Source organism: Thamnophis elegans, chromosome 9 (genome assembly GCF_009769535.1).
Source record: "Thamnophis elegans isolate rThaEle1 chromosome 9, rThaEle1.pri, whole genome shotgun sequence".
NCBI lineage: Eukaryota > Metazoa > Chordata > Lepidosauria > Squamata > Colubridae > Thamnophis > Thamnophis elegans.
The window spans coordinates 24,056,074-24,180,211 of record NC_045549.1 but is presented as its reverse complement, the minus strand read 5'-3'; the positions used below and the strand labels follow the sequence as shown (position 1 = coordinate 24,180,211).

Genomic DNA, 124,138 nt, shown 5'->3' with positions numbered 1-124,138 from the left:
GTTCTGTGTCACTAGGTAACTTTCACTTTTAAATAAGTTAACCAGACTTCTAGGATTCTCTTGCATATTACCAAGCATTTACATATTACCTTTTTTTCCCCAGGAGCTTTCTGGGAGGTTATAGAGCAGGGGTCTCAAACTTGATTTCATTGATGCTGCATTGGGGTTTTGTTTGACCTCAGGGAGCCAGGATGGGCATGGCCAGTTTGACGTCACTCGTGTCAAGGGTGCCACCGGTGGCCCAAGAGCTCTGCTCCCAAGTTCTGTTTTTGGCTGTGCGAGTCTCCTGCAACCCTCTGCCAGCGAAAATGGAGCTCGGGAGGAATCCTTGCGAGCTCAGTTTTCACTGGCAGACACACCGTGGGCCGGTCCTTCGCAATATCCAGGGTGGCCCTGCAGGCCAGATCTAGGCACTTTGCAGGCTGGATTCAGCTAGCAAGCCTTGAGTTTGACACCCCCATTATAGAGCAGTGTTTCTTAACCTTAGATCTATGGAGATTCTCAATCATCCAGGACATGGTTGTTCCGAAGGTGCTTCTCCAAAAGGCACCTGGACTTTATTGGTTTCTTCTTTGGAAATATTTCATTTCTCATTCAAGAAGCTTCCTCAGTTCTTGAATAAGCAGCAAAACATTTCCAAAGAAGAAACCAAGAAAACCCAGTTACCTTTTGGAAAGGCACCTTTGGGATTCTTAACCTTAGCATGTGTGTGGATTTCACTATCCTGATTGGGAGTTTGGGTTGAAACCCACATATCATATAGTTACTAAAATTGAGACATGCTACTATAGAGAAAAGGGCTATTATTTTGTAGGATGTTTTATCTAGAATGGGTGTTACTGAGTTTTTATGGGCTGAAGAATGAGTTGTGTCAGGGGTGTCAAACTCAGTTTCATGAAGGGCTGCATCAGGGTTGTGTTTGACCTGGAGGGGGGCAGGGTGGACATGGCCAGCTCAACGTCATTCCTGTCAGGGGCAGCTTTGGTGGCCCAAGCACACTGCCTTCGAAAACAAGCTCCCGAGCTGTGTTTTCAGCTGCCACGGCTTCCTGCAACCCGCATATGACCCTCCTGAGCTCCATTTTCACTGGCAGAGGGTTGCAGGAGGCCCTGGCAGCTGAAAACAAAGGTCAGGAGACTATTTCGCTGGCAGAAGCACTGCGGCCTGTTCCTTCGCTGTTTCCAGGGCGGCCCTGCAGACCAGGTCTAAGTACCCTATGGGCAGAATCCGGCCCACGGGCCTTGAGTTTGACACTCCTGAGTTGTCTTATTATTGAAGAATTTAAACGGGTTGACACTAGGAGACCTTTAAAATAAACATTGGGTGAACAAGCTATTAACATAGGGAATGAAAAATAGCAGACCTGTCAAACTGGCCGTCCACAGGCTGGATATGCCACATGGAGGCCACGCCTTGCCCAATTCCACAAAGACAAAAAACATTGTGATACATTGCAATCCAGCTCATACGTGATCGAGTTTGACACCCCTGATAGCTACTGAGTTAAATCCACTTGTTGCAACAGTTCCATAATTGTTAAATCCAGTTGGGGCAACAGCCACGGAGTGACTTCATAAGTTTTCAAGTACAGAGACCTGGATGTTTGTCTCATATACTTTAAAGGTACATAATCTGAGAGAAAGGGCTATTTGTGGTCTTCATTGGTGGCCCCAGAAACCCCCAAAGTACTCAGCTGTAATTTTCAGTGTAGTGTTCATTATATTCATTTTTACAAAGCTGATATGTAATCTAAAATTAAAATGTTGGTACTGCATTTAACCCATTACTTTGCATAGTACAGGTCCTTAAAGATAATAGTGAATCTCCCAGCACAAGTGGGCCATGTATTTCTCTAAGTCCTCCCACCAAACCTTTAATTTTTTATTTAGATGATTCTGCTTTTTCAAGCCAAAGATTGCTCTTTAAAAATGACAGCGGATCAAAATTTTTAAATTTGAATTTAAATGAAATTGATAAATATGGTTCCTGCCTAGGTTATTTAATTATTGCTCTTTTCTGAAATCATATTTTACTGGAATTTCTGGAGTTATGCTGGGAACTTCTGATGAGCATTTTCATTGCTCCTACATGCTATTATCTTGCACAGTGGCACAATTTGTTTTTCAACTGAAGTATTATGAACTATAGATTCTGGATAAGCTTCTCTGTCTACAGCTGGCCTGTCTTTGGGGCTCTTTAGTGAAGTTCAAATATGCATCGTCTCTGTCTGTTCTTGCATTTTAAGTTATGCTGCAGTGTGGATTCATTGGCAAAAAAAATGCCTTGCAGCCTTCAAATTACCTTTGCGGAAAGAAAATACAAAAATATTTTTAAAATATTTGTACATATTTCAAGTTTCCCTTATTCAATTTCGCTTTTTGTTGAACATCTGTGCACAGTACTGAGAACTGCAGGTTCTGACTTAACCTGACAACTCCACCAATAGACTTAATCTTGATTTATCATTTCTTTGTAATAAGAGCAACTTCCAGGCACTTGAGCAATACACTCTTGATCTTAGAAAAGAAATGCGGAGGATGTATCTGGTCTTCAACTATACCAAACCGTAGAGCCCATTCTCTAAACGAGGGGCGCCCAATCCCTGGGCTGGAGACCGATCCCGGTTTGCAGCCTGTTGGGAACTGGGCGGCACAAGTATGTAAAATTTCATTTGCACATGCGAGGAAGCGAGGTTGCAAGCACAAAACTATCCTTCCTCTCCCCTGCTGCCCCCACCCCCACTTCTGCTGGTCCATAGAGTCAGAAAAGTTGTGGATCACTGCTGTAGACACTTTCCCTTTATAGCATTTTATTCCTTGCAGTGTCCTGAATGACCTCGCTGCTTTCCTGTCTGCAATTCTATGCAAACAAAAAAGATCAAGAGAAATAAATGAGGCAATATTCCAAGTTCCAACCAGTACTATTTTGAGTGCATTTCACCCTAAGATCTATCGTGTTTCTCCAAAAACACAGCCCACTCCAATAATAATCCCAACCCTAATTTTTTGGGGGTGGACCTAACATTACCCCTACCCCAAAAATAAGCCAGAGGGATGGGGACAGCCAGCACTAGTTACAGTGCAAGCGCAGGGGGGGAGGCAATTGTCCAGCTGCAGCCCGCTTGCCCCTTGGGGCAGCTCAAATATCACTTTTGCCTTTCTCTTTCCGGGCGCAGTGCTTCCGCTAGTTGGACCGCGTCCTCGAAGCTGGCAGCTCTGCGGCCATCCGCTTTGCTTTTTCCCTCTTTTTGGGAGGCTCCCGGGAGGCTTTTTGGTGAATGGGAGAAAAATGGGGAGGGGAATTTTCATACATTTCTCAAGCTCAGCACAGATGGCAGGCAGGAAAATCCCCCTCCCCATTTTCTTCCCATTTGCCAAAAAGTCTCCATTCCAAATGCTGAAGGTTCAGAATGGAGGTGACATTGCATCCATGGCATGTCCAGCTTACCGAGTCTGGCCTGCTGCACATCAAAAAAAGTGAGATCACCTCGAAACTAAGCCCAAGTGCTTATTTTCAAGTCTAAAAGAAAATAAGACTTGGTCTTATTTTACACAGTAAATAGCTAATAACAGTTTTGCTTCAATAAATATGATTGCTACTTAATAAATTCCCAACAACATTAAGAGAATCATACAAATGCTTAGTATTTAGCATCATGTCTTATTTTTTTTATTTGTTAGGATTTTTCCAAATTTAAATCCTCATTAAGATACTCCAAGGATTCTGATGAGCACACCAGAAGGAGGACCTGAAGGCAGTTTCTCAACCATTAACGGCAATACTACTATTTTGTCCTATTACAGAACATCATTAATCAGTTTTATAACCTGTATTTTCTCCACAGGTTCAAGTGACAAAAACAGCTTTCCATCTCTCCTTTCCACCCACCCCAAAATGCTGTGAGTAATTTTCCATGGCTGCGGAGAGATACAACCTTGTATTTCCTGTTGCTAGTTCAATGACTTAACCACTAGATCATATTGATTTTCAATGTCAAAACAGTTCCTGCAAGTTACCATTTAGTACAGTGTTTCTCAACCTTGGCAACTTGAAGATGTCTGGACTTCAACTCCCAGAATTCCCCAGCCAGCGAATGCTGGCTGGAGAATTCTGGGAGTTGAAGTCCGGACATCTTCAAGTTGCCAAGGTTGAGAAACACTGATTTAGTATTACATTTTAAGGTGATCTATTTATATTTGTTTAACATGGAATCCCTCTTTTCTCCTCCTTAAAAACAGCCCCTCCTGCCTTCTTGCTGATGTTCATTTTCTGTAGAAAACTTGTAGAGATACAAAGGCATAAAAAGAAAAAAATATATGGTATACATATGCTGAATCTAGCTGTACACTAATCTAAATGAGTATAATTGGTTACTGAATAAAGTGTTATTGGCTAAAATGGAAAACGTTAATTCATACTCTGCTTTCACACTGCCACCTACTGGGGGAAAACAATCAGAGCAACACTACATTTGAAGTATTTTATTCATATTAAAATTTCTACTAGTTGGATGGAGGATTCTAAACCTGAGCTGTATTTAGATCCATGGTAGTTTCAAAAAAGGCACTTCAATATGTAAAGCTCCCAATAAATCCCAGTGATTTAAAATATCATAAGACCACATTGTGGAAATAAATTGCTCATAAATTGCTTTATAATCAAGATACGGCGTTGATTGGTTTGTATGGCTCTTATTGAGCAATATTACAAATACTGTAGGGAAATACTCAGCAGCTTTCCTTATGTGTGTCAGAAAAACATGGCACATTGGACAATTCATTTGTATTTGTAAAATCCTTCACCAGTCTTCTTTCCCAGTTTCTTCTCCTCTACCAACTGATTTAAAAGTTGGCTTGGAGCAAAGAGAGGATTGTCCGGTTCCATTGAATGCCATCCTAATTGAAGGGAGGAAAAACATACAGGCATTAACATCTCAATCTGATAATGTATCATAGATACTTATCATCCTCTTCTTTTAACGGCCCCATAATCCCTTGCAGGGTAGAGTCTGAGCAACTGAATGGAGCTAGCAGAGTTTTTACTGGCTAGGTGCCCTTCCTGTCACCAATGCGGAGTTTTGTTCAGCAGATATTTTCTCATTGAGCACAGAGAGAGAAATTTCTGCCTCTACCTAGGATTGAACTTACAGTGTCCTGATTGTGAGGCGGGAGCTCCACTTCTAACCTACCGCACCACTCCGATGTATCACAGATACTTATATAATTTTCAAACGTCTTCATTCACAACTAATTACATTTTTTAATAAAGCGATAAAGCTGGCTGCCATATTTGTATGCAAAGCAACAAGAGAATTTCAGTTAAAATATTGCAACCCTTTTAAAGACGGTTATTTTCAAGTTGTTAGTTAAGTTAAAGTTAATTAAACTAATCCTATAGACAATTGGGAGGTCAAAATGATAGAGAATGATTTTCGAGGTAGGAATTGGATCATTAATTGTTTTTTCTGAGAATTTTACACATAACAAATCTCAGATTATTCATAACACTCTTTTAAAAATACAAGAAGTGGAAAAATACTCATGGGGTACTCATGTTTTTATGTTCCGTTGTATTGGCCAGTCAAGCCTGTCTGCCCCTTGCTGTTAGTTCCACAGTTATAACAACATCACAATAGTAAGCATAGACAAACCGATCACATTAGTTGCATTTGGGCAGTGTGTGAAACATCGCCATCAAAAACAAATAATTTTTTATCCAGCGTGACTGTTTTAAGATTTTCAAACAGAACTTATACATACCATCCATAATGAATTTACTGGTATCTAAGCCGACATAGTCTAAGAGTTCAAATGGGCCCATAGGATAACCTGCCCCAAGTTTCATGGCAACGTCAATATCTTCCTTAGATGCATCTCCTAGACAAAAGATTGACAGTTGAATTGGCAGAGTTCTCTCTCTCTCTCCCACTCTCTCCCTCTCTCTCTCTCTCTCTGTACAACAAGAAGCAATGGGTGGAAACTAATCAAGGAGAGAAGCAAGTTAGAACTGAGGAGAAATTTCCTGACAGTTAGAACAATTAATCAGTGGAACAGCTTGCCTCCAGAAGTTGTGAATGCCCCAACACTGGAACTCTTTAAGAAGATGTTGGATAGTCATTTGTCTGAAACGGTATAGGGTTTCCTGCCTAAGTAGGGGATTGGACTAGAAGACCTCCAAGGTCCCATCCAACTCTGCTACTGTATTGTATTGTATCAGTCAGATTTATATAGCTGCCCGTATCACTAAAAGTGACTCTGGTTGGTGAACAAGAATCAAGTTTATAGCATTACACAACACAATTCAAAATCAAAATTCTAGTAAACCAGCAGTTTTCCAGAAGAGTGTTGACTAAGGCATTGCACGATTACATCACAAAGGTCCCAAAATCTGTGGCCTAAAGCACCCAATAGAGAAGCTTCTTATTAGTACCCATAGTTCAAAATGGCTTCCCTTTGAGTATATTTACCTAAGTACCTAGCAGTGTCTCGAAGGAATGGCGTATTTTTTGGAGTATAATACGAACCTTTTTCCCTCGAAAAAGAGGGTGAAAATCTGGGTGCGTCTTATACACCAAATACAGCATTTTTGGCCTACCAAAATCCCACCCCCTTTGCAACAATGGCCATGCACAGTATTTGTGAGGCTTGCAAAGTGCTCCTGGGGGCTGGGGAGGGCAAAAAAGAACAAAAAATGGGCCGTTTTTATCCCCCCCCGGCCCCCAGGAGCAATCTACAAGTCCCCCAAAGCCTCGCCATGCCTTTTTTTGGGGGGTGGAAATGGTCTGTTTTTGCGAAAAACAGGGTGGTTTTTGCTCATTTTTGCCCCCCCTCCAGCCCCCAGGAGCACTTTACAAGCCTTCCAAAGCTCTGCATGCCTTTTGGGGGGGGGGGGGGCAAACAATCGTGCAGAGTGTTTGGGAGAGCTGCAGAGTACAAAAACATTTTTAAAAAATTTACCTCTTCAAAATCATGGTGCATCTTATACTACGGTGCGTCTTATAGTCCGAAAAATACGGGTAAGTCTCGTGCATAACAGTCATCACGAAAGTGAGTATTACAGATTCCCACTTCTAGTCTGGAGTTCACTACATACATTAAATAATTCCAATGGCAACTACATGGCTGATCTACAAAACCAAGTATACACCTTCCCCCCGCCCCCACAGGTCCGACAGCTAGAGGCTTTGCTCTCTGAATAATGAAGACATATTAACCATATTTATTTTATCATAAGCATTTTTGTCCTTTTTTTAATGTTAGCCTCCTCATATTTTACCAAATTTTGGCAGCATGTGACCCACATGTTTTCTACCTCAGTGAAGAAAATGTCCTCAGCAAAGTGAAATTTTGGAAAACAGCCTGTCAGAGCATTTGGAGGGGGGCAGAAGAAAACCATAAAACATTAAATCATAAAACATTGCCAGGGTAATCTGACAATTAAAACTTTATTTTAATTAGATTCTACCTTATTTCTTATAATAAAAACATTGGAATGAAATGATTTTAATTCCCTCTTATATAGTATTTAAAGTCAAAAACATTAGCTGGATTCAATGACTACCATTAAATGAAGGTCAATAAATTGAAAAGTTTCAAATCAGAAAATAAACCCGTCCAGTTGTTTAAGTGCAATGGTTGATTAAATTTGGAATGTAACATTTTGTTGAAATATTTTATATGGCAACATTTTAGAGAAAAAGTTCTTTATATAAAACTTTTTTAAAAATCCCTAATTTCTTCTTATTCTCCCTTTGAGGAATAATTAGCAATATTTGTTGATGGATAAGCAAGAAATACAGCTAATCTTGCTTCACAAGCTGAACACTTATAAGATCTACAAAGGAAGCATTTAATATCTAAAATATATTTACAGGATCTTGATAATGGAAGTCTTTCATCTGCAAAGAGGAAAGCCTGCCTTCCAAACAAAATGTTTCAAATAAGATTCTTAATAGCAGAGTCATAAAAGGCAGCTTAATCCTGAATAGTTACAGAGAGGAAAGTTCTCTTTAGCTCTTTATAGAGCAGCCATGCTTGCTTTGAAGAACACACGGCTTACTTTAAGAGTTAACCGACTCTTAGGTTTGAAAGAAAAGGACAATAATTATCCTTATTATCTCGTATTTCCATCAACATGGCAACAAACAGCACATATCTTCTCCCATCCTGGTTGCCCTCCCAGGTGTGTGGACCTCAACTCATATAATTCCACATAATCCACTCATTGCCATGCTGGTCATTGAAGGCCAAACATCTGGCGGCCACTAAAATTGCAGAAAGTTGAGTAAAAATTCATCCAAAGTTAGGAATCCTCCATTTTTCCAAAAAGGCACTCCTCAAAGGCAGTTTTGTGGCAATTTTGGAAGCAAGTCATGGGGAGCCAACTTAAAATAACTAAGACCTTTTTTCTTAGGAAAAAAAACATGGAATTGAAAATTATTAAGAGAATGTTATTTATCAATGCTAAAATAATAGAATGACTTAGAATAGGAGGAAGCATAATAAAGCGCTCAGCCTTTCTTATGGTCCAACTTTCACAGCCATACATTGCAACTGGAAAAACCATAGCCTTGACTATACACACTTTTGTTGGCAGGGCACTGTCTCTGCTTTTTAGTATGCTGTCTAGATTTGCTAGAGCTTTCCTTCCCAGGAGCAGGATCTTTTAATTTCTTGGCTGCAATCCCCATCTGCAGTGATCTTGAAGCCCAGGAAAATACAATCTGTCACTACCTCTATTCTAGTTCAGTTGACATCAGTTAGCCTATTCCAGGAGTTAGAAACCCCCGTCATCCTTTTGTGTGTTTCTGTTCATATGCTCACAATCTCACTGGGGTTCAGCACTTTTGGGTCAATCGCCTGCAAGATGAACCCTCACTTCATTCAGTATTGCAGCTATAATTTTAATATGGATTTTTCTAGTAACATAAAAAGCTAATTATACTTTCAATTCCAGCAAGAAGTATCAGAATGTAATTTATTTCCCTAATGCCACAAGAAGCTTTTGGAAATGAAGATGGAGATGGCTTTTATTAAAAAGAAGGGGGAGGGGGAGATACAGAACACACATTACCCTACATAACAAAATTGGCTGGAAGGATATGAAATGAATTTTTTGCACTCATTGTCATTTAAACAGAAATTTGAAAGAGGTCTCTTAGGGATGTGCACGAAATGGAAAATTTATTTTGCCAAACAATTCTGGGTGTGCTGCTGTTCAGCAGAAACATAACCAGGAACATTTTGATTGTTCCAGATTTGTGTCAATATCTTTGCTTCAAACATGGCAACAACTCCAAAAGGCTGCCTCCCCTATTCGGAATCTCACCAGTGCCTCCCCTCAGGAAAGATTCTGGTGGGAGCAGGATGGCCGAGTATCACAGATAGCTTAGAGGGAGGCAGGGAAAGGAAGTGCTGGGAAGATCAGGGAAGTGGATGGGCTAGTTGGATATGATGCCCTTGAAGACAAGGATTTTGGCAATGACAGCTACAGGGAGATAGGAAAAGTAAAGAGGTGGAAAGATTGAGGGAACTGGTCATCTGTTTCCGTCCTTGGCTATTCCTGCTCTTCCCCAAGGATACACCTCTGCCTGGAACATGCATATTTTGGTCCAATAGCTTTTGTTTGGAAATAATTTTGCATGTAAGGTTTTGTTCAGCTACACCAGAGACAGCAATTCCTACTACATGAACCTGTGAGCTCTTTGAAAGGTCTGTGTGAAAAACAACAGAAGACTCCTAAATAAGGTAGCTTCATTCTAGGATTCCTCCTGTAGGCTTTGCAAAGACCATCTCAGTTTGGGTGTAGTGTGGATGAAAGACATCATACTGTGGAAGGTACCAACTTATCAAGGAATAAAATAGTTTGTGGTTCTTGTACATCCAAACACTATTGGTGTCTCTGTAGAAGTTACTTTGTACTGGATCAGTATCTAAGTGGAGAGGTATCTCTTAGCAATAGCAATAGCAATAGCAGTTAGACTTATATACCGCTTCATAGGGCTTTCAGCCCTCTCTAAGTGGTTTACAGAGTCAGCATATTGCCCCCACAGTCTGGGTCCTCATTTCACCCACCTCGGAAGGATGGAAGGCTGAGTCAACCTTGAGCCGGTGAGATTTGAACCGCTGAACTGCAGATAACAGTCAGATGAAGTGGCCTGCAGTACTGCACCCTAACCACTGCGCCACCTCGGCTCTCTTGCTGTCCAAGATATCCCAAGAATCTTTAAAATAATCTTACAAAGTCTGAAATCTTGGGAAATGGCTAAATGTCACCTGATTTGACCTTTTTATTCTTGGAAAAGACACATTTTATTTAGATCAGGGGTGTCCAACACAAGGTCCACCATCCTGGAAAATGTAAGGTGTCACTTCGGCCTGGTCTATCCACATCGCTTCAGCCCAGTTTACCCAGTGCAAAGAGGAAACATTGGGCCAGTGTGGCTTCGTCCCAGTCTACCCAGTGCAAAGAAGAAACATGCCAGCAGTTTGGGGAGTGGTGTCAAGCTGGCCACACCAACCCAATCAGCCACGCCCTGTGAGCGGCATCAAACTGACCACACACACCCAGCCAGCCACGCCCCCCTCCCCCTGAGCTCAACCACAGCCCGATACGGCCCTCAATGAAATTGAGTTTGACATCCCTGATTTAGATAGCTGTATCCCACCTTTAGTATTTTTACAAATAACTCAAGGCAGGAAGAAGACACCTTCTTCCTCCACTTTTCCCCACAGCTCTGTGAGGTTGAGCTGAGAAAGAGAGTGACTGACGTAAAGTCATACAGGAACACGTGGAAGTGAAAAGAGGCAGCGGGCACAAGAAAAGCCTGCTCACCTGAATCCTTTAATTATCACTAGAACCAAAGTCAGCTATCAGATTTTCTTTTAAAAAAACAGGCAAGCTGGGGCCTGCAGTCCCAAATATTGGTGGAGATGTACATGTAATGTAGGTAGATTGACAATATTTTACAACTTTACCCCTCTCAAAAAGCCGAACTGCTTCCATCAGGTAAGGCACAAGAAGTCGATTCACAACGAAGCCAGGAGTATCCTATGGGAAAAAAAACAAAAACCAAAATTTATGGTAAAATAAATCTCTACTACAATATAAATATTATTGGCAGCCCCCACTTAACGATTCTTCATTCAATAACCATTCAAAGTTGTGTTGTTCTGCCCAAGCTATTGCTGAATGAATGGTAGTTATGGACAGTTCTAGAAGTTATGGTTGTTGTAGTACCCTCTGCTGATCAAAATTTAGGTGCTTGGCAGTCCAGCCTCAGTTACAGCTATAGTATGTACGTACTTCAACTCCCGCCACCTACCTGACTTTCCCCCATCTCTGTCCTTTTGGAAGTCCTACACTCTGCTATCTACCCCTGCCATCCCCACATCCCAAGGTCTTTTACCTACCCCCATCTCTGGCCTCCTGAAGAGGCCGGGAACACCTCAAAAGCAGTAGGAGGAAGAAGCCTATTAAAGCCAGCTGGGAAGAGCGGGGGTGGGGGGGTGATAGGGGTAGACAGAGGGGTGGACTGCAGACGAGAGATAGATGGTCAGAACTGCAGCAGCAGCAAATGTGGCAGGAGTGTGGTAGATCAGGAGAAGCAGGAGTCCTCACCTAACAACAGTGTGGTCCTTGCCCAACAACCACAATCGGGACTATCAAAACAGCCACTGGTAAGTGGCATAGTCAAAATATGTTCTGCCTAACAACCACTTTGCTTAAAGATGGAAATGCATGTCCCCATTAGGTCTGGTAAGCAAGGTCTGTCTATATAAACAAATGGTGTTACTTACTCTTTTTGTTACATATACAGATGACTATCAACTTGCCATTACTGTATTTGGGGGGGGGGGGGGGGGCGTGAGAGGAAATAAGGCCAGGTTCATGTTACACTGAAACCAAAGTCTTCTTAAAATATTCTATAACTACCGTATTTTTCAGAGTATAAGAGGCACCTTTACCCCCCCTAAAAGAGCGCGGAAATGATGCGTTTTATACACCAAATACAGCCATTTTTGGGCCCCCGAATCCCATTTTTGCGGGGGGGGGGGAAATGGGCTGTTTTTCACAAAAACAGAGGTGTTTTTTTCCCTTCTTCCAGCCCCCAGAAGCACTCTGCAGGCTTCAGCAGGGCTGGGGAAAGAGAAAATGCCCCCGTTTTTGCACAAAATGGGCAAAAAACAGGCAGTTTTTCGCAAAAATGAAGTGTTTTTCTCTTCCTCCAGTCCCCAGAAGCACTCTGCAGGCTTTAACAGGGCTGGGGGAAGGGGAAAATCCCCCCATTTTTGAAAAAAAGGCCCATTTTCTGCAAAAACGGGGGCATTTTTGCCTTTTCTCAGCCCTGCTGAAGTCTGCAGAGTGCTCCTGAGGGCCGGGGAGGACAAAAACTTTTTTTTCTTACTTACCTCTTTGAAATCTTGGTGTGCTTTATATACTGGTGCGTCTTATAGTCTGAAAAATACAGTATGTTATATCCTTCTATGTTAGGTGGTGGGTGGTTTAGCATCCAAAATGTGCTTCCAAATGGAGATAAAGGCGAAAAATCCTCAGGGTGGCCAGGGTGAAGCTACTGCACTATGATACTTAATTTTGAGATAAACTTACCTTGCACGATATTGGATTTTTCCCGACTGCTTTGCTGAAATCCACGAGAGACTCAAATGTTTTCTGGCTCGTCATCGGCGTCTTGATAACCTAGGAGCGAAGAGACTACCAAAGTGAAGGGACATTCCTCTATCACTGGTTTCTATGTAATCAGAAACAATTTCATAGAGTACCACGGAGGAGAGCGATTAACCAAATCACACTTCATTTCTTCAAATCTCAAGTACAGGTAGTCCTCGACTTACAACAGTTCATTTAGTGTCCATTCAAAGTTACACCGGCACTGTAAAAAATGGCCGTTTTTCACAGTTATGACCTTTGTAGTATTCCCATGGCCATGTGATTAAACTTCAGATCCTCGGCATCTGACTCATACTTATGACTATTGCTGTCTCCCAAGGTCATTTTGCGACCTTTTGATATGTGAAGCCAAGGAAACCAGATTCCCTTAGCAACCAGGTTACTAACTTATCAACTGTGGTGATTTACTTAACAACTGTGGAAAGAGATGCCATAAAATGGGGCAAAACTCACTCAACAAATGTCTCACATAACAACAGAAACTTTGGGCTCAATTGTCATCATAAGTCGAAGACCACCTGTAGTTTAATGACAAGGAACTTCTTTTTCACCTCTTCTCCAACACTTGTTATGTGGGTTTGCCCCATTTTACAACTTTTATTGCCACGGTTGTTAAGTGAATCATTGAATTTGTTAAGTTAGTAGTACAGTTGTTAAGTGAACCTGGTTTCCCCACTGACTTTTGCTTGTCAGAAGGTCCCAAAAGAAGATCACATGACACCAGGACACTGCAGTCATCATAAATATGAACCAATTGCTAAGCATCTGAATTTTGATCATGTGACGCCGTTATCCATGGGGATTAATGATGCCGTTATCCCCATGGATATTGGCATCGGTCATTAAGTGTGAAAACGGTCATAAGTCCCCTTTTTCTCTTTTTTCAGTGTCGTTGTAACTTTGAGTGGTCACTAAATGAACTGTTGTAAGTCGAGGACCACCTGTAGTCTTGAATATGTATTACTCCAAAGACTGAAAGGCACTCAATGCCTCAAGTCTGGGGTTTTGTTTTGGGTTTTTTTGCTCGCTGATGGATTTCTCTTTGGTGTCTGCTTGGATGCTGTTAGGGCAGAATCTCAAACCAAATGGCTATTTTATCCGCTCCAGCAGAATCCTTATTGGGTTCTAGGTCACAACAGTGAGGAAAATTTTAATACCAATTTTAGACTCAATAATTTTATTTATAATTTATTTCCATTATTAATTTGCATCCCAGCTTTATTATTTTTATAAATAACTCAATAACATTTAAAAAGTAGCATGCTGTTCTGACTGAGGCTTCCCAAGAGCATGAAGCAAATTCCTTGTCCCAACAAAAACACCTTTTATTAATTTACTGTGAATTTTGCTCATTCGCATCCATCAAAGCCTTTCAAGGGAGGATTTACAGTCACAGACCTTATCTGGCCTGGAGAGCTGCCAGGCCAATATCTGCAAAACTTGGCAAGGAGTCTTAGAGAGTCATGAACCAATTAAGCAAGCTAATTGTCTCCTGCAAACTCCACTCTCCTTTTGCTCCTCTTTTATTCCCCTGGGAGGAGTCATTCATCGTCCACCTATGGCCTTACTCCCAAGTCCACCCCTGTTCTTTAGCTACTCCCTTCATCTGGCAACTATGCGCATGCGCACACTGGGAACAGGCTCCAGCTGTTCGTCTGCCTCACTGAGGTCTGACTCTGAAGCAATGGTGGGTTCCAGATCCCGTTGCAACTGTTATGGTGCAACAGGGCCGGGCATCCACCATTTGAACATGTGCAATGCGTGTACATGTGTTCGCACAGGCGTGGTACGCTCCATACGCAAAGCCTCAAAAACCTCAAATACCAGTAAGAAGCGTGGGCAGGCGGGCCCTCCAGAGCACCGTACCGGAACGGTACCTGGTGCTCCTGGCGGGCACCGGTACGCCCGTACCGGGGCATTCTGGTCATAACCCACCACTGCTCTGAAGGCAGCTGATTACTGGCATACGGCTCTGGCCCCCTCTCTGCCTCCTACACAGAGCCCGCATCAGAGCCTTCTCCAGGACTAGTCCATGTTCCTCCCCAACCCCCTCACTGTGTGAATGCTGCCAACTCTGCTAGGCACTGGCGGGCCACAACACATGCACTGAACATGGCACAAGAATACTGTTAAGACTCCTTACCTCTACAAGCTTCATCATAGGTACCGGATTAAAAAAATGTAAACCACCAAACCGATCCTGCCGGGTGGTAGCATTAGCTAAGACCGTAATTGGCAAAGATGAAGTGTTGCTAGCAAATATTGTGTCCCTGGGGAGAAAAAAACATTCACCTTAGGTTAGTTGCAGCTCTTCTTTCTACAAACATCTAACAATATTTTTAATCCAAAATGTTGTCCCCCAAATCAATCTATTAATTAGGTATCATTGTGCTCCTTTCAACCTCTACCGTTTGGACAGACAGATGGATCTTCCTAGAGAAAAACTAACTTGTTCTCTCAATAGTTACCGTATTTTTTGGAGTATAAGATGCACCTTTTTCCCCCCCAAAAGAGGGTGAAAATCTGGATGCATCTTATATACTGAATACAACATTTTTGGTCTACTGAAACCCCGCCCCGTTTACAAAAATGGACGTGCCAAGGGCTTGGGAGGCTTGCAAAGTGCTCCTGAGGGCTGGGGAGGCAAAAACAGCAAAAAACAGACCATTTTTCCTCATTTATGCCTCCCAACCCCCAGGAGCACTCTACAAGCCTCCCAAAGTTCTGCTTGCTCCCCCTCCTTTTTTTGAAAAAAATGAGGCGTGCAGAGGGTTTGGAAAACCTGCAGAGTGCAAAAACGTTTTTAAAAAATTTATCTCTTCATAATCATGTTGCATCTTACAGTCCGAAAAATACGGTAAATTAAAATAATAAAGATCAATACATACAAATTAATTATTGAGAGGGGGGAGGGAGAGAATGAGATACTGAGAGAGAGAGACAGAGAGAGAGAGAGACAGAGAAAGAGAGAGAGAGAGAATGCTCAGTAGCAAAATAATTACTGAAAAACCCATATCTTTGTACCCATAAGAACGTTAGCTATAGGCAATTTTCACAGATTGCATTCTCTTCTGCATTTCCCACATTCACCAAGTGCCCACTAATTTCATTTCATTTCCCTCTGATTTTCCCTTTTATTGTTTTGGTTCCCTCCTTCTAAGAATGGGTGTACACGAACATATGCCGGTATTGTCAAAATACTCTTCCATGCCTCTGATGAAATACTGCACTTGTGCTCAGCTTGCAGTGGATACCTGTTGCTTTTTAAGGTGCTAGATAGTGCTTTAGTGCTTTTCTATAGAAGATCGTTCAGGCTCATCTCAGACTCAAAAGTTTGAGAACAACATATGTGAAGAATGTAGAAAAGAAGCCTCTAAATTAAAATAAAATCTGCATGAATACAGATCCCAAATTTAACATATTACTGCAGCAGAGAGGCTCAAGCAAAAAAAAAATTCTTCAAAATGTTAGATTAACAGAGTTGGAAGGGAAATTTTAGGTCATCTAGTCCAACCCCCTGCTCAAGCAGGAGACTGTACACCATTTCTGACAAAGGGCAGCCCAATCTCTTCTTGAAAGTCTCAAGTGATGAAGCCCCCACAACTTCCAAAGGCAACCTGCTCGATTGGTTGATTGTTCTCATTGTCAGAAAAATTCTGCTTATTTCTAGGTTTAATCTCTCCTTGAGCTTCTATCCATTATTCCTTGTTTGGCCTTCAGGTGCTTTGGAAAATAGCCTGACCCCCTCCTCTCTGTGGCAGCCCCTCAAATACTGGAACATTGCTATCATGTCTCCCCTGGTCCTTCTCTTCACTAAGACTACCCATGCCCAGTTCTAGTCCACTCTTAGACATAGAAGGCACTAAAGAGAATTTGAGCCAATCACTCCCTCTACTCAACCCACCCCCTCACGAAAGTAGAAAGGAACATTATGTATAATAAAAAAATAAAAGCAGGATATAACATAAACAGATCAACCACCTCAAATAATCAAGCCTTCATTCCTAATAAACAATCCACATGGCATTCTCTTTTAGAAATCAGATTATTCTACCATATAACCAGAGTTAGATATCCTTTAAAATCAAAGTATTCCCCAAAAGAATAAAACCTATTACTGTACTTGTAGCATCATCTGACACAAAGGGAACCAAAAGAAAAAAAAATGCTTACGTCCCTTCATTGTTCATTTCAAATTCAGCAAGAATCTAATCTCTCTGATAAGTCAAATTTTTAATAAACTCAGAGAGTACTCATTAAAATATTAACATAATAGCAACTCAAGGCTAGAAGAAAGGAGAAATGCCTAAACTCAACCTCTAAATTCCAAGATTAGTAGAAAAGATTTATGCACTATTTCATCATCAGATGCACGTAATGGGAATTTAAAATAAGATACATTAACCACCACCAAAAGTCACACCTCCTTATCAAAGCTGTTGCTAATGTTTAAATTTAATATGACCAGATACGACCATTATTAAATATACATAAAGTAATCTTAGTAATTGTATTTTAATTGAATTTCAGTTTTATAGTTCTTGTCCTGGGTCCACCACCCTCTTTCTCCTGACTCTCCAACTTTTGGGATTGCAATTCTCAAGATCCCATTGAATAATAATAATAATCATCATCATCATTATCATTTAACAATCCCATAATCCCTTGCTGGGTGGAGTCTGTGCAAGTGAATGGAGCAAACAGAGTGATTTAATGGCTGGATGCCCTTCCTGTTACCAATGCCGAGTTTTGTTCAGCAGATATATTCCCAGTGTGCCCAGAGAGAGAAATATCTGCCTCTACTTAGGATTGAATTCAAGCCTCCCAATTGTGAGGCGAGAGCCCAACTCTAGGCCACTGCACCACTCCTCCAAGATCCCACTGAATGGTTAGCCTTAAATATTGCACTTCCCTGCTGAAATGTACAGGACTAATTATATTCCTGGTTTTCAAAAGGTTTGCAGAAAAAATAAAGAACAATCATGTTCTTTGAAGTTAAGCTTAAAATCAGACACCTGGAACTGGGAAGTAAACTGCAGCATAAGGCTTTGCAATATGCTATTTACGTTTAAAAATGCAAAAATTGTTGCTACAGTTCACTTGTTTAAAATTCCTGATTGATAAGTTTTCTTTCAAGATACACCATTTCATCTCTACCTTAATTTTTGCCTTTTTCTAATGTTCCTCCAAATTCTCTGCTTCAGTTGTAACTCGGTTATTTTAGATTCTTATCACTCTTTGATCACCTGCCTTATTATTTTTTTTAACACATCTTACATTTTTCCCCTACACTTTGCAGACTGTGGCTTTGTCAAAATTCAGCCTATTCTGCCATCAGCGCTTGTTTCAGTTTGCTATTAAAAGGAGCGATATGGATACAATGATCTATGAAAAATACAACCATCAAACAAGCTTGCACTCTATTCATTCCATCAACCCTTAAAATCTATTTAGTTGATTATTTTATCAATGATATTGTGATAAAATTGCTCAATTTTCAACAGTAATTCCTCTGAAACAGCCATGATTACCTTTCTGTGGAAGAAGAGATGGGACTTTACCTAAATAATTTACTAGAATGATTCTTTGGTGTAGGAATATCTTTTTAATCTTTGATCACAGGTGGAGAATTACACCACTTCCTTTCTTTCTGAAGTTAATATTTTCACTCAGACTTTTCCTACAGAGTAGAGAATATCTTAAAATGATAAGAACCCTCAATGTGAAAGCAAGATGAGTTCTCAGCTTCTGGTGAGCAAAATATGATTTCGAATGCTTTATTTGGCATGACAAAGCAAAGAAGGGGGAAAGTTATATTCTTTTTATCGCATTAAGCCAGCAAGTTAAAATAAAAGCTAATATAGAAGATTAGACTATAAAATTAAAAAGTCAGAATAATTAAGCTACGCTAACTCTCCATACAACTTTGGGTTTCCATTAACTATATTTTAATTTAGAAACAAGTGATTTAAATTCAAACAAAGATTCACAGTGGGTAACCCGTGACTCCCCCAGAAAGATGCTTTCCATTCTAATTTCTGATGTAACAAAAGAAAATTATGAAATACATGAGATAAATCATACTACTTACTACTAAATACATGTACTTAATGAATATAGGTACTTGCATAATGACAGTAATTGGGACAGCAGCTCCGTTGCTAAGCAGTTTGGAGGACAAAGCGATATGTCACGTGACTGCGCCAACGTATAACAGCAGTTGTGGCTGGCCATACCAATTGCTGTTGTTCAGCGAACAACACGAGGTAATGTCATGTGATTGAAATTTGCAACCTCCTGAGAACTTCCCCACTGACTTTCCTTGTCAGAAGTTAACAGTGAAGGTTACAAATGGTATCATGCTACTCTATGATGTCATAATTGCGAGCCGCTTGCCAAGTGCCCAAATCGCAATGGCGAGACTGTAGGGCAGTATTTCTCAACCTTGGCAACTTGAAGATGTCCGGACTTCAACTCCCAGAATTCCCCAGCCAGCGAATGCTGGGGAATTCTGGGAGTTGAGGTCTGGACATCTTCCAGTTGCCAAGGTTGAGAAACACTGCTGTAGGGGCATTGCAATAGTCATAACAATGAGGATCTTTCATAAATTCCCCTCATTCAGCATCATTGTAACTGAATAGCTGCAGAACAAGTGGACTTTAAGCAAGAATTATGTGTATACATTTATTTTAACTGAATTTAGATGAATTCAAAATTAGTGTCCCATCTTTGCTGGATACACATTTTTGGGCCCAACCTTCAGCGCATCAATTAAACCTCTCTGTAAGCTTGGATATATAGTGTTATTAAGTTTATCGAAATATAAAATATAAACACAAATGAAAATAATGGGAAAGAAAGGAAAACGAAAAGAGAAAGGGAAAAGTGTAGGGGAAAAAGAAAAAACAAACACAAGCATTGACTTCTGACTCTTTTTAACACAGTAGCAGGTAACATACAACCTCCATTTTTTTACTTTTACATACTAATATGTACTAGCGATTTCTATAACAATAAATCTATCTAATCAGCAAAACTCAAAATCAAATTCATTTTTTCACCTCAAGAACAGATCCAGAAGCAGTTTACAAGTAGAAACAAAATTAGTTATAATCTTTTCTTTAATGAAAGCAGTTACGACATCTAGCAAAGCTGCTTTTCCTTTGAAATAAATAAATGTCAATTCTCCCCATTTCTCTTAAACCAGTTAACATTTTCAACTGGTTATTTATGCATCTGGTCAAAAGTTTATTTGGGTTGTGAACAGGAGGGTAAATCTGAACAACCAACCCTACATTTAAACTTCTTTTCTTAGACTAATCGTCAAAATCATCAGAAGACGGTATAGTCCTGCAAATTAATATTTTCATCTCTCTAGTTGGTAATGACTTTTTGTATTTATCTTGTCTATAATAATTTTAAAACATACTCTGATGCAAACTTATCCAGTGTCTTGAAGAGCTCAGTTTTTGGGGCTAAGTGTTCCAAAATGGCCTCTACTACAAGGTCAGTGCTGTGGACCACAGAGACCGGATCCGTGTTCACGGTTATATTCTTTAAAGTCTTCTCAACAAATTCTGCACCAGCCTGCAAAGTTGGAAAAGCAATCAAATGTGTTTACTGCGTATTACACTCATCTGCATAAACAGAAGCTTGCTTTAAAGTCATTTGTCCTCCCAGCCACCCATTTCACAAATGTAACAATAAATCCAATAATTAAAAAGTCTTAAATAACCATCAAAACATGTAATAGAATGCGATATTATAAAATATTAGGGATCCGTTTGTGCACATTGAACTGACAGAGGAAACTAACATTATGGCTTGTCCCTCAAGTAGCAAAATGCAGTAGAGAAAAGGGAGCCACTGGCAGCTTTATATCCTCCCCCCCTGCCCTGCCCAATTAAATGATGAAATTCCACCTCTGGGGCTTCACACAATTTTCCATGTGCAGCTGTGCTGATTCCCTCCCCATTTGGCAGCACATGTTCCAACTGTCAGCACTGATATACATCACTATGGCAGAACTTCAAAGATACAATCACCAATACACCTGAATCTGAGCTTTCCACTCTACACAACCGGGACACATTTGCGCCGTCTCTTTCAAAAAATATTACTGCATAAAGCAGGTGCCACTTGTCTCAACTTTTGGCTTCCGGCACTGAAGACAACAAGCTTTGAAGGCAACGTGCCTGAAGCAAAAGGCTGCTGCTACCGAAATCCTCAAACTTACAAAGCACCGAGAGCAGCCTCATGCACTTTAAAGGCAAGTATTCTGTGCGTTGGAGCAGAAAAGCACTGAGAGGTTCAAAAAGCAGCAATGTGGTTGCTCTACTTCAGTAGGTAAAAGCCCTTTGGATTGGCTTCAAAAGGGAGATTCAACCAGATCACCTTCAATCTGAACCTCTAACAGGTATTGTCTTTAGAGGATACAAATGAATATGAGTACCGTATTTTTCGGAGTATAAGACGCACCAGAGTATAAGACGCACCAAGGTTTTGAAGAGTCAAATTTAAAAAAAAAAAGTTTTTGCACTCTGCAGACCTCCCAAAAATGGCTTGTTTTCATGAAAAATGGTTATTTTTTCCCCAAAAAAGGGCATGAATAGCTGTAAGGAGGCTTGTAGAGTGCTCCTCGGGGGGGGGGGGGGGGAGAGCAAAAAACGGCCAGTTGTTCGCTCTTTTCTGCCCTCCCCAGCTCCCAGCAGCACTCTGCAAGGCTCCTAAATGCTATGCACGGCCATTTTGGTGGAGGGGGCGGAGTTTCAGGAGCCAAAAAAAAGGGTATGACGCACCCAGATTTTTATCCTCTTTTTTGAGGCAAAAAGGTGCATCTTATACTCCGAAAAATACAGTAACCTGTAGCAGCACTACTTTTTGAGGACTTTTTGCAATGGTTATCTATGCTGGATTTTGATTTTTTATTTAAAAAGTTTTTAAAAAATCAATACCAATTTGATTTTAGTTTAGCTTTCCTTATGTCCCCAAAAATTTATTTCTGCATTAAAAGCCTTCCTTAATCTAGTGGCCTCCCAATGCAGTTCATGCTCCTTTATTGCATGTTGGCGAAAGTTAGCCCTTTTATACTAAACATGAAAAAGAACACTAGCCTTCTCAATATTTATAAAAAGTTACCTCGGGTTTGTCTGCAAACTTTTTCTTTGATACTTTCTTCAGACTATCCTCAATTTGTTTCTTGGACTTATTTAATATTTCGTCTGACTGGTCCACTAATACCACCGTGTGGCCAGTTGCTGCAGCAACCTGTAAAAAAGATAGGCAAAGGGGAAGAAAAAGAAAAGTTAATCCGTTTCCTACAAAAAAAGTGATGGATCCTAAGTGATATCGGGAATAAGTGGAAATTTAAACATGCACAAAACTTAAATCTGTATGACTCAAATACCAGCACAAACAAAATTCCTGAACAGATAAAAGATCGGCCCCATAAAAAGAGACTCAATACCTTTTGATTGGCCTTCTGTTTTCAGAAACACCTTTGTACACAGTCCTTAGCCTTCTCCTAACAGGGACTAAACTTAAATGTGAAACCACCTAACTTAACTCCAAAACTAAGTCAAATAAATCAAATTCAAACTAATCAAATTTTTGTCCACTCTTCCCATATTCCAAGACTTAAGAAAAAGCAGAAACTACCATGCTAACAAGGGGGGGAAATAACAAGAGAAAGGATAAATTCAAGATCAAAGCAATATATTTACCAGACCTACTGAGGTTACACTAAATATTGGCCATTTTTGATAAAACATTTACAATTTTAAGGGTCCCATTCACCTCCCAACCTCCACATGTTCATGTTTTTAATGCCCTCCAAAATGCCAGCAGAGAGAATAATAACAGAGTTGGAAGGAACCTTGAAGGTCTTCTAGTCCAACCCCCTGCTCAAGTAGGAAACCCTGTATCATTTCAGACAAATGATTGTCCAATCAGATCTGGTATGCCATAGGGTAGTATATGACATTCCATACAGAGATAGGACCTGGAATATCAATAATCTCTACTTGGTCCTAATTAGGGAATTACCTCATTATCATTTGTTTTTAAGAAATTAGATGAACACCATCATCTTCATAGCTCCATAGTATTGTTAGTCTTAATTGAGGATAAGAATTAAAGCCAGCTGTACAGAAAATGCCAATTGCAGTACTGTATCTTATTTATTGTGTGTCTCTGGTAGAAGCAAAACACAACTGAGATATATGAAGAGAGCATCAAGTTTTCCTTAAAATACTCTTGGTTAAGAAAGATGGTTCAATTGCAAGCAGACAATAAAACACCTTACTTAACTTGTTCCTGGAACGATCACAGTACTACCCTGCTTCCCCCAAAATTAAGACTTAACCGGAAAATAAGTCCTAACATGATTTTTCAGGATGCTCTCAATATAAGCCCTACCCCCAAATAAGCCCCAGTTAAGATTTTCAGCCAGATGGATGCATTTAGTACTGAATTTCTCCCCAAAATAAGACCTAACCAGAAAATAAGCCCTAATACATGCTTTGGAGCAAAAATTAATATAAGACCCAGTCTTATTTTTGGGGAAATATGGTAAAAGGCAATCATCAAAAAATAATAATGAAACTTTGCTTTTTCTCTAAAAGCCTTAAAGAAAAGCAGTTACTTTCCTTTTTTTTTAAAAAAAAGGAAAAGTTACTTTTTAACATGTATTTGCCAAAGCCAGTAAGGAAGATTTAATCTTTAAACCATTAAGTGTTCCTTCTAAAGAAATCTGTCCGTAAAGCATAGGCTGAATTCACACACTGTGTGAAAGTGATTTGCTCTGCATTGAATTAGAACATTGTGTGAACTTGGCCACTGTGACTTATAAATTTCTCTAAACTCAGCCAATTGTGACTTACTTAACCATGGTTAATCAAACTATGACTCAACACAAGGAGTGAATTCTTCTCTTAAAATGTTGTACTTGGAAAATTGCACAATAGTATTTTAAAACTATTTTAAGTCATATAATTATCCATGGTTTGTATCATGCAAAAGGGTAGTGTGTTTAAATTATGGTAGCCAACCATACCCATAATTATGAAATGTGAATATGAAGGCACGTATACTACAACTATCTTAATGGATGCAATGCACTTAGTAGATTGTCTTCTCAATTAGAATGCCTGATGCATCATAAGAGAAATCATGTATGTATGAAAAAAAAATAACAAACAAAATTAGGGTTGAAGCTAACATTAATTTTCTTCTTCCATTGCCAATTCTTTCTCTCCCTACAGCATTTTGTAGATTGGACCCATATAAAATGAGTCTGAGATTAGTCTGTCTAAATGCTAGTTATAAAATGTTTCTTAATAATCTATCTGAGTATTTCTTAACTTCATACATATGTGAATTTCGATTTCCTAAATTCCCACCACCATTCATGCTGGTTGGAAATTATGGATGTTATGTTCACATACCTGAGGCGTGCCCAGATAAGGATGGACGCGCTATGGAACAGAGCTATTGGGAAATTACTTTGCACACTTCAGTATTTTTCATCCCTAAATGTAATTGTGTGAATTTTTATTAATGCATATATTAATGAAGTTTTCCCATTTATCGAAAAATAGATGGGTTATATTGTTGTGCTTCTCCTACTCACTTTTCTTCCTCTTTCTCTCTTGGGCCCTACCAAAACATCTGCTGATGCCCCTCCAAACAGTCTTACACAGATTTACCGTATTTTTCAGAGTATAAGATGTACCTTTCCACCCTTAAAAGTGGGTGAAAATTTAGGTGCGTCTTATAGACCGAATACTGGCATTTTGCTTCATCCGAACCCTCCATGTGTCACATTTTTGCCCTCCTTGTCTCCCAGTGCTCCTCATGGCCAAATTTTTTTTTTTTTTGAAAACGGGCCGTGTTGACCACTGCAGAGTGCTATGGGGGGGGGGGGGGAAGAGAGAGAAAAAACACGATGCACAGAGGGCTTGGGAGTCCAAAGCTGGGCCCATTTTTGTTGAAAATGGACTGTGTTGAGCACTGCAGAGTGCTACGCGGGGGGGGGGGGAGAGAGAAAGCACGATGCACAGAGGGCTTGGGAGTCCAAAGATGGGCCCATTTTTGTTGAAAACGGGCCGTGTTGAGCACTACAGAGTGCTACGTGGGGGGGGGGAGAGAAAACACGATGCACAGAGGGCTTGGGAGTCCAAAGATGAGCCCATTTTTGTTGAAAACGGGCTGTGTTGAGCACTGCAGAGTGCTTCTGGGGGCTAGGGAGGGTGAAAATGCGACATGCAGAGGCCAAATACTATTTTTTTCTTGTAGTCCGAAAAATACAGTACTCTGTATCATTAAATCAAGTAACAAACTGACTCTGCTCAAGGAAGAAATAAACCTTTACATGCTTAGTTGGATTCTCCAGGCTTTGGGGAAATCAGTACCAAGGTACTAATCAGTTTTTTAGAGGACATTTTCCCTCATGTCCCATCAAGGCTTCTTCAGCCAAATAATGGTTTGCAAGTTGGGTTTGCTTTCCAGTGTTTGTATATGTAATATTTTAACTGGGGGGTGGGGGGGATGGGGGAGAAGGGGATAGTTGTGGAGTTTTTCTAGAATTAAGTAGGAATGTTGGCATCTCTATTTTTATTGGTCCATACTGTTTGCTTGATGCTAGATTGGATCTTTGCTAAGGTAAAAATGTTTTTTACACTTTTTTTCTGCTTATGCAAAATTGCTTCTAGAATGAAACAATGCCTAACTATAACTTTGCAAAAGTTGTGTAAAAGTTACTTCTATTTGCTTACCTTTCACCTCAGCCCTTGTAGCAAATGAACGGTGCCCTTGAAGGATACACCATAGAAAGTATGCAGTTGTCTCAGGTTGCTAATGTATTGCAGTGACAAAGCACAGTCTGTGCTGGGAAGGTAAGTTACCAAAAATATTTCTGGGCTAGTCTTTTCTGTAGAAGTACTTATACGAACATCTAACAATAGGCAGGTTTATTTTTTTTTTAAATGTCATTAATCATGTTCTCAAGTGCTTAAATCCCGAAGGAGTAGTCAAATTTAATTTGATATAAATAATAAATACGTAAATAAATAAATATGTAAATAAATAGGAATGAAAAGCTGAAAAGGATCTTAGGAAAATAATTTTTGTGCAAGATGATAATTCAAAGCAATAACTTAATTTACAAATGCATGAGATGTATTAACAATGCAGCCTGACACATACGCTTAACGAGACTATTGGATTGCAGCCTAAAAGGGCCAAACATAGATGGAATTAAGAAAAAGGAAATAAAGAACAAGAAGCAAATAAAAGTCAAAATAAAGAGTAACAGACCTGAAAAACTGAAAAGAAACAACCAATTTAAATATAGCAAACAAGAGATGAGAGATTATTACACGCTAGAATGATATTATAAGGTTAAATTCCCCCAATATGCATCATCTTAGCCATGGTACTTAAGCAACAGTACCTTATAGTCTTAAAATGTAAAAATACAATTAGAAAAATAGGAACTACCTTGGGTGGGAAGGTAACTTGACCACAGGGATGTCTTCGGACAGCGCTGGCTCTTTGGCTTTGAAACGGAGACGAGAACCGCCCCCTAGAGTCGGGAACGACTAGCATACATGTGCGAGGGGAACCTTTACCTTACAGTCTTTGCAAAAATTACTCACAACTCCTTCCCACCAACATTTTATGCAGGAAACAATGGTTGAATATGCATCAGACAAAATATCAGTTTGTTATATCCATGTTTTTTGTTGCATAAACTACAACTAGGTTCACAAATAATGTTAATCGAAAGATGGGCAGCCTGCAGTCCCAGGATTGCACACAACCACTAACTTTCTTTTTATTGGTCCCCGAAACCATTTTTCGACATTTGTTGCTCAAAATCAGTAGTATGGTTTCCTACCATCTGGGGGACATAAAAAGGAGCACCAGAAACTCTAAAACAGAGTTATTTGTTTTTAGTGAAAGATACTTTTGCTCCACATTCTCCACAAAAGTCCAGGGGAAAAAAGAAAACATCCCATTCATGTCAGTAGAATACTACATGCTAATTCTGGCTTCATCTTTCTTTCTATGTATGCAATCAAAATTTTACTCTGCTTTCCAAATTATAAAGGTAAAAGTTCTCCTCGCACATTTGTGCTAGTTGTTCCAGACTCTAGACAGCGGTGCTCATCTCCGTTTCTAGGCCAAAGAGCCAGCGCTGTCCGAAGACGTCTCCGTGGTCATGTGGCCAGCATGACTAAACTTCAAAGGTGCATGGAATGCTGTTACCTTCCCACTAAAGGTGGTTCCTATTTTTTCTACTTGCATTTTTACATGCTTTTGAACTGCTAGGTTGGCAGAAGCTGGGACAAGTAGTGGGAGCTCACTCCGTTATGTGGTGCTAGGGATTCAAACCGCTGAACTGCCAACCTTTCTGATCACCAAGCTCAGTGTCTTAGCCACTGCTTCCCTATTGCAAATTGACAATTACTGTATTTTTTCTCCCTGGGCAACTGGGTGTATATAAATCATGAGGTACAGCTACTTGCCATTTTTATTTTCTAAAAACACAGCCAGGGAATCCAATGACACTCTTGAAAATAACAGTGATTTTAGAATCTACATCTTTACAGTGACATTCACATGTTCTTATGAAAACATTACCAGTGACCATTAATGATTGCATTGCCAAAGGCATGTTTCAGAGTCACAGAGTTACCGAGATATGAAACACAATTGCCAAATATGACATGGATCTTTGTCCATGCCAACCAAACTTTAAGTCAATACTTCTAAAAATTCACATCACTCTGAAAAAAATCAATTCTGTGTACACTCAATACATTCTGACGACTCATTTCATTCTGGTAAATTCTTGGAGCTTCTCTCCCTATTACCAAAAGGGGGGGGGGGTGTTTAAACAAATTAAAGCTCTGTCCACTTGGCTTTTTCTTACCCCCAACTAAGTTGGAACAAAAAGGATCAAAGTGCAAAGATATAGTTATCTTTATTGCACAAATTCCTTAGCAAAGAACCATATGATTAGATACTTGAATGAGGCCTACCAACAAGGTACTGTGCAATTTGGAGACTTCCATACTGTCAGCAGAGCTGGCTGGGGATTATTGTTACCTTGATTAAAACAGTACTGTGAATGTGTTGCAACATTATATGGACACATGAAAGACGGATCTTGCATTGTGATGGCACAATACTGCTTCTGCTACTTTGACAAAAGTTTTATTTTTTTGCTAAATTTATTTGCTGCCTATCTCGCCATAGGGCTATTATTCTGTGCGTGCTTTTGCCATTGAGTGAAACATTTACACAAATGAGGTCTGCCAACTAACTACCGTATTTATCGGCGTATAACACGCACCGGCGTATAACACGCATCCCCCATTTTAACACAAAAATTTGAGTAAAAATTTTTTTCATTAAAAATAAATGACTTCATTGGTACTACAGGAAAGTTGAACCATTCTAAAAGACTGATAAATAGTAGCTTTTCTTGAACCAAATCGTCATACGTAATCAAATTATGGTTTAATTTAGATAAAATATTCTTAAGCGCTCTTTCTCTAATTTCACACAGCTCGTGACCTGTTTATTTTTTTAAAAAGGGGGGAAATATTGCAAAAAAAGAGTTATTTTTTACATATATATATATATATATATATATATATATATATATATATATACACACACACACACACACACACACACACACATTTTATAAATTCCAAACAATCTGCGGCGGAGTAAACAATTTCTTCCCTGTACATTACAGACCATAATTTAGCACAGTGCAGGTGACAGGCAGATGTTTTTAACTTCCTAGTCTAGGGCTGAGAGAGAGTGATTGGTCCAAAATTACCCAATGAGCTTCTGTATCTATGTTGGATTATTAGAGACTGTGCCTCCTCATATCTATATTCTTGTACATGTGATACCACACACATATTCAAAATTAGCCAGTGAATTGATTTTGTTAAAACAGCACACTGAAAATTTAGGATACTTTCTTAGGGAGGACAAGGCATGTGACTGTTCATTATCTTTCAATCATGATCTCATATAATCTATTCTTCTAAGCATTTTTCTTCTTCTTTTAATATCAGGAATAATAATCTTTATTGTTAAAAGCTTCTATTACTGTTTTTGTCACTTGCATTCTTTCCATTTCCTGACGGTGTCAATATTCCTTTTTAGTTTTCCACTCCATCTCCTTTTACTACATTCTAGCCAGTTTTGTGCAGTTCTGCTGCAACAATGTTAACATACCTACCCTCTTTATCAATTTTTCCTCTTTTTGGTATTCCCTTTGTATAGATTGTGAAGAACATTTATTTATTATGCGTGATCGTTAAGAGTTGACACTGATGGGATGACACAGTCACCAATCAATCAATACGTATAAAAATAGATGCGACTTTGAAAAGGGGTCGTATTGAGAATCTACCAAACTCAAAACCAAAAGTAGAGAAATAGGGGCGGAATATGCTACTTTTCTGCGTGCAATAAACAGATTCACACTGGGGTTTGTACATCCTGAGAATCCTGGTTTGGGATGTTTTGTGCAGTTAAGCAGTGGTTTGGGGTTACTTTTTTTCATCCCCAAAGCAAAGCCATTATCAACTTTTAGGAATCCAAAATCAAAACAAAAAACAAAAAAACCCCAGCCTCTGAGTAGGCACACGGGCTATCGGTGCAGACAAACCAACCACTTACGAAGTTTCCGGATAAGCGGAGTCAACTCGATTGGGGGAGAAGCCGCATTAACATTGCAGCCAGCCATCGCGACCGCTTTCCCAGAGCGGCCCAGGTTCAACCGCCGCGCCGTAGGGAACGCGAATGCGCTCGGAAAAAGCGGGAGGCTATTTTTTCAAGAGGCCGCTGGGAAATGTAGTTCCGTCTGTGACTCCCCGCCCACCCGTTCTGATTATTCTCAGACCAGAGAGTACTATACTGGAGATCGAGTGGTTGGGTAATTCTCGCGAGTTTTGACCCGAGTCTTCCTAGTTGCCTAGAGAACAAGGTTTTCTCCCCTCGCCTTTTGGAAGCGCCGCTTTTCCCGCTTCGGCCTTTTTCAATGAATTCGCCCGGCTTTCAACTTAAGTCTTCTCAATGGCGAAATCTCTGCCACAATTGTTTCAGCGGCCAGCGGGGTCTCTTCTAGGCAAGCCAATGAAACACCTTTTCTGAACCGTCACTAAACCTAAGACTTTGGATCACAATTAACAATATAGAATAACGTGTTATGAAGTTGGTTCTATTTTCGAGACTGACTGGGAATTCTGAGAGTTGTAGTTGCGGCAATCTAGTGCAGTGTTTCTCAACCTTGTCAACTTGAAGATGTCTGGACTTCAACTCCCAGAATTCCCAGAAAACGCGGCGTTTCTTCCTGCAAAGCCCTTCTGGCGTCAAGCGGAACTCTCGGGTTGCCCGAAGGGCTTTGCAGGAAGAAACGCGGCTGGAGGCGCCAGGACGGTCCTGGCTGTGGGGCGCAGACTCGGTAAAAGCTCTCTTTGGTTCCCTCCTCCTCCCCCTCCTTCCACAGTTTGTGTGACGCTGCCGCCAGGCTGAGAGCTGCCGCTGAAACAAGTTTGGGAAGGTCCTTTGCAGGCAGCCAGTTCTAGCTGCCTGCAAAGGACTTCCCCACGTTTGCTTTGAAAGAAACCTCTGCGCGGGAGTTAGAAACCTCTGCGCGGGGGTTTCTTGCCACCTTAGAGGGAACAGTGGACCCGGCGTTGGACCCGTATTTATCGGCGTATAACACGCAGTATCGGCGTATAACACGCAGGCAGGGTTTAAGCTTGCAATTTTAGTTTTAAAACTGCGTGTTATACGCCGATAAATACGGTACTTCAACACGCACTTGCCAGAACTGTTGTTTATAATCATACAGCTGAAGGAATCCCTTTAAGCCAGCATTCCCCAAAGTGCTCGATATCACTTCTCCAGGCTTGACGAAGCTATCTATTATTGCTGTTGCTATTAGTCATAGTACTATTAAATAGTATTCATTTTTTATATAGCAAATGGCTGAATAATCTGAAAATTCATGAAGTGGGTGATGAACTGAAAAGTTTAGGGACCCCTGATTTAAGCCAATGAGCCCACCTCCTCTGCCAGTTATTTCCTTATCCATGTGAGCATTCCAGCAAAGGGACGCTGGCCGTATTTTTTAGTGCAGTGGTTCTCAACCTGTGGATCGGGACCCCTTTGGGGGTCGAACGACCCTTTCACAGGGGTCGCCTAACAGGGGTCGAAAACACATATTTTCGATGGTCTTAGGAACTGAGACACCAATTTTATGGTTGGGGGTCACCACAACATGTGGAACTGTATTAAAGGGTCGTGGCATTGGGAAGGTTGAGAACCATTGTTTTAGTGGATGGCTCCATCATTCAACTGCTCCGAATCATTGAATTTTCCCTAAAATTAATGAATCTGCCTTACCGTGGGGCTAGGATATCCTGCCCCTCTCTGTTATTTGGAAAACTAGTTAAAACCATTATTTCCTACCAGTCCTTGGAGAAGAGTAGAGACTAAGGCCTGTTAAGACTAAGGACTAACTAGTAGTAAGGACTAAGCCCTGTTATACAAAATCCTGGATTACAGTGTTTTGTGGGGATTTTTTAAAGTGTCACTATTGTTACAATGTTTTTTTTTTTCCTTATTGAAATGCTGCAGCTGCTTAAATTTAAATACTGTATCTTTTTTTAAAAAAAAAACAGGCTATTAGGGTTTTGGGGGGGGAAATAAGGGACTCTTGTTTTTGACACCTTTTTAATTAAAAAAAAGTTTTAGAATGGCACTATGGGCAAAAACAAAAGTTGGGATGAGACTTCGTTTGAAAATTCTGAGTTATAATTCATAAGTGTCTATGGAGATTCTCAGTCATCCAGGTCATGGTTGTCCCAAAGGTGCTTTTTCAAAAAGGCACCTGGACTTTTTGGTTTTTCTTTGAAGATGTTTCACGGTCCTGAAGAAGCTTCTTGGATGAGAAGCAAAAGTCTTCAAAGAAAAATCAGAAAATCCAGTTGCCTCTTGAAAAAAAGCACTTTTGGGTAGAATTCCTAAGGTTTTCAAAGAAAGTTATAGTATCCAAAAGGCAGCATATCCATGGCAGCTAAAGGTTTTCTCTTACCACAGCTTGAGCACCACACACCCAAACCACATTGGAGACATGTGCCTCTTTACTAGTATAGTTATGTTTAAGTTCAGCTTAATGGGAACTTATCTACCCAGATCAACTTTGCTCCACCTGCAACCTGGGTTTCTCAACCTCAGCAACTTTTAAGAGGTGTGGGCTTTCAACTCCCAGAATTTCCCAGCTATTCTGTTGCATGAGAAGTATAATTCTCATACCATACTAAGTGGGCATTCCCGGAGTTGTAGTCCAGCTGCAGTGGACTTTTGGAAGGCTGCAGTGGAGGAAGGTGGTGTCCTCCTCCTGCTGGAGTCTTCTTTTGCTAGCAATTTTGATTCCCCTCCCCCATTGCAACAGACTTAAGATCACCCTCCGCTTTAGTATTAATCAAAGGCACAGATTTTCCGGCTCTTAGTCCAGCGCTGGGGTGATCCAATTGCGTCCAGGAACAGATTTTCCATGCAACTAACCAAGGGAGGCGGAGGGCCAGGGAGGCTCAAAGCTGGACTGCTCCAGCCGACGTCCCTTTATTTCCAGCCTCGGAGGGCAGACGACTCTGTGAGGCAGCTCACCTGGGCGATCCCGGAGCCCATCAGGCCGGCTCCGATCACCGTCACATGCTTGATCAGCAGCTTCTTGGCGGCTGCGGTGGAAGCTAGGCGCACGAAGGGACGGGTCGCGAAAGCCATGGCGAAGCACGCTCTTCTGCGAGGAGGAGGAGGAGGAGGAGGCAGCGGCGAGGGCGTAGCTGGCCCCAGAGGCAGCCGAGGATGGGCGGGCCAGCAGCGACAAATCCAGCGCGGTGCTGCCCACCCCAGAGGGCCGGACTTCCTGCCCGCTCCTCCCATTTGCCTTTAGTCAGGAAGGCGAAGGCTGGCCAGGTTACCTCCTGGAAATCCTCGGCCCGCTTTTCTCTCTGCGGCGGCTTCCGTGGTTCTTCGGAGCCGCCTTGTTTTGCAAGACCTCATTTGCCAGCAAGAAAACCTCTGGCTTTTGATCTGCAAGGCGTTCTCCTTCGTTGCACCTTAATGTTTCTCAACCTTTGGCGACTTGGTTATTTGTCAGGTGCAAGGAAACAAGTATCAAAAATGGCACAAATAAATGAATATAAGTAAGCAAAACATAGCCATAAACACATAAAATGAGTACATATAAATGGGGACGGTAGGACAAGGACGGTGGGCTTGAAGAGGTGAGGTCTTCAACTCCTAGAATTCCCTAGCCAGCTTTTTGGGAGCTGGAAGTCAACATTTCTTCAAGTCGCCAAAAGGTTGAGAAACGCTGGAATAACCTCCAAATGTCGCCAGGAGTTGCTTAGTGCTAAAATTTCACCATTTGTTTTTCAAGGGTGGGGGGCAAGTGTGGTGGAAACATGTCTGGTAAAAAGATGCTTTTACTTAGTTAAGACTATGATTGAGTTTGCGTATCTGCAATAAAGGTAAAGTTCTCCTGGCACATATGTGCTAGTCGTTCCGACTCTAGGGGGCGGAAGAACCAGTGTGGTCATGTGGCCGGCATGACATACAAACGCTGTTGCCTTCCCACCAAAGGTGGTTCCTATTTTTCTACTTGCATTTTTTATATCCCTTCAAATTGCTAGATTGGCAGAAACTGGGACAAGTAATGGGAGCTCACTCGTTACACAGTGCTAGGGATTCGAACCAGTGAACTGCGACCTTTCTGATTGACAAACTGAGCATCTTAGCCACTGAGCCATTGCATCCCTATCTGCAATATATTGTATATTGTAGTATCTGCAATATAATCCTACAAATCGGATTATAATGTGGTTCAGGCATGGTTTGAATTCCATTGAGTTCTTCTCCCCCCCCCCCCCTACACATACACACATACACACATAAAACCTATTTTGTCAACTTTCTCTTGCTTAATAGCAATAGCACTTAGGTTTATATACTGCTTCACGGTGCTTTACAGCCCTCTGAGTGGTTGCCCACAACAATCTGGGTCCTCAGTTTATTGACGTCAAGATTCTTGGATTTCAACTTCCTGATCTCTGTCACTTTTGCTTTTTTTTTTAAAAAAAATTACATGTATTTAATGATGTTGGCTTTTACTACAATAAAAACACCACATGATTTCACTGTATTTCCCTCCAAAAGAAATATTAATTGTTGGCATTTAACAGCACAAAGATTCAGATTATAGAAGAGTATAAATTAAAGTAATTTTTATGTTTCTAATAAAAGCAATTAGATAAATAATGCAGTATTTGGTCATTCTCATTTCCTAAATAATGGCTTTAGAATATATCTCTTAACATAAGAATCTTTGTTCCCTATTTCAGGGATTTTCAAATTGGTCCTGTCAAACCTGAGTATTCACCAGAAACTAAATGCAAAAAAATAAATAAAAAAAAATCAGTTAATTCTCATCACAACTTTGTCTCTTTTCTAAGGGCTCTGGGATTTACCGGTATTTATTTAACTGCTGTAACAGTTTCTCTGGCTTGAAAATTTTGAAAACCCATTTTATATGATAGTAATTTTGCTTGGCACACACGGCTTATACATATACCAAGTACAAATATGTATGCAGATTTGACTTCTTGCCTGCTTCACTTTTTTAAAGGCTGGTGATTTTAGCTCACCCATTGCATTGTGCCACTGATTTGTTAACTTACCAGTATTTGGAGCACTTTCATAACCCACTGAGGCATAGCATACATTGTTTGAAAATATAATTAGTTTGGACAATATAGGAAAAATATACCCATTTTACAATAGTTTTACCTATATATGGTGGTTCAATTTAAATAAATAATTTGAATTAAGAATTTTCACATAGAAAACTACAGTTGCCAATACTTGGAAAAAAGATTATTACAGTAGTGTCAAATCAGCCAGAAATAGAAACAATACTGCAAGAAAACATTTAGATACATTAAAAAGGATATCTGTAATATAATTCTCACCAACTTGAGATTTTCCAGATGTTTTGTACTCCCAACCATTTGAATAGCAGTCGAGAAAGGCTAGTAAAATAATTTGTTATATTTTTAATACTCACAGAAGAACATGTTTTAAATCAAAATTTTCTTCTTAATAGTCGGTTTTTAAAAACAAAACTTTATTTAGACAAATATTTTATTTATCTAAAACTTTATTTAGATGAACATATTTCACACTGTGTCTAAATATAGGCACCTTTAAAAAAAGCAATCAATTATTTCAGATCTTGGATTTTACATTCTCATCCTAAAATTCTAAAACAAGGCATTCATTTTGAAAACAACATTAGACAATATAAATATTAGCAAGGTATAGGCAATTAATATACCCAGCTCTTACACAGGCCCTTAGTTCTTTCTAAAATGCAGAAGTACAGACCTTTGAAATCTGACAAAATTATAAAGTGCTTCAGTAAAAGATTGCTTCATTATAAAAGGACACACATGCCATACCAAGGATCGATTGTATTTTGCCTGATAAGATTATCTGCCATAACAGTACTCATCTAAATGTTAGAAGTGCAATTGAAGGATAAGGATTGTCGAAGATGGCCAAGTTCCCTTTTTAAAGGATAATTCATTCTGCGAGTTATAGTAATTCATATTACACTATTTCACAATGCCCTTTATTTAATTTTTAACACTATTGTATGAACCAGTTAAATATTGTTCATGCAATAAAGCACAGGTATGCAAAAAATGGTTCAGTCTGTTCATCAAACCTGCTGATCCATTAATTCAGGTTCTCTGTCAACTGAAAATGAACGAAAACCTGCCATTTTTAATTGGAATTACTTTTGATTTTCCATCAAAAAGTACAAGCCCCAAATTTTGGCAGTATGATTTTTTTAAAAAAATTAGGATAACATGCAGGGAAAGGAATAGTTACCTTTCTTACCTCACCAAGGAAAATTTCTCTCTTTTTTAAATGCAGTTAATTTAATTAAAACTTTACGAAATAAAGTTCTTTTCAAATATGTCTAACTGCATCCTCATGTCTCTGTATGAAAACAGGAATGGGAAAAAGATAAGGGGGTCTTTCATACATGTACATCTTTTTTATTATGCTGAATAGCATCTAAATGTTCATCAAAATATTCTGCATTTATGGACCATGAAATATATAAGAAATATAGGAACTAGCAATTAGTCTTCCTCTCTCTACATTTTAGTATTTAAAAGCATGGGACTTGAATTCTAATCTTATTTTAGAAAATAAGATTAGAATAAGAGTTGCATTCCTTCCTAACTTTCATTTCTAAAGGCCTTTTTAAATTAAATTTTATGTCCCCAAATTCAAGCTCAAATATTTGTCAATTAAATTATTTTATTTATAGTTCATGCCAGCACCACAATTATAACTGGCCAAGACTGTTCTCCAATATAAATGGCAGAGCACTTAAGGTGCTAAAGACAAGTACATCTTCTGCCCAATAAAATCCTATTTTTAAGACATTTATCATTGTATTTCCTATGCTTTCCTGAAGCAGTAGTTTGTCCAGCGCTGCTTCCTATGGCATTTACACCATGTATTACACATTTTCAACACAGATGTTATGGCTTGCTGATTAAATCAGGCTGAGCTCAGCAGTTTCTGAAATCTGCCAGAAACTCAGCATGTGAACAGTGGGAAATTACTTAAGTTGTGCCAACAAAAATGTCCTTTTAGCAAACAATAACATGCCATGAGATAAATCTCAATAAATATGTATTAAATATGTATTAAAAATTGAATTGTGGAAGTCCATTCACTGTTTTGCTTTTCTTGATTAGCACAAAGGAACAGTAATTGGGCACAGTAATGATCCCTTAGAACAGGGGTCCCCAAACTTGGCAACTTTAAGACTTGTGGACTTCAACTCCCAGAATTCCCATAGCTGGCTGGAGAATTCTGGGAGTTGAAGTCCACAAGTCTTAAAGTTGCCAAGTTTGAAGATCTGTGCCTTAGAATCAATAACATCATTCTGCATCACCCCTGCCCCTCGGAGATATGGAGAAATGGAGTGCCATTTCCATCATGTTTTAAAAGCAAATTTTGCCTTCATTATTAAAACAAGGATGGAACATTCATTTAATTGAACGTATCTATGTATATGTTTGTTTGAGGCTTTACACTTTTTTTTAAAAGCAGTCTCCCTGGAGCATGTAAAAAGAGTCCGACCGAGGATTGAACTTATTGTGTGTGCAGGACAGCTTTTTTTTTCTTGATTTACTGCTGACAGTGAAGACAAGCCAGACTTATCCAACAGAAGACACACACCCCTCCCCAACAGACTCTGGTTTTAAGACAGCTTACAATGCCGCTCAAGTTTTTAAGACAACCCGTTACTCATCTTTAACTATATCTTTTTAAAAGTTCCAATTACGTAAGTGCTTTCTGAATCTTTTTTTTTTTTTTTTTGCTTTTGTCTATTGTCGTGTGCAACTTAGATTTCCAATATTTTCCTTTGCTTTTTATCTACTATAAAAAGGCATTTAACAACCAATGGTCCCCCTATGGGTGGCTGCCCCAATTTCCTCTTGTTACTCTGCAGCTCTTGGGGGGGGGTCAACATACCTCAGTTTGTTTCTATAGTTGAAGAGTTTCAGCATATCAAGTGGGGGACAGCCCAAGCAGAGGAGAGAGTGCTTGATAATTTTTGGATATCCCATGGGCTGAAAATTCCCTAGCCTGTTTGGGCTAATGACTAGGTTTTGGTGAAGAACATTTCGTCTATAGCCCTGAATTTCATATAGTAACGTGAACATCATGCAGCATTTTTCTTGGAAGTTTCCTCATCTCTTTGAGGCAATAAGTTTAAATGGAAAGGGAGCTAACGTCAGGCCAAATCTTCCTTCCATTGGTGGTTTCTTTAAGTCCTCGGGATATATAAAGGTGAAACTTTGCAAAAGACTCACAAACATCAAGAAAAGCTCCATCTTGGCAAGCTGTTCTCCCATGCACACACGTTTGCCTTTAAAAAGAAAACAAACACAAGAAGGTTACGGGGGGGAGGGGAAGGGGACAAAAATGATTTTTCACAATTAATTAGTGCAGAAAACATTCCCCCCCCCCCATTTCATTTCAATTGTATTCAATTTGATGAAGGGGCATTTGCTTCAAAGAAATGATCAAATGATTGGAATATTGCAGCCCTTTGTGTGTATCTACTGTATGTGGATACACCAGAGGTGGTATTCAGCAGGTTCTGACCAGTTCCGGAGAACCAGTAACAGAAATTTTGAGTAGTTTGGAGAACCAGTAAATTCTGACTTGCCCCACCTCCATCTATTCTCTGCCTCCCGAGTCCCAGCTGATCGGAAGGGAATGGGGATTTTACAGTATCCCTCCCCTGCCATGCACACCAAGCCATGCCCACATAACCGGTAGTAAAAAAATTTGAATCCCACCACTGGTATACACATGTGAAAAAAAGAGAATTTCCTCTCTTCCAATATGCAGATATGAGTCACTGGACCTCTCCTTCATTCAGTCCCAAAGGAAAACATTGAGAATGAATTCTTCCTACAATTAGGGGAATTCTTGTTACTTACTAAGAAACTCAGCTCCTTAGAAATTGTTGAAGAATGTCCTGTTCCCTTGAAGACACCAGAGCAATCACCCCTAATTTCCCAGAACAAATCCAATGAAGAATTTTGAACACTATTGGTGCACTCCTATTAACACTCTTTTTTCCCTGTTCAATAATGTCTGATTCTCAGAGACTGCCTGGACAAATCCCTGCAGTTATTTTGGTAAGGTTTTGCAGAAGGTGTTTGCCACTGCCTCATTCTCAGGACTGAGAGAAAGTGATTGGTCCAAGGTCACCCTGCAGGTTTTGTGCCTAAGGCAGAACTAGAACGGACAGTGTCTGATTTCTAGCCTAATCCCTTAACCACTACACCAAAATAGCTCTTTAATTCTCCCCTACAACTTATTAAAATGAAATTTTAGGTTTTACCCATTCTGTTTCTAAAATGATTTTGACAAAAGGCAGTGTCACAAAAGAACTGATTCTCATTGTATAAATATTTTCTGCATTGTTTGTTGTTATTCGTAGCGCATTTACTTAATGTATGATGTAGTATTACTGCTCTGGAAAACCATCACTTGCAAATATTTGTTGGAGGTGCAAGAGAGAGATTGGAACATGTAAACATATGTAGTGGGATTGTGATACTGCACAAAAAATATGGGACATGGTGTTTAGAAAAATTAGAGTACTGTTGAATGTAAATCTAGAGATGTCACTGAGGATTGCATTCTTATTGCTGGGGGGAAAACGGGATATAAATGAAACAAAAAAGGAATTGATTGTAAATTTGATAATGGCAGCTAGATTAGTTATGGCTAAATATTGGTGACAAAATTGGGATAGCCAAAGAAATGAGTGATATAATGAAATTTGGTGTATGGCAACAAATGATAAATTAACCACAGAAATTAAACTTAAAAAAGGGATGATTAAAGTAAATAATTATAATGAAATATGGGGGGGATTTTATAAAATCAGTGTTGGTGGAAGGCAAAGGGAGTAAACCTACTCAAAAATATTTGTTGTTTTGGAGGATATAAGGGCACAATTGGAATATATTGTATTTCTAAGAAATATAGGGGGGGGGAGGTCTCCAGGAATGGGGAGTACACTGTAATATGTTTTTTTTTCCTTTTTCTTTTGTCTTTCTTTATTTTTGTATTTAGTTCTATATGTACTGTTTGTATTTTTTTGTTTAAAATATATATATATATATATATATATATATATATATATATATATATATATATATATATATATATATATATATATATATATATTAGATTTTTTACAACCCCTGGTAAGCCCCAATTATGGGAGGAAGCTAACTGCTTCCATCATCTGTCAATCGGCTCGTCACAAGAGTCCACCACGACAGAAACCCAATATTTTTACTGTTGCCTTTGTTATATTTGTGGTTTTTTTTTATTTGTGCTGATAAATAAATAAAGGGAGACTAGTATAGATCTATTTCAAGCTATTTAGCTCTCATTAGCTAGCCAGCACAAATAAAAAAAAAACACAAATATAACAAAGGCAACAGTAAAAATATTGGGTTTCTGTCGTGATGGACTCTTGTGACGAGCCGATTGACAGATGATGGAAGCAGTTAGCTTCCTCCCATAATTGGGGCTTACCAGGGGTTGTAAAAATCTAATAGATACCTTTCACCCTGGCTTCGCTGATAATGGATAAGAGCCTGTGGCCTAATGGCTAAGAAGTCTGCCTAGTATGTAATATAGCCCAGGTTCAAATCCCAGTAAGGGTATGGCTAGCTGATGAGAGCTAAATAGCTTGAAATAGATCTATACTAGTCTCCCTTTATTTATTTATCAGCATAAATATAACATGCATACATACATACATACATACATACATACATACATACATACATATATGTATGTATAGTGTCACAACCCCTGGTAAGCCCCAATTATGGGAGGAAGCTAACTGCTTCCATTATCTGTCAATCGGCTCGTCACAAGAGTCCATCACGACAGAAACCCAATATTTTTACTGTTGCCTTTGTTATATTTGTGTTTTTTTAAATTTGTGCTGATAAATAAAGGGAGACTAGTATAGATCTATTTCAAGCTATTTAGCTCTCATCAGCTAGCTCTCATCAGGTTCGAATCCCAGTAAGGGTATGGCTAGCTGATGAGAGCTAAATAGCTTGAAATAGATCTATACTAGTCTCCCTTTATTTATTTATCAGCACAAATAAAAACAAACACACACACACACACACACACACACACACACACACACACACACACACACACACACACACACACACACATATATATATATATATATATATATATATATATATATATATATATATATATATATATATAAAGTAATTCAGCTTCAAAAAAACCTACACATCACTTGCCTATAAGAGGTTATGGGGCCAGACCACAGCCTTATGCAATGAGCCTCCAAGGTCATTGTTAAATGTTCTAAATAGGTTTTGTTTATTGAAAAATAATAAAAGGATGATCTAAGGAATGATATTTGCAGCTAAAAGAACTGGTCTCCTGTTACACAATCTCATATAATGTCAAATCTGGGAGACAAGGTTGAGGCCTGATCTATATTTTTCCTACACTCCTACATCACCTAATTGAGTGATGCACAAGTTATAGTCTTTGAAAACCTTGGAAGCTGGCTTGTTCTAAATTATAACTCAATGCATTCATGGAGAATAATGATAAAATTACATCACTTCAACTTCTTTCATTTTAAATTGTCATTAAATCAAATGAATTTCACTGCTTTCATTTTAGAACTCTGGTCTTTTGTCACACTGCTCAAGGATCAACGGCTGCCCCCAGCCCCAATAAAGCTGTACATCCTTGGCCAGAGTCACTGTTTCATCTATTGTCCTAACAACATTTCTGAATCATGCAATATTTTTGACACAACTTTTATAATATTTTTAAAAGTGTTTCAATTTTTTTATTAATGACATTGTTGCTGTAATGTAATCTACTGCAGGGATGTTTTCATCTTCTATGCAGGATCAGCATTTGTGGACTATGATGGGCATCTGGGTTGAAGAAATTGGGGTTCTAGCATTCATGCCAAGTACTGTATTTTTCAGCATATAAGACACACCTTTTTCCCTCAAAAAAGAGGGTGAAAAACTGGGTGCATCTTAAACACCGAATGCAGCATTTGTGGGCTCCTGAAACCTCTCCCCCTTTGCAAAAATGACCATGCATAGCCTTTAGGAGGCTTCCAGAGTGCTCTTGGGGGCTGGGGAGGGCAAATATGAGTGAAAAACAGGATGTTTTTTGCTCATTTTTGCCCCCCGCAGCCCCCACAAGCAATCTACAAGCCACCTAAAGGCTGCGCATGGCCTTTTTATGACAAAAAATAGGCCCGTTTTTGGGAGGTCTGAAGAGTGAAAAAACTTTTTTTTTTTAATTTGCCTCTTCAAAATCTTGGTGCGTCTTATACTCCAGTGTGTCTTATACTCCGAAAAATACGGTACATGTAATATGTGTGAGCAATAAATCAGTTAAATTAAACCTTCACATGTGGACTTTTTCATGCCTAGCAAAATGGTTGCTTCTCACCCCAAAAGGACCCCTTGCAGCGTCTACTACAAATAAGTAAGTAGGTGATTTAAAGATCTATTAATGTTGACAAAATCTTTACTCTAAACAATTAAATTACCAATTCCAAAAGGAATAAATGTTTCTTTTTTGAGGAGCTGGCCGTTCTCATCCAGAAATCTTGCCGGGCAAAAATCATTTGGGTTCTCCCATTTGTTGGGATCTCTGTGCACGGACCACAAATTAGGAATGATTACACTTCCCTTTGGAATAATGTATCCCTGAAGCTCTGAAAGGAGAAAGAATAAAGTTCAGATCAAAATATACAGTTCACCAATACAGTTCCTGTATTTCCCCCAAAATAAGACCTGGTCTTATTTTCAGGGGATGTTTTGCCTGTTTATCTTAGCACCGCCACAGCCAAGCCACCTACACCCTGACACTTGTTGCGCCACTGCCAGATTTCTTCCATGTGGCATGTTGTGCCGTTGTCTGAATGGTAGCACCAGAGCAATATGCCATGCAGCCTGAAAGTAGCAGCACTGGAACAAGTAGCGGCACCGGAAGCGGTCACAGAAATCAGGCAGCAGTGTAACTGCTGTTGGGGTGTGGGAAGCCTGGCTGCAGTGGTCCTAAGTTAAGCGGGCGCACGGGACAGCTCTACCTCCCCACCCTTACCCTAGCTTGATTTTTACACACAGCTCATACAACCAGACAGTGGGATGGATGGGACAGTCTTAACTAGGGCTTATTTTTGGGATAGGTCGTATTCATGGAGAAACACGGTACCAGTTCCTAAGTAGAAACATCAACACTGAAGCAATTCTCCTCTATAGAATTCCTTTCCTCCTTTATAGCTCTTATTTACTAAAATCAAGAGATATTAAAATGCTGATTTGGATGAATGTTATTTTGCCTAATTAAAATGGTTGTTATTACAGAACCACAGATACATACTGCATATATGAGGGTTTGTGGAAGAGAAAAATGTAAATGTAAGGGAGACTAATCAAACGATAATATCATAAACATAAATGCCATGCTTTTGGTAAACATTACAGCCTCTTGAAATATGCTTTCAGCTACAGCAGGCAATCCAAATCAGCTTTAGTCCTCATTTGCTTCCCCTCCCTTTAAACCTCCCATGTTGCCACTAAATTATAATTCCTAAGGTGACAGAACAAGAAAATTAAGTATTTACCACAATTAAATAAAGAATGCCCCCTATAAAAATGAAAGTATAAACAAGTTATTGTAATTGTTAGATTAATATCCTACTTTTCATTCAGAATCTTAAAGTATCAAGCATAGTATTCCCTCCTTTAGTTTTTACCCATAACAACATCACTCTGAAATGGTTGAACTAAAGAGTGATTGGCCCAGAATTGGAAGAAAGACTTGGACTTGGGTATCCCTTGTCCTAGTTCAACAAGTTAAGTACTATGCTACCCTGGAATTTTTAGCAACACACAGAACTGAATGTTGCTCATTTCAGTTTTTCAAGTTTCTACCGAATGTATTATTTCTCAGCCAAATAGAAATGCAGCAGGAAAGAAGAGCATTGTCAAGTTAACCAGCATATCCATTCTTCAATACTGACCAGTAGTTTCTGAGGCCATCCGAGGAATAGAAAGAGGGACAACCACTGTCATCCTTTGAACTTCCATAATAGTCGCTTCTGTAAAGGGCATGTGTGCCTTATCAGCCAGGGTGGGAGGTCTGTTGAACCCAATTACCAATTCAATTTCTTCTTGAACCTTTCCTATGCAAAATAGTAAAATGAATGTTTTGGGTGGGTAGAGAATTGGTTCATCTGCAGTCTAATGAAAGAGAAGGAGGGTTATTGGATATATACTTTCATGATACAGGTCCAGAAGAATGACACAATGTGCTCTTCTAGATAAGTTAAAGGTAAAGATTCCCCTTGCACATATGTGCTAGTCATTCCCGACTCTAGAGGCGGTGGTCATCTCTGTTTTAAAGCTGAAGAGCCAGCGTTGTCCGAAGACATCTCCGTAGCCATGTGGCCAGCATAACTAAACACCGAAGGCGCATGAAATGCTGTTACCTTCCCACCAAAGATGGTCCCTATTTTTCTACTTGCATTTTTTACATGCTTTCAAACTGCTAGGTTGGCAGAAGCTGGGACAAGTAACAGGAGCTAGAGATTCAAACGGACAAACTGCCGACCTTTCTGATCGACAAGCTCAGCATCTTAGCCATCGCGTCCCCATGGTCTTCTAGATAGAAGTTCCTTTAATTTTGTATTTGTCCGTGACCGACAAAAGGGTGAACAAAACCACGCCTGACTAAACCGCGTCGCTGATGTCATCAACGCGGCGACAACAGCCAGCGCGGAGAAAGAAGGGCGCTTTACAATAGCACGTCGAAAGAAAGCCGATTTAATTTAAGGTAAGGGTTAGGTTTAGGGTTAGGTTTATGTTTAGGGTTAGGGTTAGGTTTAGGGTTAGGTTAAGGGTTAGGTTTAGGGTTAGGTTTAGGGTTAGGTTTAGGGTTAGGGGTTAAGTTTAGGTTTAGGGTTACTTTTACAGCGCGCTTCTGTCTCTGCGCTGTTGTCGCCCTGTTGATGACATCAGCAACGCGGTTTAGGCGGGCACGGTTTTGTCATTCGCCCTTTTGTCGGTGAAAAGTTGTACACTGATTAGTTTTAGATGTGTTTTAGTATTTTAAAAAATGTCTGCACTTATAGGAAACAGAAAGTAGGAATAACTTTCCTTGATTCAGATTCAGATGTAAAGTACTGTCCCAAGGAATCATTATTGGGATCTTGGCTTTTTGTTTGTTTGTAAGTAAACAATTTGAAATTAAGATTTGAGTAATGAAAGAGTTATGCCTGCTGATGTTATCAAAACATTCAGGGTGGACATACCAAAAAAGGGCTGTTGATTGCCCTGAAAGTCTCTCTCCTAAGTGGGAGAAATGTCTTCAAAGTAGTTTAATATAAATGCATAACATTATGTATGTTGGCATAAAAATTCCCCAATTTCACCTGTACATTAATGGAACTATTCTGATAATCATCAGTCAAGAAAGAAACTTGGAACTAGATTAGAAAGTTCAGTGATATGTCAACTTAGTATGGAGCTGCTGTTAAAAAAAACGGTGAATGTATGCTTGGAATCTCGGAAAGAAATCAGGGAAAAAGAATCGGCAATCCCAATAATTCCCTTATATAAATCTATGGTAAAATCACACTTGGGAATGTCATGCTACTTTCTGTTCAGTACACCTTAAGAAAGATTTTAAGCCTAAGGCCTGAAAAAGTATAACGGGCTACAGTAATTGTCATATGAAGAAAAACTATAGCAACTGGGCTGCTTAACCTGGAAAATTTAGGCTAACAGAAGATGTGACAAAGGTATAAAAAAATCATGAATGGCACTGATAACATGGAGAAATAAGGCTTTTGCCCTTTCCTCACCATGAGGACTGAGGGTAGTCATGGAAGCTAATTGCACAGATTCATGAACAACAGAAGGAACTCTTATTTCATACAGTCCACAGAAGTCAAGCTGGATGGTTTTCAAAAGATATTGGACAGATTCATAGAGAGTTGATAAATGGCTACAAATTCAATTTACAGACAGTATGTCTTAAATACTGGTTTCTGGAAAACAACAGAGAATGAGGGCTAACATATTATACCTTTACAGAATTGTAAGATTCCTGAATATTCTAGCTGTCCATTGTGAGACATAAAATGATGGAATACATAGGCCTAAGGCCTGAATCAGCATAGTTCTTATTTTCATACCGTGAAGTATTTCAAAATAAATTAGGTGGGGGAAAACCTATTTGCACAGCTTTAAATGCCAACTAAATGTCAAACACTGCCCTCTTCTGCCTAAACCAGAAATTCTGACTGGAATCCTAAAATGTGTTAGAAAAAAAAATAAGCCAAAAAGTTAAATGAATGGAATGTTTTTACAAAAAAGGGTTACAGGATTGTTTTGTTATGAATATTTTTGTCCAAGATTTTGTATTTTTCATTACCTGAATGGAGAAACTCTTAAAATGGCACAGTGGAAGTGGGCTAATTTCCAGTCGTAGTGCAGAAAAGAATATAGGGGCAATGTTTTGGTTTTAAAACAACGTTAAACCTATCTTGGGGTTTGCATTATAACTTTTCTACATTTCATGCTTCAAGATGGGGAGAAGGGCCTGCAAAGAAAGAGAAGCAAGCTATCTAAATCTGTTTTACAACATCCTATATTCACTTACTGGAGACTTTCCAAATTGCTGCTAACTGTAAAATCAGAACTTGTGAAAACGTTCGATAGGGTGGCAGAGAATAAATAATACATGAAACATGAAAGCTTTTCAGCCAGCAATTTGCTGTCACTATATTTGCTTTTAGCAAATATTTATTTATTTTTATTTATTAAATTATTCATTAAATTGCTCAAGACTTACCCCTCCTTCACAAAAAAATGAAACATGAAATATTAAAAGCAACATAGAGCAGCAATCGAAGCAAGATGGTGACATCCTATTACTCTTCCAAATGACTTTTGAAGAGTTTTGTTTAACCAACTTTTGAAAGACAACCACCAAGGGGGCTAATCCTGTTTTCAGGATAGGCTGTTCTAGAATATTGGGAGCATTAGTGAAAAACACCCTTTGCCCTTTCTAGTTCCCAACCCTCTGATTTCACATGGGACAGCACTAGCAGTTTTTCCCAGAAGAAATACATTGGATGGGCCAAGTCTAGTTGGAGTTGCCATTAAAGACAATATAGGTTAGACCAGCACCTGGAAACCTATTGGGAGTCAGTTCAAGAGCAGCAATACAAATATTAAAGGCTCATAGCAACCCAAGAATCAGCTGCATTTTTAACCAAATGAGTGGTAATAATAGTGTAAGTCACAACAGCAAAGTTGTTGTGCTTCAAGAAAAGGTACACGTGGTGTGAATATCAGCAAGAGCCACCCAAGCATGCAATAGTAGGTATGACTCAAAGAACGTCTCCAAGTTGTAATCCTGTTACCTCAAAAGTAGTACTTTTATGTCAAGAGATACCACTTACTTCCTCTTTTACCACTTCCAGTGTTGGAGGATCTTCTGAATAAGGAATAGAAGTAGAGCAAAATAGTGCCTGCAAGCCATAACACATGGGCAATTCAAAAGGACATGATGTCCCATAGAATCAGAGGCTGCTAAGCAGTGACGTGCGGTGAGGTTTATGGCTGGTGAGGCACTGACACATATTTTTTTAGACTTGTGGACTTCAACTCCCAGAATTCCACAGACAGGCATGCTCGGTTCCGATTTAAAACGACAGCATTTGTTTTTTATCCTTTGGGAAATAAGTTTCCTTCTTTCTTTTTCTTTTTCTTCTCCCTTCCCCTCCTTCCTCCCTCTCTCCCTCACCCCCCAAACACACACACACACACACACATACACACATAGAAGTTGGATTGGACTATCTCTCCTACCCCCTTCCCTCTCATTCAAACAAACTCTCTCTCAAACAAGCACACACACAAAATTGGATTGGAGGGAGTCAGGGAGACCACAGGGGGAGGCAGGAAGCTAGTCAAAGAGCCATACTGGAACACACACACTTTCCCCCAGCCCCAGAAGGATCCAGCCCAGCTTCACTGATTACAGGTTTGAAAAGACAACATGGCTCTGCCTGCAATCAAACTACACTTGGGGAGGGAGAGCACTTCCCTCCAGCCTTTGCCCAAAGCCCCGCACCAGGAGTATGGTTTGAATTCCTCCCCCTCCCTCCGACCCACAAGTACCTTTCCCAGTTGCTTCAGAGAGGATTTCAACTCTGCTCTTGCCTGTCATCATGAAAAGAAAAGAAAATGTAAAAGGAAAAAGGCGAGAGCTGAGGACAGGCTGAGCTAGTTGCTGCCAACGTCACCGTGGATGACTCTGCTTAACTGTTTAAAAAAGCCTCTAAAAAAGTGCCTTCTACAGGAGGAGGCAGGAGAACGATGTGCCTCACCTACATCAGGAATTTTTAGGCTTTTAACCCTTGCTTAACTCTGCTCGAGTGATCATAAAATGCCTAAAGTCAGATTAGATGACTAGCTCAGCCTGATCTCAGCTCTTGCCTTTTTCCTTTTACATTTTTTTTCTTTTCGTGATGACAGTGGTGAGGCTCTGCCTCCCCTGCCTCCCCTGACTGCACATTTCCTATCCTAAACTCTTATTACCTAATGGTTTCAGCTCATCAGCACCCTACCATCCCACAGCCTCACAAAGGAATCATGAGCTCACCTTGGGAGAATCTGCCTGTTTGTTATTGTTTCGGCTTTATTGATTCCTTTTTTTAAAAAATGAGTTCAAGTACAGCATATCCCATTTCTTTGACAAATCCTATTTACACAATGTCCTAGAATATACTTTTAATCCAATCCTCTCTTGAGGCAGTAACTCTGCCTGGCTAACTGAACTATCTCCAACATTTGATTGTTTGAACAAACAACTTTTTATCTTCCTTAAATATTTTACTATTTAGCACCAGGTTGAGCAACTTAACATACCATACCTCAGTTATATGTATTCTCATTGACCTCAAGAGAGGTCAATGAGAGGTCAAGAGAGGTCAATGAGAATATATATAACTGAGGTATGGTTTTAGGGACTCATTCGGGCCACTATTTTTAGATCCTCTGGGGGAGCCCAGTTGGGATTAAGGGACTTATACTGCCCAAGGAGAGAAAAACCCAAGTTGGCATATAATTATTATGTATAATAACAATATATTATTTATGAAAAATACTTTTAAAACATCATTTCGAATACAGCTGTCTTGGAAGATTGCTTTGTTTCATTTCTCCATCCTGAGAAAAGATGGTTTTGTCTACTCTTTTATAGAATGTTTTAAATAGATATGTCTCTTTGCATTGTGGAACATAACCCCTAATTCCATGAGGGCGAACCTATGGCACACATCAGTGGTGGATTCCTAACCGGTTCACTACTGGTTTGCTGAGAGAGGGTGTTTTGCGTGCGCACAAAAATGTTGCCGTTTTCACCCTCCCAGGAAAGTCTCCCAAGCCTGGGGAGCAGTGGTGGGTTGCAGGCGGTACACCCCATTCCGGTACGGTGCTCTGGAGGGCCCACCCGCCCGCCCAAGCTCCTTACCTGTCTTTTAAGGCTTCCGAGCACGCATCTGCGTGATGCTCCGCGCAGCAGCTGGAGGCTCACGGAAGCACTAAGACGCATGCGCTCGCTGCACGCATCCATGTGGACACCGCCGGGCCCATTCCAACCATACCGGTTGGAACAGGATCCAGAACCCACTACTGCTGGGGAGGATCACACGCGCATAGGTGGGAGGGAAGGATTGAATTGGTGTGGGCATGCATGAGCGCACAATAGTGCACCCACACACAATTTTGGCACGCCATAAGAAAAAGGTTCACCATCACTGCCCTAATTCTACTACATACACAGGATTTTCATCCCCGATGTATTGACTGGAATATTGTGCCTAGTCCAAGTTCTGCAGAAGGTATTGCTCAGCTCTACTGCTCCTTGCATAGACTTTCCTTCTTCTCTTTTAAAGAAGCACAAGAAAAAGAGCAAAGCAAACAAAAAATGTTGCTCCTTTTCCCTGTCATTGTTCATTGCTTTTTTAAAAAATATTTTGAAAAGCCCAGCTCCGCTCCACCCACCCCCCACATCTTAGAAAACCCAGCTCCACCCACCCACCCACCCAAGTAGAAAAGCTTTGAATTACTGACTTCAAAGTAGGTTCGGTAGGAAATGTAGATAAAATCCGATGCCACATACTTTGCTCTTGTTGGTGAAGGGACATGTAAAGAAGGCTCCAGAGTAATGTGTTGGACGTCGTGTCTGTGCCTGCAATAAAAAGGTCTCCAATAATGAAGAACAGGTAGTCTTCATTAAAGCTACTTTCCCCATTGATCTTCTTTTCCTCATCTGAATGCAGGAGATACATATCAATGAAGTCTCGGGGATACTGAGCATCCAAGCTTTCCCTGTGCTGTTTAATGATGTTTTTCAAGAAAGCTGTGATATCCAGCACAATCTGCCTGAATTCTCTGAAAGGTCCAAAAGGAAGATAATAGAGCCACGGGCAAATGTTGACCAACAGTACCTGACTATTCAGGCTGAACTCCAGTGCACGTGACATCAGGTTTAGCATGTTCTTGAACTCTGCATCATCATAATCAAAGCGCCTACCAAAGGCCATTGAGCAGATCACATTGGACACTGCGTTGCCAATTATAGGGAAAGGGTTGAATTGCTCTTCTCCATGTTTCAGGATCTCTTCTTTCACATACTTGAATTCTTCAATGATTTTAGGCTCCAGACTGTGCTTTCCTAGTCCAAAGTGACGGAGAGTTGAGTGGGAAAACTTCCTTTGTTTTTTCCACACTGGATTATAAGGCGCAAACACCACACCTGTATGGAGAAAGGAACATTTAAGATTTGAAACGGGGCTTCTTTGAATCCTTGTCCACAGCTTCTTTCATTCCAAAACCTTCGTCAGCCAGCCTGTTGCTTGCTGGCATAGAAAGTGGGGAGGGAATAGGGGAAAGATTACATTGCACCTTTTCAAGGTTGGCTTTGGTATGCAGTTGCTTAGCTTCAAGGGGACTGGGCTGTATATTGTGTTTGAAGTTGATGTCTTTGCTCAGTTTCCCTCATAGCTTGCTTGAAACTGTTTGCTTTCATTTTGTTCCTAGTAAAAGTACTTTTCTCTAAATCTATGGGGTCAAGGGTTTCTCTTTCCTAGGAATTGAGCAGAGGCAGCCCTGAGACCCTTGAAGAGACAATAATTTTGGACATAAAGGTCTTACATAGCCTAAGCTCTGCATGTAAGCTCTAGAAAAGATCTCCAAAAATTATTGCCAAATTTTCTTTTAAATATGACAGAAAATTTAAAAAAATTAAATACAAGACTGGAAGATAATCACATTAAATTTTAGTTACATTAAATACAATGAAGCTTATATCTTGGAGAAACATGTTTATTTTTAGGAGTGCACACCACTTCATAACCAAGTGCGACATCAATATCTTTGATATGGAAAAATTGAGCACCCCTACTTTATGCAATGAATAGAGCATAAATCCTGAACCCAAACTTTCATTTCCTACAAAAGCATCTTTGAAGCCACTTAAATTTAAATAGGCTTTAGAAACAGAGCAAGCTGCCTTAAGAGTATGTCAGAATATTTGCTCATCTCTTACTTAATGGTGTGTTTAAAATTTTGTTTTTCCAAAACAGTCATTCTGAAATCTGCCATAAAGTATCTTTGGAAGGCTGAAATGCTTTAAAAATATGTTGCTCTTTCTTGTGTCCATTAATTATTTTGCACAAAGTTTGTTTCATATGTTCATAAAATCAAGGGGAACCTCTGGCTGATAATGGCATGTATCACATTAAAGGAAGAGCATGTGAATACAGTTCTAATCTTACATGTGTACTTGTTGAGACCAACTGTATTACAGTTGGTGTTATGGGGCAGTAGACAGGTGGGTTTGTTATAGATTTCTGAACTCATATCGAAAGGTTTAGGCAATTTCAGAAATCTTCAACAAAGGCTTTTAACACATTTCAGTTGTTGACTGATAAGGAACTTGCAGTGTTTGTAATCTGCTTCACTTATATACTGCATCTGTAGAACCATCCTGTCTCGTCCTCCTTTTCCACCACACTAATTTGTATCCTGCATTAGTCTAACTCTTTTATGCAGCTGATTAAGTGAGCTCTAGGTCACAAATCCATACACCCTTTAATGTAATTTGTTAATTGGAAAAAGTCCCGTCCCCCCCCCCCAAAAAAAACTCCTTATTTACATGAGTCTTTTAATTTCAGTCATTTTAGTAAGTCTTCACTTATCTGGGTCCTTCCTCAGTTTCTGCCTCGTGGTAAGTATGCTGCAGAATGCTGTAATGTTTACATAGTATGCAATTCAACTAGTTAAAAGTCTAATTCTTCACTTACCAAACTACCAGTAGGTAACATCAATACTAGTAAGTGAATCAAGTTTGCTGTCATTTTATTTACTAGTGGTTTGCCCTATCAAGTGTTGGTAGGAGTGGATTGGGTAGTTCCTAATTGGGCTGTTTACTGTTAGTTGCTTATCTGAGTTGGTAGTTTCTTGATTAGAGAATTGTTTACTTATTGATTGTTGGCCTAGTGTTAATCTTGGTGTTAATCATCCATTGTTGGTAAGATGGTGTTTTTTTTAAATGGGTGTGGATGTTGTATCTATGTGCCTATCGACTTGTCTAAGTTCATGGTATTCAGTGACTTGGCTTAGTCTAGAACAGTGTTTCTCAACCTTGTCAACTTGAAGATGTCTGGACTTTAACTCCCAGAATTCCCCAGCCAGCATTCGCTGGGGAAAATATGGTTGTCTGCCTTCATGGACATCAACTAGCAGACAGAAGACATGGTGACAATTCCTGAATTTCACAACCAGGGACAGATTTAACCATGATTTCAACTGGGAAACACCCTAGACCAAGCCAAGTCCAAAAATACTAAAGAATTCTTAGAAGCCTGGCACTAGGACAAATCTGCTGTCAATAGACACATAGAGATAAACAACACCTAGGTAAGGGTAAAAGGTTCCCCTCGCACATATGTGCTAGTCATTCCCAACTCTAGGGTGGGGGTGCTCATCTCCATTTTAAAGCCAAAGAGCCAGTGCTGTCCAAAGACGTCTCCATGGTCATGTGGCCAATATGACCAAACGTCAAGGGCGCATGGAGCACTGTTATCTTTCCACCAAAGTGCTCTCTATTTTTCTACTTGCATTTTTATGTGTTTTTGAACTGCTAGGTTGGCAGAAGCCAGGACAAGTAACAGGAGCTCACTCCATTACACAGCGCTAGGGATTCGAACCGCTGAACTGCCAACCTTTCCGATCGACAACCTCAGCATCTTGGCCACTGAGCCACCCTCAAACAACACCTACCACTTTTCAAAAGAGACAATCAAAAAGAAAAGACCTAAACACCTCCTCATCTCACCTCCTCCTCAACTGCTCAATGCCCAGATAAATCGAGATTAACACCAAGATTAATCAGCAAGACAACTCCCACCAACACTGGCAGGGCAAGCCACCAGTATATAACATGAGAGCAAATCCGATTTCCTTATTGGCACTGATGATGTTACCTATTTTGGGAAATGAAACCTCTGCAGGGAAACAACCTGTCTGAGAGTGCATCAAAGATTCCAGAGTTTAAACACTGGCTACAAATATTCTCTTCTATCATTGGGTTACTTTATTCTGAAACCATGATTTGTTGGGTGTGCCTAAACCAAATCAGACACGCCCATATTATCAAAATAAAAACACATGCCAAACTAAGGGCTGGGTAGGGGGCCTTTAGGACAGGGAAGTCTCTCGGGTTGGACTCTTTTTTGCCCCCAACAGACCCAGTTCCTGAGCCACCCGCAAGAGCCGGAATGGGTCCCTGATCCAAGCCTCCGCCCCGTCGAGCCCACCGCCGGCTCACCGGCCCCGTTACCTTTCTTCTCGGTGAGGATGGCCACGATGGGCATACTGGGCCGGTCGCTGAAGACCTCGGCCTGAGTGACCAGCGCATCCCGGACAGCTTCGAAGTCGCTAAGCACAATGACGTGGCGGCTGCCCAAGTCCATTCGGAAGATGCTGCCGTACATTTTAGCCAGCCCGGTAAGCAGCACATGCATCGGCGCCGGCCTTCCATCTTCGGCTCGGTCGCAGTTCCCTTCTTTCTTGCGGGGCGGGAAGACCCCGTGGACCTGCAGCCTCTTGGGCAGCAGGGCGAAGGCGAAGTTGCCCACCAGCGGCCAGGGCTTGGGGCCAGGGGGAAGGCGCTGCAGAGTCCGGCGGCCCAACAGCCACCACAACGCCAGTAGCAGCCCGGCGGCTCCCAGCATCGCCGCTCGAACCTTATCTGGTGCTAGAGAAGAAGGCGGCTCCTCTGCGCAATCGACGGCCGCCATCCTGGCCGAGGCTAACGGAGAACCCAGCAGCAGGTCCAGCGCGGCGCCCACGGGCAACCTGTTAAGTAAGGTGCGCCCGCTACTACACAATCCTCTTATCCTCCGGGCTATTGTGGACGCGCCTTCGCTTCTGCCGGCCAGTTGCAGCAGCTCCTCCTTTGATTGGCTGCCTGCGGGGAAGAAAGGAGCAATGACAGCTCGCTGGAAACTCCCCCGAGCCCGTGACGTAGTGAGTCATAGCGGGGTTGGGGCTGTCCCTCCTGCTCTGATCTGCCCGAGCTGGAGCGCCGCACGGCTCGCCCGGGATGCGGCGCGGGTGTTTTGCAGCACGGAAACCGGGACCGCTGGAACGGTGCTTTTTAGAAAGGCCGTGCAATGCAGCGGTAGCAGTTGGCACTGATGGGCACGTAGCGGCCCGTGGAGACCAAGCGGGTCTGCGAAATTGGGGGGTAGACACACACAGACACACACACACACACACACACAGACCTACCTCCTCTTCACCACAGAAATAGAAACCAGGAAAATTGATCCTTCTTTAAAAGCGCTTTTGGTCAGGTGGGAAAAGAGAAGGGGAAATGCCAAATCGGTGTTTTGTTCTTTTATTAGCATAAATATAAATGCAGTACAAATGGGATATGGCCTTTTTCATCGAAACAAATACTGACTTCCTGGTCATTAATCATTTCCCTAGGCTCCAATGCTGTGTTTGCCGAACACTGTTAACAAGGCAGTTGCCATAGCACCAGCCCGTTTTTGGCTCAGTGTAGTAGACAAACACGGAAATAGAGTTATTATGAGTACATAAACTCTTGGTAAAAATGCAAGTATAGCCATACCCTAATTAGATCCTTGTTCACTATAAATATTACAGAAGAATCTTTTTAAGTGTTCAGGCCCAGCTATTAGCTAAAGCTAATAGCTTTAACACATTCCACATTTTGGCTTCATCTACCCAGTTAAAAAGGGACGTGGTGGCTCAGTGGCTAAGGCGCTGAGCTTGTTGATCAGAAAGGTCTGCAGTTCGGCAATTCAAATCCCTAGCGCTGCGTAATGGAGTGAGCTCCCGTTACTTGTCCCAGCTTCTGCCAACCTAGAATTTCTAAAGCATGTAAAAATGCAAATAGAAAAAATAGGAACCAACTTTGGTGGAAAGGTAACAGTGTTCCATGCGCCTTTGGCATTTAGTCATGCCGGCCACATGATCACAGAGACGTCTTCGGACAGCGCTGGTTCTTCGCCTTTGAAACGGAGATGAGCACTGCCACCTAGAATCAGAAACGATTAGCACATATGTGCAAGGGGAACCTTTTTACCCAGTTAAAGGCTTTCGTGTGGCTAATAAAGGAATAATAAATCTCTTTCTTAAATTCCGCGGCTGTCTATTAGTCATCCTAGGCTAGTAAAGTTTTTAGTAGCAGATTTTTGGAAGGATATGTCTACAGCATAATCTAAGGTGACCAGATCTTAACATTGGTAAAGAGGGACATCATTGACCCGGGGGGGGGGGGGGTTGGTTTGATTAATTTTTTTTTTTAATCGGGACTTTTTTAAAACACTGTGGGACGCGGGACAAATTGTTCAAAAGTGGGACTGGTCACCTTACTAATCACCATTAGGTGCAATGATGATTGTTATCCATAAGCAGACAGAATGATTTTATGGAATCCAAGCAAATGTCTTGCAAAAGAAATGTGTGCAGTGGGTTTATCCATTATTAACTAAAATGATTGCTAATTAACATTGTTTTTAGAAATCAACCACAGACTGCACCATCAACAAATTGGTTTTGCCCAACAGCCCAAGCTAAATGTGTGTGTTAGGACTTGTGAGGTAATCCAGACAAGAAGGACAATCAAGAATACTAACCCTATATTGTAAGGTTTCCGTAACGAAACCATGCGTGTCTCAAAATACTTCTCCCACCCCTCACTTTTATTCTCCCCAAATCCTGGGATTCTGAGGTGCTTCTCCCTTCTCCTTCAGACTCAAATATGGTTTATTAAACCGTTGCCTAGGCTGAAGTTCTTTCTTGTGTCTCCCACCTATTACAGTCTCTTTATGATCAGAGAGTGAATCAAATATTGCGTGCTTGTGTTTTAGCCCAGCGGCAGAAGCATACAACCTGAAGGCTACAGAAAGTTTTTCAAAGTATGTGAAGGGCTGCATTCTAGGAGTACGTGACTGGAACATGTACTGGCCCTGAGTTTGAACAATAATATTACTGTCTAAGCTTTTGCAAGGCTTAAAACATCAAATAAGTCCCCATTGAAGCAAAGCCAAATCTTTCAGCTAGTTGAAATTCCTGCTACCCCATTTAGATGGAATTTTGGGTGCCACAGAATATACAGCCCTGAGAGTGCAGGTTGCAGCTCCCCCCATCCCCCAGCCTAATATGTTGTGCAAAGACAACCCATGTAAATTATTAATGATTCAGGGTCTGTATCTGGAAGCAGTTTTTTTTATGTTGTGCTCTGAAATACACTGGCTTTCAGTTTATTTCTATTACAATCTTAATAGAATAAAATCAGACATATTTATCCCAGTGCTTGTTTGTTGACTGTAGAAGATGCATGGAGTTTGGCTACCCTGAAGGGAACTATTATTAGCATAAGCATTATACATTTCTAAACTGAAATGAAATAAAATAGTGGCGTTTGCAGGTTTAATTTTAAGGATGTGGAGGAGGGTAGATCCATCAGGTCAAAGGTTACTTAATCTATGAGGAAATGAAGAATACAGTTAATTTATTTTAAAATATAGTACACCATATGTATTTTTCCACAGGCATTTTGTTTTGCAAATAATAATATGATTTCATTTGCTCTTATATCATTTAGTGATTGTAAAACCTTCTGTAAATGACAAAATCCGGATATTAAAAACCACGTGAGTCTGAAAAACAGATACAGGAAACAGGAAGTTTCTTGAAGTCACAACCCTTCTGTAACCTTTGCAAAGGTATACTATTTTTATCATTATTATTTTTTTAAAAAAACATTTTCTTATTGTGTTAAATAAGTTATGAACTGGAGTAAAATTTGCACTTTGGTTGGAGAATTTGTTTCAAGGTCCCAGAAACGGCCTAGGTGCCATCTATTCTGATAACACACTTATGTGTATTACTGTGAAATACACACAATCCTAACGAATACAGTATGGGGACAGGTTGTGCATTTTGTCTGAATTTGATTTACATGGCGGCAGAATCTTCTTTTAGGGAGTAATTGGGAATAGAAGAGTATCTTGGAGAAAAGATACTGAGAAACATATAAGTAAGTCTGCAAGTATATATGGACCTGATAACAGGATGGGGTATGTATTGGGATGGGGCATGTATTTGGGATGGGACATCTATTGGTAACATGATGGCCACAAGTGTTAGTGTGTGTGCTATGCCTGCAACAAAAGGATACTGACAGCTTTCCAAAATAAACTACTAATTTAGTAATAAAGCTGGCTGGTATGTTGCCAGTTTTGGAGGTAAGACAAAGAGTTATTGCCATTTTGCTGGTGAGCAGGATAGGGAAGATGCCTAGGCCATTGCACAAAATTATATGATAGCAGTGGAGGCCTAGGGACAGCCCCTTGAGGCCAGCATTAGATTCCTATTGTCCACAGTATAGGCATGCTAAGTATAATACAATCTTGCCACATATGTTCTAATTTATAGCAACTGGAATGCAGTGCATTCTTATAGTCAGTTAAATACATGGACATGACCAATAGCCTTTGGTCCTTTCTCTGTTATAAAAGCAACCCATAGAAATAAATTATGTCCTGTTACTTTGAATCTATAGGACATTAAGATTATTTATAGGTCATGTCCTTTTTTTGTTTTGAGCACCATGATAATTGATTGTCATATATCAATTTTTATTTTGTCCCATTCTGTACATCACTTTATTATACATAAAAATCACTTAAACTATCTTCATTTTGTTTCCTTCACTAACCTGTTGTTAAAATTCTGCAAAATATCCATTTTTAAGTTGCATTGACCAAATAATATGGATAATATTTCCAATATAATTGCATATTAGATTCTCTAAAAGCAGTTTTTAAAAAATATTATACTTTATTAAAGAAACACATACATACAGAATAACATTTAAAATAATTAACATTTAATTAATATTAATATTAACATTTAAAAATAATTTTAAAATAGATTAAAATATGCTAGCAATTACATTAAATTACAAATTTAGACCAGTTTAAAAATGAGATTTCCTAAAAGATTGTGAAAACTTTATGCTAGTACTGATCTCTTTTTTTAAATGTTACAAGCCAAGATTTCTTGATTTAGAATACTTGAATATGTTAAGTTAAATAAGTTATATATGTAGACAAGAATTCTTAGATTAAATATAGAATGTTTTGATACATAGATAATAACTAAAAAGTTATATAGTACTCAGCTGTCAAATTCTGGCAAAGTCTGATTAGCTTCAATAGTTAAGTCCCTATGCAAAATTATGTGTCTTTTCATTTGAAGGCTCCCTTTTTTTATAATATTGATGATACTAAAATTGATTGTAATAGTTATCAATTGTTTTATTCCATGTCTGTTCTGGACTTCACATAGTAAATAAATAGTAAATAAAGCTACTACAATATTTACTCAATCAATAGTTTTAAACACTATAATGGCCCATTTTATAAATTAAGTAATGTTTGTGTAAGTAATAATTTCAGTACTTAAGTCTGATTGTGCATTATAGTTACAGATTTTTAGTACTTTTCATTCAAAAAATTTAAAAACAGTCTTAAGAATGTAAAGTATTCATTTTCAAATATTTTTCTTATGCAATATAGACATATTGACGTAACATAAATACTACAGTAATATGCCGGGACTGCTTCCATCAACCCTCTCAAATCCTCTTAGAAAGATGGTACCAGTTGTTCTCAAGAAAGATCTGTGTCCTTTCTTTAGGATACTTTAAACAAGTTAAGACATTTATGGTTCTTCAAATTTTGTTCAACATCGACCTAATCTCAGTTTATAGCAAATCCTGCCACTGTATTTCAAATTCTATAGTGCTCAAATTACATGTTCTTACTAACCTGTTTTGAAGCAACTGGGCACTGATAGAACACTGATTCAATGTAAGCAAAAAGGTGCAGAGAAAAATACAGAATTATAATCACGAGGATTAGCACCTAATTTTTATAAACATAAATATGAAATTTTGTATTTTTATTTGGTAAAACAATCAAATACCTCAGATGGTTCCTTGCAGTATATACCAAAATGTGTCCAAAGTCCTTTATATAGCTAGGATCCGTGATTTTAAAAAAATCAGCATTTTTTAAAATCTCTATTGATCTAAAAATAAAAGAGTTATAGCACCTTCCAAGTACAGTTAAAATTGTATATATCATCTGCTAGTCATCAAATGATTTTTAAAAATATCACCTATTAAGATATCAAGGCAGAAGTTACACAAAGCTTCATCTAAGTGTGTGTGTGTGCGTGTGTGTGTGTGTGTGTGTCTGAGTGTGTGTGTGTAATCATTTCCAGTGAAAGTATGGTACCTTCCCAGCATCTCAAGTAATGGTCACTCTTGCTCATGGCTAAAATTTTTGGGGATTGAATTTAGTAGATAATTTACTAGAGTTACAGAAACCCATTTTCTTATTTTTTTATTTTTTTTGTACAGGCATCTCCTTCAACTGAGGCTCTGGGAAATTTCCAAGGATATGTAATACTAAATATTTCCCTTTTTTTTCAAAAGACCAAAGCAAATGCAGAGAGGGATTTAAGCACTGGCTGTCCAATATTATTGTCCAGATTATACAGTTTCTAAAGATTGGGGAGCCTTGGTTCTTAATAGGGTTATTCAATTATTTACCAATGTTTCACTGGGAGTTGGGGAACATATTACTACTCTGTTTCCCTGAAAATTTGACATGTTCTGATAATAAGGCCATGCCACATTTTTCTGGTAGGCAAAAATATAAGCCCTCCCCCGCAAAGAAGCCCCCTGGACAACCTCCCCCACCTCTGGTTAGGCAGAGCGCCACTCACCAACCTAGCGGTATCCCGAAGGTGCCAAGCCACGGGATCCGGGGGTGGCAACGGTGAACGCGTTGCTTGGCGCCTTCGGGATACTGCTAGCTAGGTAAGCAGCACTGTGCCCAGCTGAAGGGGGGGTTGCCGGGCAGCTGCTCTCTTCCAAGCAGGCTCCCAAAGAGTCGGGTACAGCCTCAGGGGTGAACGGTTGTGTTGCACTGTCACAGCAGCGCAGCACAGCAGCCATGAAGCGAACATGCTCACGAGCAGCCACCCGGCAAACCCCCTTTCCAGCCAGGCACAGCGCCACTCACTGACCTAGGAGTATCGCCAAGCTGCATGAGCCTGCCTGTTCGCCGCCTGGCTCCTGCAGCTTGATGCCTTTGGAATGCCAGTGAATGGTGCTCTGCATGGCTGGAGAGGGGGGTTGCACACTCGCTCACGTGCCTCCCAGCCTCACAATAGCCTGGCCCAGGTCTCCCTGCAGAGCTAGGGCACCTCCGCCGCTGCCGCCATCCCAGCATGGCTTTTTTGGCGGCTTCCAAACCGAGTCTTCCAGCAGAAGCCGCCGAAAAAGTGAGTGTGTAACCCCGCTCTCAAGCCATGCAGAGCACCATTCACTGAATGGCGCTGTGGCCGGCTGGAAAGTGACTGCTTGTGAGCGTGGTTGCTTCATGGCTGCTATGCTGCACTGCTGCGACACTGCAACACAGCCGTTTGCCCCTGAGGCTGTGCCCAGCTCTTTGGAGCTCGCTCGGAAGAGAGCAGCCGCCCGGCAATCCCAAAACAATAAACCCTCTCCTTAGAATAAGGCCCAACCCATATTTTGTAGGTAAAAAAATAAGATCCTGTCTTATTTTCAGGGAAACATGGTATTATTATTATTATTATTATTATTATTATTATTATTATTCCTCCATCCTATGCATTCTCAAGGCTGTTGAGAGCAAAACAAAAAAAGAGTAGCAAATAATTTCCTGAGAATCTCCTTTAATGTAAGCTCCTCAGGCTACAATCTATATCACTGTTTTCGGAGGACAGCATAGCAAAATTAACTAGCATTCAACCAATGAAGCTGATAGTGCAGAATAGATGTTTGCTCATACAAATAATATAGTTGTTTGTGAGCCATATTTGAGTTTGGATTCCACCCATTTAAAATAATTGTTTAAGCAGACCATGGATAGTGAATTTGCAGATCCAACCCAATCACTACTTATAATCCCTGCTGTTTTCTCATAGTTAGTGTGTTTATATAGCCTAGGCTCATAGGTAAGCATGCTAACAAATACAATTATGAGCACATAATGTGCTCTGCGGCCAAAATAAACCATTCTATTACTTAACAGGATGGATGGTTCTTCTAATATGCTAAATTGTGGCTATATATCCCATAGTATGATAAGCCACAATTGCAAATCTAGAGCAGATGTGCAAATCTTATTTGTATATAAGCTATATATTTCTCCTCCTGAGAAACTCCCCAAAGACATAAAATGATGAGTAGCAATGGCAAAAATACAACTATTACTCCTAATAAATAAAATTCTTTAAAATGCAAAAATCACATTTTTTATTTTAGTCTTTAAGATCTACAACAGAAAATATATTAAAGCTGAAAGATACTGAACAGTAGGGAAATAAATGCCTTCCATAGAGATGATATGGTATATACACCAGGGTTTAGTATTCAACATATTAAAGATATTTACTGCTAGCTACCTGTTTCAGGTTACCAAGGATAGGAACAAAAGCAGCAAACATAAATATATATGTACATATAATGGTAGAAACAGCTATGGCTTCTATTAAAATCTTTTAATAGCATTTGTGTATGTCTACAAAAACAAGCTCACTTAAGGCCATTCAAATCAGGCTTAACCTTGCTTAATATACTGAGCTGGGTTGCATATTATTCTTCCTGAATTAGGTTGCTATAATCACCTGAAAGCACCTGAATGGATAAGCACCTAAAATAGTACTATTTCAAAAATGCTGTCAGCAGCTCTTCACTAGTACCACTGATTATTAAAAAAAAACATACCTAACAAAATATATTCAACCGAAACTGCAGTTATATGGCTACCTGCCAAGTGGACACATTTGTTTAAAGAATAATCTCTAAAAAGAGGTAGAAACTACTAAAAAGATGAACTGCATCAAAATAAAAATTTTAAATGTGCCAAATTCCTTTTTTAAAATCTTCGCATATATATCACAATCTTTCTACATTGTTACCCATCTAAATCCACTGTTTAATATTTTCAAATCCCATTTCAAGTGGATTTAAGATCTGCCTTTGGTTTTAAATCTAAATGTTTTAGTATAGTCCAGACTAAAATATTAACCATTATATTTTATATTTCAATTTCTTGTACTAAGTTGCTCATTAAACTGTCTTATCCTTCTATTGTATTTCAGCTATTAGTCATTTTCAAAATTTTCCCATTAGGGTTAGGGTTAGAAATCAGGCCTTCACAAGCTGTAATCTTTTGGCTGAGGCATCAACTAGGTTTTCTTTTGTAGGATAACTAAGGATAAGATGTATGTATGTATGTATGTATGTATGTATACATACATACATACATACATACATACATACATACATACACATACATATATGCTTCTTAAAATTATTTTTTCTCATGGTTAATCATTGTCCAAAGGATAATGTTTAAATCCTTTCCTTCAGGCAGAGTATTTGTTTTTTTAGAGTACTAATTGGCAAGATGGTACAAACCTGCAGAGTTAATAAAGTTTATCATTAATATATTATTATTTATTATAGTTATCGGAAACAACTGAATAGCCACAGATTGTTTATCCCATCCCAGAGATTTCCTTCATAGGGGCTATTTCTGAACATAACAACTTTATGTGCTCAAGAAAAAGAATAGAAAGTAAGAACTCAACATTTCTCATATTTATATTTCTATTAGTTTTTAAAGGTAACTTCAGGGGGATTTGTTTTTCTCTGTGCATTTTATGAAACACAGTACTATATTAATCTTGAAGACCAGATTTCCCCCTATTTTATCTTTAAAATGATAGGATTGTTTTAAATTCACCAAAAATAAATGAAGATAGGGTTTCTTTGTTAGTGATGTGTACTGATTTGTTTTTAAAATACTTGAATGGTGCTTAACAAGAAAAATTGTTTAAAGATGAGGATGAAAGCTGCTGTATGACATTTTTTTCCTTCAAAATCATTGCCCATAAAACCAAGGAGAACATATGCCTTAGGTTCTCTAGATTTTTTTTCAACAACAATTTCAAATGTATCTTTTTCATTCGAAGGGGCTTTCTCTGGACCATTCTTTAACTGCCATATAATAAGACAAATTTATTTATTTATAAAATTTAGAGAAAAGTGCATGATTGGGGAATTCCAATCTGTTTTGCCAATAAGAAAATTTCAAATTTTGACAGTACAATGGCTGTGATGCGGGAACACTGATAGTCATAAAAATGACTCTCATTAAAGGAGAAGATGTCTACAAGGAAATTATTAGTGTCCACACATGGGACTCCTAGGCCATGAACAATGTTCTCAAACTCAGTAGTCTGTTTCCACCTCAAACTTCTATATCAGTGGTTCTCAACCTTTCTTCACTATAGATCAGGGATAAAATTCAGCAGGTTTTGGAGAACCAGTAATGGAAATTTTGAGTAGTTTGGAGAACTGGCAAATACCGCCTCTGGCTGGCCCCAGAGTGGGGTAGGAATGGAGATTTTGCAATATCCTTACCCCAGGAGTGGGGAGGGAACGGGGATTTTGCAGTATATATTTCCAAACTCCAGCTGTTGTGTCCTATTAAGATAAAGCTAAAAACAAATTTATCTGTATTTTAAGTTCTGAATTTGAATTTTTCATTTTGTTAGTAACATCTATGTTCTGACTAAAAGATGTAGTTTTCCATGTGATATAGATATCCTGGTTCTAGTGAAGAAAATTAACCCATAATAAAGCATTTGACTTGAATATCACACTTTATCTATGATTATATTGTTTGCTACATCAGAATTTGTGATCTTCTGAAAATTAATTCTATATGACCTTGTATAACAATAGCTATGTTAATCTATGAAAACAAAAAATCAGAAGGAAACTGGTAGCACCTTTTCTAGTTAACAAATTTTAGAGAAAAACAACAGCTTTCAGAAAATTTTCACCAAACTCCATCTTTTTTTAAATTTGACCTTACAAATGTTTAAATGTCAACTTTTCTAATTGATTTCCTTTTATGTAGTTATAAACTTCAAAATATTTAAAAGTTATATTAATTAAAGCAAATGTGAATAGTGGTTTTCTGAATATTGCCTTTACTGACATATTATGAAAGCATAGTATACTAAGGACAAATACAATCTATTTAATTGCTATGGGTTGTAATTCTAGTAACATAGTTTGGTTTTTAAGCCAAACTGAACAAAAGTAGTGGGCCATGTAAATTTTTGTGTGCATGAGCTTAATAAATACTTCAGGTGTTATATTATAAACAGAGACTTGGTTCAAACAAATAAATCTTGAAAACAAGAAGATATCAGATTGGCCATGTGACCATTTAATAATAAATAGTGTTAGGTAATAGTGAAACAAAATATTCAGTGGAAAAACTTTAGCATAACAACTCAAATGCCAAAGGAAAGCAAAAATGATATTCATCAGTAAATGCATCATATCTATCTCAATGTTTTAGTGAATGCAATTTAAAAAAAAACATTGAAAAATTATTTTCAAGACACCATTTAGATGACACTAAAGCCAGGAAGTATGAATTGCTGTTCTTCTTGATCTGAAATGCTTATTTCAATTTATTATTTTTAATGCATTGTATTGAATGTTCATGTGCATATGTATTTCAGTAACCATCACAACAGAATATTGACAATTCTACTGCTATTTTGCGCAGAAGGCATTTTAAGCCAGGAGAGGCTTTCATTAGCAGAATTATAATTGTTGTTTTCCCCTTTTCCCTGAAGGTTTCTGTATCACTCTCAAGCTGTTCTCAAAGGGAACTTAATGAGCTAGGTTAAATCTGGGGGAAAGGCAAAAAAGGCAGAAGGGAAGCACCAAATTCATTTATTTTCCTTTTCTGGAAAGAGGAACCTCAAAGGCTCTTGTCCACAGATAGATATAGACTGGTTACAACCGCTTCAAAATTTTGAGGTGCTGTTTCAGTGCTGAAAATTTTTATTAGACCACTATCTTTACTAAGTGATATACTATCTTTTCAGTTGTTGTCTGAAGGATGGTCAATATTTGCTGTGATTGCAGACTCACCATATAATTCATCTATTGAGCATTAACTGTTAATGTTAATGTTCAAAAAATGCTCCCAGTACATCTGCCGCAAAGTCATGCAAACTAATTGACCAGTAGAAAATAAATAATCCTTTTGACATATGTATGTTATTTTAACAATAAATTAGTTTACCTCTTCTCTTTTAGGACATTGAGGACATTAGTAGACATTATTTCTAGCTTACAGTATCATCAGGTAAAATAGGTTTTATTTCCATATATAAAATTACCACATTAAAAAAAAGTTAACAGAGAATAGCATGTACTGGTACATACAGTGAACTGGTAGATACAGTGGCATTATGGGATCATAATATAATTCATTCCCATAAAAGAATATAAAAGATCACATTCTGTTCTGGTTTTACCAGTTATATGTAACAGGCCTTATATATGCACCAGTTGGATTTAACACCTCTACCTGCTAATTTCTGTCACTCTCAGCTTGAGAGACCAGTATTGTGCATTTTACTTTTTTTCCCTCATCGAATTGCAGAAATCTGAAGCTGATATTTTGTTTCAGAGTTTCTGTGGGTGAATGATATTTAATAACAGATGGTGTGATGTGTACTTTGGCACCTCTTAATCTCATTAAGAAGTCAACATCCTGGTTCTTTTTCTCAGGAAGTATTATATTGGCACTGCAGTGTCATCGAATGCCAATGTCTACTAATACTGAAGAGTGGGATGAAACTGTACAATATGAGTATTACAAAATTTACCAAGGGATAGCTATTATTTTCTAATGGCTACAAAAGTCTTTTCTCAGATCAATTGCACAGAGTCTGTTCCACTTCTTCAATAAACAATCTAAGTCATCTTGAGAGCTTTGGTTATAGCATAAGTGTTTTGGTAAAAAGGAAAAATAATATGAATGTTTTTGCCTTCATCTTCTTCAGGTGGATTTTTCATTGTCCTCTCCCATTTTCTGCACACGGGAATATTTTTTGCAGGAAGACTTGAAACAACCAGGAGGCCATGTTATTGGCCATGAGAAACTGCAAGGAACTGAGCCTTGTATGTTCTTCTCAAAGAAATTGAATATTGGATACCACCATGCTCGAGACAGAAAGTTAGTCTGTGATGATATTTTCAAGTTCTGTATTAAGAAAAAAAAATATTAAAATCATGTTTAGATTGCATTTAGTTACAGCCACCAGAAATATTCTTTTCCTTAAACTGAAAGCACTGTCACTGTATCATCTGTTTGGTTAAAGTCTGTTTAACACAACAAACTACTGTAAATGTATTCTTTTCTCACCTACTATTGGAAATTATTGTGTAAAATTTTAAGGTCCTGTTTGGTAAAAAAAAGGAATATTTAGCCCTCTTTGTATTGCTGCTTTCCTGTGAAGAGCTCAAAGAGCTACTTGCTTGATGCTTGGCATTTCTGAGCAACTGAGCTTAGTTATGACCTTCTTAATTTCATATATGTTGCTCCTGATAATTACTTTGGCTTATGGTTGAACATATGCATATGGTTGAACATATATATCTCAAGCCCAACATTTAAAATTCATTTTAACATTTAAAGTTGGCACGCATGCTCCTTACCTTTTCGTTAGCCATTGCATGATACCACCAGAAGAGCCTAGTTGTGATAAAATAAGCAATGACAACATCTACAGTGTAATGCTCATGTCCTACCAGGATACAGATTATTCCAGCAACACTCATACACCAGCAAATCAAGTGATACCACCAGAAGTGACGAGGTGAATCTGTACAAAAAAATCATATAAAACATGGACAATAATATTCTATTCTGGAGACTACAGTTCAAAATTACAGTTGTAATCAAGAATCTTACCAGGTGACTGGAGAAGGACAAATAGTGTTGCTATCTTCAACACTGGGAAAAGGGAGACCTAAGTAATTATAGGCACAACCAAATATGTATATGCATAAATGTGTGTATATGCATGCGTGTGCACACACACTTCTGAAATAGGTTAGTATGTATGTATGTATGTATGTATGTATTTAATTAATTAATTAATTAATTAATTAATTAACTTGTATGCCGCCCACTCTCGGAAGATTCAGGGCGGCTTACAAATAAGAAGGGAAAGGGGAATATAAAAATAAAAAACAACAGTTAAAAATTTAACAACATTCATAACACAAGATGGGGCTGGATAATTCAACAGCCCCAGGCCTGCTGAAACAGCCAGGTCTTGGTCACTTTGCGGAAGGCCGGAAGGTAGTGAGAGTCTGGATCTCAATGGGGAGATCGTTCCATAGGGCTGGAGCAGCAACAGAGAAGGCCCACCCCCAGGGGGTCGCCAGCCAACATTGGCCAGCAGATGGAATCCGGAGAAGGCCTAGTCTGTGCGATCTAATAGGTCTCAGGGAGGTAACTGGCAGGAGGCGGTCTCTCAGATAGCCAGGTCCGATACCATGTAGGGCTTTAAAAGTAACGACTAGCACCTTGAAGTGTGTCCAGAGCCCAATGGGCAGCCAGTGCAGCTCGCGAAGGATACGTGTAACGTGAGTGTACCTAGGTGTACCCACAATCGCTCGTGCGGCTGCATTCTGGACTAGCTGAAGTCTTCGAACACTCTTCAGGGGCAACCCAATGTAGAGCGCGTTACAGTAATCCAGTCTTGAAGTGATGAGGGCATGAGTGACTATCCAAAGGGCCTCCCGGTCCAGATAGGGTCGCAGTTGGTGTACCAAGTGAACCTGGGCAAAGGCCCCCCTGGTCACAGCCGACAAACGATGTTCTAATGTCAGCTGCGGATCCAGGAGGACTCCCAAATTGCGAACCCTCTCTGAGGGGCGTATAATTTCACCCCCCAGGCTAAGAGATGGAATAGCTGGACCATCCTTGGGAGGGAGCATCAATAGCCACTCAGTCTTGTCGGGATTGAGTGCAAGCTTGTTCACTCCCATCCAGACCCTGACAGCCTCCAGGCACTGGCACATCACTTCTACTGCTTCACTGAGTTGGCATGGGGCGGACAGATACAATTGTGTATCGTCCGCATATTGATATTTAATCCCGTACCGGCGTATGATCTCACCCAGCGGCTTCATGTAGATGTTAAATAGGAGGGGGGACAGGACCGAACCCTGCGGCACCCCATAATTGAGGGGCCTATGGGTCGATCTCTGCCCTCCAACCAACACCGACTGCGACCTGTCCGAGAGGTAGGAGGAGAACCACCGAAGAACGGTGCCTCCCACTCCTACCTCCCGCAACCATCGCAGAAGGATACCAGGCCGCTGAGAGGTCAAGAAGCACTAGGATAGAGGAGTGACCCCTATTCCCTGGCTCGCCAGAGATCATCGATCAGCGCGACCAAAGCAGTTTCCGTGCTGTAACCAGGCCTGAAACCGGACTGAAAGGAATCCAGATAATCAGTTTCATCCAAGGACCGCCAGAGTTGAAAGGCCACCACTTTGTCAACAACCTTCCCTACAAACAGAATGTGAGAATTTTGAAAAGAATCCATTGCTTGGCAGCAGCCAGCATGGTCTTATCAAGAAAAACATGCTAAAACAAACTGATTTCTTTTTTTGATAGAATGATCACTTTAGCTATCCAGAGAAATGCCAATAGATAAATTGTACACATGATTTCAGGAATGTAATCAACAAGGTCTTCCATGAAAATCTAGTAGAAATGTCAATGGACTAGCTAGATACAGAGCCAGTTGAACAAATATATCTAACAGGTGTACATTAGTGAATCAGAGCAATTTACTGCAGAGTTTTGTACTATTCAAAGCATGCTACTGGATGATAATATATATTTTAAATGACTCAAACATAGAGGTATAAAACCACTTTAAAGGGCAGTGTCAAGGTTCCAGAGGCATATGACAAGTTGCAACAATAAGTAGAAACCAGCAAATGGGTAGGAAATGGGTAGGAATAAACAAAGGTGTGAGCCTAGGGTGGAAAGGACTACATTTGACAATAGTATGCATGAAAAGGATCCAGGTGGACCATGTGCTGAACTTGAGTCAGCCTAGGATGTGATGCAATTGCAAAACAAAACAAAAAGTGTGGGAGGGGATGGAATGGAATCCTAGGCTGTATCATTAGAAGTATGAAATCAAGCTAACAAGAAGCCATTGTTCTTTCTACTTTGTATTGGTCAGACTGTGCTTAGAATATTGCATCCACCTTTGGGCACCATAGTTTAGAGGACATTCTGAAACATGTCCAAAAAGCAATTAAGATGATGAGGGCCCTGGAATGAAAAACTTAAGAGGAATGATTATAAGCTACACATATGTTCAACCTAGAGAACAGAGGACTGTGGTGATATGATTTTTTAATTCTTAGTGTTTTCCTACAAGCATATGGTCTGCTTTTTTCCAGATCAACTAAATGTACATTCATTGGTTGCACGAGGAATTGTGCCAGGTAATGAGGTTTTAATAGCTGCCAGCTGATGTAAGGTTGTAAACTGTAATCTGTAAGATGATGCAATGAGGATGATTCAGCAATACAGGTATCCCCTGTTTAAGACTCTGGTGGGGTCCACAGAAGTCATTTACTGATTTAAGAGATGTCTATATATATATAGGTGGCCATTACAGGGTGTTTCTCTCTCTCAACGTGTATCTCATTTCTCTTCTTGTGTCCGTAGCTGAGTGGTAAGGGATTTATCTACTTGTGTTTGTCTGTATATAGTTCTGTACATATAAACCACTGTTAATTGTATAAAGGCGTTGTGTGCTGTGTGCTGTTGTTTGCTCCTGGGTTTATCTCATAATACTAGTCACACTGCCATAACAAATTGACTGACTAGCTTATTGCCCAAACTCGACATCATAGACTGAGAATGACTGGCCCAAAGTTACCCAGAATTAGACATAGACTTTTAAAGGGAGAATACAACTCACAGTCTTCTAGCCTGGTGCTGGCATTAAACATTTTTGTGAAAATATTTTTATTTTTGAAAAAATGCAAATATTGAAACTTACATTCCTTGATAAATAGGTAAGTGAGTGTTAAGATTACAGTGTGTCCACTGAATAGAAAATCTCCACATAAGATATGTGAGCCTGTTATAGACAGACCACCTCCTGAAATTAGTTGCAGAATTCGGTGAACTTTAGCTTGAGAATCACCATTTAGCTAGAATTAAGTAAAAAAAGAGGGGGAATTGTTAAATGGTACATTTGACAGGATAAAACATTTCAACGCAAATTAAAATTAAAATAACAAAATGCATTAAAATACACAAAATAATTTATCTATAACATTTTATAGTATATATGTGAAAATCAGCAAAGAGGTTCACAACAGTTAAAAGCCAATGGAGCATCATTAATTATTATACGAAGCAATCCATTTGGATCCTTGGCAGACAAGTTTTAGTCTGGGATACAGTGTAGAAACTATACTGGTCATACTTATGATCTTTGGAGAAGCTAGGTTTTGGGGAAAAGCAACCTTGGTATTCTTTGATCTCTTAAAGGCCTTTAGTCCATAACATCCTTCTCTGGTGGGCTGGAATAAGGGGAGACACTGTCTTACAATGAATCTCCTCCTTTGTGAAAGATCAATTCCAGTTGGTAGGGAAGGGGAAATCTACTTGTAGGTCTTTAATTTATGGACTGCCTCAGAATTCTCTTTTTACTCCAGTTCTCATTAATAGTTACATAAAATTGCTGAGGGAGGCTATCAGTAAAGATTAAACTTGGTGTCATCAATAGATGATAATACCTAGTTAGACATCTCAATTCTGGAATGCATCAGCAGTATGGAAATTCTGACCCAGATGTGCTTGTCAAAATAACTTTAAGTTTATCAGCCTACTGATCCCAGAGAAATACTATTTTTCACTCTGAACTGAGTTTTATTTTCCTGTTCAGAAGTAATTCATAATTTGCTCCTCTTAATTCAGAGTTTCTTCTCACTAAGCAGATGGCTAAGACAGCTTTTGTACAGCTACATTTTGTGCATCAATTGTGGCTTCTGATGGATCAAGCGGCTGTTTTCACAGTCACTCACGTCCTAGTCACTTGCTATTTGAAATACTATAATGAATTGCCCCTGAAGAACATTTAATAGCTGCACCTGGCACATAAAATGGCACCCTAGACTGTGATGGATTTTTCCTGATATACGGTACCTAAGTGACTCTGCTGCTTCAAAAACTGTACTGGCTGACAATTAGCTTTCATGTGCAATTCAAAGTGCCAGTTGTCACCTTTAAGGCTCTACATGGCTTTGGCCCTAGTTATCTAAGACTGCCTTCTCCTATATTCATTTGTAAATGTGACCAGATCGAATACGGTCAAATCCCTCCTGGTTATTATCTTTATGAAACTGCTATCTGAGAAGGCCTTGGAAGCAGGCTGATAGCTTTCTCCCTTTCCTTGAAACTCCCTCCAAGTGGAGATTTCAAGACCTCCCTTCTGAGCTGTCAAAATGTATCTGCTCCATCTTGTACAGCAGTGGTGGGATTCAATTTTTTTTACTACCAGTTCTGTGGGTGTGACTTGGTGGGCGTGGCAGAGAAAGGATACTGTAAAAATCTCCATTCCCATCCCACACCAGGGGAAGGATACTGCAAAATCCCCATTCCCTCCTGATCAGCTGGGACTCAGGAGGCAGAGAATAGATGGGGGTAGGGGCCAGTTAGAAGTTGTATTTACCGGTTCTCCAAACTACTCAAAATTTCCGCTACTAGTTCTCCAGAACTGGTCAGAACCTGCCAAATACCACCTTTGTTGTACAGGCAGAAGGGATGCATTGATTAGAACTGGAATTTGTGACCACATGGGTTTTGCTTTCTCAATTTTTAATATTTTGATTTTGCCATTTAGAAAAAAAATGTATATGGAGGTGTCAGGTCTTTCCTGAAAGCCTTCAAGATTGGGAAGCATACAAATGAAATAGCATAATGATATCTATGAAATTATTACAACTACATGCTAATAAATTTACCTTTGGAGCACACTGAAAATGCATTCCAGGTACAGGCAAAGTGGTGACATACATGGTAATGCACCTATAGAGGTACAAAGTTCCCAATATAAAAAAGAACCTTCGTCCTACTATTGATCTGAAATATAAACACAAACATATTGAGGTAAGAATTCTTGAGACATAATGCTAGCAGTATACCATATTTCTATAAAAAAGGTTGTTACAATGGCAGTTATAACACAGTGGAATAAAATTTATTTAAAAAATATGAAGAACCACTTCCTGCTCCAAAGTTATGTTTTGATTATATTAGTTTCAGAAAGGTGAGGGGGGAAATCTACAATAATACCTTTCTTCTATATTTAGCTGGTAGCTATGAAAATCATAACATTGGACCTGTTTTGCACAACACAATCTTAGACATTACAGTAATATAAAACGACATCTGAGCATTTTATGGTAGAATTTTGGATTGTCAACAGTTAGCAGCATGCATACTTAGCATAGACTTAGCTTTTAAATAAGAAGAAAAAGAAAAACCTGCTACATTTCTTATTTTCTACTCTGTCTTAATGGAGAAGGTCCTTGAATGAGTTATTTCAACATTATTATGAGCTGTGTTGGGATTCATTTTTTTTTACTACTGGTTCTGTGGGCGTGGCTTGGTGTGTGTTGCAGGGAAAGGATACTGTAAAATCTCCATTCCCACCCACCTCAGATAATAGATGGGGCGGGGCCAGTCAGAGGTGGTATTTACTGGTTGTCTGAACTACTCAAGATTTCCACTACCGGTTCTCCAGAACTGGTCAGAGCCTGCTGAATATCACCTCTGATTATGAGGTACCCTATCTCTCCAAAATATTGAGATGGGAAATAATCACCTTGCTTTGACCAATGAATTTGTTGGGTAGGGTGAAGTAGGGAAATATTTTCATTTAGGCACCATGACATAAGAATGCATGAAGTGGTATTCTACCGGTTTGGACTGGATCACCAGAACCAGTAGTGAAAATTCTGGGTGGCTCCGCCCACCCACGCCTTGCTCTATGGCATCCCATTAAGGCCTTTTTTCCATCAAAAGTGCATGCGTGGAAGGATCAGCGCATGCACAGAGGTGGTGCGTGTGATGGAAGCGCACACTCACATTTGCGAACCGATAGGGAAGGTAAAAGTGTGTACCACCCCTGTGCATAAACTATAAATTGTGCTCACTTTCTTTAAAGGTAACAGTATAATGCTACTGAAAACTATACAGCAACAAGTTCTACGGTAGTCAATGCAGCCTAAATCACATTTGGTTAATGCAAATAATCTGTACTCTCATAAGAATTCAATTTATATAAACCATTACAGATTCTATTATTAATATATATCTTAATGTGGAAACAAGAGTTATTTACAAAATATCAGTCAACATTTTTTTTATTTCTAAACATATGCTTGCAGATATATCCATAATGTTGTTCTATTTCGGGGTAAGCAAGTTATGCAGAATGCAGAATGAAAGTAAGAAATATTAAAGCAAAGAAATATAAATAAAACCATTCAATATCCTATTAATATCTTTCTATTCTTTTAAACAATCCTTGTTCTCACCCTGCTCACACCTTGCTTCATACATTCTCTTTTTCTTTCTTTAAACTTCCTATTCTTTATTTTTGATTACCTCATCAACTTCAACAAGAACAATCCTCTTGGCTTCTCTTTCTCCCTGTTGAATTAAACTTCCTCCTTCATATATTTGTCTGACATTCAGTCCTAATTCATTATAAATTCAATCTGCCACAAAGTATTCCTTTCAAGTTACTCATTTCTGTATTCCATTAAGCACCCGTTTATTCTTTTTTATACATTTTATTAACATTTTCATACAGAATAAAAACTAACAAGAACTAATACTGGTATTTAGAATGAAAAAAGGAAAAATTTAAAATAGAAGAAACAAGCAAAAGTAGAGGCACAGAAATCAAAGAAAAAAAATGATAAAGAAGTGACTTCCAATTTTCTTTTGCAGCAGTTATAAATATAATATAACCTCTTACTCTAAGGGTACACCATTGAATACATTTAGCCATAATCTAATATTTTTATTCTAATCAAAATCATATATCATTCATAATATCATTTTTTCTATTTACCACAAAAAGTCAATAAGAGGTTAGCAGTAAATTTAGACATTGTCCTAGGGCTAATTAAAGCAATCAAATTGTCCATTTCAACAAGTTCCATCATTTTCACTATCTATTTCATATACATTGTAGGTAAAAACAAATCTTTTCACATATAATAGTCTCACTGCAATCATCATATATAAAAATGAAGCTCCATAATTTTTCTAGCTGCTTATCCATCCAAAGTCGCTGGTTTCAATGATATATGACTTTCTCTCCTTGTTTTTACATACACTTAGAGCTCATGTTCCCATTGCATTTATGTGTTGTGGCCCACCAGCGGAGCTGGCAGCAGATTCGGACAGTGAGGAGATTCGGACAGTGAAGCAGAGAGGGGACCAGAGCTGTATGTCAGTTATCAGATGCCTTCAGAGTCAGACATCAGTGAGGCAGACAAACAGCTGCAGCCTGTTCCCAGTGTACGCACGGACAAAGTTTCCAGACGAAGGGAACAGCTAAAGAACCGGGGTCGACTTGGGAGTAAGGCCACCAATGGATGAATGGCCCGTCCCAGAGGAAATAAAACAGGAGTGAAAGGGGAGTAGAGTTTGAAGGAGACAATTAGTTCAATTAATTGGCTCATGACTCTCCGAGACTCCTTGCCAAGTTTTGCAGATATTGGCCTGGTAGCTCTCTAAGCCAGATAAGGTCCATGACTGTAAATCTTCCTTGGAAAGACTTTGCTGCATGTGAATGAGCAGAATTCACAGTAAATTAATTAAAAAAGGTTTTTGTCAGGACCAGGAGTTTGCTTCATGCTCTTGGGAAGCCTAGGTCAGAACATTATGTTTCTATGAAATACCCAGTTTTAATACTGATATAACAAAATGAGGTCTATTGTGTTATTTCTGCATACTTTTAGCAAATATCCATTTCTCATAACAGATCACAAATTATCTACTCCCATTCTGCCTGCATTTCCCCATCTTATCATTTCTTCATTCATTTTCCATCTTTTTTACTAGATTACACAAATTCATCTTTCTGATCTACTTTTTTGCCAATGATGTATAACTCATAATTATTCATTGAAATCTTCCTTGTCAAACATAGTTACATTCATCTTAGGTACATTAATGTTTATATCTATGCTCCTTGTTGCATCATACAGTCTAACATTCATGACAAATCATCTGCTTACAGTTAAAACAATGCAGCATAATCTACATACAAAAGTACATGCACATCCATGCATCCAACCAACATACCTCAAATTACCCTATAAATATTTTATATATTCACACATAAAGGCCAAAACACATCCAATAAACATTCCACTTATATTGCTCTTATGATGTGGTTGCACAGTGGTTAGAATTATTGCAGGATAACTCAGCTCACTATCATGAGTTCAATTCTGACCAGCTCAGTTGACTCAACATTCTATCCTTCTGAGGTTGGTGAAATAAGGACCCAGATTGTTGGGCGTAATATGCTGACTCTGTAAACTACTTGGAGAGGGCTGTAAAGAACTATGAAGCATTATATAAGTCTAAGTACTATTGCTACAGTAATCAGCAATCAACATTCATTCCATATTCATGCAAAACATTCTGTACTTCAAGCCCACTCATATTATTATATGCTTTCTCTAAATCAACAAACCTATGAAAAACTTTTTCTCATGTACATATTTCTCAATGTGCAACTTGAGAGCAAAATGTTGCTTGCATATATCCTCCTGGCACAAAGCCATCTGCACTTGTCAAATGTTATTGTCACCTCTTGTAACTCAATCAAAACATTACCAAAGTCTTTCCTTTAAAAAAAATTTTTTTGCATTTATTCTTACTTTGTACAAGGAGAAGAATAATGGCATTCTTCCCATCATCAAGTATTGATGCAGTTTTCATGTGTGATAAGCAACTGACACAATCATTCCTTAAGCAAATCACACCCACATTTTAACATTGTTCCAGATGTAGCATGTGCCCAGGGTTGTTGAAATTGAGGTGGCATACTAGTTTAAATCATCATTATCATCACCATCATCATATTCATATCTATATGTTCACCGCTGCCATTTTCAACATAATCCCAGCATTTATTATAGGCTTTTTATCAAATATTTTGAAACAAACTTTTATATAATTTGTCTCAATCCCACTCTTTAACATACTTATTTTTTCAATACTGATCTATTAACTACTTCTAGCATTACCCCATTTATCTGAAATTATTTCAGCATTTTTATTTTTCTCTTATTCTCATTTTTTGTAGCAATAACCATTTTTCATCCACAGCCTACAACATTTCATTTTGTTATTCCATTAAATCACCTTCCTATAATCATTCTATTTTCACGCTCTTCTCTTTTATTTCTTGTCTTACCAAAATGATCTATTTCTTGGTCATTAAGCTAGTCACTAAGTTGTCAAGCAAACCACACAGTCGTAAACTTGAGTTATTTTATCCAATGGGCATTTTTGCCATTAAATAGCATAAAATGTTGCAAAACACAATTACAAGAGTGTGGGATTCTGCAACTGGTTGTAAATGCAAATAGGCTGCCCAACACCCACAAATGATTACATGACCACAGGGGTGATGCTGTGGTGTGTATAAATAATCCTAAATCAAGAACTACCTGTAGATCATTTTCATTCAGATCTATTACAATCTTCCCCTTTCTCTTAGTTTTACATACCCTTTATTTTCCCTTTATTTTCATTTGCTAATTCTTTTTATCCCTTTATTTTCATCTGCTAATTCTTTTCTTCATGCCTATTATCCTTTTTTTTACATTCCAAGTCAGAATTTGCTATATGCCATAATCCTCATAAATAAGATACTAGATAAATATTGATCTCTGCCATTCATCATGGCTTCTACCAATTAAAGCTTTATTTATATGTTTATATCTATATAAATTTCTACATCATACAAGTTAATAAAAAAATAAAATAGGCTAAATTCCCAAATTTACTTTGATAAGCACGGTTTCAGCACATTCTATCCAGTATTCCGCCAATCCAAGCAAACCCCAATTTTACCCAAATCTGTTAATCTTATTCTGTGAAAATTACAATTAATAATCTACAAATTATCTAGCCATATATTGTCCACATCTCTCCAACCTGGAGGTATTTGCTATATTTTAACATTCAGAATGCAGATTCTTTATTTCTATGATTACATTACTGCAATTGCAAAAATCTTCGTTAGCATTACAAATCTATTGATTTTTACACCCCCGTAGATCATGGTATACAGTGCATTTAAAAACATCTAAAGTTCTCTGTTTCCATAATAAGAAAAATACAAGAAAAAATATACTTACTTGTATTTAAGAAATAGCCATTGGATTATCCATATTCCAACAAGGATAATTCCATTTATTTCTGATACAGAAAAAGCCCATTCCACACGATCAATATAATCAAAAAATTTATCTGGCAATGGAGGGCTGAGCTCCTTGGAAGGTACCCTCTCATGTACCACTGTGATCATGACAGTTGTTAAAACTAAATTGAAGACAGCATATACAAAGGCAATGCCTGTTTTCCACCATTCCAAAGGAAACTTGTTTCTAGAGTCAGTGGGCATGGAAATTTGTACGTATTCTGGATAGTTTTTAGCACCTTTTCGCAAACCATTGGATAAACTCTTCGGTTTGTTGCTGCCATTCTTGTTTTCATCACTAACAGTCAGAGCAGGTCGAGCATAACCATTGGAAGTTTCACTGGTCTGGCCTTCCATATGTTCTTCAAGCTTTGCTGTCTCTATGGTATCCATCAGGTTTAATATGTGTGATTAATGGATTCTAGTTGGATTTCCAAAAATAGCTTCCACTTCTTTTTTTAAAATCTTCCTCATCCACTTTCACCCACTTTTGTTCTTTTAACAAAGCATACAGAAAGTATAGGTTCCACTTTGAGCTACAGCTTTGGTTCTTTGGTAGATTTTTCTTTTAAGGATCATCAACATGCTACCTGAAATTACATTTAGCATACAATAATTAGCACTGTTAGACATATATCCAGGTATAGATCATTTTGCACTATAAAAGATATATAACAAATATATGGCAGGTGAATGTGCTAATGTGTGCAATTCCACTTATCCAAATGGAGCTGCACACACGAGAACACTTGCACGCTCACACAATGCTTGTGCAGAACCATCCCTTCTGCCCCCAAGATTAAGTGCTGTTGGTCTATGACCCAGCACCCTGCATGCTTACTGTTTCTCGGCATTGGGAATACATAACACCAATTCTGCAATCCCTGCACTGGTTGCCAATTGGTTTCTGGATACCTTTAAAATGCTGATGCTGACTGATAAGACACTTTATGGCTTGACATCTGGAACAGCCTACTCCAAGCAGAATCACCCTGAGCCACTAATTTCTGCAGGGACACACTTGTAATCCCACACTTTTAGAAGGAAAAGGCTAAGAGGCATTGTTTTTCCATGGTAGTGCCAATATTTAAAATCCCTTCAGACTCGCCCTCTCTCAGCAGCCTTTCAGAAAAAAGTAAAAATGGAAATCCAAAATAAAAGCATGCATTCCCTTAATTTAAATGTTGTTCAAAACATTAAGCATGCTCAAAACATTGTGCCACCTTTTTAGTTTGTCTTTGTTCTTGGGGGTTTTGTTATTATTTTTAATCAAATCATGGATGCTTTCACTTTTGTATATTAGAATAAGAGAATAACAGAATTGGAAGGGACCTTGGAGGTATTATGTACTCTGTAAGATGTTGAAAGTCATTAGATTGTGATAGGGTATAAGTTTAAATAAATAAATATAAAAATGACTACTGTTAAATTGAATTTGTTATGTCCTTATATTGTAGAGTACAAAATGATTTTTGCAAACCTCTTTATATTTGTTGGCTTAATATACATTGGTAGTATTTTTAAAAAATATGTTCAAGCATTTAAAAAATGGAACACAATTGCATTGTACTTTTGCTTTGACCATAGGCTATTTTAGGATAAATGACTGATCTCCAAGTACAGCTTTCAAGACATTGGAGAATACAATCAGATCAAGGCAGAGCGAAGTCTTACCTCAAACCAAGCACTTTCCTTTGTACTATAATCTATAAACATTAGCTATAAATCATTGTTTCATTTTATAAGAGATAAACAGTAAACTGATACAACTAATGAGTCACATAAACCATTATAATGGAGCGTACATTCAGATGAGATGCTAAAGGCTAGAAACAGTGGATTTCTTTCATGGTTTAGCTACCCTCATAATTCATGCTATGCTTTGATACCCTCAACATATATGCTTCTGAATAAGCTATCTGAACTGTGACATACATATGTACAACCCATTAAAGGTAGTCCCTGATTAACAACAGCAAGTGGGGCTGGAATTGCTGTCACTAAATAATGCAGTCATAAAGTGCAATGTCATATGACCATGCCACTTAATAATTGCAGTTCTGATAATCCAGGTTGCTTGTTAAGCGAATCCCACAAACTTAAGCAAATCTCATCTAGTTAACATTTGCAACATCCTGCTGACTTCCACATTGACTTTACTTGTTGGAAGGGACAGTGAAGACTGCAAATGGGCATCACATCACTTTGGGATACTGCAATGTCATAATTACATGCTAGCCACCGAGCACTCAGATCACAATTGTGTGACTACAGGGTCTCTGTGTTAGCCGCAGCTACAAGGACTAGTTTCAAGTGTCACTCAGCACAATTATAAGTTGCTGAATGAGTGGTCATTAAAGTAAATACTGTTCCATTCTGATGAAAGCAATGCTAGGCATGGCAGAAAAAGACATAATAATCCAGACAAATTTGTGGCATTAATATCGCTAAAAATATTGTTTATACCAATGCATCAGTATATACATTCATATTTTTGTATTCTTGCACAGTAATCATGCTTCTATCATAGCATTTCAATATAAATGAGAGCCAGCCAAATAGTGAATTTGGGCCAGTCCCTCTTTCTTAGCCTGCCTTGAAGATATAAAAAGGGGAGTGGGGAATACAATAATAAATAATAATTTTGTTTTTAAAATTCTCATTTCTTTTTGAGGGTGCTAACAACTTTACCCAACAGCACTTTTGATAATCTTTCCTCTTCTCTCAGACCATCCACTCTATCTTCATATATTTATTTTGTACCTTGATCTTTATTCACTCTTTTTACATGACTAAACTACTACAATGAATTTCTTTTGTACAAAATCAACTTTTATTATAATCAACATATTATACAGGTTGCACACTAATCAAGGCACGTTTATATTTTAAAATTGGTTGCTATACTATCTATACCTGGAGCTCTTCTATTTTTCAGGCATAAAACATTCATTACTCTTCATTAATTGGTTTTGGGATGCTAACATACTATATATGGCATGTTTCAAATTCTTTCTTTGACCTTCCACTATTATTCCCAAATGTACTAAAATACTCCTTCCAGATTTCCCTCACTTAAGTTTCAAATTATTTCCTAACTTTTTTTTCTTAATTAATTTTGCATTGCTGGAGGTTCCTTCTTTAGACTTTTTCACTCCTCCATTTTTTCTATTTTTTCTCAAAAACACACAACTGTTTTTCTGCTTCTTTTAATCTTAACTTATCCTTGTTGTCATTGATTACTTTTTATAGTTTCTTTCGTTCAATAAATCTAAGACAGTATATTTCTATCATTTTCCTTTGTTATATCCAGTGTGCCATAAGCACAACCAAGGCTCAGTTTTACTTTAACCACATTCATGTGATTAGCGAGTCCTATCCTATCATAAGATAGGATCTCCACCTAGAGACTATCATTCAAATCAACATATCATCTCATGCATCCAATCAACGCTATGGTAAAAACAGAAAGCATGTATTTTATATTAGCATAAGCATAGTCTTACCTGGATGTTAATTTCAAAAGATGTTGCTGGTAATATTCTGCTCCATGACAGTTATTTTATTTCTCAAATCTTTTAGCACCTACATGAAACCATTGAAAGAGAAGTTGAAAGAGATAAGGGGATGCAGTGATATAATATGTACTGCTTTTCATTTAATATACCGTAGGTAAGGCAATTCATGTTTATACCATTGCCTGGGCAAGATAATTTAGCTGCATGAAGATTAAAAGGCAGCTTTACTATTTGTGGTTTTTTTCCTTCTTGTAAAAGTGATGCCTGTCATCTTTTAGAAAATACTGTATTCCTTCTAAATCATTCTTATATCTAGTGCAGTAATTAGAGGTCTAAAATAGTTTCTAGTGCTGAAACTTCCTTCCGTCTGTAGCAATGAATTAGCTGGAACAAACCTCCCTGAAGCTTTTATAAATGGCCAAAAATTCTTCATAGTTGTGGACGCTTACTCAAAATGGTTAGATGTAGTCCTAATGACTTCAACTATAGCAGCAGCAGTAATCAAAGTACTATGGAGACTTTTCTCCATGCACAGTTTTCCCGATGTCTTGGTCTCTGACAACAGCCCCCAATTCACGCCCATGCCATTCGAGACCTTCCTAGCATCTCTGGGAATCAGGCATGCCCTGGCCGCGCCATTCCATCCGGCCTCCAATGGTCAGGCAGGGTGAATGGTGAGATCTGCAAAGGAGGCCCTCGCTAAGATGGGCCCCGGCAATTGGCAGAGACGAATCGACCACTGCCTATTGATCCAACACATCACACCCAGTGCTACCACTGGGAGAAGCCCCTCTGAGGTTTTCATGGGCCGCTGCCTAAGGTCTCACCTAAACCGGCTACATCCAAATTATTCCACCACATAACCCCCCCCCCCCCGACTCCACAAGCAAAGTTCGATCCTTTTCCATAGGTGATTCGGTATATGCACACAACTACACAGGGGGAACGTTGTGGATTCCTGCCACGGTAATCGGAATGACACGTCCTCGATTGTATATAGTAGAACTCGAGGATGGTAGAAATTGGAGAAGGCACATTGACCAACTCCATAGCCGGATTTCCAATTCCAAACTTAGGCAACCAACACAACAGTAACTCCTGCACGATAGTCAAAGCCGCACAAAACAAAATAACAACCCCTCCACGTCCAACTCAATCCCGAGAATCTCGGAAGACTTATCTGACTTTGATGCAGGCCCGCAGCGAGCTCCGAGTGAGTTAACTCCAGAAGCTTGTTGCGCCCCTTCCTGGATTGGGATGCTCTGTGCACAGTCACTCATGCCCTCATTCTTTCTCACCTGGACTACTGTAACACTCTCTACATGGGGCTGCCCTTGAAGAGCACCCAGAGGCTTCAAGTGGTCCAGAATGCGGCTGCGTGGGTTATCATGGGGGCACCTAGGTGCTCCCATGTTGCACCCCTTTTAGACGGCCTGCACTGGTTGCCGGTTGTCTTCCGGGTATGATTCAAGGTACCAATTATGACCTTTAAAGCGCTCCATGGCTTAGGCCCAGGATACCTGCAAGACCACCTACTGCCACCATTGGCCTCCCACCATCCAGTGTGATCCCACAGAGTTGACCTCCTCAGAGTGCCATCGGCCAGACAGTGCCAGCTAGTGACCCCCAGGAGAGCCTTGTCTGTGGGAGCGCCTTCCCTCTGGAATGAGCTGCCCCCGGAGCTTCGTATAATCCCCGACCTCTGGTCCTCCTGACACGCCCTAAAAAGTTGGCTTTTCCAGCAAGCCAGCCTGGCCTGAACAAAACAAAATAAATTATTGATTATTATTAATTTTAATCAATTTTTTTTAAAAAAAATGTGATTGTTAATCTTAATTAGGTTTGTTTTGGATGTTCTATTTAATTTTTTTTTAACTTTTGTAATATGTGTTTTTTTAATGTTGTATGCCACCCTGAGTCCTTGGGAGAAGGGCGGCATATAAATCCAATAAATCAAACCAAACCAAGCTCCAGCCGCGGCCTGTGGAAAGTTCCAGGAGTTTCCATCAGGTAGAACCGGAGAGCAAACAAGTCCGTCTGACTTGTCCGAAGGAACCACTCGCACTGAACTGCGCAGGTCAGGCAGAGCTACGCAAAAGCCCGCCTACCTGCGTGACTACGTCACCAACTGGGTTCATCTATCCTAGAGGGGAGGGGTGTTGGATATCCCCTCCCACTGATAGAGGTTTCCACCAAGGTCCTCTGTTCCAGCTGGAACAGAGGTCGAATTCCATTGGTCAAGAGGTCTGACAGATCCCTTTAAAAGGGGATGCTGTCTGACCCGTCTCCAGCAGGATGTTTACTTGACTTGCAATAAAGAGCTGTTGTTACTGGAGCCTTTGTGTGCCTTCCTTTATCCAATCTAACAGATACCTTAATTCTTAATATTTTGTTGATTTTATTGTTTGTTCAATTTCGAAAATGTTTATAAAAGAACAGCATTCCAGTTACATATTGTTTCTGCTAAGGTGAAATCTTTTTTCAAGAAAAGCAGTAAAAGTAAACAGAAATGAGCAAGGAGGTTTTTCTAAGTGGCATTATCGGATCTATGAAGATAAACAATTACATATTCAAACAAAAAACATGTGCAGTGTTTGTTTATGCTAAGCAGAAACGCTGTTTCCTCCAGATTACTTTGAACAATATTTTAAGAGAGCGTGCATTAAAAATATTTTGCCATAAAGTTTTATTTTTAACTATACTGAGAATCAGAATGTATGTTTAATATTTAGAATTTCTGATGATATATATGAGTTGCTCAGAGGTGGGTTGCTGCTGGGATTACTGTCGGTTCGACAGGCAAAATTTTTTGCACATGTGCGCATTTGTACCTAAAAAGGTCTGCGCATGCGCAAAAGGTTAAAAAGGGGGAAATTACATTTCTGCAGTGAAAATTGTTCTGCGCATGTGCAGAACAGAAAATCAGAATGGCGATGCTATAGGAGAACTGGTTCAGGGGCATGGCAGGCCTGAGTTGCTGCTGGTTCCAACAACCCAGGCCTCCAGATTACTACCGGTTCATCTGAACCAGTCTGAATTTGTAGGAACCCACTTCTGGAGTTGCTGCTTTAGAAAAATTCATTCAGTTTTTTTTCTTATAGTTTTAATAATTCAACCTTAAATGACATTGGGCTACTTTACTATTTCATGGCTACAGGGATCAGCATTGCAATAATACCTAATTGAAAAATGAGAAGAGTTAGATTAGTCATAATCATTAAAAGGAGGAACATGAGCTGAGTAATATGTACTTTCATTTACTTCACCTAAAAAGTGAGTCAACAACCAGTGAATGGAATAGTTGTCACTCTCATTCTTGTTAAAGGAGTGGTGACTGAACTATTTTTAGGATGTGTCATTTATATTTATTATTGCTATGGGATGTTATCAAGTCACATAGAAATATAGCACATTCCTATAAATTTCACAACACCTAACATTCATTGCCAAGCACCTGCATTAATCACTTCATTTTTTATAAATAGATCAAAAAGAGGTATTATATGCTACTACAGAGTACTTCTTAAGTGACACTATTGTCCATTAAATGTGGTAGGAAGATACCAGATACAAACTTTCTTTCCTCCAGCTATTTTTAAGAATAGGAGCTGCATCTTCATTGTTAATATTTTTAAAAATTGTTAGAATCTTGGCTCTTTAAGCAGATATTTGGGAACTAGGAATGTGTTAAATAAAAAAGAAATATATGGGACTATTATTTATTTTGACTTTATGAATTAATTGGAATGTATAATATAATTTTATAGATTGCGTTGCTATTTAGTCTGGCATACATTATATATTTTATTATAAACAGCATCAAATAACAAAGGTTAAGGCTGCCAGAGAGGAAGAACTGGAACTTTGTATCTCCCTCAACCCTCAAAGTGATAAGTAGAGAAGTAATATAGTAGTACAAGTATATTCTTGAGGCCTATTCCTCAATTTTCATGTGAAAACTTCCATGCACAACTTTGGAAAGAAACTTTCCTAGATCAGCAGCTGCCTTGCAAAAGGCCAGGTTGGATATGCTGGTTCAGCAGTGGGACCAAGAAGATACCAAAGGTCAGGTAGGGCAGCAGGACTGATGGAGTGCAGGGCCCAAAAGGACATACTCATAGTTCCCCACCACCAACTCACGAATGAGGGATGAAGCACCTCTGTGATTGTAAATCAGGTGATCTGCCAAGTGCTCAAATTTTGATCATGTGATTGTGGGGATGCAGCAACAGCCATAACTTTGGGGACCAGTCATCTTATTGAGTGCTGTTGTAACTTCAAAAGATCTTTGAATGAATGGTCATTAGTCAAGGACTACCAGTAAACCAGTTATATTCACCTGAATGAAGTGACATAAAAGTATCCATAATAAAATAAATTGCTTGTATGCTCAAAGATTAGCAATTATTAACTAAATGTTTACAAAGATAATGAATTAGATATAAAAACCCGATCTGTTCGCTGAATTATATAAGTAAAATCTACATTAGAAACTGTCTAAATACAGTAAAACAACTACAGTATACTGGATCTGAACAGGCATGTGTAATGCTAGCCTTGTGAGATGGGCAGCCAATAAATTCAATAAATAAAATAAATAAAATTCTACTCTGCAGCATAGCATGCAGCATGGAGAATGAATTAGGAACTGCAAAATAAACATATGAAAAAGAGTAAATAGTCATAAAGGAAAAACTAAGAAAGTTGAGGTTGAATGCAGCTGATTACAAAATACAATCTGAAGCAGTGTATGTGCTTGATAGAAGCATGGATGATTTATAAGAACCGAAAAGTATGGAAAGGGATAGTAAATAATTTTGGTATAAACTAGATTGCTTTCTCATTTCTGTTTTGCTTTCTATACTTTACATAACACTGGTTATCACAAAAGAAATACTGTAGTGTGTATTTTATGTGTCTGTGTGTGGGTATGGGTATATATGGGTGTGTTTGAGTGTGTATGTGTAAAACAGACAGCAGTAGACAGATATATGAGGAAGAAATATATGAATAAACCTGAAGAGTGTGCTATATGTAGCACTCAATATTAACCTAGTAGCAAGGAATAGGTTTGAGAATAAATCTGGATACTCCCACAAACAAGCACTTTTTCCTGCTTGTAAAAAATTGTATGAAAATTCCTATTCATGTATCTGCACCAAAGCTATCTAATTCTATTCTATAGAAAGAAAGCTGATTCAAACAGGATTTTTAAAAACAGAATTGCAAGCCTGCTAGCAACCAATTCCAAGGACTGAGTAATTAAAAAATTAGAACAAATCTTTCCAAAATTATTTATAGCTTGCCTTTCTATTCAAACTATATTTTATGATATCACTGAAGACCAAGAAGCATCATGGTTTAGTTCTGTTTCAGGTTATATGTTTATAATTGAACTGATAGTTGCATTTGTTCTTGTACATCAGAAAAGTTAATGTTGGGAGTATTTTTTAAATGAGAAATCTAAAAAAGGAGGAGAGGAGACAAGGTGAAATGATCATAGTTTGACAAAGTCCAATAATATACAGTACAATATGCTCTTTAAGAATTCTGGCAGAACTAACATCTGAAAGTGTATCAGTTGCTGCTTTCTCTCTAATTTTTGAAGAATACAAGCGATAATAATTGGAACAATGAAGTTGTATATTTCTACCATCTGCTTATTTTTTCTGGTAACAGAAATAGGAAAAGAGAGACAAGAAAAAATATTTTAATACCCCCAGTAAGTACTATAGCAAAACTTAGAGATTATACATAGTTTATACTGATATACTAAAATAATTTATTCAAATTTTGGGGGGGCTTAAAATATATCAAATAAATATTGTCTAAGAAAAAATATTCATTTTCCTACTGACCTTGTATTAGATGCTCTTTTTTCTGAATCCTATGCTTGTTGTGATTAACAAGTGACTCTTTTTAATGCCCCAGCTTCACAACTTCCCTTAAGGTGCATATACTCAGGAGTGGTCTGAGGTAATTCAGTTGGAATTGATTATGATGTCATTATTCAGATGAATTCAGATGTATGGAATTTTTGTTATGTTAGAACTATTGTTGAGTTGCCTAGTCTGATTAGCAATTTTAAAAGTATTATAAAGAATTTCCTTTTATACCATTAAAAATGGTATTTCCTACCATTTATATTATTAACATGCTCTATTTAATTTTTGCCAAAAAATGTTACACAATACCAACCATGCCCTTTTTTAACCTTTGTTCCTTGAATCTTTCATAGTAACAATAAACCAAGTGGAAAAAATAAATCTTTTGAAAGTTCAGCTCTTCCCTTATATGTCACTGTTCAGAACCAACAGATTTCACTGAAAATCTCATTTAAAAATAGTATGTTCTTTCCAGGGTTTATTTTCTGCTCCAATTGAAACCAATTCTAAGTAGCCTATATACCCTACTTTTCTAAATAAAGTTGATTTGTGGTTTAATATTAAATGTAAATTATGAATGGTATTTTGTTCCAAAATATATAGATAATACTACTAGTAGTAATAATTTCATAATAAATCCCAGTATCCCAAATTAAATGTTTATTTATTTAATTTATTTATGAATCAGATTTACATACCTATTCATCTCATATGAAGTATTGTTTATAGTGATTTCGTAGTGGCTCTTTTTTAGAATTTCAGAAATACTTGTTCAGAAAGTTCAGAACTAAATTTAGGGTCCTCTATATAGGAATAATCTGCAATAAACTTCAGATCAAAATAGTTTTTACAGTTATTTCCTTACACAATACTTTGGCTACTTGCAACTTTTTCAAAACTTTCCCAAATAAAAGGAATATATATTTAAATATAAATTTGTATCGATTTCTATCCACTGATAAGTATCTATTTACAGAATTCAAGATATGCAGTCACTGCCATTTAAATGACTCAGATTTTCACAAAATACTAATTTTTGTGTCAAGTTATTTTCATTTATAAATTTTGTAGCAAACAGCCAACATTGGATATTAAATCAAGCTTTTAATGTGGCTAGAAGGCCAACTGTCAGAAGTTTATGGCATGTCTACACAACATGCTTAAACTATTCCTGTCCTATGCTCATGTTTGCTTGACTCTAATTTAATTTGGAAAGATTTTGGTCAGACTGAGACACTTTGGCAACAGCTCAAATGCTATTCAGATTGCAATGTAGGCTAACATGTACACTACACTCCCATGAGACAACTTCCCTGAGGTGAAACTCCTGGACATTTAAAAATAACATGGCTAAGGGAAAGTATCTAGCTCAAGGAATGAAAATTAGTAATTAAAAAATCATATTTTCTGCTGGATCTTGAATCAGCAACATTTGTAAAGCAAGTATTATAGCCCTTCTGCTACTACAGCTTTCATAGCAAAGATAACTGCACAGAAAGGAGGACTTGCAAGAATGGTGAAAGGAGTATTTCTAAAATACAACAGGAAAATCTGCCTAAGGTTGCATTTATTATTAAATACAATGAATACAAGGCAATATCATCTATTGTTGTTCTCTAAAAATGGTTATTGGTCCATTCTGCAACAGGACAACTGCCTAATTCAGATAAGTCTCGAGAGAATATTCCTGAAGGCATATCAGCCTTTAATAAAACTGATGGAGGAGATGCTCCAAAAGATATTAATAAGCTATGTGGAATACATGAATTAATTCAATAACTCCTATATCTGGGAAATTGAACTCAATGATCTTATACATTAACTAAAAGATATCAATTTCTAAGCAAGTGTACAATAGTCGACAAAATAATTATATCATAATGTATGTGTTTTTCTTTAAGGTGCCAAAGAACTATCCTATTTTTATTTTCAAATAAATGGTTGTGGCCCAAGTAATTTATTATGGCTCTTGCTAATGATTTTCCCCAGTTCCTAAGAAACACATTGCCTTTCAAGAAGTCATATATTTGATTAGGAAGACTAATAGGCTGTTCTATAAAACTTAATGATTATTGAAATATTACTTCAGAGAAAACAACACAGTTCCAAAACTGTCTTTCATTTTCATTAGGAACAAACATTTGAAAATGTTATTTGGCTTATAAATGTGTTTTCTTGCATCTATCTAAATAGATGGTTTGCTTGGTATCACATCTTCTTTGAATCCAAGCAATATAGTCTGTAACCCATGGTTTATAAATTAAGATGGCATGTAAACGTAACCAATTTTGGTTTTCACATTTCACATTTTTCCCTATCAGTTTGGTTAACACTGAGTGTAAATGCCAGGAATTAGGCCACAGATGGACTATGTACAAAATATATGTATGTTCTAATCACTGACCAATTATATTGTATGCAGTTCATTTAACTAAGTTTTAAAAATCTACCCTTAATAACCAATTATACCCAGTCTGCCGATAATTTTAAATACAAAGAGATTTAGAGGATTTATTCCAAAGTAAATGCATATATGTTTACATCCTCAAGGATAATATTCCATTAATCTGGTTACAACATAGGTGACTGAATGAACAACATTAGACATTTTAATTAATACTTGACTTACAGAAAAAAGACAATTGCCATTTAATTGCTTATCATTATTTTATATATTGTATCAGTGGTGCAATTCAGCCGATTCTATAACCGGGAGGCTCCACCCACCCACCCGGACGTCATCACGTCCTGCTTTTGATGCTATGTGCATGCGTGGAAGGTCCTTCATATGCGCAGAGAAGTGAGCAGTCACATTTGCGAACTAGTAGCAAAGGTAAGTTGATTTCACTCCTGTTTTATATATATTATATATTACTGTTGTAGTGTTTTATATGGAGCTAACTTAGCAGACCACCTGGAAATTGCAAGTGGTCCAAAACACAATGGAATAGGTAGTTGTGGGTGCACCACTATTTCACAAGGTGCATTGGTTTTTAGTAGCCTACCTGATACATTCAACATGCTGGTTATCAACTGAACAGCAATTCATGACATAGGATCAGATTATTTGTCGGACCCCCTACCTCCAAATGATTGACTAATCCACCATATCTAGCACAGTAGGTATACTATGAGTCCTACTTAGATAGACACTTGCATTAGTGGGACTAATTTTATTAGAATAAGGGATAATATTAATCAGAAGCCAAGTACTAAGATCGATATCTCCATCTTCACCTGCCACCAACACTATTTCAGCATTTAAAATATATGTAATAAGATACAAAATGAAGAGTTTTTAGAAACAGCAAGTTTCCAGAAAGAATCCAATTGTACTCCATATGAAAGTTGTGCCATAGATAGGCAACCATCATTTACATTTTGCAGACAAAAAGCTGGATTCAATTCAACAAGCAATCCAATTGTGCTAAATATGAGATCAAAATGCAAATCAGCTGGTCACTGGCAACCATCCACTTCAAAATATTCCACAACAAAACATTTTTATACTAAAACATTAAATCATGGATGATATGGTAATGCTACTCCAATTTTTCTTTGTGGCTGCTCCTTTTAGCAAATGTCCAGGAAGACCTGGCTCTCCTGATTGGCCTGGGAATTCAAAGGTGGAGTACCACATGAGAGAATGCTATTAGACGGACCCCATTTCCCCTCCCTTCATATCCTGCTGCCACCCCACCATTTTTTAATTCATATTGCTATACTTTCATTATTTTCACTGTTTTATTGTTTTACTATTATTATATTTACATATTTCATAATTAAACATTCTAATGTTGCAAGCTGCCCAGGGTAACCACATGGCAAGATTGGTGGCAAATAAATTTAATAATAAATAAATGTTGTCTCTCTTCTAAGTTTTGTCAGCTTTGTCCTAAATATCTGACTTTTTAAAAATCTCCCACTACTTATAAACCTCTGCCTCTTTAAGGAATAAAGTAGGTAATTCAAATTAAGACTTCCTGCTTTAGACCTTTCTACTTGCAAAAAAGGTAATAGACAGAAATTGAGAACATACTTATGAATTCTTGATGAATCAAATTTCAAACGAATTTCAGTGGATCATGAACAAAGCCACTAATTTTTATTATTTCAAGTAAAAAAAGTTGTTTTTGTCAGATCCAAAAACTTTTGCTGTGCATATAAATACATAACGTTTATTAAATATAAATTCTACAATAAGATACAATCAGCGCAATTCTTTCAGATCTATTAGTGAAATAAGGATCTGAATCTATCTGCCTGCCTGCCTGCCTGCCTATCTCCCCCCCTTACATATACTCCTCGATCATAATTGGGAGTGGTAACTCTGTTGGTAAACAACAATGGTATAAGCAAAAACTCATACCATTATGCTGATTTATGAATAGCAAGTCCAGTTACAATATTTAAGAGAATAATGTGTGATTCTTAATCACATCACATACTGTGACTTGAGACTTGCCCGCTTCCCCATTGACTTTATTTGTTGGAAGCTAGCAGGGAAAATCGTAAATGGTGATCATGTGACCATGAGATGCTTCAACCACCATAATTGTGCACCAGTTGCCAAGCACCCAAATCGCAGTCATATGACCATGGGGATGCTGTGATGGTCAGAACTTCAAGGACCAGTGCTGTCATTCAGTGCTGGTTGTAACTTTGAATAGTTGCAGAAAGAGTGTCACTTCATATTTTACTACATTCTTTCAAATCTCAAGACCAAATATATTAGCTGAGTTGTTCTGCATGATGTCTGCACTCATCAGGACTTAGTATCATTAAGTGCAAGTCAAGATATTATACATTGCTTAACAGACCATGCATAGAAATCCTCACTTTGTGTCCTGTTTAAACTCATTCATCATTAATCTAAACTGATCAACAGACTGATAATAATTAGTTACTTTTGCCTGGAAGAATAAAACATTTGTGTATTTGTAAATTAATTCTAAAAATAATCCTGATCCTAAAAACTATACTTCAGTATTCATTTACAGCACTACCTGTGCTCCATTGGAGTGCCTAGATTAGTGGTGATGAACCTATGGCACGCATGCCAGAGGTGGCACGCAGAGCCTTCTCTATGGACACACAGACACAGCTCTGTTTCGTGTCTCTGCCACACATGTGTGCACACCTCCTGCCGGCCAGCTGGTCTTCGGGTCTCTGCTGCACATGCACAGGATGCCTTGCAGTTTGGGCGCATGCACACACTTTGGGCACTTGGTACCTAAAAGGTTTGCCATCACTGGCCTAGCTCATACTTTTAAAGCTAGAGCTCCCCATGTCTTTTCATGAATTATTTTCCAAGATAAATTAGTTTGCACTGTATATTCAGAGAGAAAGGTTTAGGGCTGAGAAAATGTGAAGTAAAAAGGCAGACATGCGAAAAAAATGAGCTACAAAATTGTAAAATCAGCTGTCTTATTTGAAAATAGGGGACTTCCTCAAAAATAAACATAGAATTGCTTTCTATCTGATTTATACATACTCAGAGGTTTCCTGAGTTCAATAGGGTTGTGCAGTAAGCTTGAAAATGATTCCAGCCTAAGACTCAGATTGCAGTTAAACCGCAATGAACAATATAGTTAAATAGCTTTCTGAACAGATGCAGCTTTGAGGAAACAGTAGTTTATCTGTCTTGTAGAAACTTTCTTATCAATGCCTGTTTCAGTTCCTAAATAAATTGCAGAGCATCTGCTGGGACAGTACTGTCTGTGATTCTTAATGTCTTTTGAAATAATCTGGGACAGTAGCGTCCATGGTACAATAATCCTTTTAACAGGCTGAGATCTTAAAGACAGCAGCATCTCTGTTAAAAGTCATCCTCCAAGTCATTCTCCCAGCATCTGCTTAGCATATAGCAGCACTGTATCCATATTAAAATGAAGTGTCATGTATTCCACATTTATATAGTGTTCACAAATATCTGTATATACTACATAACTATCTACTTTAAACCAGAAAGCTTTTCTATAAATAATCTGCAAATTAAATCAATAAAATAAAAGAAACTACTTAAGGCCAGTTAAGAAATTGAAGTGTAACTGAAAGCATAAATCAGTTTAAAGAAAGTAAAGTTTGATTTTAAGACATCAGTACCCTACAGTCAAATAATAATACTTAGGCAACTATATAATTAGAGCATAAGAGCATAAGCACACTCAGGTATATGGTATGAAGAGGGGAAAAATTAAACTATAATATAGCTCATGAATACTTCTAATCCAGCAAATTGAAGCCCACCAGATTTGCAAATTATTTTATTTATCTATCACATGGCATACACAGATATCATGCAATCACTGATATACAAATTTAAATAAAATATATATATAATGACACTTTATTTAAATTTGTATATCAGTGATTGCATGACCTCTGTGTATGCCATGTGATAGATGTGTGTGTGTGTATGTGTAATATAAAGATAGAGATATTGATATTATGAGGACAATACAATATAGGAGATAAAATATGATGATGATGATGATGATGATGATGATGATAGTAATAGCAGTTAGACATAGCACTTCACAGTGTTTTTACAGCCCTCTCTAAGCAGTTTACAGAGTCAACCTATTGCCCCCAACAATCTGGGTCCTCATTTTACCAATCTCAGAAGGATGGATGGCTAAGTCATCCTTGAGCCTGGTGAGATTTGAACTGCCAAATTGTAGGCAGCTGGCAGATAACAGAAGAAGTATCCTGCAGTACTGCATTCTAACTATTGATGGTGATGAAAATGGTAAAATTAGCTGAGGCTGAAATCCCAGTGTTTTGGAAAGAGATTTCTTCATCCAGCTTTGGACAGAGCTGTGCTCTCCTCAATGGAGCAGACAGATAATCTAGAGGTACTTCTAGAACCCCCATCACAAATAGAGTCTCATGGCTTCAGTGGCAAACAGTACCTTCCTGAGCTTCATTAGCCACCAGCTGTCAACTAATCAGTGCAAAAGTAACCTAAAAAGAGATTATAATGGAAGGAATACTTACAGAAGTCCCGAAAATGAAACTAGTGCAAAATGTCTGCATCAATAGCTTGTTCAAGGAGCAACTATATCAATATCTTTATATATTCCAAACCTGAATTGTGCTAGAATTGTACTACTAAGTTAAGTTCAATGTGTTTTTGGTTGCCTATAAAGCTTTACATTGCCTTCTTTGCTATGCATCTACCCAGATAAGAAGACATATACTACTAATGGAACAGTTGTTAAATTACCTTGTTATGGTTGGTGTTGAGTCTTCAATGCCAACTCACAAAGTTTTTTGGGGTGTTTGTGCAATATTTATACCTGTCATTTTGAAAAAAAAGTCTAGACAGCTCATATACCAGAAAACTGTAGGACAATAACAGAATAATAACAGAGTAGAAAGGGAGCTTGAAAATTGCTTCCAATATTTAATAATAATTATTAAACATTCAATTAATAATTAAATGAATACCTACTTATTAATATAGCATTATTAATTAAATTATTAATAATTAAAACAAATATCAAAGAAAGCCAAAACAAGATTCAATGCTGCAGAAGGTATTAAATGCTCACTGAAAAACTCATATTTGCAGTTTTTCTAAATGTTAACAATACTGAAAAATCTATATCTCTGTGGAAAGATTATTCACAGCTTTGAAGCTGCTACCAAAATCACCTATTTCTGAGCTCCCTTTTGATGGGAGTATATTTAAAGAATTTTTCATTATAGTTACAGCAGATGACTTAACTAATCATAAATAACTTAGCAAGGCTGGACCTGGTTACAGGTAATCCTTGCAATCAAAATATTGACCAGAATTTTCATTGTTAAGTGATATAGTTATGAAGCGCAACATATATGTGACTTTACCTCTCAGCCTCCCTCACTGCCTCCCACACCAAGACTCCTGTCATCATTCACCACCTTCTTTCTCCCATTGCTGACAAGATATGCCTATCCTGGCCCTTCAAAAGGCAGCTGCTGGCCACATGAGGCCATCTTCCCCACAAGGAAATTGCTGCAAGCAACCTGGGGAAGTTAGCCTTGTGCGGCCATTATCTGCCTCACAAAGGGCCAGGGCAGGGATGCCTCATCAGCAGTTGGAACAAGATGACAGTGAATATCATCCAGGGCAGCAAGTGTCACAATATGCAGGGAGCTAAAAGGTCATAGACAGGAGACAGTTAGGACAATAGGGGGAGTTGAAGTGTGATGTCATAAGTGTGAGCAGGCTGCCAAGTGCCTGAATTTTGATCATGTGAATGCAGGGGTGCTATAACCATCATAGCTTTGGGGACTGGTCATTATACCCTTCAGCACTGTCATTTGTTCAAATGATCTCTGAACAAATGATGACAAAATTGTGACTACCTGCAGTTCTTGGATGGGAGAACATCAAGATACAAGAGGGCAGGCAAACCTAAAAACATCTCAGAGAATGGTAACAAACCACTTCCTTATTGTTGCCAAGAAAAAAAAATGTGGATCTGACCATGTAATTACTAGCTGAGTTCAATTTGACATTTATTCTAATTATAAAATAGTTGTTTTTGTAAATTTGTTGTTTCTCTGCTTTGAGATTATTTTATCAGTGAATAGGAAGACATTATAATAAATACCTTGTTTATGAATAAACTGTTATCAGGTTTATCTCTGATACATTAAAATCCAGAGCATCAGGTGGTGGCTTACAATCTACAAATACAACTCTGGTGATTTACAAAAGATTAGCAAGATTTTTAAAAAAACAATTAAGCTGTTTATTCTACTTTCCACTAAATAAGGAACTAAATGAAAATGCTTGATGAGGAAGTATTTGCATGAAAAAACATTTCTGCACTTGGTTGTGATACTAAATATATGTTCTTGGACTGAGAATTTTTGAGTGTTCTGTTATTTATTTTTTTGCCTAAATCCTTTCATCTGAGCTACTCTTTTGCATCTAATGTCTGCTTAGATGTCAGAATGCTTGGCAGAAAAGATGACCTTAAAGTCTTTTTCTTTATACTTCACACTTTCATTAGACTGCTGAAATAAATGAGTTTTGGAACTGTTAAAACTGTCAAGAAAAACAAATAGTATTGCTAAAAAATGAACACAGTGCTAGCTATTTAACGATTACAGTGAAGTTTAGAATCAATTCTAAATGTGTTTTCAGAAAGTGATCCCATGATGGCAGAAACGATCACATGAAGCCTTAACTGATTTGATTTCATGTTATCAGCATTTTCCTGCTGACAATAGTTAATGAGTTATTCTCTAGGTAATTCATCTACTTTCTCCCTTTCCTGAATATATATATTTCTAAGGGGGGAAAGGGGAATCTACATAAAGTTGCATCACTATCTATGCTTCCATTCTTTCTGAGCAGTTGGTGCTGGCAGAACTAAAGCATTAGAGTGTGTACTTGGCTGCTGTATTCAAACCACTTATCCAGGAACATATCCATTTTTGTAACTATGATTGCTTTCAGTGGTTACACCTTTATGGGCTTCTTCTCATGTTACCCTTTCATATACGTCAGATGACTTTTTTACACTGAGCCATGAATTTTGAAACGTGAATCAACTGTGCTTTTTTTGGCCTAAAAAAGAATGAGAATCCAGAATGCATAAAGAAGAGAAAGGCAGTTTTTTTTTCTCCCTATCTGAATTTCTCTTGTTTTTCTTGGCCTGCTTCAGATTTCCCAAACCTCCACAAAAGATTTGAGGACCTGAGGAAAAGTATTTTGATCTCTTAGTGTTTCTATTGATAAAAAGGACATAATTGTATCCTACTTCCGTAACTGATGGGTTTTTAATTTTCCACTATAAAAATATTTTAGAAAATAGTGGGTTGGATAGCTTCACCTCTGCTTATAAAAGGGTGGTGTTTATTTCTGCAGGAGGGTAGAATGAAATCTAAAGATATTTATACTTCGACAAACATTACAATTGTTACTGAATCTATTGTATGTTTGCACAAATCAAACTGGGGAATTTGAGAGGATCTATAAATAAATTGATTCTCAATTAAAACAAATGCCATATTTTTATATAATGCACTTAAACAATCAAATTAAAAAATAATGACTAGAAGCATTAACAATATTGCACTTAACTGTTACAAACATATAACCATTGTAGAAACATTGTAGACTGGAACATTTATATCTTCCACAAAGTAAGTACAGAGTAAGGCAACAATCATGCATAATTTGCATTATCAGATATTTTTAAAATAATTAAATGAAGTTAGCAAAAGAATGTAACAGCCAAAATTAAACATAAGTTAAACATCATGAATGCACTCTCCAAGCTATTTTTTGTTTCTGGGAATAGCCTGATAACACTTCAAGGTACACACATCAAAGTAACAGGAAACCTATTTGCTTTTATATATGTACCTATTTTTATAGTGTTCTTCCTCATACAGCTGGTTTTACCACACAGGCTGCAATTCTCCAGCCATTCCAAAGTTCCATTTATTGACTTTTACAGAATGAATTATCTCCAGATTCTTTTCTCAGATGCACATTATAGTACACTAAGTACATGTTGACTTCAAGCAAATAACATTTATCAAAACTCATTGTCTGTGCTTTCCAGGAGTCTATCAAATCAATCTACAGAAAATTCTAACAACTAGCTGTTTTCAATTATATTTTTTTCTAACATGAAAATATAGAGTCATTTGTTTTTATTCTAAGGACACATGGTTATTTTCTAGGACCATTATATATTCCAAATATATAAAAAACCATGGGAATATGGCAAACATTGCTATTAGTGCTTATATTTTAACAAACTAAAAATCAATGCTCACAAACGCTATTTCCCATTGTCCCATTACCATTAAAATATACACATTCTTCATTTGCCAAGATCTTGAAAATAAATTGAATAAGATATGTCTTAGAATTGAAATAGTTCACAATAAATGAACAATTCTACTTCTAAGAGATGTTTCCAAAGGAAATGTCTATATTTAACTGTTTATAATATTTTGTACCAATAAGATCAAAACAAGAAGTTTCTGGCTGTTTTGGAAGTTCCTTAATGAAAGCATACTTGACAATACTTCACAACTTTTAACCTACACAGAAAATTGTAAAAAAAAAAAAAAACTTCTCTGAAAGTCAGCTTCATTAGGAGAATTCCTCTTATTATATATGTTACAGCAGAAAAAACTTGCTCTTTGCCAATAACCTAAGAATTGCTCTCTGACTTTTTCTTTAAAAGGAAAACACACTAAGCAATTGAAGCATCATTTTTCCTTATCCAGAACTAAACCTCTGGTTGACACATCAAGTTCTTAAACTTACCTCTTCTCTCTCTCTCGCTCTCTCTCGCTTAAACGAAGGCAACAGCCTCAGAATAGGAACTCAAAGCCTTCCAACACCCAGCATAAACTAGTTCTTTTTAGAGCTTCCAGGCTTCTTTAGTACTTGCCGCTCCGTCTGGCTACGAACAGGGACACTCCTATCTCCGGGCTAATAGCCGCAAGGAGAAACAGCTAGAAGAAACTTTGCCCACCTTCCGTCTTCCGCTCCCAGTTTTCATCCACCCCGTTACTTCTATATTCGGGACACCTTTCCCTCCCCGCCTCTGGGGAATGCCGTGTGGACCGTTAGGCCGGCCGTGCAACAGCTGGAGAGCTTTCCACGGCCTGAGGGCGGCTCCTGGAAGGAGGAGAGGAAGACACGAGACCAAAGGCGAGCAAGCCGTTTCTGTTTCTGAAGCCACTGTTCCGTTTTCAGCCAGCTTCATGCTCTTTGCTTGTCCCCACCTTCCCTCTGTCTACCACAGCCTTTTTCCTGACATCATTCATTCTCTTACATTCAAACACACGCCCACTCCATTTCCAAACAGTGACTCACTCTTAGAGCCCTGGCTGCTATTGCCGCCGCCGCCGCCGCTGTCGCTATTCAAAGGCTGGGCTTGAAAAACCGGTTAAAAACCTCTACAGGAGTGGATATTTATTTATTTTTATTTATAAAGGCGGGGGAAGCCCTATTCTAAGCAGAAGAAGAGGAAGATTTGGCATAGCTATTAAAATTAGGTCGAGTGGAAAAACTTCATTTTTTTCCCTAACCATTCGAGTTAGGGGAGGACGGTGGAGAAGCCTGTTTGCAAAATTCTTTGCCGTTTGACAAGCCACCTTAAAGAGACAAAACTTTTTGGCATGAAATAGGGACAGAATCTGAACTTTAGACTGCTGCTGCTTTGTTTCCAGAAAAGTTCTGTCCCTCAGCATCCCAGCTCAGGGTTCACCCCAGTCCCAGTGTATTTTCCCTGTCCTTCAAACTTCCTTAGCTACAAATAAGTTTGTACCATCAAAACTCTGGAATAATTTAGCTGTAGGGCTCAGAAGATGTACCTAATGGCCATTTAGATCCTGCTTGCAGAGTAGTATTGAACAATTTGAATGCTGCCCTTCCTCTAGCCTACATTTTTAATTATGGAATCCAAAAGAAAAGTGCATCACATGACAAAGCTGTTTGAAACCAAAAAATAATGACTATATTCGAAACAAATTAGTGATACACTCCCAGGCATACTTACTTGAATATAAACCCCACTGAATAGCAGAAGATAATTTAGGTAAGCTTGTATAAGACTGCATTTATTCAATTATTTTTACAAACATGAGAATATCATATATAGTAGAGGCGATACCGATACTACTTCTTTACTTTGTTAGGACTATTCTTGGATATTTAAATTAAGCTCTCACTGTTATTTTATCACCAGACCGCCAAACCCATGTTTTAAAAGGTATAGGAATGGTGCCTCCCCCACTTAAAAAAAATAAAAAGATGGAGCATTGTTGAAATAGAATAGGATAGAATAGAAGAGTTGAAAGGGACCTTGGAGATCTTCTAGTCCAACCCCCTGCTTAGGCAGGAAACCTATACCATTTCAGACAAATGGTTATCCAATCTCTTAAAAATGTATAGTGTTGGAGCATTCATAACTTCTGGAGGCAAGTTGTTCTACTGATTAATTGTTCTAACTGTCAGTAAATTTCTTCTTAGTTCTAGATTGCTTCACTCCTTGATTGTTTCCACCCATTGCTTCTTATCCTGCCCTCAGGTGCTTTGGAGAATAGCTTGACTCCCTCTTCTTGGGGGCAGCCCCTGAGATATTGGAACACTGCTATCATGTTACCCCTAGTCCTTCTTTTCGTGAAGCTGAATATACCCAGTTCCAGCAACTGTTCTTTATATGTTTTTGCCTCCTCTAATCATCTTTGTTGCTATTCTCTGCACTCTTTCTAGAGTCTTCACATCTTTTCTACATCGTGGTGACCAAAACTGAATGGAGTATTCCAAGTGTGGCCTTACCAAGGCCTTATAAAGTGGTATTAACACTTCATGTGATCTTCATTCTATCTCTCTGTTTATCCAGCTTAGAACTGTGTTGGCTTCTTTGGAAGCTGCTGCACACTGCTGGCTCATATTTAAATTTGTCCACTAGGACCCTCTCACAGTTGCTACTATTGAGCAAGTATACCACCTATACTGTGCCTTTGCATTTGGGTTTTTCTTGCCTAAATGCAGAATCTTACTTTTTGCACCATTGAATTTCATTTTATTATTCATTGTCGTTCATATTGCTCAATGTTTACTTCATTTGAGCAATGAAGAGAAACTGGCTAAATAAAACAGCTGTGACAACTTTTGTAATGAAACATGCTACCATTAACATATACACTTTAAAATTACAGCGCAACCCTGGCATTCTAAAAACGGCTCAGCCATTCTGCACAATTTGTAAAGTACAGAACTACAGTTCAGTTCCCCAAAATGGAAAGTGAGAAGAATAAATGTGGTTTTGGGGTTTTAAGGACTGGAAATACCCACCCCTCAGTGGGTCACAGAGTCCTTTTACTGTGGCCTTCCTAGTGTCGCAGCTGACTCTGGTTTGCCCTGCTGTGGCGGCCATTGAGGCAGATGGATAGGCCCAGTACCAAGGGCCTGCTTGCAGAGGGCCAGGGCATGTGCCTCCTGGTTGCTTAGCAACCCCAGAGGATTTACCTCAACTGCCTTCCCTCTGAAACCTGAATGGGTGATCAGAGCAATCTGGGTGAGGTAGAGGGGAGCCTTCTTTACCTGTAGTGAATAGCAGAATCACCTTTCGGCTTCCTCAGGAGAAAGAGGGCCAGCTTTCTTAGTCACCAGGATAATTCAAACAAGTTCCCCAAAAGTGGTGGCTCATTTGGAAGTAAACCTAACTGAACCAGTCACCTATATGTTTAGATTTGAGGCTGCTGGTTGTAGAAACAGTGTTCTTTATACAGGTAGTCCTCAACTTAGCACAATTCAGCCCACAATTGGCCTGTTGCTAAGCAAGACATTTGTTAATTGAATTTTGCCCCATTTTATGACCATTCTTGCCACGGTTATTAAGTGAGTCACTGCAATTGTTAAGTTAGTGTTACGTCCGTTAAGTGAAACTGGCTTCCCCATTGACTTTGCTTGTCAGAAGGTTGCAAAAGGTAAACGCATGATTCTGGGATGCTGCAACCGTCATAAATCTGAGCTAGTTGCCAAGCGTCCAAATTTTGATCATGTGACTATGGGGATGCTGTTACGGTTAAGTCACTTTTTTCAATGTCATCGTAACTTTGAACGATCAGTAAATGAACTGTTGTAAGTCGAGAATTATCTGTGCAGCTAATTCTTACTTACTGACCTCAATTGGGACTGGCAACTCCAAAACTAAATGACCCATCTTTAAAATGAAATGTCACATAGCTATATGCTGACGTAGGTATATCAATTCCAGCTGTGGCTGTGAAGCAAATCATTTGTGGTCATTAAGTACAATGTCATGTGATCAAATGTGTTGGTTGACAAGTGCCTGATTCCTAATCACATAACCATGGAGATGCTGCAAGGCCACAACTTTTGAGGACCTGTCAGAAATCTCATTTTTCAGTGCTATTGTAACTTTGAATGGTCATATGAATGGTCATATGTTGTAAGCTGCTCAATGTTGCCTCGCATTGCGAGATGAGTGGCATATACATTTGATAAATGAATAAAATAAAATAAATTGGAATAGTAGTCAGTAAGTGAGGACTAACTGTACTGATTGTTTTGCACACACTTAGTTGCGGTAGTTCAGATATCGCTGAAGAAAACCACAATTGCCTGGGATGAGGCAACATGTTAAGAAACCAAACACATATAATATCATGACCTAAACTTTTCCTAATCTGCACAGTATCAAGAGAATATTTAATTTGTATTTATTTTATATAATTTGTTGAGATGGCCAACCAGTATAACTCTGGTATTGTATTAAAACACAGTGGATTAACTAATTGCAATGTCCCTTTAATTGCAAATGTAGGCTTCCTCTCCTGGCACTGCCTGTGTTAGAAACCTGTTCATGGAAGTTACAAAAATGTTTGGAGTCAAGTACCGGTATATAGGCAAAATTCTAACAGATGTCACATGATGGCAATTGTTCATAAATTTAATTGATAGTCTTTAAAATTATGTTTGGATAATATGGGCTGAGATATTAAATATATCCATTTAATTATCCAACATTAATGCACAAAAAGTTGTATTCTCACCATCATCTCTCAATCAGAAGGACTAGTTTGATCAGTTGGAAAGGTCTTCTTTCTCTAAACAGCAATCATTTACTGTAATCATTTTTAACTACTACACATTTAACTACACATCCCATGCTGTTCTACTGGATTTGTCCAAACTCTGGAAGCAGATTATGGAAAATAATATCTGAAAAGGGTAATTGGGGGCCAGTAATCACCCCCATCCCAAATGCCAATTATTTAGTGGCTAGAATTTGCTTGTTTTTCATAGTATAAGGATTTTAATTGTCTTCCCGACAAGTAATAATATTTCACTAAATAACATGTACAATTTATAATTAGTATTAGAAATTTCATGTATAATTTTAAAAGAAAAAATGTTATCAAGGTTTTTTTTTTAAAAAAAATGTGGCTTGTCACCTTCCAAGCCAAGGAAAATAAATTGTTATTAAATTACCAGAATTTGTACTTTTCTTAGTGTGAATATCATATACCAGTGGAACATGAAATTAAATTAAAGGGTAGCCCTTATCAAGTTTTTAAAAGCAAAACATATTTATTATACCAAATCTTCAGTCTAAGTATTTTTTCTCAGTTTTTTCAAGAGCAAACTTCTTTATTAGTCTATACTGAAGCAAATAGAAATTATTTTTCTATAAAGCATTTCTTTCATGAAATCAGAGTGGCATAACTGGAGCAATACTATAAATGGACATAATTGGTGCATTAAAGTTATTAAGACTTTCAGAAAGATATTAGACTGATCTTTGAATAAACACCAAAATTAGAATGCAGGAGAAGTACCATGTTTTTTTGAGAATGAAATTAACAATTGTATTGTTGTGACTTCATTTTTGCTGGCATTCATCAGTTCAGAAAAAATATCACAGAATGTAGCATTTTACACCACTTCCATTTTTAGAAGCTTCTGTTTAAATGTTTAACCAGACATAAATTTTCATGTCACATACGGCTTCCATTAAATAGTTAACAGAAACTCTCAATACAGCATCCTGGTGATTAATGGACTTTTATCCTTGTAATAGTTTTGTCACCTAAATACATACTGTATTATTCCTGCCCAACCCCACCTTAAGATAAGCAATGACTCAGAGGGCAAAGACCATAAAATAAATCCCCATTACAGCTAACAGCTTGATCCCCCCCCCCTCCCGCATTCTAATCCAACCTACTCAAATTACTCTTTGCTCTTTTTTATTTGTTTATGATTTATCTGCCAGAATCAGGAAGTCAGTGAGGAGAGTTTTCATACTATGTCAAAAGTAGATTTTGACGTCACTTCTCATTCTTCTCAATCTGGCTTACTTTACAAGTTAGTTTTAAAGATGTCAGGACAGTACTTCAAAGGGGTTTTTAATGCTTAAGGCTATATGTAACCTAAAAAGGGCTATATGTCATCTTTGTGAGCTAGTCCAAATAGGAAGCATGCTCAGATGAACTAATTCTACTTTATTAGAAGTTTAAATTGCAAATAAAACATATTTCTTCTGTGTGGTCTTTGTAGTCCAAGAAACTAGGGAGGGTCTCTTCTGAAATGATTGCCATACCCACATTCCTTCTACAGGTTAAGCTGTTTCTCTTCTGACCATTCCACTGTGTGTTTTTCCCATATCTCTCAAGGTCATCCCCACATACTGCTACACTATGCTACAAACATTCTGTGACTTTCATTCATATTTACACTTTTTCACTTTTTTTCAGTAATGAAATACAAAGATTTCGCTTAAACTGTTCTGACCATCCTGCTTTCATTTAGGATATAAATAAAGCATGGTACGTCCATCATCATCTATAATATCTATATCCACATATACTTGCATATGTATGTCACATATTTAAATGATGATTCTTCCCACTAATATTGTGCTGGTAATGAGCTAGAGTCTCCATGGTAGAGAACCCATGGCACCCAGCCTGTGGAACATCATCAGAAGATCAAATTGGCCCAAACTTGCTGGCTTTTTGCAAGGCCCTGATGACAAGTTTTACCAATGGTCAAAAGAAGTATGGTAGAGCCAGTGAAGTGACTGTGCTTTAACTATGAATAAGGAATTTTGCTAAATTTTAAATACTGTTTTAAAAAAGTTTATATTCTATATTATCTGTACATATAATGATATTCTTAAATACAACTTTAATTATTCATGATCAATTTGTCCTTCATGATCAATTTGACTTGGTAGGAGACAGAATATAGCTTTACCTCCTTCATCTAAGATGCTTCAAAGGACAAATAAGCATAAAGGAAACCAGAATATCAATCAAAAGATCAAACCTCAGTATACAATCTAAATATACAAATGTTTAAATATGAATTAAGGATCTAAATGAAATTTATTATTAACCCAAACAATATAAACTTGAAACATATTATACAACATGTGTTTGAATAAACTGGGTTTCCCCACAGTGATCAAGAAATACATCGCACTGGTGGCTCAGTGGTTAGAATGCAATATTGCAGACTAACTCTGCCCATAGCCTGGAGTTTGATCCTGATGGGCTCAAGGTTGATTCAGCCTTCCATCCATTCCAAGGTTTGTAAAAATGAGGACCCGGATTATTGAGGACAATATGCTGACTCTGTAAACCACTTAGAGAGGGCTTTAAAAGCACTGTGAAGCGATATATAAGTGCTATTGCGATGGTAGACAGAAAGATGATAGATGACTTTTTGCCCATTCAGTTCTGTAATACAAAAGGAAAATCCAGTGTTGAAAAGATGTTTGTTGAACAAATACTGCACTTCTCAATTAGGTGTTTTGTTGTTACTAAAATATCATTTGTAGCTGTACATATGAAACACTATGTATTGATCAGAATAGATAAGCTTATTTAGCCTATACTTATATCAACTACAGTAAATTTAGATCCTCCTTCCAAAATATTTTATGCCATATCTTGTATTACGCATAAAAATCAAAGAAGTACAATTATGTTAAAAGGAAAATAATGTGACTTTATTTCGACAAGGCAATAAAAGCTTTAACATGGGTTTGGACATTCACAATGATATAAATCCAATAGGAATTGAAGGAATTGAAGATTTAAACTGTTTACTTATTGCTGCTGTTATAATAAATTAAAAGGAATGCTATAAAGCACTGTCCATTGTCAAACTATTAAGTCAACCTTCTATAATCTGGAGTTTTCAAGAAGCATTGAACTTCAAATTCTAGTTTCTGTTGAGGGAGAACCAGCCATTCATTTAATAGAAGAGAATGTTTGTAAAGCACTTATCTTTCTGGTTTGTTCATCCCAAGCAGTCCTTCCAGCTCTCTCTCAAAGTCTACAAAGAAGACCTAAATAATTTTTACTAAATTAGATTGTGGTGCTGGAAGAGAGGGACACCTCCCAAAATGAGATGGTTCCATCATGAATGCAGCTTTACCCACAATGTTGTTTACGTCCAATGGAGGTGGGGGTGGGGCAGTGGTGGGTTTCAAATTTGTTTAGAACCTCTTCTGTAGGTGTGGCCTGCTTTGTGGGTGTGGCTTGCTGGCCATGTGACCAGGTGGGCATGGCCAACTTGTAAAATGTGGTGAAATTCACTTAACAACGCTCTTGCTTAGCAACCAAAATGTTGGCTCAGAAACTCTGGCATTTGAAGCACGCAAGTCTTAAAGCTATCAAGTTACAAGACCCTTGCACCCCTAACCCTTTAGAAAAGAAAACCCCAGGGGTATTCAAATTTGACAGCTTTAAGACTTGTGGACTTCAACTCCCTCCTCTCACTCTTCATCTTGATGATGTGTGGATGGGTGGGGGGAGGGAACTGGAACCGATTGTAAACGGTACTGTGGATTTGTGGAACCTCTTCTATAGAAGAGGTTAGAACTGGTGGGAGCCCATCCCTGGGGTGGGGGATCATTTTCTGATCTACACTCCAGCCAACATTTCAAATGGATCCCTCCACTCTCTGTATCAGTTGAAGAAAGTGTGTTAAGTTATTGCTGTGGAATATTGTAGAGAATGGAAAAACACATGTTCAGAACCGAATTGTGCTCTAATTCCCCCTTATATGCATATTGAATTGCCTACAAGAATAAAATCAAAGAACCATAAAGAAATTGAGATCAGACACCAGAGGTTTATGTATCAGAATCTGAATCCAATCAGATAGCTGGGTTTGTGTAATATGCATGGTTAAAATGTGCTTGGTTTATAGTTTAGTGTGCTTTCCAAATCAAGTTACTTAAGTTTAGTTTTAACAGATCACAGCTGTAGAACTCTGGACAACCATTAGATGACAACAAAAAGTTAAGACTTTTCCATATGCCTTTCCTGCATTGGTTGAGAATTTAGAGACAACAGCAGTACTGTGGTTAGTTCATGCTTCAGTATATTTGGTACAGCTTGCCAATGGGTTAATACAGTAAACCATAGTTCTAGCTGGTTTAGCATTCTGTACAAACATACCCAGTGAGAGGAATTCCCAGGTTATCTTTATAGAGAATTGTAGTTGTAATGTGTAAAACATTACTCAGCTATAATCTATATTTGAAGAAAGCAGCTAGAATTAGCAAACCTATTCACCTGCCTGTCTCACCTTTTAAATTCTCCATGATCCCTACCATGTGATATTACCCCTGGTAAGGTTGATCACTTCCTTTGTGCTCATATTTTAAGTGCTCTGCAGCTGGTCCACTTGCTTTTCCCAAATGTACCAATGCTTTTAACTAAATAAGTCTATGCAAGAATTATTAATTTAAATTGTAAGTAGGTTGGACATGAAGTCTAAAGTTCTTGCCCTACAATTTTCTTAAGTATAATTTTTTTTAAAAAAATGTAATGACGGAGCAATAACCAAGTAGGCTAAAATGAAATAATTTTCATTTTCTGATCTGTATAATTATGTTTAAACTGAATCTTGATGATAACTAACATCAGGTCTGGTTGGGCAAAGATTGGAACTCATGGATTTAGAGTATGGATATTATCTGAGATTGAATAAATCTATTTTTTGTTTGTCTTAACCAGAAATAGAGGCTAGTTCAAATCAGAGCAGGATACTTAGTTTCAAAAAGGCTGGTTAAAAAGCCATGTGAAATTTGAGATAAATCTCTGTTAGCTAAGTTACTAGTGTTTGCAAGTCTTTTAGTGAACAAGAATTCTGCCTTATCACAGTTGCTGCCCACAAGAAAATATGTTAAGTATCTCCCCTGCAAAATGTAGCACAATGAATGCTGCATGCTTACATCTGAGACATGTTCTCTCAAGAACTGCAATCCTATTTCTGCTGGTATGTACTGTAAAGAAGCAGGATGAATCAGCAATGTGTAGCTGCTGACTGGCAATTGAAAGTAAAATATATTAATAATCAGTGATATTTGAGGACAAAGGGACCCAAAGCTACTAACAGGCTTTGCAATCCTAACAGCAAATGTGCATACAATAGTAAAAAGCAGTGTTTGCAGAAATCACAAAGCTGCAGAGCATATTAATAAAACTGCTTTGTCATTTTAACCCCTAATACACTCAGCTCATTAACATTTTTGGCTTACCATGATATCCAAAATCAAAATGGGCATCAGAATTTTTAAATACTATTACATCTTTGGTATCCATAAAAATAGTACATTTGTACATCTAAAAATATTTAGATAAAGACAATTTATTGCCTTTCAATGGTGCTCAAAATCTGTTGCCTGAGATAGCTTATCATTTAATGTTTTCTTATATAGCTAAAGTAGGAAATGTACATTATCTTAATAGTAGATGCTCATTCCAATTATGTATGAATTTCCCATTATTGTCTTAATGTGTGCATTAACACTGGAATGCAAATCCATTTTTATCATTTCCACATATAATTAAATGTTGGATTTCTATATTATTTCTGAATTATATATCAGGAATCTTCCAATCATTCACTGGGTATCTATGCTATGGAAACATATGTTGTGCTTTAAAAATAAGTCATCCAACTGTTAATATATTTTATGATTTAGGAATCATGATATATCATGCTCATTTACAGCAAATGAAATTATATATCAATAACTAATGTCTAAATAAATAATTTTACCCATCTTTTAAAAATCCAGAAAAATAATTTGATGCAATATCTTCAGAATAAAAACAGTGACAACAAAAATGTTGTTATAATATAACAAAACTTTATAAAAGTCTTGAGAAACAGTAAAAAAAAGATCAGTTTTATTATATCATATAAACTTTCCTGAATTTCAGCATGATAAAACTGGTTTGCCTTCAAGGTAATACAGAACTCTTAACAATTTTGCTGCAAATAAGGAAAAATAAAACATTACGGTCACATTTACAGATGTTCATTTTCTTAGCAATACCATATTTTCCACTGTTGTGACTAGTACTATAACAAAAGATATATACATGCAAAAATATATCAGAGTGTTAAAAGATATTTTACCAAGATAATAGGATCATCACATGGTGAAATGTTTCAATGTATTAGGATAGATATGAAATTTGTATTAATTAAATTTCTATATTTCCTATCTAACTAGTATAGTGGCTCTGGGCAGCTATAGCAGACCAGGAGGCAGGAATAATGAATTATAAATAATATAGTAATAAAAACAGGAAATGGAAAATAAACGTTAGATATTCTAAAATCAACTTTTCTTCTATCTTATGGCTTATGTTTTAAGATTGTCTTGAGGTGCTCTTGGTTAATAACCAGAAACTGTAAAAATATTTTTGTAAACTATGGGTACTGTATTATAGGAAGAGTTGATCTTTACATTGATCTCAAACCATTTAGTGTATTTGAGGCGAAACTATGTATTTCTACTTAACCATATTCTATTCTATAAACTGCCAAATTCACACTTTACAAATATTTTTGGTACCTAATTAAGAGTGATATTGTCCTAATTTATAAATCTGGTTAGAAGAGAAACAGAGAAAACTGATAGCAGAAAAAGATATAGTGGTCCATCCAGTTTGTCCTTTGAGGGTTTTTGTTTGCTTGTTTCTTTTGTTTTTAATTAATTATTTTTAATTATTATTATTATTTTTTAATTTTATTTTATTTTTAACTTTTGTTGAATGATGGACAAGTGTTTATCCTAATGTCAAGCATGGGAAAATCAGGAAGTTCAGGCAGTTCAGCTATGCTTGATGGCATTTGGGAGGCATATTTAAGTAAATTGATCTTTTGTATTTGTTTTTGTTTGCTTTGTTGAACAAGTCTTAGACAATTAAAGAGCTATTGATCAGTAAACTTGTGATTGGCATATATGTGTGTGTATGCATATGTATGCACGCACACGCACACGCACTTTGTATTCCTCTCTTAATTCCATAAGTAGAAGCAGGTGTGTATGACATCAAATGAAGTTTTTCATAGCTGTTATAAAAAGTAGTGTTTTGGTCTCTTTTTAACAGCTTTGATGTGGGGTATGTAATAACATGCTATTTAGTTAACATATTTTCCTCTCTTTACAGAACAATGCTGTGGAATAAATGTCCTAAAATATATGTCTTGTACAGCAATTAAATTGTAACCCAGTGTATCAGATTTCATCAATATTGTTCACAGTTGGAATTATTGGAGTTGAATTTCATCACAAATGAAAGGTACTAGATTGGGAAAAAAATGCATATACCTACAACTACCATAGTTATGGTGGCTGAGATTTATGGCTGTTGTAGTTCAATACAACTGGAAAGTACCAGATTGGGGAGCTGAAATCAAGTATAATGGATTTGTTTTCATGATATCATTAAGATTATATCTGACATAACTCAATTCATCCTTCTTGCATTGGTGAAGTTAAAGAATTAGAAATTCATACATACTTTTAAGGAGTATTTGTATTAAATTTACACAGCAGTTTATAGTTTTAGTGTAGAGAATGAAAGTAATGGATTCTGCAGAAGTAACTTTGAGGGTATTTATTAAAATTGGCATTACATTTTTTATTTTTATGTTTTTGTTTTTATGAAAAGAAAACAAATCATCCATTTTAAAATAAAAAAGACTGTAGAAAAGTTCATTGGAATATTTATGAGCACCAAAATACCTGAATTCAAGCTTGATGTAACATAAACATGCAAAAATGTTTACTTTTTTCCCTTAGTGTGTATATATTGCCCAATTAAAATTATGTAATAATTTAGTCTAAAGCATTAAAACAGAAAATTCAATACAAAAGTAATATAGGAAGATCCAATATCCTAGGATATGTATATTTGCCTTCATTTATAAGAATAATATAAAATGAAGAGTGGATACCAGAATAAAACTGATGGCAAAGTAATAATTATAGAAAAACCCCAGAATTAAACATAAATATAGTGGTCCCTTGGTATGTATCGTTAATTGGTTCCAGGAGGTGCGATGAATGCCAAAAATGATGAATACAATCAACATTTTCCCATAAGGAATAATGTGATGAGTCACAAGGTAGTCAACACCAACAAGTTCTAACTTGTGCTTTGAGTACCAACAAACAATGAGTACCAGGAAAAATGTTCATGTCAAAATGTCTTGAGCACCAAATTTAATGAGTATCAAAGCAGTTGAGTATCAAGGTATCAAGTGAGACGGTCTTGATACTGGTACTAGGAAGACCACAATATGAACACCATGCGAATCTCTCTGTAGAGATTGCCTGATACATCTAATATGCTTAATACCAAAACCTCATGGGAAGACATAATCAACATTAATCTGTCCCTGTTAACTTGCAATCTCTTTTGGGCTAATTTCTAGAATATTTTATCAAATGAAGTTACTGATATTTTAAATTAAGTATTGATAACTGATACATCAAATGAGCATTGTTAATCAATAAAGCAATTATTTTTTAAATTTTGATCTGCATATTTTTCTTGGATATTTCTGCAATATTTAGAATTTGTCAACACATGATGGTTCATGCCTCTGGAACTGGGATAGGCTCGCAGGTTGCAAATGCACCCAAATGTATTTATGAACACATAAATACAGGGAAGAACAGCTCATATTATGTTTTTCAGGGATTGCAGTGAACCTATACAAATACATTGACTATTGGGAAAAAACAAGATCTAGAAGTCTTAATGAAGGAAGTCTAATATGATTAATAACCATTACTAAGGCCTATTGGGATGAAACTGATAAGTGGAATGCAAGAATTGAACCTCACATAGACTTCAAATGTAACTTATTTGAAAGGGGTAGGGGTAGATGGAAAATGAAGAAGTAGCAGCATTAAATGTGATGGAAGCACACAGAGTGTGGAAATCCAGGAGTTTTACGTTGAGAGCCTATAAAAACTAGTTCAGTACACATACAAGGAAAAGAACAAAGAAATATTTCTAAGTGCTATGTTCCTGCTATGTATCAAGCAAGCGGCTCAGACAAAGAAACACATCTTAGAGCAGAAGTTATATTCAGTTAGAACTGTTTTGGTCCATCAGTTCACATATCTATGAGTGGATTGAAAAACTAATTTGGCATGTCATTTTAATTTCTCACAGTGCCCCATCTTAGAAGCTGTCATTTACTGGTTCTGTGAAACACAACGACTGACAAACTAAGCTCATTTTAGTGTAATATAGAAACCAACAAATCTGTTTAGTTAGTGCTTCAGTATGCTATCAGAAGAAACTACAGTTGGGGGAATGATGGACAAGTCCATCAAGTGATCACACCCAAACTATGAATTCTATGGAAAATTAATACTTTGGCTCAACTTCAGATAATGTAAAATTACTTATATCCCAATTATTGCCCCTGCTAAGAAAAATTTTGGTAAAATCCATTAGGCTTTATGCTGAAGTATTTTTCAAAATTGAAAAGCTGTCCGTTCCTCTATTCACAATACAAAATCCTATGCTACCAGACTTGAAATTTTAGGGTTGGACAATCTAGAACTATGCCACCTGCTATATGATCTAAGCACAGTATACAAAATTGTCTGCTGCAACGTCTTACCTGTCAATGACTTCTTCATCTTCAACCTCAATAATACATGGGCAAACAATTGATATAAACTCAAGGTAAACCGCTCCAAACTCTATTGCATAAAATACGACTTCAGCAACAAAGTGGTCAACACCTGGAATGCTCTACCTGACTCCGTTGTTACATCCTCAAACCCACACAGCTTCAACTTTAAACTGTCTACCGTGGACCTTACCTCATTCCTAAGAGTTCCGTAAAGGGGGTGTGCATAAACACACCAGCATACCTAACATCCCTGTCTTACTGTCCCCATCTATTTGTGTTCATTTCTTTCATTTATATCCATGTTTATATTTATAACTGCTATCTTGTACATGTTTGACAAACTAATAAATATAAATACAAATATGAAGTAAGGAGAGGAAGAGAAGTATTGCATACATATCTTTAAAAATCCTGTTACTTCTTTTCCTTTTAATGAGACTCACTCTGCTTGAAATGTACCTTTACAAAATATAAATATCTGCTTGCCCATGTTTCAAATATATTAGCATGTAACAAGCACTTTGCTAACATTTCCCTTTATTGCATTTTTAAAATAATTTAATTATATTGCAGTCTCAGAAATAATATTTACCCATCTATATCTTCAATAAGATTCTTCTTTCTACTATAGAATCAGGCTCTCCTGATATGCATTATTATTACAGTTCGTCTCAGAGTCAGCCAGATGTGCAGACTAGATTTGACATTTTTATCAACCTATAGATGATGATGATGATGATGATGATGATGATGATGATTTAGTATTCCACTGGAATTTGGGTCTATATCTTCTGTCATTTTGGAGATTGCCAACCCTCCCAAATATTTATACCTTGGCTGTGTACATATTTCACAGCATTTGGATTTCCTTGGGGGAAAAGTCTGTAATACCTAAGCCTTACAGTCTTGGCTTGTAAGAATTCTGTAATGAAAAAAAAAGAGAAAGAATAAGATACAAATAAAAAGTGCCCTAATAATCACTGACTAGTTATTGCTGCAAGATTATGCAGCCTGTTTTACATACTTTTTGAATTCAGCCCTTTTGATTTGATCACCAGTTTTATTGTACAGCATAGCATCAAAGGCAGCCAGGCATGGCTTATTCAACAGGCTATAGCTAAACAACCTATGCTTAATATCAAGCATGATGTTGGGAGTACAAAATCAGGAGGAATCATTCCAAATAACACATTTTATTAACAGGCATGAGAAAGGCTTTGTTTTATGTTGGATGGTTGGCAAGGTGCTTTCAGATACTTGATTTTTTTTTTTTGCCGCCACAGACTAACAAAACTGTCCTGCAACAATGACAGTTTCTCTAAAAATGTTTCTTCCTATATTGAAAAGGGGTGGGGCAGGTTGTCATTACTTTTAAACCATGAGATAGTCCTGTGATGGCGAACCTATGGCAAGCATGCCACAGCTGGCACATGGAGCCATATTTGCTGGCACGTGAGCTGTCAGCTCCAGTGGGCATGCACACACTGGCCAGCTGGTTTTTGGCCTTCTGGTTGGCGCGTTGGGTCCATTTTTCACCCTCCCGAGGCTCTGGATGCATACAATTTACACACGCCTTTGCAAATAGGTTCACCATCACTGATATTAATCTAACAGATAGTCTAATTTAAACTCATACTATTTGCATGTTGCATGCAAACAACACAAACAATGTAGAATTAACTGCTATAATACCGTTAGGTGTCTTTTAGGCAACAGGTCAAATTACATAATAAATTAATATAATGCGACATAGTACAATGCACACTTTAAATATTTTAGATTATGCATGAATTATTAGTAAATACCATTTCAGAGTATTTCCTTTGAGAGACAAAGGGAAATGCATATTCTAAAGTGATGCTTGCCACCTTTTAAATAATTCACAATAAAAGGAATAAAAGTCTTCAGCCACATTGAATGATAAATTAATCAAACTCATCAAATTCCCAAACATTGCGATCCTAATAATTGTTAATATTTTTAGTACCAATTGAGAAAACAATCCACAGCAAAAGAATCTTTAATTGCAATCCATACTTTAATACAATATGCAAATAATATTATAATCATAATTGCAAACATTTGCTCATGTAACAAAATACTTGATTTACTAGGCAGATGCAATTCAAAGAGCTTATTATAAAGGAAACTATAAAATATCCTTATAAATATCTCCATTTTTCTAGATACTATTTTAATTCTGTGAATGTGAATTTAAAAATCAATAGGTTATACTTCAGCTGAGATACCCCCTTTATGAATGACTAATTTAAGATCAGGAACATAAAAGCTGGACAGTTTTTTCCATCATGTCACCACTCTGCTGACCTAATTACCAGAGTACTGTCTTATGTCTAAGGATATTTACCCATGTAGTGTGCCTTTATTACTATTATCCTTCTCATCTTCATTTACTATTTTCTCCTATTGGTATCTTATTATTGTATTACTTTGTTGTTTGTACCGATACTGAGAGGTTATGCACCAGAGACAAATTCCTTATGTGTCCAATCACACTTGGCATAAAGCACTCTACTCTATTCTACTCTACTCTACTCTACTCTACTCTACTCTACTCTACTCTACTCTACTCTACTCTACTCTACTCTACTCTAATTTCCTTTGACCATTACATAAAACATGGGTTTTGTCCAGAAGTTCATTGAAATAGTTGTATCATATAAAATAAAATAAAAAGATTGGGGTAGATGATTTCAGGAGTCTGCAAAGAGAAAGGAATATGGTTTAAGACTTGGTTACATACATTCTATTAACGATACATGAAAGGTCATCACAACTCCATGAAATGGGTGGTCTCCAAATTTGATAGATAAATAAATAAAAACTTACTCAATTTTGAATTTATTTGTTCTTGTTTAATTGGAATTACATTTGTATCTTTCTCCAGAATACTACCAAAACTTTCAGAATTTCCAAATAGGCACAGATATGCTACCTCATACAGTCAGTTCATTCACTGAATCAGAGTATGTGATTAAGTGCACCACAAAATTCTGGCATTTTATTGCTGTCCCTGAAAGTGGAGTTCTTTAAGGACAAGACTTCACAAGAAGGAATTGGGAAGCCCCAACTGTACAAAAAAGATATGTGTTAGAAATCCCTAAAATCAACATTATCCAAGATATATATGGTGACCCTATGTCTTTTATTATAAAGGTTGTCCTTTATTTCAGAAATCTTCAATTTATCCTTTAGATTAATTTTCCAAAACTCATTATTTGTTCTTTTTGTCATTTAGCATTTACTATACAAATACTACCAGTTAATACAGTCTTTCACATTCATGTGGAAAATATAGAAACTGAATTGTCTTTTTAAAATGAATTTATATATACTGTTTGATTTTAGATATTTTTATTTGAATATACATTTTATTTGAATATACATTTTTATAAAGTTTTGCTCGGTTTCATTTGTAAAGCAAAGTTATAAATAAAGACTTTTTTATCCATATTAACCTCTTTCAGATTTGTCCCTTTTTCAGATTTGTCCTTTATTTTTAAAAAGAAAAATATGGTTACTATAAAAATATACAGTAGCCAATAATAATAGGGCACATATTTGTCAAGAAAAATGGTGCAAATCCCTTAAATGTCAAATATGAGGAAATATCTAATTATGTTCAGATTAAAGTACATTTGGACAAAAAAGAAATACAGAGTAAAAGTTTGCCCACTTCGCTGATGGCAATAAAAAATGGCTTACGAAGTTTGCTTTTTTATTTAGGACTTAACATCTATACTTTTCTCTTCTTACAAATTATTGGCAAAATAATGTATGTATTTTGAAATTTGATTCCACATTATAATTTTCTGGAGAACAAAAGCTTTCTATTAACATTCTTTTTCAACCTCTGTTTTTTTAGAGCAAAAGGCTGCAATCTAATTCAAGATAAAAAATTTATTAGAAACTGATCGGTAAATTAAGGACCTGCATGCCTAAAGCACAGTGGGCATATCTGGATGCTTTTATTAGAAAAATAATTGGACATGAGACTATTGCCCTTGAGACTGTGTGATTATTTGAAAAGTGTTACCAGGATTAGTTATAAACATTGATAAACAAATAAGTCAATTCATTCAGCAACTTTTCAAAATTATAGAGGCACTGGACAACTAATCAAATGTTCATCCCCAGAGTTATAACAATTGCAGCCCCCCCAATGGTCATGTGATCGAAATTTATGTACTTGGCAGTATATCTGCACTTACGACCATAGGACACTTCCACTCCCCTGTCCCTCTATTTCTGCCCTTTTGGCTACTCTACACAGTTGTACTTGGCAGTAGTGTACTGGGGCTGAAGTTTAGGCCCGTAGCCTTCACTAATCTCTGCCATCAGCTATCACCACCAGGTTGCTACTTCTGACATAGGCACAGAGTATTGAATCAAGATTCATGCTGCAGCCAGCTGCCACAGCACAATCCCCAGCCATTCTGCCAGCCTGAGTTCCAAAGCCCTGTCACACCTTCAGGAAGAGCGGCTGGAGCAGTCAACAGTTGCCTCACACAGGACCAGGCTGGGTACTCCTTGTCAGCAGTGGGAAGAAGATGACAAAGGTTAATTGAACACGGCAGAGCCTGTAGAGCACAGGGCAGCAAGAGTGGTTGGAGTTTGGTCTTTGGTCCTCAAATCCCCGTACATAGTGCATTGAGTGCAGAGCAGGACAAAAACATTCAAAGTGGCTTCTTGCCAAGTAGAGGGAGAGGCCTTCTAACTGAAGACAGCTGACTGCAGCCTGACTTCAGAGACAGCTCTGACCCACGTTTCTGCACTGGAAACAACTGACTGATCTCCAGCTCTTGTGTGATGATGTTCTTGTGGATTTTGCTTATGAAACTCTGAGCCTGGACTGGCTGATTAACCTGACTTGGCTCTCTGAACTCAGATGTCCTGCTGAAAGCCAAACCATTTAATCAGGCTTGCTTTTTCAGATACTTTTGTGTTGATTTATGATCCCCGCATTGTCTGCTGTTATTTGCTTAGTTTTGAAGTAAATTGCTAATCTCCACAGGAACTCTGTAAATGTAAATGAAACTCAAAGCAGCACACTTACCTTATCAAGGCCAAGGCCTGGGAGGGACAAAGCCAGGAATGTCTAAGATTGGAATGGGTCCTGGACGAATGACTCGTAGGATTTGGTAAATAATGGCAATAGGGAGTGCTGAGATTGTCAGAAAAATTGTACTTTACAATTACATTGTTTAGCAATATAAATTCCACTCCCAATTACCATCATATAGTGCATTCAGAAAGTATTCAGACCCCCTTCTATGGAGAGGTGTGTGCCTTTCCAAATCATGTCTAATCAATTTAATTTACTACAGGTCAGTGGTGAAATTCAATTATTTTTTTACTACCGGTTCTGTGGGCGTGGCTTGGTGAGTGTGGCAGAGGAAGGATATTGCACAATCTCCTGGGGCCAGCTAGAGGTGATATTTGCTGGTTCTCCGAACTACTCAAAATTTCTGCTACAGGTTTCGCCAAAACCTGTCAGAACCTACTGAATTTCACCCCTGCTACAGGGGTAATAAGATGCCAGCAATGCTTAAGAGAACTGGGAGCTAAATTTCAAGTGCTTTTGCAAAGGGCCTGAATATTTATGCCAGTGTGATATTTCTGGTTTTTTTTTTTCTTTTTAATGCATTTATAGACATTTCTCAAATTCTGTTTTCACTTTGTCATTATGAGATACTGAGTGTAGATTAATGAGAAAAAAAAAGAATTTCAAAAACTAGAATCAGGATGCAGCATAGCAAAATTGACAAAAGTTAAGGGAGTCTGAATACTTTCTGAATGCACTATAACTCTCAGACTACCTGTAGATCTACTGCACTTTCCCTGAGATATAAAGATGGAAAAAGACATGAGGATATATTCAGGACCCATTGATTGGCCACCATATCAAGCCATAGGGAAGCAATCAGTTATTAACTGAGTTATTGGTTTGAGCTCCGAGCTTGGTGATTTGGTTGCAAATGTTTCATCCTGATTCAAGGAGACATCTTCAGTGCACTTTGGATTGTCAAAGCGCACAATTCAAAGCGCATTGAAGATGTCTCCTCAAATGGGGATTAAACTTTTGCAACCAAATCTCCAAGCTCGGAGCTCAAACCAACAACATTACTACCAACCTGAGCTACTAATATTTGAGGACATTTCAGTTATTAACTGAATCATAATTGGCTTCTTTTACAAATGAAAGTTGCTGGAATCACACAATGCACTATGCTAAAGCCAAATACAGAATATTGCAAACTAATTAGATAAAACACTAAAGTAAAATTGATGGCCCTAGTTATAAATATAATACATTAAATTAAAATTAGATTACATTCATCAGGTAAAAAATATCTAGAAATATAGTAACTCAGATTGTCCAATTTTTTTTAAAGATTTGGGATTGCTTGCGCAGTTTTTGCCCATTAATGAGAACTGACTGCAATTCCAAAATCTTAAAAAAATTTGGACAACATAGATTATTATATTTCTGGATAACTTTTTAAAGGAACTGAAAATTAAACATTCAGAAATATTGTAGATGAAGATTAGTTGTGCTGCTTGTATTTCTCCTGCCCTCACTTCTCATTGCATTTTCTTAGCAATATGGATGCATTTCCCAATCTCTTGAAAGGGATTGGGAATTAACTGTTTATCCTTCCAAGATAAATAGGTGTTTAAGGGGTGTTCTGCTTTACATAAACAAGAAATGATGCCAGAAACAGGATGTTCTGAAAAGTAAAGATTGAAAAATAGATTAAGATGATAAATAAATAGTGGAATCCAGACTCCAATGGAAGTTTGACTAAACCTATTCACCTGCATCGTGCAGAATGCAAAAAAAGAATGGGACAAATAAACTCAAGAAGTAACCTGTGTTATTATGTAAATAACTACTCTCATTTTGTCTGCCTTCTGCTTTTTCTTGCCCTAGAAAATGGTGCTATATATGAAAACTTGCTTTTGTGGGTTCATGTGTGCTTGTGCAGGGATCTCATTTGAACCAATTCCATTGGGACTAGTTAGGACAACACCTTCTGGTGGCTGTTGTCTATGGAGTGCTTTCAAAAACAAACAAATGCTTACTCTCCAGGGTCTTGTCCACCAGGCACTTCTTGTTATTTAGAAAGTATTTACCTGAGATGTGGTGCTTAAAATCCAAACCCAAAAGGGACTTCACTGTTTTATGAAGAGCCTAGCCTGATAGAGCAACATAAGAAGTGGCCTTTACATACAGTCCAAACATATTAATTATGATACAAATGTTTGTGGAATGCAGCTCATCAGAGCCAAATCACAAGTATCTCTATATTTGAAATGGAGAACTTTGAATGACATGTCCAGCAATGAAGGATCCTTCAAGTTGTACTTCAGCGATACAGATATGGAGAGTCACAATTTTTCCTGGCTCTGGTATGTGCTACCCATGAGGATAGGATGGGGATGACAAACATGGAAGTCCAAGTAAAATGAAATACAGAAAAATTGTAAAAAGTTTTTAGTACATTTAATTGTAATGTATTTTCTGAATTGTAAGTTTCCCAGAGTTATTGACTGAGGTGGGCAGCTGTAGATGTTCAATACATAGCTAAATAAATAAATAATCGAAACTATGAACCTCAGTTTATTGTATGACTACACAGAAGCCTGGTTTACAGGCATACTTAGTGAAAATTATCTTTTATATATAATTATAACTTGATAAGATCACACCTAGGCAAAATTAATCCTTTTTCCCACTTTGCGGCTTAGTTTGTAATAATGAACTCAGTTCAATCATATCAAATCATGAATAACGTAGCCATAACGTATAAAATAAAAAGAACTGGCTGAATTTACATATCATACTCAGCCCAAATCTTGAAGGAATACGACATCTAAATCAAAGCAACCACAGTACATCTTATTACAATGAATGTTGTTTGTTGCTGTGCAAAGTGAAGGCAAGAAACACACATACAAAATAAGAATCGTGCATTTGGAGAATAATTAGCATTGTTTAGGAGGTAGGTTTAGTTCCAACAGATACTTTTTTATATCCTGTTTAATATGCCTGGAAACGAAACAGCACAATTTGTACTTGATGAAATGTTATGCTGGTGCTTAGATTGCCTAAATAAGCCTCTGCATGTATAATTGTAAGAAGATGGAGTTCAATGGAATTTATTCCTAGGTAAGCATGCATAATACTGTAGCCTTAACCATTCAGGTTTCAAAGATCTCTGCTTCTGTTCTATAAATGTTCTAGCCTGCATATTGCCTGTTATCATAAATACGGAGTCCTGCTCAAATTTAAACGCTTTGAATGAATGAATGAAGTATGTAGTGGATATGTTAAGCCTATATACATCCATTCACACACCATGCTAGGACATAATGTGGTTTGGTGAACCACATTATTACAGTTTCTAAATCATGTTTCCAATTTGAGGTGTTGTTGTTCAAACACAATAAGGTTTCCTGAAAACACAATGGATGAACTCATTTAGTGAATCACATGAAATGAAATCCAGCTATCATGTTAGCAAACAGTTAGGTACAGAGTATGTTTGCATGTTTGTTAAACCGTCTTGTTTGGTTAACGAAGCTACTCCAATGGGAAAACAATTGTCTAGTCCAGGAGTGGGTTTTGGCAGGCACTTCTGTCGGTTTGCTTGTGAGTGCTCTGCGCGTGCGCGCTTTGCCCGCATGCGCAGTGCAATAAAAATTGTTCTGCACATGCGCAGAAGCGGAAAACAAGATGGTGGTGCCTATGGTGTCACTCAGTTCGGGAACGTGGCAAACCAGGGTTGCTGCCGGTTCTAGCTACCCAGGCCACCAAACCACTACCGGTTCAGACGAACGGGTCCGAACTGGTGGGACTCCACCACTGGTCTAATCATATTTGTGTTAAGATGATTATTGGAACTGCTGTAATTGAATTGAATTGAATTGAATTGATTTTATTTGTAGGCCGCCCTTTTCCCTGAGGGGACTCAGGGCGGCTCACAGAAACCAGGGAGAGGGGAATACAAAACAATACAATACTAAAACAACAACACATAATAAAATAATACACAACATGCATACAACATTCGGGCGGGGCAATGGTCCTTATCCCCAGGCCTGACGGGCGAGCCAGTTCTTCAAGGCTATGCGGAAGGCCTGGACGGTGGAGAGGGTGCGGATCTCTACGGGGAGCTCGTTCCAAAGGGTCGGGGCCGCTACTGAGAAGGCCCTCCTCCTTGTGGTTGCCAGCCGGCATTGGCTGGCCGATGGGATGCGGAGGAGGCCTAACCTATGAGATCTTATAGGCCGTAGGGAGGTAATTGGCAGAAGGCGGTCTCTCAAGTATCCAGATCCACTGCCATGTAGGGCTTTATGGGTGGTCAATAGCACCTTGAAGCGCATCCGGAGATCGACAGGTAGCCAACGCAGCTCGCGGAGGATAGGTGTAATGCGGGTGAATCGAGGTGCACCCGCGATCACTCGCGCGGCTGCGTTTTGTACTAGCTGAAGTCGCCGGATGCTCTTCAAGGGCAGCCCCATGTAGAGCACATTGCAGTATTCCAGCCTAGAAATCACGAGGGCCCGAGTGACAGTTGTGAGCGCCTCCCGGTTCAGGTAGGGTCGCAACTGGCGCACCAGGCGTACCTGGGCGAATGCCCCCCTGGTCACAGCCGCTATATGATGGTCGAATGACAGCTGTGGATCCAGGAGGACTCCCAGGTTGCGAACCCTCTCTGAGGGGTGTAGAATTTGACCCCCCAGCCTGAGTGTTGGATTAATGGCCGAATTTTTGGGAGGAAAACACAACAGCCACTCGGTCTTTTCTGGGTTGAGCACAAGCTTGTTAATCCTCATCCAGTCCATGACGGCTTCGAGCCCCCGGTCCATTACGTCAACCGCTTCATTGATTTGGCACGGGGCGGACAGATACAATTGATACAATTGATACAATTGAGTATTGTTGCATGAGCTTCATTGGCTTTCAGGTTTTTTCTGGGTGCTATTCAAGGTGTTGGTCATCACCTTTAAAGCCCTTCATGGCCCAGGGCCAGGCTATTTGCAGGATTGGCTTTCTCTAAGGTGGGCATGGTCCTGTTTCTTTTGCCCCAAATATTGTCGTCTAATGGGAGCTAGGAAGCTTCCTTACGCCCTTTGAAGTTTGGCAGGCTGTATCTTTTTAGCCTTCTGTAAAACTTTATAAAGATTTGGTTTTCCCTAGTGCGCTACTCGTAGGACGTGTCAAACTTGTCAACTTTTAATTTCCAAACATTAGGAGTGCTCAAAGGTTTTGACATGCCTTGGGGATTGTAAAGATAGTTTGGTTACTTTATAAATATTTAACATCTTCCACACTAATAATTCCAGTGCAACTGTCATAAATACAGATCAGTTGCCAAGCACCTGAATTTTGATCACGTGAATGATGGGGATGCTGCACTTTTGTCAGTGACATGTTATAATTTCAAATGGTCAGTAAACAAATTGTTGAATTGGGGGCAGTGGTGGGTTGCAGGCGGTATGCCCCAGTACAGGCGTACCGGAGCCTGCCCAGAGCACTGGCTACCGTTCCGGTACAGTGCTCTGGAGGGCCCACCCATCCACCTGAGCTCTTTACTGGTCTTTTAAGTCTTTCGTGCTTCTGCGCACGGTGCATACAGGCGCTAAGATGCATGTGCGCATGCGTCCATGTGGACGCCGCTGGTCCCGTTCCAACTGTACTGGTTGGAATGGGATCCGGAACCCACCCAATTGGGGGTTACCTTATTTATAGCTTAGAACTTACAACTGTTTGTTTAGCGACAATGGCATTGAGGTCACTTATGACTGGTCCTCGCACTTATGATTGTTGCAGCTTCCACAGTCAAATGAACAACATGCAAGCACTTGGCAACCATCTTGTACAGTATTTATACAGTATTTAATGCAGCGCCTGGGCTCTTGTGATTGCCATTTATGATCATCCCAGCCAGGCAAAAGCAGTTTGTTTAATTAGTGATGATTCATTTAACGGGGAAATGAAGGGAAAATATTTTCTAGCAAGCTGGAGTTTATATTTGTTATGCTGTTTTTCATATTAATCTGTTGTCTCACAAAATGCTCTATTTTGCAATTATTTAAAGTTTCAATATTCTTGATCACGCCTTTTTGGATTTTTGTTTTCTTCTCATTTCTGCTAAATCTGCTCAGTTGTATACAAGGATGCATGAATGAGACAGCTCTTTTTCCCATTTTGATGGAGATCTAACAAACTGTTTTGAATGAGACACAATTAAAGGCTGATTTGAAAGCATCTGTTAGAAGGAATGTATTATTCTTCCTGTTCTCTGAAGCCTAGAGTTTACACTGGATTGGAGAAGGGAACTATCATCTAATACATCTAAAATCTTTGTTAGATGAAAGCAGGAAGAGAAATGCTTTGAAAATTCAGGCTTACTTCCTAATTCCTTTATGATTAAAGTGAAAGCAAGAAGCTGCCTTTACTGAGGCCTCTGGTGGCAAAATCCAGAACTACAATATTATTTCTGTATGATTTGCCATTGCTCAGCACAGGTGCAAGCCCCCAAGTAATGAGCACATATGTATTCTAGAACAGCGCTCCCCAAGCTTTTGGGCACCAGGAACTGCTTCCGTGGAGAGGTTTATTTGTGGACCAGAGGGGGCATGGTTTCACATGCTGCCTGCATCCTG

At 38.1% G+C, this 124,138-nt stretch overlaps 3 protein-coding genes and 1 long non-coding RNA gene across 8 annotated transcripts; 1 reads left to right on the top strand and 3 right to left on the bottom strand.

Moving 5' to 3' along the window:
- Window positions 1-4,466: 4,466 nt before the first annotated feature.
- On the bottom strand, window positions 4,467-32,563 carry HADH (hydroxyacyl-CoA dehydrogenase). The gene is made up of 8 exons (XM_032224130.1): window positions 32,398-32,563; window positions 21,829-21,957; window positions 20,120-20,277; window positions 14,834-14,960; window positions 12,610-12,699; window positions 10,977-11,049; window positions 5,760-5,876; window positions 4,467-4,895 (listed from the first exon to the last, which is right to left on the bottom strand). The coding sequence occupies exons 1-8, from the start codon at window positions 32,512-32,514 to the stop codon at window positions 4,777-4,779; spliced, it is 930 nt and encodes a 309-aa protein (XP_032080021.1). The 5' UTR covers window positions 32,515-32,563; the 3' UTR covers window positions 4,467-4,776.
- Window positions 32,564-36,009: 3,446 nt separating this feature from the next.
- LOC116513428 (cytochrome P450 2U1) lies at window positions 36,010-54,405 on the bottom strand. The gene is made up of 6 exons (XM_032224497.1): window positions 54,324-54,405; window positions 53,371-54,000; window positions 49,648-50,283; window positions 43,475-43,636; window positions 41,996-42,163; window positions 36,010-37,750 (listed from the first exon to the last, which is right to left on the bottom strand). Exons 2-6 carry the CDS (start codon window positions 53,828-53,830, stop codon window positions 37,572-37,574), a joined length of 1,605 nt encoding a protein of 534 aa, XP_032080388.1. The 5' UTR covers window positions 53,831-54,000; window positions 54,324-54,405; the 3' UTR covers window positions 36,010-37,571.
- A 1,937-nt stretch (window positions 54,406-56,342) lies between these two features.
- On the top strand, window positions 56,343-66,182 carry LOC116513051. 2 transcript variants are annotated; one of them, XR_004255958.1, is made up of 2 exons: window positions 56,343-56,791; window positions 66,054-66,182. It is a non-coding gene; the product is annotated as an uncharacterized LOC116513051 (long non-coding RNA). The 2 variants fall into 2 exon arrangements; XR_004255957.1 differs by lacking the exon at window positions 56,343-56,791 and adding an exon at window positions 60,096-62,749.
- SGMS2 (sphingomyelin synthase 2) lies at window positions 63,643-98,742 on the bottom strand. Of its 4 annotated transcripts, none has more exons than XM_032223833.1 (7): window positions 98,252-98,742; window positions 81,068-81,146; window positions 77,500-78,151; window positions 72,067-72,184; window positions 70,095-70,248; window positions 66,709-66,875; window positions 63,643-66,253 (listed from the first exon to the last, which is right to left on the bottom strand). In XM_032223833.1, the coding sequence occupies exons 3-7, from the start codon at window positions 77,952-77,954 to the stop codon at window positions 66,050-66,052; spliced, it is 1,098 nt and encodes a 365-aa protein (XP_032079724.1). In that variant the 5' UTR covers window positions 77,955-78,151; window positions 81,068-81,146; window positions 98,252-98,742; the 3' UTR covers window positions 63,643-66,049. The 4 variants fall into 4 exon arrangements, with proteins under 4 accessions (XP_032079724.1, XP_032079725.1, XP_032079726.1 ...); XM_032223834.1 differs by having other exon boundaries at window positions 98,463-98,742; XM_032223835.1 differs by lacking the exon at window positions 98,252-98,742 and adding an exon at window positions 94,193-94,253.
- Window positions 98,743-124,138: the final 25,396 nt, after the last annotated feature.

Coding starts and splice junctions, on each gene's coding strand:
- SGMS2 (XM_032223833.1), bottom strand. CDS start 77,954: ATGGATACCATAGAGACAGCAAAGCTTGAAGAACATATGGAAGGCCAG. Junction 66,876..70,094: donor TTACCTATTTATCAAGGAAT/GTAAGTTTCAAT, acceptor TTTTTTGTACAG/ATTCACCTCGTCACTTCTGG. Junction 66,254..66,708: donor ATGCAATGGCTAACGAAAAG/GTAAGGAGCATG, acceptor TTCTTAATACAG/AACTTGAAAATATCATCACA.
- HADH (XM_032224130.1), bottom strand. CDS start 32,514: ATGGCTTTCGCGACCCGTCCCTTCGTGCGCCTAGCTTCCACCGCAGCC. Junction 20,278..21,828: donor AGTTTGCAGACAAACCCGAG/GTAACTTTTTAT, acceptor CCAACTTTGCAG/GCTGGTGCAGAATTTGTTGA. Junction 4,896..5,759: donor CAGTAAATTCATTATGGATG/GTATGTATAAGT, acceptor CCCTTCAATTAG/GATGGCATTCAATGGAACCG.
- LOC116513428 (XM_032224497.1), bottom strand. CDS start 53,830: ATGGCGGCCGTCGATTGCGCAGAGGAGCCGCCTTCTTCTCTAGCACCA. Junction 50,284..53,370: donor CATCCTCACCGAGAAGAAAG/GTAACGGGGCCG, acceptor TTCTCCATACAG/GTGTGGTGTTTGCGCCTTAT. Junction 42,164..43,474: donor GATGGCCTCAGAAACTACTG/GTCAGTATTGAA, acceptor TTCTCCTTTCAG/AGCTTCAGGGATACATTATT.